A 144,179-nucleotide genomic window follows, 5' to 3' on the forward strand; every position below is an offset into this window, starting at 1 on the left:
CTCAATAAATTTATCTTGAATGAGGAAGAAAATGAATGATTTTCACTAGATTTCATCAGATGAATAGCTGTTTTCGTCTCCTTTTTGGCAAAACCCTAGGATCCTCCTTACTTGGGTAACTGAAAATTTGGCCAGGTATTGCTAAACGCAATAGATAAATGGAGAGTTAGAGATAAATACCTCTAAAAAAATTAAAACAGAGATTTCCGGGATGCAGAGTCTTTATGAAAGATTCCTTGTCTATACCAGATACCAGACATACTAAACACGTCAGACACACTAACCATGTTGCTGAACATCCCAGGGTCATAACTGCTTATGTGTAGTCCAGTTCATTTGGTTTCCAGCTAAACAGGTAAAAATATTTATTATAGTGACTAAAGAACTTATGAAGCAGAAACCATTCTGGATTTTTAGGCAACAGAAAAGACTAATGGTGCAAATATTTACACAGATACTTTACTTTTTAAAAATCATCTTTATCCTGAGTTAGAAAGCACTATTGATTATTCTATTGATTTGCTATGTTGAAATTAGCACGTATTTCCTGACCCACCGAGAGCACATTAGATATCAAGAAGCCAGGTTAGAAGTAGATCTACCTTTTGAAATACATATTGTAGCATTCCAAACTAATGTCTTTTTTTTTTTTAAGATTTATTTATTAGAGAGAGAGTGAGCACAAGTGGGAGGGGCAGAGGGAGAGAGAGAATCTCAAGCACACTCCAGGCTGAGCTTAGAGCCCTATGCAGGACTCGATCCCATGACCCTGAGATCAGGACCTGAGCCAAAACCAAGAGTCAGATGCTCAATCGACTGTACCACCCGGGAACCTCCAAACTCATGTCCATTTTAAAGTAATTCCAAACATCCAGAGAATTCAGTTCACTTCTTCTCTCACAATCTAATTTCCTATAATAAATTGTGTCAAACATCTGAGCTGAAATGACTCAGTGTTTAGGTTCCCCGGTCACAAAAGGAGGCGAATTATCTTTCAAAAGTTGTAAGTAAACTTAAAAAGGTGATCAATGGGGCATGGTGAGTGAGAGGGAGGACTGAGGGATTAAAAAAAAAAAAAGATACTCAGATCCCATCAAGGTCTACCATATGAATGGGGAAAAGATGCCTGGGGGTGGCCATGAAAAACCAGTAGACATGATGGCTGTTTGCACAACACAGAAATACCGCTCATATCTGCTATAAAATTCTCATAGGATATTTCAGTTGGGAATGCCATGGTGGTAGGAGATGGATACTGGAGTTCCAAGGCTGGATGCTGACTTCAGGGTGAGGCTGGTGTTGGAAGCATATGATGTGAGTGGGTGAAGCTGAAATGAAAGGGCCAGCATGGAAACATGACTGTCCAATTACTGACTTTGAGGACTATTCCATGGAATGCAAGATGGGTGGTCACAATAAACCCAAGCTAAAGAGACTCCAGAGACATGGAAAGGAAAGAGAGAACCTGGCAAGCCTGAACCCCACGTGGCACATTCATCCCCTGGCATTAATTACTCTCAAAGGAGCATGTCTATAAGGGTGATACTAGTTTCACACTTGTCATGTTTATAAGTAGTGGGGCCGAGGTTCTGAACGAGATTCTTCTCTAAGCCTCTGAGCTTTCATGTTCTTTATTTTTGGCCAGCCTAGGACTGAAGATGTGTTGAAGATGACTGTCCTGCTACAGAAAAGTGACTCTGTGAAGAGGAATTCACTGATCTCGGCCAAACCAAGAAGGCCATTAATTTATACCATAAAACGGACAGCCAGAGAATGCAAGAAGTGGCACTGCTCTGCTCAGAAGCTCCTTGCAAGTGTAAACAAAACCCTTGGTTGTTGCTGGTGACTGGCTGTTTTTCAGACTCTGACCAAGTTTTAGAATGGAAATAATCAAGCAGTGATGTCAATGTCCCCATGAGGTCTAAACATCTTTTCTAACCTTATTTCCACCCATCACGTGGCTCTATCTATATAATGGAGTATAGCCTGACCCCTGAGAAAATAAGTGAGATAAAGTTCAAAGACATTTGCACCCTGATTGGTAAATAATAGATTAAATATTTGGTATATGTTTAAGTCTCTACTCTCTACTATCCTGCAAAGGCCCATACTTTGGTGGAGACTTTTCACAAATAACCCTTACTTTGTGGCTCCTTGGTCTCACAAAGGAGCCACCAACATACTCATAAAATGTCAAGTCCTCAAATTCCCAGAGTTCCCTACCCCGGACTTGCCGTCACTGACAGTGGAGTCTAGGTTACAGGAGCCTGAGGTTGTAGCTAATTCTCATATGTCATTAGGAAGAAGATAGAAAAATAGTTCTTGACCTTCAAATAGAAAGTTACACACACAAACATAAAAAAAGAAAAAAAGATGACAATAATGGAAATACTTTAAAGTGGTGGTATCCTAGCAACTAATAACCACTTTAAGAGCCACCAACAAGGGCAAATTGCAACTAAGTTTATTTAATGTTCAAAGATTGCCGCTGGCTAATTTTTCCTTTTGGATTGTTGTGCTCTTCAGTGTGACGGCTTTTTGTAGACACCCACATGCAGCTTCTAGAAGCGGGAAATACGTTTAGACTCATCCGCAGACACATGCCTGTATATCCTTACAGAGCAAACCCAACTTGTCATAGGGTGCCGAGACATCTCCGTTGGCCTGGGTCAGTCCCACTTCGTAGGTATTGTCTCAGCTGAGATAATAAAAAATGTTGGTCACTCTCCCTACTCTTCACACCACCTTGATTTTCTTCAAAGTCCTCAAACCTCTATGTTCTAGATAAGGTTATTACAGGAGGAAGACAACGTGGGCTCACTGTGATAGCTGTCTCGAATACCTGAACACTGGAGTATCACTTCAGTGGGCTATACAAAACAGATTCCAGCTCATTGTCAGGAAAGAAAAAAATCTATCAATAGGACCTGATCCAAAAGGAAAAGGGCTACCCTGGTAGGTAGTGAGTGTCTCACCTCTGAAAGCATTCAAGCATCTGTGAGGAATGCCATTGAGGGGTGCTCTGCAGCAGTTGAGATTCGGGTTGGATCACTGGCCACAAAACTGTTTTAAGGTACGGAAGCATCCATCGCGGAGCTCAAATAACCAGGCCTCACTTTTAGAGATTGCCTCATTGGGCTGGTGTGGGGTCTAGGAATATGCATTCTTCCTATGATAATTACAAAAATAAAATGTTTAAAAATGTGAAAAAATGCAGGTAAGTTAAGATGCCCTGAAATCTCACCTGCCATCAACATTCAGTGACCATCCTTTCATGCATCACTACATATATATCCCTCACCTATAAGTAGTTTTACATAAAGTCATACCAAGAGAGCAGTATTTGTGGGTTTTTTTTATTAATATTATTTGTGGGTTTTTTTTCTTCTTAGCTTCTCCTTACTCCACCTGAGTATGATCAGTGTTATCAATCTTATATATATACTTATAAATCTATTCCTATGTCCCTGTAATCATACATAGAAGTGCATGCATTGTACATATATGTATAAATAATGGCTTTGTCTTTACTTTTCAAAATGGGATTGTACGATGCCCATTTCCTGACTTCTCACTTTTTTCCCACTTAATGTACGAAATGCTACTAAATCAATAGATATTGATTTCGCTCATTCTGTTTAACATCTTGAATATGTCCTATGGTATTGACGTACCCCAAGTTATTTATTGATTCTCTTGTTTTTGGTCATTCACTTTATAGTTCTTTTGGCCCCTAATCCTGCAATTAACATCTATGTACTGATAGTTTTTAATATCTTCTTTAGTTTCTATGAAATAGATTCCCAAGGTTGGTATTACTGGGTGAAAGGTTTCATGTACTTTTACACTAACTAGGCATTTCCAGATTGATTGCTCTCCTATCCACCAGCAAACGTATTGCTCATTTCATTCCAGCCAATAGAATGGGTTCCCACTCTTTTTCATATTTGTTAGCTGGTAGACGAGAAGTGATATTTTATTGTTACTCTAATTTCCACTTTTCTGACCTGCAATGAATTTGAGCATCTTTTCCTATGTTTATTGGCCTTTGGATTTGCTATTTGGAAAGAGCTTATTCATATTCTTTGCTCACTTTTGGGTTGTTTGTAAGAGTTCTTTGTATATTATAGACATAAATCCTTTATCTGCCATATGTGTTGAAAATATTTTTCTCAGTTTATAGTTTGTATTTTAGCTTTGTTTATGGTTTCTTTTGCACCATTTAAAATGTATTTATATTTAACTATGTTTATCTTTTTTGCTCTTTTAGTCATGACTCAACAGTGAGTCTTGTCACTGTGATGGAGAACCATTAGTCCAGGAGATCTCAAAGTTTCCTTCATGCTCTTAATTTTATGACTGTGCGTCTGAGACACCACAAAGCGTTTTTATATCTCCCAAATTCAGATGCCAGGGAGTGAGATTTACTGTCAGATTTCAAGGCACCTAACAAGAAAGTCGAATGAGAAGGTATGCAACTCATAAATAAGCAGAACACCTGTAAACCTGTAGTATAACTTCAAGAAATCTAGTCAAGTGCCATATTATCAGGATCATAATATGAAATTTTTCTCAAGAAAAGAAAAAACAACCACTACTGACCATTGAGTTGACCCTGCATTCTTGGGGATATTCATGACCGCAAGCTCCTTCATTCTAGCACTTTCTTCAGGCTTGGTAGGGCCATGTTGGCAACAAAAAACTTTTTCTTTTTTTCTTTTTTTTCTCATAATGCCCAACACCCAGCATGCTTACCTCAAAAGAAAAGTCTGATGTGAATGAAAACCAACAAATGGAATCCTAGGTCTGGATTTTTTTTTTTTTTCCTTAAAGAAGCCTAGAAGGTATTACTTGCCAGATTTTCATCTCTGGTGGAAAACATGCAAGGCTTAATTGATTCCTGCAGAATCTCTTAAGCCGATGAAAGGGATATGTCTCAGAGAAACTTACTTGTTGGCTGTTTTACATGCATGTGCACGCACACACACAGAGACACATCACTGCCCTGAGACTTTACAGCCAGGCTCCTGAGCTCACTGATTTCCTAAACCAAGTATGAGTCATCAGTTTTCCAGACCCCTGTCCCTCAGGATAATTGAGACAACAGTTGGCCACCTCCTTAGCTATCTATCTAACCCATCCCTAAAGTGATCTGTTAACTTTAACAAGTGCAGTGAAATATAAAAGTAGGACCCTCTGTTAAAGTTATTTAGTGGTTTGCTTTTGGAACCTAATCTCTCTCTCTTTCTCTCTCTCTCTCTCTCCACCCCCACCCCCTTATACAGAGTGGCTATGGGAACTTGTATAGAGTAAAGTCATTCTAAACACTACATCCGTGTCTATGTCTAGTTTATGTATATTCATCTAATGTTGTCTCCATGTATTTAGAAATATATGCCCTACAGATGGGTAGTGAGCACCCACTGCATTTGTTTAAGTGACTGTGCCAGGTGCCCCAGGTTCAGAGTTCCCACATACGAAAGGATTTTCACCCAACCTGGAATAGTTCATCTCTGCCTTCCTGGCCCTTACAGGGAAGCAGCTAAGTGTTGCCTTAGGAATTCACAAGCCCGGGCCGATGCTACGACCATGTTGGGGCTCCCAACACCAGTTGGGTCTGCAGTACTCAGCAGTCCTCTTCCATGATCACCTTCCTCTGTCATCCCAAATGATCCTTTCCAAGTGTCTGGTACCCTCTCCCAACATCTCAGGGGCACCCTCCATGATGTGATGCCCACAAATTGACACCACCCTCATTTAACACTTTCTGCGCTGCCTCAAGGAAGGAAGTACCCCACCTCTCAAGCAAAACTCTGCCCTCCATCTGTGTTGTGGACTTCCCATCTCCTCTGCCACCTAAACCTACTAATTATTGTACTATCTTTCCCTGTCTTATATCTTGCATCTGGCCAGTCCTGTCAGTCCTTTGCCATCAGCTAATAAACAACGGCTGGTCTCTCCTAAGTGTGAAAAGAGCACTTGGTCTTTCTCTTGCAGGCATTCTCTGTTTTCCTTGAAAGAACAGATTGCTCTTGCTATCTCCCTTTTATGTCCTCACTAACAGCCGTCCCCCATTTATTTCTGTTCTTTGTAGAGTAATTTGTGTTTACTAAAGAACTTCGGTCACATCAGAAGGATGTTTTCCTGGTTCTTATCTTACTCAACCTCTCTGCAGCAACCGACCCACCACTTCATTCATGAGATGTTTTCTTATTTGGGGTCTGGGATCTCTTTCTCTTTCCTTCCCTAGCAATCTTGACTTTTTTTTTATTTTTTTTTTTATTTTTTATTTTATTTTTTATTTTTTTAGGATCTTTCATGGACTCTTCTTTCCTTCAAGACCCTAATGCATAGCATCTCATACAACTCTGCTTTCAGGCTTGAATCTTCATAGGTTTTCTCTGGGTGACTTAATTCATTATAGAAGTTTTCGGCTGCTACCCATATACATTTGTTTTCCAAATGTATGCTACTTAAGAGACATAGGATTCCAAAGTTTCCAACCTGAAAAGGAAGTTATTGTCTCTCTCCTGACAAATCTATATACCTCCCTATGTTTTTCCCATTTGATAACCAGTGGTGTAGATTGCCCAGGTATCGTGGGAGGCATTCTGAACGACTCCTGCTCTCTCAGCCTCCACCCTCCCATGAACTGTACTCTCCCTACTGACCTCTGTTTGGACACCATCTCCAAGTTTGCTCCACTCTTGCCACTCCAGCTGGGGATGAGTTAGTTCTCTACTGCTGGCTCTTGCAACACCTTCTGAAAATGACCACCATATATAGCCATGGTCAATTCCCTCCACACATAGGCTACCCCCTTGATGGGATGATCATCCTAAAATAGACATTTGGTCATGTGACCTAGCTGCTTAAATCCCTTCAGGAGGACCCTGAACCCCCAGCATCTTCCTTCAGGGTACTGGCCTTGAGACAATATGCCATTCCCCACCACTCTCTCGTCTGTCCCTTATGGTTCAGCCATGAAGATCTGCTGCTGGTACTTCCCAGCCTTTCAAGGTCTTTCTCTCCTTTGTGACTTTGTGATATTCTAAAGTCTTGAAAATCCTTTAAATTGTTTTTGGTAGAGGGATTGAATGAATGCATATATATGCAAATGTGTATTTATTTATGCAAAGTAGATTCATTTTTCCTTAAAGGCTTTGTTGTTCATCTTTCCATAGGTAGAAAAGGGTTTTCTGGACCTCTGGATCCTCTACAGTTTGCCTGTGCCTAGGGATAACTGACAGTGTCATCAAAGCAGCTTTTTAAAGAAGGTTGAAGGAGGTGCACAAGATGGTGAGTTATAGTGAGTCATTTAGAGTAGTTCTAAATATTGATCATCCAGTAAACTCATACCTCTTCTCCTACTCCCTGTGTCACCCTCTCTCCCCTTTCAGTTTCTCTCTTCTCCGTGCTTCCTCCTATAACCACCCAGTCTTAGTTGGAAGATGTACTAGGTTTGTAAGTAAATTTAGCTGTTTCACATTTTCCAAATAAACTTCAGAGATTTTTTTCCTGTATTGTCATGAAAAGAAGCCCTTTAAAAATAGTTTGTTCACTTGCACAATATCCCCATCTTCAGCCAATGACTATGTACCTTCCCTGCCTCTGCTGAATTTTCTTCTCTTCTTTGCCCACTCAGCCACCCCCACCACACACCTCCTCACCCATCCTCCCAACACATGAAAGGAAAGATTTTCATCTCTTAACAATAAGATCGATGATTTGCAAGGCTGTGAGGTCTTCTGTGAATGCAGGGTATATGAAAGATGCCAGTGACAACTTGGGGGCTGATATCCCCATCAGCTCTTCATGAAGCTGAGCCAGTGGAAGTCCTATAGGATGGAGGGATGGGCTCAAGCATGGCTTAGAGCCAGAACAAACACGAGGAAGAAGGACAAAGCTTTGGCCTTTCTAGAAAGGCAAATAAGCTGTAAGAAAACCTAGAAAAGCTCTGCAACTCATGTGCCTTTTTTATAAATAACAAAAGAGCAACTGAATGTGGTGCATCCCTGATGTGTCAGGCAGTGTTCAACACTACATGCACTGTAAGATTTAACACTTTAGCTTTCAAAAAATGGGGAAAAAAGTAATATCTGAGTAAGAAAGAAGTTGGAAGTAAGCGCTAGAATCCTCCAGTGGACCCCCAACATTTCTAAGATAAAAGCCAAATTCTTGTCTCCTATCCCCCACCCCATATCCTACATTTTGACCCCAGTGAGTCATTAACACATTTACTTACCTCATTCCTCTGGGTCTTCGCACATGCCTTCTAGTGCCTGGAATATTCCACCGATTCACATTAGTCCTAGAAGATAAAGCAGTAGTCCCTTATTTTGAACTGTCCAGGTAAATGTCAGTCCTATTTCCCTTTGAATTTATTTTATTCCTTGCTGAATTACATCAACGATCCTATTGTATGTTGCTCATTTACTGCCTTCAAATCTTCCTTGCCCCGCCACATACTCATTAAGTCTAGGAATGTGTCTCTTTACCTAGTAGGCAAGTATCCAATAAATATTTATTGAGAGAATGGACAAACAAGTGAATAAACAGATGTTTCTGGGGGTAGAGGGAAGCCCTCCTCCCTTCTTGCACACAGTTATTCTCATTCCTGTGTCATAAAGTGGGTGTTCCTTTACGGTCCTGTCCTTGTAAGGAGTTTTCAGCTGGACCTGCCCTGAGCAAACCTGGGGTGTCATGACCATCTTGGCATTAAGCTTGCTGTTGACACATAGAGCTGTGGCAGCTTGCTCCATTTCGAAGAGCAAGTGGTAGCAGGACTGATTTATGCCTTTTTAATGGGAAGCTGCTGAAGGTCAAAGGCTTGACTAGTGCAAACACATCCCTAGATCCCAAACTCAGCTATATTTCTCTTGCTGGAGAGAGTGACATCCAACAGACCCCAAATGGAAAATAAGAACATATTCTGTATATTTCTACAGAAAATACTGATAGGTGGGGAATCCCTAATTCTTAATTTCATGGGGAAACTGACTGGAAAAATTAAAAGTAAATTTTACTGAAAAGATATTATGTGGCTGCCAGAGACACTGGAAAACAGAAGAACATAAGAATAGACTCAAAATCTGGACAGTAAGAAAGGACAGCTAGGTACTCAGACCAGATCAGGCCACTGAACCAGTCCAGAATCTCCTGCTGGTGCTTCCTCTAACACCGGAAACCTCAGATTGCATTGTCCTCAGCCCTGACAATTGACCCCATGCACCACTTGTGCTCCTGGAAATTAGAATTGGCTGCGGCCACCATAACAATTTCTACCCTTGTTACTCCCTCATGGTGTCAGTAGCTCCAGATGCAAAATATCATGGGTGTGTACAATTTGCATACCCATGGCTTAACTACAAGGTGGAGTGGGAAAGGGTCATGCTGCCTTGGCAAGTTCTAGAGTGGAAAGTGAGTCCAGCTTCATTAAACAGAGAATCTCTCACACATAAGATGGAGAGTCAAAATGATGACAGATATCCCTTACATGCCCCACCCTGTCTTTACATGTTAATGAATTCATGAAGGAAGTAGGGTTATTTCCTGCTTACATTTTTTAATGTCACCTCACATTGTAAAAATAAGAAAACAACACCATTAAAAAAAATCAAGAAATCTTTTATTGAGCATGTGTTTCTATGAAGCACAAGGATGAGTTAGGTTTACTCATATCTACTAAAAACTTATCAAATGAGGAAATTAAATGTTTATACAGAAGATTAGGAAATAAGTTGTCAAGTGCCACTTGAGTGAACAGTTCAGAGCAATGAGCCATCTTCCTGAACTGGGATGGTCAGGAAAGACATCACAAGAGGATTGTGATCCAATCCATCACAAGAGCTGGATTTCTAGTCTTGTTCCACTCTTATCCTACATTTATCCTCCTTATTTTGTGACTATCAGATCTTTGTTAATGTCAACCCCTGTGCTTGGAGAATCCTTTTCTGTATTTTCTGCTTATCTGAAATAAAATGCATTTTTAAAAGCTCAGCTCCAGAAAAAAGTGTGTGTGTGTGTGTGTGTGTGTGTGTGTATGTGTGTGTGTTAGAGAACAGACATAGGAAGAGATTCATACAAAATAAAGGGATCTCAATTGCAGGGGAAGAATTCTGTTTCTTGTCTACACTTGTAAGCAGGTAATGGCTGAACCACTTTAAAATCTGAACCATTTTGAACTGTTACCCAAACCATCATCCCACATCTCCAAAGATTTACTGTGTCTTTCCAATTGGATTTCCTTAAACTTATGATGCCATATTCATCATCTCCTCTTCCCTATATCTTACAGATACAACATCTTAACAGAAGCTCCTTTCCTCAGCTTTGAATACTTTGAATTAGCCTTGACCTATATTTCCCCTGAGACCAGCAAGTGATCGCATTCTGCTTTCTTCACAAGGCCTCATGTCCTTCACCTCTCTTTCCTTCTTTGTTGTACCTTCACTGTCCACACCGATTCCAGTGGCTTCCTTGGCCCCAGCCTTCCTTTTCTGGTACACACTCCACAGGATTTCACAGGTTAACCTTCCCTAAATATTTATTTCATAGCCCGTTCTTCTGCCTAAGGAATCTATTGGCTTACTATTTCCTGCCTAATTAGACTGAATTCCTTTGCCATGCTTCTAGAAATTCTTTGTTGTTGAAGCACGCAAACTCTTCAGTGCCATGTCATAGGACTCTCCAAATGCAGATTCTGATAGTGTTCTGATGATCTCACCATACTCTTGATTAATTTTCATTTTAGGATTAAAAGTACTTAAAGACAAGAACTCCAGCCTGTCTCTCATTTCTACTCATCTAGATCATTCTATTCTCCAAGTCTCTTCATAGGGCACTTTATCCACTGTGATACTTTCCCATCTCTGGGAACTCTGAATTATAGCTATCCTGAAATGAATGCCCTGCATCAGAACCTACTCATTAATCAACCCCTTCTCTGAATGTCTATAATACTGACAATTTACACTACATGATTTAACATTTAAATATTGTTCTATTTTATAGATCTGGTCATTGACTTATAAGTGTTATTCTTGGCTCCCTACCTATAGTTTATGCTGCTTGAGTTTAGAAATCATGCCTTCTATCTGAATATTACTTCCAGTGCTCAATTTAGCCCTGGCTGAGAACATTATGGATGATCAGTAAATATTTACTGATTGATTCCAGATCCTATATAGAGCTCAATTTTTCTCAGGAGTGTCTTAGTTCTAAAATACAAAATAATTCACCTTTTTAGTGATCATATCATGACAGCAGGGTTCTTGAATACAATCTTGAACATGCCTGCCTGCCTTTGCATGTAACATTTTAAAAAGCCACCTTTCAGATCAGAGAAAGGAATAACCTTCTGATCTCAGCAGCCTTAAATGCTGGGTCCTGCGATTCAAGGAGTGCTAATTCCTGGCTCTCTGACAATTCCATCAACTTGGCAATTACTCAAAATATCTTCAGTCATGAACTCATTCCTGATACACAGGCAGTCACATCACAGAATGTTTAAAGTACCCAGATGCCCCCAGCATTCCAAATATCTGTTCTGGAATGTCTCTCAGAGACTCCATCTTATAATTGCTCTAGCCCTTTTGCTGGAGCAGACCTGTCAACAAATATGGACTTGACTCAGCCAGCCAAATTTCATGCCGCTTATGTCACTCACGAGCTCAACTGGGTCCCTCTCTCTTGGAAATCATCTGTTTCTAAGAAAATGCACATCTTTCTTTGACTACTCTTTTTGTATCTCCTAGAAAATAAGATGGTTTTCCTTGACTCAGTGTGATTCTATGGGTCTCTGGCTTCCTCAGAGAAGAAAGCCAGGAAGCTGGAAACTACAGAAGGAATAATTTTGGTCCAAGTTTATCTCTTTCTCTGAATGACTGCAGAACAGCTGGGATGATAGCAAATGATGAAATAAATGGGTAACCATGGGTATTTGTAGGGCACTCTTCCATTGTCAAAGTGAATTTTTTTTTTTCAAAGAATTACATCATGTGAGAAAAATCTGTGTAGAATCTCAAAATCACACTTCATGCAGTTATTTAGGTCTACCGAATTTTAAAAGTTGGTTCAAGGCAACAGTTTTTCTTTTCTCTTAATTTTCTATCAGAGGGATTTGTCATTTGAGTTGTTTTCACTAGTTATCTTCAAGTTAGGCATTTCTAACTTTTTGGTGATAGCCATTGGAATTATTTGAATTGTGCCTAGGGAAAAAATAATCAACTAATACTGTTTATTAGCAGATTCATGGTAGTTACTAAGAGAAAAAAAGTGATTGTACACTCCACTAATCAGAATGCATTAGGTACATAGAGAGGCCATGGTTCCATTGGACTCAGCCCTGTAAGATCTAGAATTCTAACCCATTAATCCTAGGAATAGTCACAAAATGGAAGAGCAGAATGGCAGGACTGTTGAATGATTGGATGAGGCACAAGGAAAAGACCACTTAAGGGAAGAAATGGAAAATGGCCAAAGGTAACTTTCTGCCAAAGATGATTTTAAGTCTTCCATAGGGAAAAGGGACTAGGCACTCTCTATGTGGATTCAGAGCTAGCCAATATTGGAATGGATGATATGAGCCAGAGAGCCTTCCATCACCAGAGAGATTCAAGGGGACAATGAATCAGTCTCTGCAAACAACACTGGAAAGGATTCCAGTTCTGGCTCTGTGGTAGGCTGAGTGGCCACCGGGTTACATTCAATCGGATTCTTCTTCAGAGGTAGGCTTTTGCAAATCTGTGAGTAGCTGAAAACAGTTAATTCTTCTCATGGGAGATAACTTTTACAAATACTGCCTTTACTTTGAACTATGGGTGACAGAGCTGCAAGTTCTCTGGGCGATCTTCTCCAAAGAAAAGCCTAATTTCGGGGGAGCAGCATAGAGAAACAAGGAGAGGAGAGTCCTTTTAGCCAAGATCTAGGCTGAGCTGGCCAGAAAAGAAAAAACAAACTTTTCAGTAAACCAGTGAAGCATCCATTTCCCTTATATATTAGAATAATTGTGATTTCACTTCCTAGCCAGTTATACATTTCCATGATATTTCAGAACAGTAAATTGCTTCTGCTTCTACATGAGAGTCCTGTTCCATTCAATTATCAGCTATATAAAAGACTGCTAGCCCAGTGCTTTCGGTAGCAGTATAGGATGAAGACTCAGACACTTTGCATGCATTTTAAAATTTAATCAGGAGCCCTCAGAGGCTGGTTGGTTGGTTGGTTTATAACAGATAAGAAAACTAAGGCAAGACGACTATTGATTAAGGTAATTCAATGCAGTCACATCTTAAAAAGTTATATTTAAATATAAAAATTATATTTCTTTTACATTGATATATTTACATTAACAAGTAATATAAAACAGGCATCTCAAATCTTTATGGTGCAAGTTCCTGAGTAATGCAAATGAGGTAACATTTTAATGATTTGTTTTTGGAGGCTTGGTCACTGTGCCATATATCTGAGAAACTGGGATCAGGGGGTCAAAGAGGTTAAGTGATGTCACATAATTCTGTGTGGCAGGCTAGGACTCTATAGCCGTGTCTACTACTGTCCTGCCCCAACATTGCCAACCGCCATATTGCTTCTCAGGGCACATCTGTCCATATGCTGTGATGCAGAGTGATGACAAATGGAGGAACCCCTCGGCATTGCTGAACATGCTGCTAAAGTTAGGCCCATTTTCCTCATCATGAGATGGTTTCCAAAGGTACCAGAACCAGTCAGTGCCCAAGATATGAGTGTACCTTGCATGTGTTGGAGATGAAGTTCTATTACTTCCATCCACCAGGGAGGAGTGCCATGCTGGCTTTTTGTATTCCATTTGTAAAGTGAAGATAGAAGTTATTGCCCAAACCATCACTCCTTTGAAAGTGCTAGAATAACACAGCCATCTTGGGTATATGGGCATGTATAGTCACCATATCCACTGGCTTTGGGATATCCTCAGGTTACTGGGGTCATTTTTCCTTCAGAGCTTTGCTCAGAAACAATCATAGAAAAGCTGCTTGCTAGCACAACAGCCAATTTTGATTATCCAGATTTATTTTTTTTTAAAAAAAAGGATTGCTCTTTTTCCATCTGGGTAATTTCCTTTAAAATATTCTGTTTCTATAGTAATTATTCACATTTTCCCCTGAGTTTAATAGATGCTGTTGATATATTGATTTATCAGGGATTTAAGCATTGTGGATCTGCATCTTTTTTGTTGCAAATGATCTTGCATATTTGGGGGAAATCTGTGTTGTTAAAAAAAAACCATTTCGTATATGCTTTCGGTGTGCAGGCGGTTTCTCAGATTCTCAACTTGATCCAACTCCCATGGTTTGATTTTCTTAAAGGGTTGTCATTCTCCTCCCACTCTAACCCCATCATCAGGTTCTGGGTTTCACTTTAGGCATCATAGCATGGCAATGTAGTGAATATGATAATAAAGTACAGGGAGAAATAATTGTGAGAGCAGTAGCAGCGTGTTGGACCCTGGAGAGCAGGTTTGAGGAGAGTGCAGTGGATATCAAGGTAGTGGACACCACCTTCCAGCACTCATACCCCCTTCATCCTTCTAACCCTATGCCTCTGTCAATTTAAATTTATTAAAATGAAATAAAATAGAAAATTTAATTCCCTGGGTTACATTTCAACTACCCAATAGCCATATCTGTCTAATAGTTACTTTACTAGATGGTGTGCATATAGAACCCTTCCTTTATGGTCAAAAGTTCCATTGGGTGGTGTTTTAATTGAACCCTGATGTGCTCAATGACTTCCCTCTCCACTGGCCACATTATTCAGTGGAAACGCACCCCAAGAGTGTTTCCTAATTAGTCTTAGCCAATGATAGTAAAACCATTCCTTCTTGCCAAGGACTAGTTAAGGAACTCAGAGTAAGGCAACTGATATATGCTATCTGATTGTCCTGAGGTGGTTTGGAACCTATGTTAGCCCAATTATACTAAAGGAGGAGACTTTTACTTCTGATTGAGGCAACAATTTTCTTCCCTTTGGATGGTTAGGAATAGGAAGGAATTTTAACCCTGTTGCTGCTGGAAATCAACTTGTGACCAGGAGGAAAGCTAGCCTAAGGCCAAAGCTGACATAGAAGAGGGCAAGCAAGAGAAAGGCAGGAATGAAGTCAAATGGCTGATGGTCCCAGGCCAGGAGCCAGCTGTACTTCTGGACTTCTCCTTCAGTGAGATGATATAATACTTTTGTTGCTTAAGTGCATTTGAAACCAGGTCTTACTTGCAACTCAAAGCCCTTTAACTAATCCATCTAGATCCTTGTCCTGTCTCTGTCACAAAATCATCACAGGATCTTGAGTGACTCCTGCAGCCTCTCTGGGCCTTGATGTCTGCAAGTTCCCTTAATAAGATCATTAAAACCTTGAAGACCTGCTCAAGATAAGAATCAGCAACAGGAAGCTGTGACAGCAATATTACTCACCAGAAGTCCTTAATGGCACTGGTAGAGTGGAGTCCTGGCCACAGAGGCATGACCAACCCATGCTACCGGACACGGAGCTTTGGAGCCCTCTCATTTGTCCACATCGATGCTGAATGCATCTTGCTTTAAGGAGTGTTTATTTAAATGCTGATAATTCACGATCTCCCGTTGTCTCTCTGAGATGTGTGTGTCATTCGCACATTTCAATGTAATGCTTTTATACATGCCCCCATCCGGTGTCCTCCTTCCCTTTTTTAAATTGTTACCACATCAAATATATGTATTCTCAACTGGTTTGTAAAATTGGTTAATTCTCTTGATTTTCCTCTCCAACAAGTAGAGTTAAAAATAATCTGGCACTTCTAAAACTATTTTTCTACTTTACCACCCTACTCCCAGTGTGTTTATCCTCTGGTCCACATATCCCAATTTATTGTCCATTGGTCATCAAAGCCAAGTACCTGGAAATCATCCTTTATTCGTCTGTCCTGCTCATCCCTACATTCAATGGATGGTTAATATCGTCCAGTTTACTTCCCAAAACTTCTTGAATCCATTGACTCCCTCTAGCCTCTCTGCTGTCATTTTGGTTCATCAGATTATTACATCACCTCTTAAAGATCTCCCTGTCAAACACACAGATCTCCCACACCAGAACATGTCTTCTAAGACTTACATCTGATTATTTTTTAGCTCAGACCCTTTAACAACTCCTGTTGCCTGTACGATCCATCCTAAACCTTTAGCCTCACTTACTTAAGCCCCTCTCAGCTCCCCTTCTCGCATCACCAGGCTTCTTTCCTACCATCCTGGCTACTGGTAGTGCCATAGGCATGTGTGATCTTTCATCATCATGCTTCTGTGCATGCTATTCACTCTGCCTGGAATCCCCTTCCTGTCTTGTCCATCTACATGGTGTCTCCCATCTATCCAACAAGAGCCAGCTCTTCAAAGCTTCCTTGGCTTTTTTCCAGATGAGCTGATCACAGCCTCACTGTGATCCTAGTTTATTCCATGTGTACCCTTGCCAGTTGTCTTTCCATTAGGACAGCGCTCCACAAAGCCAAAGATCATGTTTTACAATCCGACTCTCCCCCACCCCATTTACCATTGCAACCAGTCCCCTAGCCTTTTCTCCTTGTCTTATGGTACTTAGGACCATAAGTGCTGTGTGTTTGGTGTTTATGGTTTGTGTTCTTCACCAGGACAGGATCTTTATTTCATTCACTGATATATCCCAAGTGCCTAGAACAGTGCCTGCCTCATAATAAGTGTTCAATAAATGACTATCGAATAAATCAACACATCTTTGTATCTTTGAGACATGGCATAGTTACTGAAAAATACTGAATGGCTGAATGAATACTTGACGTTAATCCAATTTTTATAACATTTGTGATAATAATAATAGCTAATATTTATTGAGCTCTTGCCATATGTTAAGTGATCTACACACATCATCTCATTATATCCTCACAACAACTCTATAAGGTATAAGTATAACTCTCTTCATTTACAAGAAATATGAGGCTGTGTGACATTAAGTAATTTATCCGAGGTGACTAAACAGTGGGCCTGAGATTCAAATATAAACTGTGACACCAGGGCCCACAGTCTTAAAAGGTATATTGTTCCATCTCAAACTTAAAAATCACATGTTTATTTTTTTGTCATTATGTACTCTTCCATCTAGTATATTTTTCACTTCAAACAGAAGGTGATAGGAATGGCTGACCTCTGGGCATAAAAAATGATAGGGCATTATGTTGGAATTGTGTGGTTAAATACATTTCACAGTTAAGTATTTTGGATGAAAGTAAAAATAATGCTTATAGATTGCATGCTTATTGCTCTGGAAGGAAGAAAGTTCTTAGGCATGTGGTGCTCTCAGGTGTAACACCTGTCTCTAGCCTCACCAAGAATGTGGTGCTCTTACTTCAGCAGATACCAATCACGCATGAACTACTGGCCATCTCTGACAACTCCAACCCCCCTACACACAGACACACACACACACACACACACACACACACAGCATAACCAGGCACTTAGGAGGACTTCAGAATCTACCCCAGAAAATCCCTCAGGAGCAAATTCCAGTATTAGCAGTGTTAGTGGTGGTGGTATCACTGCATTCATCTTTTGTGCAATAATTTGCATTCTTCTTAGGTCTGTTGGATCACTATAAAGCATAAGTTACCAAATCCAGAGTAATGAATACAACCATGTATTTTGCAATCTAGTCATGTTTTACTTCACAAAATGTTTTCAAAAATAAAATGTCAACTGGATAGCTTAACTAGAAAATAAAATGAATTATACGTATTTTCTATTAACACATCATGAGGTTTCTTTTTTTCCAGCTTGGTCAATGTTCTTCAAAAATTCCACACTTGATGGATGCACTATGTGTCATCTTAAAGAGGTACCATTATTTATTTAACCATTCTCTGTATGTTGGATTTTTGAAGCTGTTTCAAATTTTTCTATTATAAATAATTTATATCTTTGCATATCAATTTTGCCTGTGGTAATTCCTAAAAGAGACTTCCGGGGATAATGACTGAGTCTAAGGGTAACTTTTTTAAAGATATGTATAGCATATTGCCAAAATGCTTTGGCAAATTTACACCGTTCTAAATTCCTGCCAACTGGTATGAATAATCATTGTGAGACCCTCTTGCTAGCACTGAACTGTATCATTTTAAAAAAATTTTAAATAATTTTATAGAGGAAATCTCATTGGAGTTTTATTTGCATTTTCATCATGAATGATGCACTTGAAATTGTTGCCTGTTTGTAAAAATGTCATATTGTTTACTAGGTATATTATTTGCTTGGGTCCTTTCCTCAATTTTACCAGAATTTCTATAAACACTTTATTTATTAAAGATATCTTTATGTAAAATGAAATATCAGCTCTGGCCATATTTGCTGCCAATATTTTTTCTCAGTTTACATTTAATATTTAACTGTATTTATGGGTATTTTTGCCATAAAATGATTTTAATTTCCCGTAGTTAAACATATTGATTTTCTACTTTTCTGTGTGTTTTGAAGAATATAAATCCCTTCCCCTTTCCAAGATCAGTATTTGGATTTTTCAAGAATATTGAGTAGTAGGAGGAGCTGGTGAGTTACACTGAATCATTTTGGAGTACTTTCCAAATTGCTGATCATCTAAAAGTCAAACTCGTATTTTTCCATAATTGTACTTTGAACTTATTTATTTATTTTTCAGGCATTAAAGGCAGATTTAGTGCATCTCTTAGGCCTGCTAGCGACATTACTCTTGATAGGGATGAGACAGGAGGCACCCTGGGCTCTTGGGGGTGGTGGGGGTGGCAGCGAAGCCCTCCCTGGAGCTGGTGAAGAACCCTGCTGCCTCCCCCCTCCCCCCTCCCCCCTCCGCCACCACTTCTCTTTCACGTTTAAAGATGTTGGGTATGAAGCAGCCTCTGAGGCTCTGGCTTCCATCTCACCAGAGCCTTTAAGCCCTTTTTAATAACACACGTCACAGTGTCACAGACTCTTGAGATCTGGAGCTCTCTTGTGATTGGACTGTATCATTTCCAGTGTTATCAGAACAAAAAGGTCTAATTAGATGGCAGTGCTTGCAGAGAAGCTCCTGCTTATCAGCTGTTAAATTCTGCACAGGCTGTGTCAGAACCACAAAAGCAGAGCTGACGTTTCCTGTGGGATCCCTGAATGGCATTCCAGTCCCTAGATGGGCCAGCCAAGCTGCGGGGCGGTTGGAGCGGGCTTCCACTGGAAGCTCTTGGGTCAGGCTAGTTTGTACGTTATGATTGAGTGTGCATGGAAGAGTGATTATATAAATGTGCACACACGTGCACACATCCAGACAAACAGGGAGACATGGGGAAACAAATGGAGAAAACTGACATATTAAAAGGCAGATCTCAGGGTCACCTTGGTGGCTCAGGAATTGAGCATCTGCCTTTGGCTCAGGGTGTGATCCCGGAGTCCTGGGATCGAGTCCCACATCAGGATCCCTGCAGGAAGCCTGCCTCTCCCTCTGCCCATGTCTCTGCTTCTCTTTCTGTGTGTCTCTCATGAATAAATAAATAAAATCTTTAAAAAATAATAAAAGGCAGATTTGAATCTCATAACAATTTGGTTATAACATATCAAGCCAGCCGCTCATTTTAAACATCTACCCCTCTCTGTCTCTTTAAAGTAGGGAGGAATGGAGCTCAGCTCCCCAGGCAGGTGTAGCCTCAGAGCCCAGGAATCAGGCATCTCTGTCCATTGCCATCCGTAGCTTTCGGGTCATGCACTCACCTACAGAACCTTGGGCAAGACGATGTCTGATGCCACAGAAGGCTGGGCAGTGCGGAAGCATTCGCGTCTCTGCCTACACCTTACTCGTGCTCTCCTTGGTGAGCATTTATTCTCTCACTCCAGAAACGTTCTCTCTGTTGAAAATAAGATAATCACCACATCTAAATCTTATGAAGATGAACTTAGATCAGTAAAGTGTCTCGCTTCTTAACGATAAGCTTATTATTCTTTAATACATATTAGCTTCCCTAATACTCTTAGCCCTGTTCAAAGGCTGGGTCTTCTGTGTTTTGGCCTTACCTTGTAAGTGGCTCTGGCAAACCGAGAGGCGATAAGAACTTGGGAAACCTTGTCCTGTTAGGTCCCTCTAAAACAGGGGAGCTGAACCCTGTGATGGCATCTGGCCAACTTCATGTTCTGCTCAAAGGCACAGATGCTGTTAGTGGTCAGCGTCTGGGCTTTGGGCAATCCTGGTTTGGAGCCCAGTCCCCAACAAACCCCTTTCCAATCTTTTCAACAGATTTATAAAAGTCCTCCCTCGAGAGCCATAGAAAATGGTGTGTTCCCTTTGAGATTAACAGGAAAGAACTGTTGCTAGATTTCTGGTGAATGCCTCTTCTCCAGAAAAGCCTTATTCCCAAAAGGGGTCCTTAGGTTTACGAGGGGAGCACGGCAAAAGAGAAATCCAAGAGCCTTTGAAGTCTTCACCTGGCACTTTCTCCTGAAACCCTGAGCTCCCAAGGGCTTTCTCGTGTCTGTAGGCTCAGAGCATAGCAGAGGGCCAGGCTCGTTGTACCATCTCAATAAAGTGTGACGAAGGAGTGAAGTAAGGAAGGAATCCAGGTAAGGGGCTAGAGAGGGATGAGGATCCCGAGAAGGAGGAAGAAGGGGAGAGGGTCTGGTTTCCCAACAGGGAATGTGTAATCTCAAGAACTGGCTAGTAGTGACTAAACAGAGTATACTCTGTAGTGAAGCCTCTTGAACTTCACTTAAAAATGATTATTTACCCCAGGGTCTGAGTTTCTCAGTCTCAAAAGAAGAGAGAAGGGAAAAAGTCTGACAGCTAGACTGGAGGACAGAGATGTCTATTTGAACTCAGCAAGCTCAAGACCAAGTTTTCCCTGCCACCTGCCCCCACTCTGCCACCAAACCTATCATTCTTACTACATGTCCCATCTCAGCAAACGATTATCTCAATACACCATCACCCTCCTCTGGTTAGGTTCTCCAGTTGGTCTGCATTCCTTTAAGTCTTTCCTGGGTCTTGGTGTGCTCACGGTCCAAATACTCCTCGCCAGGCTCCATGCCACGGGAGCAGAGGTTGTCAGAAAAAGAAGGCTAGGCAGCCTCCAGGAAGGAGAAAAGGAAGCAGGAAAGGGCAGAAAGGTGTCTGTGAAGACAGTGCTCCCTGAGAGGCAGCTCCCACCAAGCACTCTCACTGCAGGACAGTTTGTCCTGTGGGACCTGTGGGATCTTTCTAGAACGTCTCTCCAAAGATAGGACAAATGGATCACCCCACCAAATGATCTAGCCAAGTGATGGCTTCTGAAGACATGCTTCTCCATCCTCCACCCGGGGAAGTCTTTAGCAGGAAGAGAGTGGAGAGACTGGGTTAGTGCTGGGTCTCAGGTTGGCCTTTGTGATTTACTGGTTTCAGAGTCTCTGGCAAATGACTTCACTTCCCTGAAACCTCCTGTGCTTATCTAGAAAATGGTGGGAAGGGGGTGTTAACTGTCCTCCCCCTGGTGGAGCTGGCTGCCAGACCAGCAAGGCCCATCGCGTGGAGCCTGGGACACCCAGGCACTGGGGAATCACCAGCTCTGTCACCCACCCTCTGGGAGCCAGGCAGCTGTCTCCCTTCCAGAAGCTGCCCACTGCCTCGCAGTCACGCTTCCTGGCATCACAGTTTGAGTCGATGCTACCCTTCCATTTGCGTTTTCCTGACCTCGTGCCCCTGAGACGAGTCACAAGCTCTCGTACTTCATGCTCACAGCTTTTGGAGTTGACTCAAACAGCTACCCCTGCCCTGGAAACGCAGCCTTCAAGTGGCCCCTACCCGCCTTCCCACCTCTGTGCTCTGGCACCATGCGCATCCTCTCCCACAGATGCAGCTTTAACCAAAACCAAGATTTTTCCTAGGAGGATTTCTGTGACAATCTTGGCTTCCACCCCCATGCTTTTTCTTTTTTTTCACTTATTGTCAAAATTGTGCAAGATAGAGTGGGCCACCCTGCTCTCTCCATTGTATTGTTTTAACTATGGCATGATTTGAGGGTGGACCAATTTAAGAAAATTATTCCTTTTTCTATCCCAAAGCCTCTGAAACAGTAATGTAAACAAGGGGTTTTATTTATATACAAAAATAACAACGTCAAAAGAACAAAGGACAGTATAGAAAAGCTGAGAACACTGCATTCAGAACAATTTGTATACAGGAAACATGACGCAAATATTATTTTTGCTCTAGCAAAAAAATTAACCCTACACCTACTTTTTGGCGGTAATAGATAATTAAGTTTCCTTATAAGGTTGTTTCAACTAACTTTTACTTTTCTTCTTTATGATTTCTGACACTCCATACTTTAGCTTGGGCCTGGGGATCTGTTCTTAATTCTTCTCTTTCCATCCCCAACATTTAGAAGCAGCAGAAACAGGGATGTTTGGCTTGACAACCTACTTTAGTATCTTGAAAAATACTAGGCTAAAATTTTCTTATGACGTTATAATGTCTTGAGGAAAAAACCAACAGGTTCTACTATCACATCTCATTGTGTTGGCTTTGCAATATTTAGAGCAGACCTGAGGTCTAACTCCCAATTTTTCATTCCCCAGCTGTGGACCCTAAGAAAGATGTCTATTTCTCTGAATTTTGGTTTCCTCATCAAAACAAGGAGTATAATAATATCTACCTTAAAGAAGTTTTTTGGGAATTAAAGAGCATAATGTATATAAAACATTTATCTTAGACCTTAGCATGCGATATGCATAAAATTACTAGTAGCTATTATTTTTAAGTCTGACCAGTGTAATTTTATCCAGAGCTTTCTGTGAAGACTTTGCTCAATAGGATAATGGGTGTAATTTATCCAAGTCTGATGAGCATCTTTTCATATGGGAACACTCATCCCCAGCTCCAGTGGATTTGCTCACTTTGTCTTTGAAGTTGCAATGTCTATTCTATAGGAGAGAAGGAGGCTCTCTTTACCTTTATTTATATGTATGTGCCCAGGAGCCCCTGGGCTCTCCTAACCTGGAGTTTGCCTGAAGGCTCCTTCCTGTTGGACCATTCTATCGTCTTCCTCACTCGGTGCCACTGCTGCAGGATAAGGCAGTTATCTCAGGCCTACCTGCACCTCTAATCTGCATCTATAGCATTGCGGTTGTACAATGGTGCTCCTTTCTAGGTGATGTTACCATACAGCCTGTCTCAGAACTTGGTCTGGTTAACTAGAGTAGGGGGAGCAGACCAGGGTGGGTGGGGACACAGCAGCTGAAGCAGCATCCTGAAGATGCAGCTGCAGCACAGATGCTGGAAGCCCCTGTAGCAGGCAGGAGAGAGCAGCTCATGGGGGAGGCCGGAGCGGGTGGGCAGTGAACAGTGCTATCAAGCCTAATGGAGGAAAAGGGTGTCCTCACAAGCGGGGCATCCTTGAAGTGGGGTGAACACAGAATCAAGAGTCCAGGAGTGGGTAGATACTCAGAAAATGGGCTGCCTTGGTATGTTCTATAATGGGGAGTACTGCCCAAAGCATGGCAATGGGGACTCAGGCAGGACTCTCCTCTTAAGAAGAGCTCCAGCCAGGACTGTGCTGTGGTACTTCCTACCCGGGAAAGACTAGGATAGTCATCAGGACACAAGTCAGAGATGACATTAGCAAAGAGTGTGGGAAGATATTTACAGCCACGATCAGGAAAGTATGTGGTAACCAGATCTCAGGATCAAGGCAAAAGGCCAGATATCAATACAGAGACCAAATGTCAGAGTAGGCTCAGTTTCCCTAAATCTATTTTGCTGAAGTTAGGATTTTGTCTTAAAGATATGAAGGGGGGTGACTGGATGGTTCAGTTGGTGAAGCATCTGCCTTAGGCTCAGGCCATAATCCTGGGGTCCTAGGAATGAACCCCACATCAGGCTCCTTACTCGGTGGGGAGCCTGCTTCTCCCTCTCTCTCTGCCTGCTGTCCCCTCTGCTTGTGCTCTTTCTCTCTCAAATAAGTAAGTAAATAAAATCTTAATAATAATAATAATAATAATAATAATAATAATAAAGATGTGAATGAGATCTAGCTTCCAGGTCTAAGATCCTGTTTAAGAAGAGAAAGATGATAGACCAGGAGGAAAGCGGGATCCAGTAAGTAGAATAGAATCTGAGTGCCCAACACTGCCTTATTGACTAACTCAACCAACAAAGTAAGTCAAGGATAGTGATGAATATCACTATAATTATGAAATAATGAATTCAGACTGTGCATTCTGTCTGTCTGAAGATAAGAAGATATTTGTTAGTTCAACTATAGTCTAAATTCTTTTCCTTCTATCTGCTTTATGTAGAGCAATTAGGCCGAAGAGCCTATTTCAGTTAGGAATTATGTTCTATTACCTGTCGCCAAATGTTATTTACCATGCTGTAGACCAGGGGTAAGGTCAGAAGTGTAATACCTGTCCACGCAATGCAGCTGTCAGGAACCACCTTGTTTGGTGACTGCTGGGAATTTCATCTCGAGGGACCCCACCCCCCACCCCTCCAGTGGCCATCATAGCTTCTTGGTGTGCCCCAGCTACCCAAAGGGATGGCAAAGTTCCCTGGCATCAGAGAGCCCACCAACACAGAGCCTTTAAGCCGCACAGAAACCCTCAGGCCTCCTACGAGGAATAGAATCTTTCTGCTGAAGGCATTTCTGCCTGGCATTGTTTCATGGGCCTTTTTTTTTTTTTTTTTTTTCTTTTGGGCCACATTATGAAATTTAACCCATTTTGCTTGTGGAATCTTTCACAGAGGATGAAAAGACCATGAATTCAACCACCAGCTGTGATAATTAAATCCTTCCCTATGAAATGTTGTCTCACACATATTGCTGACCACAAGACCTTTCTGACAAATGGGTAGAGAAAACCTCTTCTGGGTGAGTGGCTGGCTGAACAATGCCTCCTACCCCAGATAGTGCATCTGTGTGCCCGTCTTTGGAGTGTTTTGCTGTTCTCATCTAAGATCAGGGAGGGAAAAGGACAGGCCTGAGGCCTTTTGGGGCTCACTACTGGGGCATCGAGGTGAATTCCATTTCAAAATATACACAGATGGCAGCGCGGAGTGCTTGCCGGCATGGTATTTTGCACTTTTTCGGGAAAAGTGAATGCTGGACAGAAAGAAAGAAGGATGAAGGAAGCAACAGGGGAGGAAACCAGGAACTGATGGGAAATGAGAGAAGTCTCGCATTTATGACGAGTGACTTGAATAAGACACGCACAATTACCAAGTTGTGATCAGCAAAAATGGTTTTGAAAAGTTCTAGCAAAACTGTATGTGAAAGAAAGCAACTAACACGACTCAGCTAAACATGCCCACGTGAACTATAATTGGGCAATAAACGGAGTCACACAACATGCTATTATGCTCAGTTTATAAGACACAGTCTCCACCAAAAGTAGCACAAATTACCATGATTTCTAATCTACCAGGCCCTTGGGTGGGTAAGTTATGAGCGGAGTTTAATATATAGCACTACTAAGCAAAGCACTGAAAGAGGCTGATTGAATTGTACTCGGGCGCTCCCAGGTTTGGGAGAATTCTTTCCTTTAAGAGAAAATGAATGGGTATGGCTGGTTCTTTTGCCTGGAGCTGGAAAAGAGGACATTATTTGGAGATTTTACCAACCCTCTGGTCCCCAGTCCTCATGCGTCTTTCTTCTGCCATCGGTCCCAGACCACAAGCTTTTCATTTTCCCCGAAGATTAAACCAATATTTACTAGTAAGCCTGCATTTATCCTTAAGACCCTTTACTGGAAACTATTGGTTTTGAGTAAATGTTAGATTTTGTTTAAGAAGAGTTGCCTCTCCTTGGCGAGGCAGGCGGGTGGAAAAGAACCTTGCCTCTCTCATAGGAGAACTGAGAAGAGAACTTTCTTCCACTCTACCCAATGGCACAGACCTTTCCAGTGTGCTCATTTATTACTTGTTTTCTGGGATTTCTCATCCACTATCCAGTAACTCCTAAGTGTTGGCAAAAGGTTAATTCTGGCGGAGGTCCTCAGGAGGGTCAAAGATGTGGGGTGTTCAATAAAAGATTAAAAAAGAAACCTAGCTCTGATATAGATTTGCTGATAAGTGAGGGATTTCATAGAAAGCATTATTCTCAGTATCAAAAAGCATCTTGTTTCTGAGATGACTTGGTAAACCCTGCGCTCGCCTTCCTCTTGTTTGTCATTGGAGTAAACAGATGTTCTTCATCTCTTTACAGCCAGGATGCTTCAACTCCAATAACAGAAATAGTGCAGAATTGTCTCATAAATTTCTGATGAGGTTCCAGCTCTTATTCAGTTTGAAATTTTGATAATCAGTGAAGGCTTTCACCGACAGAATCCAAATAATTTCAATAGGGGTCCGGACATATTTCACCCAAGATCTATGGGAAATGACCACATGTCATGCATCGTCAATACAGATTGCAATAAGGATGTCTAAACAAGCCCATGTGAACTCATTAAAGGCCTCCTAGCATTTCTCAGAAGACATGGAGCATATTAGTCAAATTCCAAGCAAGCAGTGTACAAGTGGCCTACCTAAATCATTCTCCGAATTGAGGGAGACAAGCTGTAGTCTTCTCTTAGCTGCCATGTTCTATTGCCAGACCTATTTTTCCTCCAAGAGCGCTGCAAAACAATCCCTCAGAACAAGGAAGCAGGGGTATCTTTTCCCTGATATCTTGGTCTTAGGCATAAAATGAGCTGGCGTTAGAGATAAACCATGGGGCACAGAGAAGCCCAGGTTAAAGTATTCTTGATGAGCAGGCTGCTTGACTAATGAAATAGTGTCCGCCTCACACTTCAATAGAAAAGCCTGGCTTAGGGCAATGGAAGAGCCCAGCAGATCATCCTTCCTTAGGCCTTACTACCTACTTTTCTGGGAAAGACACAGATGAGCATGAAATTGCAGACTTCAAAGTCATTATGAGATGGTCTCTCCTCTAGACTGTAGGGTGCAATTAGCAAGACCCAATTGTCTTTGACCATGGGGACTCATTCCCTGAGGGCATGAGGGAGAGAAGAGGCTTCGTAGATCCGGTGGTGAGTTCTGGGGGAGTCCGCACTGAGCTGTAGACCTTGCTCTGAACTGGGGCAGTGTGTCTTCACCTTTGAAATTAGGGGTTGGTTATGTGTATTTAGATCATGTGACTGTGTTTTGTGTTTTTTATGGGTTAGACCTTTATTCAAAGCAAGATTTTAGGAGGGCACATGCGAAACACCAGATAAAAGCGATGCAGCTTTGGGTGAAATTCGGAAAAGGACCCAGAGTCCCATCCATTCCAATGGTTTCAGTGCTGCTTAGAAACCCCTGGATGTAATTTCACATAAGCCTAAACCTGCAACCAGTTGATCTTCAAAGACCCGTTACACTCTCTATTTTGTTTTCCTAGCTTTATTGCCCTCTGAATTTCTATGTCATGAATTGCCTCTCTGGGTTTTTTTCCTCATGAGCAAAATGGAGTTACACATGCCAACAGAAATAAATGATAAGAAAACTAAGTATGAAAAAATAAAGAAAAGAAAACTAAGTATGCGGATAGAAGAATCATTCCAATCCTAGGACTGTTGCTTAATGAGTGTGTGACCTGGAGAAAGTCACTCACTGTCTCTCAGCTTGAATTTATTCCTCCTACAGTAGGCAAGGTACTAGTGCAAACCAGATACGACGACAGTTATCTCTCACCATCAACACTCTCACTCGCTAGACTCAGGAATCAAACGAATTTGGAGAGATATGTGTAATATAAAATGTCCTTGTAAATTTTGATCAGATAATTTTAATTTCTTATCTCAAAGAACTATCATATTGTCTCAAATAATTTTTGTATGGCTTAAAAAATAAAAAGATGTGAAAGTTGTTAATAAGACGAATTCTACCCAAATACTAATTATGTTGTATGCCGATTATGGAAGGAAGGTGATATCAAGTTGCAGCCTCTGTTGTAGGTCAACCTCTGGTTACTCTGTTGGCACCTCTGTTGTCACAGAGGTCAACTTCTGTTATAAATCCATGCCAGCTAATCAAGTAGCCCAACTCCAAGTATCAGTAATTTTTTATGACCCGTCCCACTAACTATGACTCTTCACAGAAGTTGACTTTAATTTCAGAAAACAGTTTGTAGGAGTCAATTGTCTGCCAATCAAACATTTAATTAATTATTGAGTGAAAACAAAAAACCTTTGAGCTGACCACGGAAACACAAAGGAGGATAAAACCTGACTCTTTGTAGTTAAGGAGCTTAAGCTACGGTTGAGAAACAACATCAGTGTAGCATGAGTCTGTGAAGTACCATGATGAGAGGCCAGGAGAAGCTGCTACACAATGCACTGCCGTGACTGTTCCTCCAAGCTGGCACATCTGGTGGGTCATATCTCCAGTTAACAAACCTTACCCTTGATCTTAGATGTGTTTACATGTAGCTGAGAATTACCCATCTATTGGCTCCTCATTCCCAGGTGGCCTGCTCTGTGGCCGGCTCAGCCGTGAACTGTCATAGTTCTTACCTCTTGGTAGTTAGAGTCTAACAGGGAAGAACTCTCTTCCTTGCTGTATCACGGATGCTGTAACAAATCACCACACTCAGTGGCTTTACACAACAGAAATTTATTCTCTCACAGTTTTGGAGACAGAAGTCCAAAAATCAAAAGATCAGCAGGACTGCAGTCTCTCCAAAAACTCTAGAGAAGAATCCTGTCCTGCCTCTTCCAGCTTCTGGTGACTCCAGAGGCTCCTTGAGTTGGGGCTGCATGACTCCAATCTCTGCCTCTGTCTTAACATGGGTTTCATCTCTGTGTCTGCGACTTAAATCTTTCTCTGCTTTTCTCTTATAAGGACACCTGTCATTGAATTTAGAGGAACCCCATTCCAGGATGACCTCATCTCGACATTTTAACCTAAGCACATCTGCAAAGACTCTTGTTCCAAAGGAATTCACATTCACAGATTCTGGGGATGAGGACACTGTCCTAGCTTTTGAGGGGACAATCATACAACCCACAACATTTATCTTGAAAGAAATAACTACAGATGTGCTAAGTGCCGAGATGATATGGGATAGGGAAGCATCTCAGAAGGTGGCTGGCCTACATGGTGATCAAAGGAGGCTTTCCTGAGGTCACATTGGTTAACAGCTACAGGAGGGCAGGAGGGGAGTGCAGCAAAGGGCACTCTAGGCTTAGGAAGGATAATGGGCTCAAGCTAGAGGAGGGATATGGGGAAGGAGAAAGGAATATTAAAGAATCTGGGATGGGGCAGCCCGGGGGGCTCAGCGGTTTAGCGCCGCTTTTAGTCCAGGGCGTGATCCTAGAGACCCAGGATCCAGTCCCACGTCGGGCTCCCTGCACGGAGCCTGCTTCTCCCTCTGCCTGTGTCTCTGCCTCTCTCTCTCTCTCTCTCTCTCTCTCTCTCTCTGCGTGTGTGTGTGTGTGTGTCTCATGAATAAATAAATGAAATCTTAAAAAAAAAAAAAAGAATCTGGGATGAAAGGAACAGAAAGAACAGAGCAGTAGATACTGAAGTTTTCCTAAGAGCAATGTGAGTTCAATGAAACATTTTAATGAGGGAAGTGAAAATTATAATTTGTGCTTTTAAAGATCATTCCAGCTGCAGTGTGGGGATAATGGTTTGGCAGGAGCCAAGAGAAGGTTTGAGGAGATGCTTTGCAGATGATTGCAGTATTCCAGGGGAGAGATCTCCGTGGCCAAGAGTACTGTGGAAACAGATTTTATATGGGCTTCTTTGATAGCTATAGAGGAAATAAAATGATCAAGATTTTATCCCATTGAATCTGGGGGGTTTAAGGAAAAGAAAAGCTCAAGAATGACAACCAAGTTTCTGGCTTGAACAATGAGGTAAAAGGTAGACATTTACTGATGCAAGAAACACAAGAAGAGTGGTTATTTGTTTCTTTGTTTGGGCCAGGGAAGAGAACGTCTAGTCTTTTCTTTTACAATGAAGAAATAGCCACACTCAGAGGTCATATGATTCAACCAGGATAAACAGAAAATAGTAGCAGAGCCCAGATAAGAACTGAGAGCTTCTAACCTCTGACACATTTTTTCCCCCTGTGCATGGGCCTGCCTACCCTTCCTTCTTTTACTCAGATCCACTCCCTTCTCTGTTTTTGTTTTGAGTTTCAAGGATTTCTCTACATACATAAAGCAGTGTTTATTCTGTATGAAGGATGTATTTGTTATAGTCAGGATCTCGATCTTCCCTTAGAATGTTGAATTTTCTTTTCTCGCCACCCATGCTCAGAAAGATTCCTACCTTAACACAAGGCTGAACAAAGGGATCTATAGGAGCAACTTCACGTTACTATGACCAAACAGAGCCAAAGCTAAGCATATGCTGTAGATATCTTTTCTTACGAATATTCTTCTGCTAAGTCGTCTCTATGTCCCATGTCATCTCTCATATCTGCTTGTTCAACCATATCTGTTTCTCACTCCGCCTCTTCAATTCATTTTAAGGATTGCTACTTGGCCATTCCTTTATGAAGCCTCGCTTGATATTTTACAGATTCTTCTCAGTAAATAAAACATTAGAAGAGAGAGAATTGTCCTTACTTATAAAAAGGGCAATAATAACATGTGCTTGATCCTAAAAACATGTGAGGCTTTGGTCAAGTAGGCCTCATGTTTGGCTTTGATTTTTAGCCAATGAAAACTGATCTATTTCTAATTATTCTCTCCTGATCATGCCAATAATTATCTTATCTTGAAGTGACAAAATTTCTGAAACATATTGTCACTCTACATTCTTTTCTCAGGGGTCTGCAGTAGCCCTCCCACCCCGAGGAGTTTTAGAACAAAATATGTGTTTATTCTCCAAGACCAGACCATCAATAATATTCTATTTGCAAATCCTACTGGAATTAGGAAAAGGGTAAATTGCCAAAGTATTACTTTATCATCAGAAAAAAGGTTTTATTCCTTGGCTAATTATTGTCAGCATGCTTTAAAATCATCCACCTTGCTATTTGGTTGCGTTTGGTGTGATGCTTTATTTTAAGAAGGCTCCACTAAGAATAAGGTAGTGACTCTGTCCAGAACACCAAGACTTATAATTTTGTAAATTCCTGAAGCCACTGCTATATAAAAATAGATGCCTTGTATTTACATTCATCTCCTGATGGCCTTTATGACATTAGAAATGCAGTTTCTTGGTTGCCATTATATAATGCAAACAGGAGTAAGATGATCTAGAACAGCTTTTAAACCAAATTGTCTGGATTGCCAGATCATTACCAAAAACACAGGAAGATTTGAAAATTATATAGGACCTTGCAAGACTGTGGAGCATGAGCTCTGCCTTCGCTTGCCTACATAGTCAGAGAGCATTACTAATGCACAAACCAGACATAGGACAGTCGTAGGCTGTAGGTTTCTCCAGTTTGATTCAGCTAGAGCAGTGGGAGAGAACGCCAAGATAAAGGAAAGAGAATTACTGTTCAACTCACATATTTTGAAATAAACCCTCTATGTCAACATTATTTCCTCCTACATAAAATAAAACAAACAAACAAAAAGTCTTGAGAGTATGAAGTAGAATCTTCTGTTTTGGTTTTATTACAGAAAGAGCAGAGTTCCTGTAAGCTACATATGGTAAAAAAATAAATGTGATCTTTGGAGTAACAATCCGGAGTAATATCAAAGATTATAACTAGAAGTATTTTTTCACCTGATGCCAACTTTATTTGTGTCCTTATGGATTACCTATTCACTCAGGAGAAAAAGGTGCTATAGCGGGACTCCCGGGTGGCTCAGTGGTTGAGCGTCTGCTTTTGGCTCAGATCGTGATCCTGGGGTCCTGGGATCAAGTCCTGTATCAGGCTCCCTGCAGGGATCCTGCTTCTCTCTACCTATGCCTCTGCCTCTCTGTCTGTGTCTGTGAATAAATAAATAAAATCTTTTTTTTAAAAGAGGTGCTATAGCTAGCTGCCTCAAATAGGACCACCTCTCCTCAATGGCACCAATTGTCTCCTGATTCAACAGTTTCTTTGATTCTCTCCTTTTTCATGACACTTTGTCAAATTTCCTTTTGTGCTATTATTTGGATTTGGATTCACTTATTTTCGCCGTACTGATGTAGTGTACAGTGTGCACAAGCCATCCTGGAGCTGCAAGGAAAATAGACATCATTAAGACACCATGCTGGCCCTTGAGAAACTTAGGATCTAGGAGAGAAACTGTCATGAGAACACAAGTGAACTGTGGCATAAGCTGAAAAATACAAGATCATGTGGTCCACAGAAAGAAGATGGCTCCTGTATTGGGGACAGCAAGGAAATCTTTAGGGAGAAAGTAAGTCTGGAAGTGGATCTAGAAAGGCAGATACTGTTTGTATAAGTGGACAATGTGAGGGAGAAATGGGAATTCCACATGCAGGAAATGTGCTGAGGCAAGGGTGTGGCTGTGTGGAGACCTGGGGCCTGAGTGAGGCATAGGCTGGGTGCTGTAGAGGAAACAGGCAGCAGACTCATGGCCTCTGAAAAGGTCGCCCTGGGATCATACATCGTGGGGGCATTCTAGAGCAGAGCAAGGCTGTGATGAGTAACAGTGTCAATCAAGGGAGATGGACTAAGGATGAACTAGAGCATCACAGAGACAGAAATGTGGGGAGAGAAGCTAGCAGAGAGGACTCATGAGCATAAAGGAAAGGGAGCCAAGTAATTTTGCATCTATGGCCCCAGAGCCAAGAAGAGAGACATTGCTTTGGATGGGGCTCTGAGATTCTGAGGCTCTGTAGTTAAGTGGGTCTTGTTTCCATTAGCAAAAGGAGGGAAATCTGAGGCAGAGACATGTTTGGATGTAAGCAACGATGTGGATTGTTCTAGGCATTAATTTTGAAGTGCTAATGATATGCTCAAGCGGGAACTTTCAAGAAGCAGCTGGAAACATGGGAAAGAATAGCTGGACGGACGTCAGGATGGAGACATAAATTTGGGATAAGCATTTAGTTATTGGGATAGATGTATTTTATGGCCGAAGCCAAGAAAACACGGGATGAGAAAGAAGACCAACGAAAGAACCAGGGGGAACACCTACATTAGTGATGAGTCAAAGAAAAGTTGCTGGCAAAGGAGGTCAAAGAGGAGAGCAGAAGAGACGGGAGGAGAAGCAGAGGCTGACACTCCACAGAGACCAAGGGTCATAGGAGGAGCGACTAGTCCAGGGCTGAGCTCCTTCCTGCCGCCAAGGTGTGGAGACCCTGCAAGAGCCCTCTGCTGCTCTGACTCCAGTCTCGTCTTCAGCCCGCCCTGACTACCACCTCCTAATTAATTTTCTAAAACTCCTTTTTCATCTTGTCAACCCACGGCTGAAAACTGCAGTAGCTCCCTCTTGCCTATGGAAACTCAAATGTTGAGCCTTGTTTTCAGGCTCAATTACTCAGGCTTCATTAATTAAAGCCATCATATCGGCCTGGCTTTCTCTTTTATTCCTCTCCAATACATTTTGTTAGAGCCAGGCCAGGGCTTACGCTGTCACCACACAAGACTACCAGGCCTACATTTCTTTTCTCCAATCTCCCTGCTTTCAATTCCCATTTCTCTCCTCCCAGCCAAGACAGTATGCCAACCTGGAAATTTAAATAAAGCCTCTCTGCTTTACTTTCTTCTGTTCTAGCTGGGACCTTGTTTTAGCCTTAGACTGGGAATATTTTGACTTATCTGTCTCCCGTGAAGATCTGGCCTAATGTGTTGGTAACCACCTAAGATAACAATCAGAGCTCCCATCGCTGCAAAACACCAACCCCACCATCAGCTGTGCCACTTTCTTCTAGATTCATTCCTTTAGGTCACGAAGGCCTTTCTGCTCTGCTGTCCAGTATGGCAGCCACCACCCATCACAGAACATTTTCGCACAATGCTCTATGGGACAGTGCTGTGTGTCTGTGTTCCAAAGTTCCCCATAGAAAAAAAAAAAAAAACAAAGTTCTCCATAGAATGCAAAAGCCCTTAGAAGAAGTTATGCCTTATTAACTACCCCTTGAAGGGAATCAGTAAGCACCTATAAAGAAGAGGCCAAAATAAGAGTAAAAAATGGGGAGGCAGAGAGTGGTGGGGATAGCTGGAAAGAAGTGGCAGAGGATACCTGAAGGCGAAGCTCTATGATTTGCAATGGCACCTTCCACTGTGTTGGAGCCCTTTTGTGCAAAAGAAAGTAGCTATTTTACACACTTGAAGTGTTCATTGTTTTCTTTCATCTGCCACCACCGCTGCCATCATTGCTCTTGGGGAGCAATGTATCTCCTGACTTTCTTAGGAAGAGTGACTTTCACATCTCACTTGGGATCTGTGTAAGCCCACAGGTCCATCCTTAGGGGAAATTCAAGAGGGGACACAAGGGAGAAATAGCTCCTGGACACTCTAGACAGCAAACCATGGCCAGCACGTGGTCCCCACACATGGCTCAGATAGAGGGTGGTGAAGCCTCTGCGAGGGACATCTTTCAAAAGAATTAGGTCCCATTACAGGTTTCCTAATATCTGGAATTCAAAATGGTTAATCTCTTGTTAACACCAGAAATTAATCACCAGTAAGCCTTGACTTTGACTATCTTTTTTTTTTTTTTTAAGATTTTATTTATTTATTCATGAGAGACAAAGAGAGAAGCAGAGATATAGAGGGAGAAGCAGGCTCCTCACAGGAAGCCTAATGTAAGACTCGATTCCCAGACCTGGGATAACGCTCTGAGCCAAAGGCACACTCAACCACTGAGCCACCCAAGGATCCCAACTTTGACTGTCCTTTGCAGGGTTCATGCATAGGTGTATGCGATAAGGAAAGGCTATGATGGAGATTTAAATACACACTCTCTGAATGGCTTTGTTCTCCCCTCTATCTCATTCCTTCTACAACATTCTTTATGGAAGTCATGGGGGGAAAAGTCAACAATGAAAAGATTTTTGTCAGTATTTGGTCCCCTGCTTAGTCCTGATTCATAAGACAGGAGAGCAGATGACTCAGAATCATGCAAGTAAGCCCAGATCTCAGTTCAAAATGTGCAAAAAGATGTGAAATTCCTAAAAAGGAAAAAAGAGAGACAGTAACTTCTGGAAGGGCACTCAAGGCCTTATTGGTCTAGTTTAAGTGTCAACTCAAGCAACTTCCTAGACCAGTGGTTCTCAAAGGGGGGGCCCCAGACCACCAGCAACAGCAGCATCACTTGGACACTACAGAGAAGTACAAATTCTTAAACCTCATCCTGGGCCTCCTGAAGGAGTGACTCAAGGGTCAACCATCTAGATTGTAATCAGCCCTCCAGGTCATTCTGACACACACTCAGTTTGGGGACCTCTAACTAAACAGGGAAATTAGGACTCTTGCCTTTTACTCTCTCCCTCTCCCTTTCACCCTTCACCCACCACCTCCCAAGTTCCTAGGGACTAGAGCATCCACAGCACAAATGGGAGTAGCTATGGCAAAATGGAAAGAGTTCTTAGATTTGTCAGGAAATCAAGAAATAATTCTAACCAAAAAAGGAGAAACCAATTGAAAAAGCATTCCTCCGCAGCAGTCAATGGGTTCCAGTTATGTTCCTGTTCACACTACAGGGCAGTGATGACGAGTATAGGCTCTGGTGCAAGAAGCCCTGGACTCAAACTCAGCTCTGTCACCTACTAGTTGTGTGACAACAAGCGAGACATTTAATTTTTCTCCATGCATTTCCTCATCCGTGACATAAGGAGAAAAATACACCATCTCATGGGGTCACCATAAGGATTAAACAGCTAAAAAGATGCAAAGATTTTCAAACAGTGCCTGATGCAAAAGCACCTCCAGTTGTCAGGACTAAGATCTAAGACCACTGCCTTTTATGATCAAGCAACATCATTAACTCTACTTGACTTTGTCCACTCAATAAACCTTTACTTAGAAATGTAAGATGGTGAAATAGCTGGGTTATAGTGGTGCAAAAAAAAAAAAAAAAGAAAAGAAAAAGAAAAAGAAAAAGAAAAAAAAAAAAGCACCAGAGTATTATTGGATATGTGAGACCCTTCTTAGAAACAAAGGCCCTTCCCCCTGTCCTGTCTCTCCAGAGACAGGTTCACACCGTCCCCAGGAGGCACCAAAGGGGAAACAGAAATCTCAGGGGTGGAGAGATCCAAGTCTGCCCAGCCCCGCATAGTCCACCGCTGAGCTGCCTGGTTTCTACTGGTGATCTAGCCCAGAAACCCAGAAGGGGCGGGCTGAGGGAAGAAACGGGGGGAGGCTGGGTTGGGGAAGACAGCCCAGAGTGGCCTTGCTCCAAGCAGTCTTCAGAAGGGAGCCACTGCTCCTTTGTCCGGACAATGCAGGCTGCTGGGCTGTAATCTGAGCGGGGCCAGGGCAGGGGCTGGGCCACACAATCAAAGGGCTCTGGCTCTGCAAGGCCGGTTCCCTTCAGCGTCAGCTTACTACGGTGCGGCTCCCTGGGGTCCCACCAGAGGAATCAGATGGAAGGGAAAGAGCAAATGGAGACAGATTTTTGGAGACTTTGATTTCTGATCAATGCTTCGGAGAGCTACCTGACTGTGACTATGAATAGGCTCCTGACAGCCTAAATTTTCTTAAAAATGCACCGTCATGATCTCCATGGAGCTTTCTTCTTGAGCCTCTTCTTCATGCTTTGCATTGTCCCTTCCACCTTGGTATTCAAGCTTCCGGTCGCCATCCCATTTTAGACAAACTTACTGGCAACCATTCTTGGTTCCTTCTCTATAAAGATAGACGTTGGAGAAACATTTCATTTTGTTCTCTCCGGGCCCTCATACCTCTCAGGATAGAGGCTCTTTCAACCCTTTTTTGAAAGACATCCTAATTACACGAGGGCAAATAGTTGAACTTGGAATAAAGAGTCTGTGAAAAGGCTACAGGCATTCATTCTGCCTTCACGGAAGTTGGGCAAACCGTGTGCGTACCCTCTGGCTGGCAAACACATCATTAATATTTCATTTGGGATTTTTCTCTATCAGGTTTTCTTTGTGCATACACCAAACTACACGTTTTAAGCTAAACCACTTCAATAAATAGAAAGGAAGTTAGCTCCCCATTTTCCAAACCCTTACTAAATATACATTTTTATAGCCTGTCTGATTTCATTCATTGTGTTACGGTTCTGGCAGAGATATTAGTGTCTGGAAAAATAAATTATTTAAAAAGCAGCCTGAGACTGAGTCAACACAACATCAAAACCACCCATAAAATATGCCACTGTATTGCACAGTTTAAACCGTTTGCTCAGAATTTTATACATCCAACAACTTAATTTCCCCCTTACTTCTCTACATCGATGGGTGGTGATCGACTAAATGCGATGCCTCCGTTCTGAAAATTAATGTCTTGAGACCTCTCATTCTAACTGAGGTCTCTAGGGCAGCACTGATATGGTGTAGCCATTCTCACAAACATGGAAACACCTCAGAAGTGCGTGGTCACCCCATCCATACTATGCCCATGCTGAAACTCTTCTCTTAACATTGTATTTTTTTATATTTAACTTATTTATTTGAGAGAGAGGGAGAGAGAGAGAGAGCACCAGCAGGGTAAGAGGCAGAGGGAGGAGCGGGCTCCCCACTGAGCAGGGAGCCCCACACAAGACAAGATCCCAGGACCCCAAGATCATGACTGAGCCTAAAGCAGACGCTTAACTGACTGAGCCACCCAAGCGCCCCTTAATATTGTCTATTACGTGCCTCTTCCCCAAAGCCATTTACAAGGCACATGAGTTGTGCTGCCTGAATTTCTCCACATTGCACCGATTTCTGATCTTACCAAGTAGACCCCTATTTTCTCGCGCTGGACTTGTCCTCCCCACAACTAGCTTTGAGCCTTTCTTCACCCTCCATTTCATCAACCACAAGCTGGCCTGCAATCCCGTGAAATGAAATCTGACCACGTCCTTCCCCTCCTCAGAGCTGTGCCTTAGCGCTCAAGACAAAGTCTGAGCTTCTACGCCTATGGAATGAGCTGCGTCTCCTGGATGCCCTCTGCCTTTCTTGTCTCGTCACCTACCGCTTCTTGCCTCATGTTCTAAAAATCAACCCAACTTCCATCAACCCATAACCAGGCCCCACTCTCTCTCTTCTATTTCTGCATATTCTCCTTCCTACCTAGAAGAATCCTCTCTGCACCTGCCTTCCCCTTCAGTTGACTCTTTTTTTTTTTGTCTTTTATTTTATTTTATTTAAATTCAACTAATTAATATATAATATAGTATTAGTTTCAGAGGTAGAGTTCAGTGATTCATCAGTTATATATAACACCTGGTGCCCGTTACATCCAGTGCCCTCCTTGGGGGGGCGGGGGGGATAGAGTAACTGGGTGATGGGCATTAAGCAGCTGACCAACTCTTAATCATCTTTAGCCTAAACATTGTGACAGCAGGAGGACATCGTTGGATTCAAGCACAGGTGCCAGCCCCCAGCCATGGACAGCACTCTGGCTCAGGCATCCTCCCACTGTTCACACTAGATTGCGTGTTTTCCAGCTTACCCATTGGTGTCTCCAGCTGGACTACGAACTCTATGTAAGTTAGGGTCACATTTCTCTCATACAGTGTTGTCAACAACAGCTTGTATTCAGTAGAACAATTACCGCCCTCTTGCATTTCAAATGGCCCCCAGCTTGGATGATACATTTAAAAACGGTCGTATGCAGGGTCCAGGTGCATTCCTCAAACATTCAAACAAGTTTCCACCTTCTCACAAAGCAGTGATATGGAAATTGATTAAATACCATCTTTTGAATTAATTCATTTTCTAGGGCACCAGAGTAGCCTTTTGAGAGACGGTTTACACTTGGCTTTTGGTAGAATGTGCCATATATCATCCTGCTTATAAATGCATATTTCAAACTCTTCTTCAAATGCCTTGCATCTTTCTAAGAACTTAGAATAGAACAGAAAAAGAGGTATAAGGTCAGAAGATACGGACCAAATCCTCAGAACTGTCTTAACACGTCAATCCTCTCATTTATCTTTGATGCAGAGCCCAGGAGACATTTGGTTTTATGTTTTGTGTACGTGAGTTTTGTTGTTACTATCGATTTAGAGGATTTTCCCTTTGTTTTAGCTCCCTTGTTGCCACCACCTTTGTCCTAGGAAACCCACCCCACCCCCATAGGCTGCAATTGAGGAAAAATCTTTTAAAACAATTATCAAGATTGGCTGCCTACTGTGATCAAATTCATTAGATAATAGCTAAACTCTACATTTCACTTGGTGCACAATGTTTTACTCTTTTTTTTCTCTCTCTTTCTTTCTCCAGTATTCACATGGAAATAATGCCATAGTTGTCTAAGGGTAAATTTGAGGTGCTCTCTGAGGACCTGGCATATTTCGGTAAGCACAGGCAGAGATGGGAAAGGAGAGGACAGTAACTCCTTTAAAAAAAAAATCTTTTTTTTTTTTTTTTAAACCAATAGCACTATTAGTGATTACCCAAAAGAACCTTGGAAATACTGGAAAAAACGTAAAGAGCTTTCTTTTAAAAAAATAAATGCACATGTAATACTATACTCTGTGTACTCTAAAAGTAGAGTCATAGCCAGCAAACACCTTTGTATTTTAAATTTAACATTATAAAGAGTAATTTCCTATGGTGTTGAATATTATTTTAGAACAGTTTTTAGCAATAGAGGGTTTGCATCAGATTTCATTAGAGATTTATGCAAAAACCCCAACTCTGAATCTTGCACCTGAATCAGAATCTCAGAAGCAGGGTGGGTGTGGGGCCAAAGAGGTGAATATTTTCAAAGACCATCTTGGGTAATTTTGATGTACTGCCCATTTTCTCAGTTTAAGAACAGTTAGAAGCCATGACTAACACCGAGGTAGTATTCTATGGATTATTAGTATGGAGAATTTAACCAATCCCCTATTGCCGGACAATTGGGATTGTTGGATTTATTAAACCCCGGGATATAAGCATTTTTCAAGCTACAGATTTACTGTGTTCCAGAGGGTTGTGATCTGTTAAATACTATATGGGAATGCCCACCTCATTAACTTCTTTACACTTAAAAAATATGAAAACCTTTGTCAATCCAATAGATGTATAGTAGCTTTTCTCTATATGTTTCAATTTATGTCACTTTGTTTTCACGGAGATTGTATGACTTCCATGTGTTTTTTAGGGCATAGATAGTGCATAGCCTCCCATTCTATTGAGTTTGTCCCTGTTCTTACTAATTTATAAGACCTCTTCATTTGTTGAAGATATTTGCAGCCTTTCTTCTCACATTTTTGTGACATGTATTGCTCTTCTTTTTTACCTTTTAATTTTGGTTCCATGCAATTTGATATGACATGACTCTCTTACTATTTCTTCCTCTTCCAAGGGTCAGTTAAATATTCTTTTTTTTTTCTTGTTTCTCCTACAGATCAATTCTATAATCCATCTGGGATCTATTTTCATGTATCACTTGAAGACAACTTGCTTGTTTTTTTCCAAAGGGTTTACCAACTTTTCCAGAAGCACTTTAATAAATAATTCATTTTATCCCCTCTAATTTAAAATACCACAATGACCGTAATAGGATGTTTAGCTGCAGAAGAGTATTTTTTATCATTTTCTCCTTTGTTCTGTTGTAACTTCGTGCTACATATTAGGGCTAAAAAAATGTATGTCTTCCTTCATTAGTTGTCTCTCAAAATTTTCTCAAATCTAATCGCTTTTTCAAGTTTCACGTATATTTTGATTTCGAATTCAGTTGGAATTGTTTCCAGTTTCTAAGAAATTAAAAGAGAAATTACATTTTCCAATAACTGATATTCCTATGAAGGAAAATATTGTACATTTTCATTTAATCAAATCATGCTGTATGCCTCTAAGTAGAGTTTTAAATTTTCTTCACGTAGGTACTAAATAACTTTGTTAATTTTGTTGACATATGGTTTATATTTTATCTTATACCTTTGAGTTTATTTTATTCAATAAAATTTTGAACTGGAGAATAGAAAAACAATTTGGTTTTGTATGTTTATTTTTAGCTCACTACCTTTGTAAACCATCACTCTGTACTTTTCAATTGACTTGCTTATGTTTTATAGGTTTCAAACTATATCACCTATAAATAGCATCAATGTATTTTCTTCTTCTCTAACTTTATATTGCTTATAACTTGTTTGTGTTTGGTGGGGGTTTTTTTTGTTGTTTTTTGTTGTTGTTGTTGTTTTTTTTGTTTTTAAGAATTACTTGGCCTTTTATAAAAATCATGAGTAATAATGGTAAGGGGAGGCATACTTTTCTGACCTTTAATGTCTTTGGTGTTTCACCGTAAGCATGAGATTGGCCTGGAGTTTGTGGTCACTACAGTATTTTAAAAATCCAGTTAAGGAAATCTTCTTATCATACAAAGGAAATCATATATATGATCTTGGCATGCACTGATTTATACCTCTATTTTGAGCTGCTTTTAGACTTAAAGAAAAGTTGAAAAACAGCATAAAGAATTTCCATATATCTGTCCCAGCCTCCTTCAAAGTTCACATATTATGTAACCATAGTACATTAAGCAGAACCAGGAAACTAACATTGGCACATCACTTTTAACTAGAGACCTATTCAAATTTCACCAGGTGTGTTGTGTTTTTGTTTTGTTTTGTTTTGTTTTGTTTTGTTTTGTTTTTCACTGATGTCTTTGTTGTTGCAGTTCCTGATGCTATTCAGGATCTTACATCACATTAGTCTCAGGCAGTCTGTAAGAGTTTCTCAATCTGTCTTTCTTGACCGTGACATCATGGAACAGTATCAATCAGTCATTCTGCCAAATATTGCCCCTCTTGAGTGTGCCTAGTATCCTCACAAGACTGATATTACACGTGTTTGGTTAAGAGTAACACAGCAGCGATAAAGTGACCTTCCCCATGCGTCATATCCCATCACACTGCAGAGTTCATGGGATTAAGGCGGTTTCTGTCAGATTTTCTTCACTGTAAACTAGCTTGCCCTCTAGCCAACAAATAACTCGGGGGAGCCATATGAAGCCGCACATTCTGTTTTCCTCAGACTTACACCCATGGATTTTAGCACCCATTGGTGAATCTTGCCTGAGAATATTTTTATTACAAATGGATTTTGAGCTTTCCAAATGCCTTTTCAATATTGATCAGGGAAATCGTGTGCTTTGTCAAGTTTAAAATATGCAGCTATTGAAATTTGTATCAGAATTGCATTACATTTTTAAGAAGCCATCCTATTAATCTGTGGTTTTGATTTGAGCAATAGATTTATTCATTTTTACACATTTTGAATAAACTCTACTGGTTATTTTTTCTTTACTATACTGTTGGATCTAATATGCTAGCATTCAACTTAGCACTTTAACTGGAATTATTAGATCTATGAAATTCTGGTCTTTCTTTCCTTCTTTCTTTCTTTTTCTTTCTTTCTTTCTTGCTTTCTTTCTTTCTTTCTTTCTTTCTCTTTCTTTCTTCTTTCTTTCTTTCTTTCTTTCTTTCTTTCTTTCTTTCTTTCTCTCTTTCTCCTTTTTTCTTTCTTTCTTTTTTCTTTCTAATACTTTGCTGTCAGTGAGCCAAAACCTAGAAACCTGGGAAAGACTTTGATACTGCAGGGATGTGTAAGGATTTTCCAAGGGCTGCCTAACTATGGATATTTTTCAATGAAATCAATTTCCACATTTAACTTCTCTATGATGTGTGTTTCCTAAAACTGCGGTACCTTGAATGGGCCTGAGGTAAAGGCCAGACTTTAGCCTCACTCCTGTCCATCCTCCTTCTATAATGCCCTTCTCTCACTTTGCATAAGAAAGACAGAGCTCACGCACCTGGGTGGCTCAGTGGTTGAACATCTACCTTTGGTTCAGGGTGTGATCACGGGATCCTGAAATCAAGTCCCACATCAGGCTTCAGTAGGGAGCCTGCTTCTCCCTCTGCCTGTGTCTCTGCCTCTCTCTGTGTCTCTCAAGAATAAATAAATAAAATCTTAAAAAAGAAAGAAAGATCTCTCACCAATCTGGAATTTTACTTGTTGCATTGCTTAAGGAATAGAAATCTCTAAAGAGAGTCAAATCTCCAGTCGTCAATAAGATTCAAAATTTTGCTGTAGGTGTTGAGAAGATTAATAATGCCGATGACTGAGTAACAAAGTCCTATGTGGCTTCCAAATATCTTTTTTCAACAAAATTGAAGGAGAACATAATGTAATTATTGATATTAGATCATTAAAAATATAACTTGGAAGGAATTCAAAGAATTAAGTGACATTTCCACAACCAAACTCTTTCTATTCCCAATTACTATTTATATGAACCAAATTTCTCAGAGATTACAACTATCATAAAAGAAAATCAGGAATAGAAATGATAGCAAACCCTTGTCATATTCCAGTGATAAGTATTACTCATCTACAGATACATGAACTCCTAATGCCACCCATCTGCTTAAGAGAGGCAGTCCTCATAAGATTTTGGTTTTTTGTATTTCATAACTATCAAGATGTAAAATATTTATCTCTGTGATCATTTGTCTATAAGTATAGGATTTTTTTTACATTTAAAATAACAGTTTTAAAATATAAAATAATGGGCATTTTTGCAATGATATATGCTAGGTGATGAATAAAGACTTTCAAACATTAAAAAGTAGTATATTATAATAAAATATGTGAGGGAAGTGAAACACAAATACACAATTAGAGAGCAAAAGGTCATGATGCCAGAGTTGTGAGATCCAGCCCCACATTAGGCTCCGTGCTCAATGCAGAATCTGCTTGTCCCTCTCCCTCTGCACCCCACCCCCAGAATAGATAAATAAAGTCTTTTAAAAACAAAAAGCAATATATACTTCTGAGTTACAAGACATTGTGTAACCTCTGCTAATCAACAGGAGCTTGAGATGGCTAGTTAGCATTTATTAGGTGGTGTTTATGACTTAAAATACTGATTTATTATGAATTATAAACCACTAATAAGAAATCTTGGATCTCTTCATACCTCAATAGAGAAGAAGGAATTGGCATCTATAAAAATATTTTTGCAAAAGGCAAAATAATAATATTAAAAACACACAGGAGACTTCTGGCTTGGGGTCCAGCACGGAAGGAGCTTGGAAGCCATCATTCTATCCTCAGAACAAGACAAAAACTGAACAAAGTGAAAATTAGGAGGTCTACTTAGATCCAACAAAAGATTGAGGTCACAGGACCAACTGCTGCCTGACATTTGGATGGCATACAGGTGAATACAGAAGAGGCCCAGGAGCCACTGTGCACATCCTAAGAGTAGGGAACCATAAATGGACACATTGTTATGGGCTTGACGTGGACAAGCCTGAGAGTTAAAATCTTCAGAAAAGCAGCTAGTCTTAAGGGGATCCCCACACCCTCATGATTTTTACTCTATCATGAGCTCTATTCCAACAGCGAAACTCAGAGAAAAATCCCCTCTAGGACCTAACTATTTTACTAGACCCTCATCCACTGAGGTCTGACCAGAGACCAATGGACCTGGTGGAAGGGAAATACCCAACCCTGTCCCCTTCTAGAGCCTATCTAACCTAAGGGAGACCAAAAACTGAGAAGGTCATAGTCCAGAGGCTCAGGTTCAATTAAATTCTGGACTATAGAATCCTCCCCCTTCCCACACCTCACCAACACATCAATAGGGCTCCTGTAAAATAACAAGGGATTACAAGTGAAAGAACAGTACTTCCCAGACCTTACCTAAGAAGTCTCTATGGAAACTCAGAAACAATAGGGGAGAGAAAACAGTGGACAACAATGGAGATTCTTGTCTCTGGCATCTGTCTACAGCAAATAACAAACACGGCCTAACTTACATCCAGGCAAACAACAAAACCTCACACTAAAGGCCTATTTACCTCAGTTCCTGTTACCCAGCACGTCCTGTCCAGCTTTCAACAAAAGGAATCACAAGGCCTGCTAAAACATACCAAATACAATTTGAAGAGACAGAACAAGTGTCACAACCAGACTCAGATACGGCAGACGGGCCGGAAACTTCAGGCGGGGAATTTAAAACAGCTATGACTAATATGCTAAGGACTTCCACGGAAAAAGGGAACAATATGCAAAAATACATGGGCAGAGAGATTTAAACTCTAAGAATGAGTGATAAGGAAATGCTAGAAATCATAAACCCTGTAACAGAAATGAAGAATGCCTCTGATGGGCGCATTATAGACTGGGTACGGCCACGGGAAGAATCAGTGAGATTAAGGAGAGATCCATAGAAAGTTCCAAATACGAAATACGAACAGGAACAAAATGATAAAAGATAAAAGAGACTATCTGAGGACTGTGGGATCATTATGAAAGCATAATCATCACATACCAAGAATGCCAACAGGAGAACAAAGGTCAGAGAACTCAAGCAAGATAAACGCCAAAAAAGTCTACACCTAGGTATATCACATTCAAACTGCCAATAATAACGATAACAAGAAACTCTTAAGACAAGCCTGAGGAAAAAACAATACCTTACCTATAGAGGAGCAAAGGTACATTGGACTTTTCTTCAGACACCACGCAAGTGAAGAGAGAGTGGAGCGAAATATTTAAAGTGTCCAAAGGAGGGGAAAAAAGCCACCAACCTGGAATTCTGTATCAGGTTAAATTATGCTTCAGAAGTGAAGGAGAGAAGCCCAGACAGACTGTGGACTCCCATGTGTTAGGACCGTGGGTCTCTGCTAAGGATGAGGAGTAGGCAGGGGAGGCAGCAAAGGGGACCTGAGACTGCTCCAGCATTTCTGTAAATCTGTGGTGGAAGGTAAGAATAACAAGCCTGTCCCTGAGGGCCACAGCCAGGGCCTGGCCTGGAAGCTGAGGTCCCTGACCAGACCCCTTCCCCCATGGTGAACTAAAGCCCATCTCCTTGGACACGCTCCATGGCAATTCCTCAGGGGGCGAAGCCCTAAGAAATCACCCCTGAGCCCACCACGCTGCTCTCCAGGGCAGGACACAACCCTGGAGGCCCAGAAGTTTTACCCCACATGTCAGCAACTTTTAACTAATTTTTTCTCAACCAGGGGTGAAGCACTTTTCTTATTAATTGCTCCAGATCTTGGAAGATCCTTTTGACATTGCCTTTATATAATTCAAGATGGTTACTTATCTTGCTTTTGCCCAAAGATTTTCTGTCAGAGCCTACACTGAGGAGAAGCCAGAACTTTCTTTGGGTTTGGAAAACGTGTGGGAGTTTTAAGTTTCCTTTGTAATGAAGAATCTATCTCTATTTCCCTCCCTCCCCCAGCTTTATCAAAGTATGCTTGGTATACCAACCTGCATATAACTAATGAATACAATTAGGTGAGTTTGTATATATGTACACACTTACGGCACCATCACCACAATCCAGGTAATAAAACATATTTATCACCTTCAAAAAAAAGGGAAATATAAATAAAGACTTTCACAGGCAAACAAAAGTGAAGAGAATTTGTTTTCAGTAGACCTGCCCTGCAAGAAGCGTTAAACGTTCTTCAGAGAGAAGAAAAATAATATAGATCAAACTTAGACCTACAGAAAAGAAGAGCATTTTACAAGGAATAAATGAATGCAAGATAAAATCCTTAATTTTCTTTTACTTTTTATGATTTATTGATTTATTTATTTGAGAGAGAGAGAGAGACAGCACATACAGAGGCAAAGGGAGAAACAAACTCCTTGCTGAGCAGAGAGCCGAACACGGAGCTTGATTCCAGAACCCCAAGATCATGACCAGAGCCAAAGACAGGACTGACTGAGCCACCAAGACACCCCAAATCTTTAATTTTCTTATTCTTAATTGATCTAACAGGTAACAGTTTGTTTCTAATAATAATAATAATAATAATAATAATAATAGCAACAAAGTATTCAGTGATTATAGCTTAGAAATAAGTAAAATAAGTGACAGCAATGTTAGAGGGTGAGGATGGGAGGAATTTGAAATGCTCTATGAGAAGGTACTTGTAGTACATGTGAAGCCATTATTTGGAAGTGATCTTGGAATAGTTGTAAGTGTATATTGTAAATTCTAGGGTGATCACTAAAACAAAGTTAAAAAAATATGAATGCCATGCATAAAAAAGAGAAGAGGGGTGCCTGAGTGGTGTAATCCACTGGGCATCTGACTCTTGATTTCAGCTCTGGTCATGATCTCATGGTTGTGAGATTGACGTGTGTGACGTGATTGATGTGTGTGACGTTGGGCTCTATGCTCAGTGCAGAATCTGCTTGAGATTCTCTCCCCCTCTCACTTTGCTCCTCCAGCTCATGCTCTCTCTCTCTCTCTCTCTCAAATAAATAAATAATTTTTTTTTAAGAGAGAAGAGAAAATGAGTCCTAAAATACTCAAAAGCAAAGAAGGCAAAACGAAAGGAACACAAAAAAGAAAAAGAACAAAGAAAAAAAGCAACAAACAAAAAACAGTAACAAATATGGTAGATATGAACCCAAATATATCAATAATAACTTTAAACATCAATGGTCTAAATAGATCAATTAAAAGACAAAGAGTGTCAGAGGGGACCAAAAACCAAAATGCAATTATATGTTGTCTATATGAAACCCACCTTAAATATAAGGACACATATAGATTAAAAGAAGGGTATAAAGAAAGCTATATCATGCCAGCACTAATCAAAAGAAAGGTGGAGTAGACTTTTTTTTTCTGAGACAGAGAGAGCCCTTGCACATGGGTGAGCATGCCTGTGCCCCTTTGATGGGGTGGGACAGAGGGAGAGGGAGAGAGAGAGAGAATCTTTTTTTTTTTTATTATTATTGGAGTTCAATTTGCCAACATATAGCATAACACCCAGTGCTCATCACACCAAGTGCCCCCCTCAGTGCCCATCACCCAGTCATCCCAACCCCCCGCCCACCTCCTTTTCCACTACCCCTTATTTGTTTCCCAGAGTTAGGTGTCAGAAAGAGAGAATCTTAAGCAGGCTCCCTGCCTGACTTGGGGCTTGATTTCATGACCCTGAGATCATGACCTGAGCCAAAATCAAGAGTTGGAAGCTTAGCCTACTGAGCCACTCAGGTACCCCTGGAGTAGACATTTTTATTTCAGACAAAGCATACTTCAGAACAAGGGAAATTATCTGGGATAAGGGAGTATTATATAATGACAAAGGAATCAGTTCCCCAAGAAGACACAATAATTCTTCACATGTATGGCCCTAAGAACTGAGCACCAACAGGTATAAGACCAAAAGCTCTTTGCAAAGGAGAAACAGATGAATGCAAAATTATAGTTGGAATCTTCGACACCCCTCTATCTGAAGAGGACAGGTCCAGCAGGCAGGGAATCAGTAAGCATATGGTTGAATTCAACAACACCCTCAGTCAACTAGATGTAACTGAGGTCTATAGACAACTTCGCCTAACAACAGCAGACTCCACATGCTTCCCAAGCTCGCATGTGACGTTCACCCAGATAGACCACATGCTGCACCATAAAACACATCTCAAAAAATTTAACAAAATAATAATCATCCTATCTATGCCCTAAAACCATAACAGAACTGAACTAAAAATCCATCACAGAATAATAGCTAGAAAATTCCAAAATATTTGGAGATCAAATTATCACAATTTATTGTTGCCTTTCCACAGTAGGTCATTTCTCTAATCAAACCCAGCCTTTTTGTGCCCTTCAAAATTTTATGTTTGTCTTATGCATCAATATTTGTGATTCAGTGGTTAGAATGTTCTAGAATATTATATATAACTCCATGGTATATATTAGGAAAGTATCTGATAGGGGAGTGACTAAAATCAGGAAGGGTGAGGGGCAAATCAGTTAAGTGAGATCTAGTCAGAGAGTACAGTTTTCTGCCTTAGGGCTGGTCAACACATTAACTAGAAGGCTTTTTTTAAAAAATAAATTTTTTACCAATTCCATGTCAAAAATAAGAGCTTTTAGCTTTGAGGGATATTTTTATTTACTGAGGGTTTGGGTTTGATGAGAAAACAGTATTTGCTCTTCAGCCTAGTTCAGCTAGCTTCTGAGAGGCCAGTGTTTCTGCCAACTGGAGGAAATTAAAGCTCCCGGTAAATCATCCAGTGCTTTCTGGGCTTCCTCCTCGGTGTGTACATGGTTTCCCTCTGAAAGATGCACAAGAAGGTCTAGATGATCCTCAGAGTTGGGAAACTAGCCCTCAAGACACGAGCTCCACTTACCTTTGGACTATTTAGAATGGATGGCCATGACTTTTGGTTTTGGGGAACATGTCTCCCAAAGTCATATGTAAATACTTGGGGCTTGGCGAGGTCAAACACCAAACTAATTTTCCTTTGATTTTTGATACATGAGAATTTCGGTAGATGTAAAATAATTATAACCTATGTGCTTTTGATGAATTTAAAAATAATTCATTCAAGTGCTGTGTGCAAGACAGACTTTAGGTCCAAGAAGCTATTTGGCCTTTTTGGTCTCTTATTAAACTTTTCAAATTCTCTCTCTCTCTTTTTTTTTTAATTTTGGTTGTTAGACCAAAAAGTTGGCCACGGCTAAAAGGCTCAATGTAACTAACTCAAGCTTGAAGTGTTGGAATTGGAATTGTGTTTAAAACCCAGACACTTAGGAACATTTTCTCTCTTGTCTGATGGGTAGAGCCTACCCTGCTTTGTGTTATGATGTCGGATCCTGGTCAGAGTGGCGGCCAGGGAGTCTGACCAGTTCCTCCCTGGGGTTTGGAGGCCGGGCTCAGGTTCTCTACCGAATTTCATTCATGGGGGCCTTCTGGGCAAAGAGCTAAGCTGAAGAACATCATCCAGAGGCCGAGGTTTGGGACAATTGTTTTTCTCCCTAAAAATTGGTGATAGCAAGTCTTTCTTTTGCATCCTAAACTTCAGTTGACTTTTAATAAAAATGCTTAACTGTTTGCAGCAGAGAAGTGACTTGACAGGGTCTCAGTCAACATTCATCCAGGGGCCGTGTTTAGGGTCTTTGACCATTAGGCTCCCTCATGGTTACGCACTTGCCACGCCTCCGCCCCATCTGTGGTCTGTCACAACTGTTTCCGCACCTATGTCTCCGTGCACGTAGTCATTTCCTCCCTTGAACAGCCTTTGTACCTGTTCCTTCCCAGCATGCTCACTGCATTCCTCTCTGTCTTCTCTTGTTGTCGTTGTTTCTGTGCCTCTCTCTCCTCTGAAGCTTCAGGTCCTTGAGGCAGGCAGTTACTTTTGCTCTCTCATGTCCTCAAGACTCTTTCAACGTGTTTGGCATAAGTACCTAAACCATCTTTTCTATATGGTAACGAGTGAAAAATGACATGAAGATTTACGCCTGACACAGTTCAGTTGTTTTCTTCAGGAAAGATCTCAGGTTTGACCACCAAAATCTCCCAATATATTTCTCCTCAAACCATACCAAGGAACAAGGCACTTATCCTCTGCAGGGTATTTGAGCACCTCCTTGGTGCCCAGCCTCCTGCCAGGTGCCAATGAGGCCGTGCGATAGAAGGCAGGTGTGGCCCAGGTCAAAGACCACGCAATCCTGGCCGTGTCTTCCTGGGAAACTCCATGGTGTCTAGAATTCCTAAGATAAAAACATCTCCTGTTACCTTCTCTCGTTCTATGACAGGCAATTATAAGTTTTATTGTTATTCCTGACATAACATAACTCTCTCGATTTCCCTGGCAACCACCTAGCATTGATATTTTAATGGCAAGAATGAGCATTCACCCTCAGAGGAAAAGTGGAAGAGTTTTTAGCTGGCCATCAGCTAGGGAATCTCTGCCAGTGGCTTTTTACTTGGCTGGCTCCACATCGCCTCTTCCTTCCCTGAAACCACGGATCATCCTCTTGCAGTGCTGCTCTGAGCCATTTGGAGAAGGAAAGAAGAAAGAGTCTGTGAAAGCAAATATAACTCCTCAAATGATGCCTAATCCCATTTCAATCAGCTAGTGAGGCTGGTGGGTCACAAAACAGTGGTGCAGAGGGAGCCAAGTAGGAGGCGTCTGGCTCTTGGACATTGCAACAGGTTATGGATGGACCATTTCCTCTTGTCTGGGAATTTGAACTAAAGCCTCAAGCTTAGGCTAATGGCTTTTTAAGTACCTCTGCATTCCAAGGGGAGGCACTAGATTAGCTACCCCCACAGGACCTGCTAAACAGCATCTAAACCATCCTAAATCACCCCATCGTCTATAAAAGAGAACAGTGGGGTTTCTGTAGAGAGGAGGAGAAGCCATTTCTTTGAAAAGAATCCAGAAGGATGCAGAGCATTGTGACATTTGCTTCTCCGCCTGCGTCCCCCATGCTTTCATCTGAGCAGCCTTTGGGCACCTGGATGCTTGCTGCGCACTGACGTAGGCAGTTCTCCTCCCAGGGTAGAGTGAGAGGTCAGAGAGAGGGGTTTGTGCCCCTCAAGGTTGGAGCTACATGTGTAGATAGAGGCTGGATGGGCCCTAGCTTTCCAGAAGCTGAGTCAGAGGTGGGCTATACCACTTATGGGAGCAGAGGATAGTAGAGTCTGGTGTGGTAAGGATATGTGAGATTTCCTCTGGGCAGAGAGCGAAGGCTCAAGTATGCTCAAGAGGGATTTCTGTGCAGCAAGGAGAACAAAATAGGGACATCCTGTAGGGGACATGACATCAGAAGTCACCAGCCACTGAGTATGTATGGGGTAGGGGAAGGGGCAGCTCAGAGGAACCTATAAAAGATGGTGCCACCAACACCATAGCATGCAAAGGCCAAGAACAGAATACAGATGGCACCGGTTAAGAATAAAGTCCCTTGTCCCCTTCACTCTAACCACCCGCCTTTCTCTCCCTTCGTCTACCTCACCAGAGACAGAGGGTAGTGATGGAAGTTAGGAAAGAGAAGGGAAAGATTGTCTCCCCTCCCTGGTGCAAGTGAAGGGCAACTCAAATCAAGCCTAAAGTATGGCGAGGGATGAAATTTTAAATTGAATGCAGGATTAATTTATAAAAATTTAGTTTGTCCCGGATTTCCTAGAACTCAAAAGAAACTGGAGACTGTCAGTATCTTCCTTTGGTGCTGCCGAATCATCTGGAAGGGACATTGACAAGATAGGTTTGAAGGTAGTGATGGGAAAGCCATTTCCAGATTTTATATTGGAATTGTTCAGCCTTCTTGATAAGCCAGTGATAGCCACGTCAATGACTCAAGCCTGGACCTTGAGCTTGATTATGGGTCATCCTCAGGCAGAGGAGGATTTGGGGGAGCCTGTACAGTGTCCAGCTTACTGGACTAACGTGAGACACAGTAGACACCGTGGGTGACCTGCCTCTACCTTGTCACCTCTACCCAATCAAGACTACTCACATCCATGTCCAAAAGGTGTTTCTTTTTCTACAGAAAATCAATCCCATTGATATCAGTAGAAGTTCCGCATTAAGCAAAACTAGCATAGAAGATCCATGGTCAAAAATGTAGGGAGATCTCTGGACTGTATGGGTGATGGGGATCAAGGAAGGCACTTGTGATGAGCACTGGGTGTTATATGTAAGTGATGAGTCACTAAATTCAATACCTGAAACCAATTTACCATAAATGCTAGTTAACTAGAATTTAAATAAAAACCTGAAATTAAAAAAAAAAAAACCCTTGTGTTTTACTCGAGTCAGGTTTCTTACAACTTTTCCATAGTTTACTTACTTAGTATTGTGAATCTATAAAAGAAGAATAAGTATTCAGAGTTTCCCAAACTTATTTGGCCCGAAAACCCTTTTTCCCAGAGAGAACCCAACGTGACCAGAATACCATATTGCATACTTTGGGAAATTCTGCATTAGGGAATTTGAGTAGGGAAGAAAGATTCTTGTCCAAAAGGCTGTTGGGTTCTCCCTCCCTCCTTTCTGGGGCCTGCCTTTATGCAACTAACGTTATTTTTACCTCGCAGTATTTATAGTCATTTTAAAGAGGATTGAGCCAGAAGACTCTAAGCGAAGTCCCCCAAGTCACATAGCTGGTTAGTTGCAGAATGAGGAGTAGAACCCCAGCTGTGGATCCCCCCCCCACACTCATCTCTGGCCACCTGGTTAATAATGCTTAACAGTTTTCCACACATAGTCCACACCCTCAATTCTGCAAGTGAGTGGAACAAAAGTAAAGATGCATAGCTGGATGAGAGTTTGTAGGTGTGATACGAGGCCCCAAATTAAATTCCAATATTATGTGCTGCCTTAATATCTAGTGAGACCAGGAGGGCTCATCTAGCCCAAGTGTAAATTCTCTCCCTGCTTCTGCTCTTGCAGATAAGGTCCTCTAGCCAAACCATGTTCCTTATCAGGGGGACCAGGCCTGGTTCCTACTTTCCCCTAAGGAGTGGGTTTCGGTTCTCTGCCAATCTGCAGAATTATTCAAGCAGGCCAGTCACATCCTCTCCTGGGAACAAGGGGGCACCTCACCCTCCCAATACCACAAAAGCCTGCCTCTCACAGCCCCTGGTTGTTCACTCTATCCCTGATATAATCCCCAGGTAGCCCCGTGAGGCGCGGGATGTCCTGCTCCCCTGGGCTGTGGGGGTATGTGACTAATGAACTGCAGTCCAGCTCATCTGCCCAGTGTCAGATGGCATGTGTTTGGCCATCCCTGCAGCTACAGGGGGAGAATCACTCCCTCACCAATGGGGTAAACAGGAGGTAATTAAAACAGCGGGCTACACAATGTGCAGCCAGTGTTTGAAACTGTGAATAAGAAGTCATCCTGCTGTAGGTAGAATTTTAAAAAGAAAATGTGTTTTGAGAATGTAAGATAAATCCATACCTGGTCGCCTTCCTAGACTGGCTTTAGTACTAACTAGAAATTACTGGACAGCTGTCTCCCAGCCAGCTGATGTTAATGGCTAATGTGATTAAAAATCCATATTTTGGAGTCAAGCTGAATGGTACTGAAATCTCAGCTCTGTCACTTAGTAGGTGTGCGGACGCTGACGAGTTAGAGGCTCAGTCTCACTTCTGCTCGCTGCACAGTGAGAAAATAGTAATAGCCGCATCGCAGAGCCATTAGGAAGTAAGAAGAAAAGCTCACTAACTGTCAGCTCACTGTTGTTTGTACTTCTAAATGACAAAAAAGGGGGGAGGGGAACATCTGGGTAGCTCAGTGGTTGAGCATCTGCCTTTGGCTCAGGTCGTGATCCCCGGGTCCTGGGATCGAGTCCCGCATCGGGCTCCCTGTGGGGACCCTGCTTCTCCCTCCGCCTATGTCTCTGTATCTCTCATGAATAAATGAATAAAATCTTTAAAAAAATGAAATAGATAAAAAAGTGTCTTATAGAAAAGCAAATATCTTTGGAAGAAGTAAACATGAAATCATTTCTTTTAAACCAACATGTGAATGGATTCGCTGAAGCATACCCTTCCATTTGGAACACCTGATAAACATGAATTGTTTTGGACAGAGGAAGGGAAGGATGGAGAAGCAGGAACATTGTGTCTATACATGGAAACACAGTCCTCCTGGAGATGCAAATAGATGTAGATATGGACATCCAGGTATCAACTCTGAGAGGAGCAGGTTGTTCCAAGTAGGATCTTGATAAACTCTTATTTTTGGAACTATTGGAGGGTAATGATTTTGCTGGACTCTGCAGGGCAAAGTCACCAGAAGAGTGTTACTTCATTGTGTAAAAGCAAAGGTATAAACTGTTCTCAGGTATATAGCAAAGTGTCTTCAGAAACCATGTTAATAAAGAACAGCGGTGGGAATGGGGTGCCTGGGGGGTTCAGTCTGTTGAATGTCCGACTCTTGATTTTGGCTCAGGTCATGATCTCAGGGTTGTGAGGTTAAGCCCCTGCTGGGCTCTAAGCTTAGTCAAGAGTCTGCTTGAGATTCTCTCTCTCCCTTTCCCTCTGCCCCTCACCCCTGTTCCCCCCCCCTCTCTCCTCTCTCAAATAAATAAATCTTTTTTTAAAAAAATGGAGTGGGAATAAGACAAACTGGAGAGACAAGTAGCTCAGGTTACCTCCCAGGAAATTTCTAGAACCAGGGTATAGGCTCCAGAAACAGAAAGCTGTGAAAGTAAACAGGAACAAGCATGACAGGAGCAGCTATATTCATGATGGATACCTTAGAGTGGAAGCCCCTCGGACGCTGGAGCAGGTCAGGAGTTGAGGTGAAGACTTCAAAAACAGTGAGACATTAATTGTAAGGCTGAGAAAGGATAAAAGACCTTTGACCTTAAAAGGCCAAAGTTCATGATGGATACCTTAGAGTGGAAGCCCCTCGGACGCTGGAGCAGGTCAGGAGTTGAGGTGAAGACTTCAAAAACAGTGAGACATTAATTGTAAGGCTGAGAAAGGATAAAAGACCTTTGACCTTAAAAGGCCAAAGTTGGGGAGAAAGTTTTCCTTTTTACCAAGGATCACCATTTGATGAAGGTGAACAGAATCTCTTTTTTTAAGCTAGACAACAATATTGCCACTTCTGAGAGAGAGAGAGAGCAGAGAAGAAAAATTGGAATGGCATGAGGGAGTCCTATTAATGAAAACTGCTATAATGATAGCAGTGATATAATGAAAAGAAGTCATGAAATTTTTTCCAGCGCCTAAACATCCTTTCTATCTGACAGAGCTGAGACTTATTCATTTCCAAGTTCCCTTCTCTAGTACACAGGACATGCTGCCCCCCACTAAATGGCTAACACCATCAGATAAACACAACTGAAGATAAATCAATCATGAGAAATTTCTGTCTCTAATACAAAGAGCCATATGTAAATGACACTCAAATCTCATAGGGTCACTTGTGGGAAGACCAAACCTTCAACTATGGAGCTGCTGGGTTCTGATGTTAACAGCCTTCTTGACAAAGCCAAGGCAATTTCATCATGAACCATTCACTAGCTGTGTTTCCTCCAGCATATTCAGAATAAGACAGTGGGCTCTAGCATGTTTTTAGATCACTGGTATACTGATTATAATAAATGTTAAAGGATTTTGCAATTCCTTCTGTTTCATTATTATATCAGCTTTTAGGTATTCATTTGTGTGTGTTTTTAAATTATGACACCCATAAAAATAAATTATTTCTCTTAGCAAGTGGAAATAAGTGTAAAGAAGTGAAAAAAATAGTTTTGTAATGTTTTTCTAAAAATTTTTGCCATTCCTTTTACAGAGATTAATTCATACCAGCTTTTATCTTATTATTAAGTACATATCTTGTACAATACCACAGAGTCCAAACACATTACAAATCGTAAGAATTTTAGGATCCCAAAAGACTTCAAAATCTGGTACTTTAAATACAACTTGATCATTGAATTATACTGCTTCTTGAAAATTATATGCTGTGAATTTAAAATCATGACATGAGGCTTTCAACTCCAGGCCTGGGTAATGATGTATTTTGTTAATAATTCACAAAATGGTGACTTGGAGTCTTGGAGAAATTTATTTATCTTTCAGAACACAAAACAAAATCTGGACAGTAACTTGGCTATGACTGTTCCTAATCTGGAATTTTTTTTATATTTATATTACATTATCTCCTCTCTCACCTCCTTTATCATGTCAAGGACTCAGAGGGCCCAAGAGGTCACCTATTTGATCATTTCTTCACTCAACAGACATCTATCAAACATATCAATCAAGCACTGGGATAGATGTTACTATTACTCCTCTCACCCCAAAGAATAAGTATGCTCATGGGCCTGAGGTGGTCACCATTTAGTTAGGAAAGACGATTCAGTGCGCTGAGCTCGCCATTAGGAACTCAGGAGAAGGTGTAGTTAACTGTGTAGAAGACCTTGTGAAGACGACACGGAGGGGACAGTATTTAAATTTATGGAGGAGAAATTCATCAGTCAGAAAACAAGGGGAAAAACATTCCAAGCAGAGAAATTGGCATGTGATGACTGGAATTTTGAAGAGCCCAACACTTCAGAGTTGATAGAGCACAGGGTGCTTGTTGGGGAGAAGAAGGTGGTAGGTGGTCCTGGAAAAGAAGGTGGTGGATAGATATAAATAATTCGCAACTAATTTCCACCTGAGGATTTTAAGCAAGGAGGTGACAGGATTAGATTTGTCTTTTGGAAAGATAATATTTGAAGGAGGTTGAAGTACAAGCTAATATAGTAGCAAGTAGAAACAGGAAGGGAAAGAGGCCATTGCAATATTGCAGGCAAAAGAAAGTATTGCTGAGCAAAGACACTGGCAGGAGATGGAGGGGAGGGAATATATTTGATGATTTCTGGAAGGTGGACTTAGAGGTCTTAATGAACTATTGGATGTGAGGTCTGATGGAGGGATTACAATTTTGGCAGCTGTGAATACGAATGTCCTTAACTACATAAATACCACAAGAGCAGAGTAGGAGAGAGCCAAAAGGGCAAAGTGAGGAGAGATTTATTGGATTTGCTGGGATTCAGGTGATACACTGAGTTTCAGATGATAAACACTTGTGTCCAGTAGGTATTTACAATGAAAAAGAGAATCCAGGAACAGGAGGAATGATGGATGCAGAATCAGAGGTTGATGGTGTATACAGACCAGTCGAAGCTGACATAGTAAATGGGGTCACCCGTAAAGAATAGATGACGCTTGAAGAAGAGCCAAGGATGGAACTCTAGTGGATTCCAAAATTTAGACCATCTTGTTTACAATCATGAATTAGACTTGTATGGTTATTTTTAAAAAATAAATTTCAGCGGTCTAAACCATTGTTTAGGCACCATGATTTAGGGAATCACCTATATGACACTATTATTAATAAAATTGTTATCACCGATACTAGAGAAATATGATCTTAATAGGTTCATTAAAGATAACCTGATTATCTTCTTTTTGTAACAACTGTGTTCTTAGCATCTATCAAATTTCCAGATCATTTGTTAATGGACATAAATATACAGATATGCAGACACAGGTATTATGGAGTTAACTCAGATAATAGGTGTACAAGTAGATACATGTAGATACCGACTTAATTAAATTGCTAAATATCTCACACATCTGTATCCCCAGGGGTGGTCTCTTCTCAGGCCTTCATGTCCACCTCTCAACCTTCGTGTTTTCAATCCACAGAGAATTGTTTTGGCCCCATCAGGTAACTTCCAGTTCATATTGGTCTCAATATTTCTGGCTTCGTTTATGTAGCGAGAGTGACTCATGCTATTGACAGGATCTGTCAATTGCAAATGTGTGTAGGCAACTGCAGCAATGTCATTCCGACATGGGGTGCTGAGAATGACCCGCAGAAGAATTCTTCAATGTATCTGGAAGGGAACACGGAGGGCCAGAGTTAACCCGGGTCTCCACGATCAGTTGCCCTGCAATTCCCATTAACTGTGCCATTTTGGATGATTTTATTGCTATGACCCTGAGCCGAAAAGGGAACAGATTTTATTTTAGTCCTCTTCTCTCTTCTCCCCACGGTGTAGTACGAGTTCATGCGCTCACATCCCCACGCACACGGCCTAGGCAGATATATATATGAGCCGTCACATAAAATCCCTGCACATTTACACAGTGTATTTGGATAACATACACACATAATAAAGCTTTCCATAGATACTTTTTCATTCTGTGTTCTCACTTCTAAGTGAGATGAAAATCAATGTGAGAGATCACTAGAATGTTTCACTCAGATGACATTATTGTCATATGTACCATACCATAATTCATACATTAATATGTAAAAATGACATTTTTTTAATAAAATGTGTCACTTTAATTTAGAGTCGAAGGAGAAGACATAGGAAAATATTTTCCAATTCATTAGGCCACAGGCCCAAAGAAATAAATCCTTCTGATGAATCCTGTCATCACATTGTAATTCCAACACTTCAATATTCTGAAATTAACCAGACCCATGCCACCCTCTACTTCACTGTTTCAACCTAAAATGCTTCCAGAAAGTTCCTCAAGCGCTAGCTGTGAAATTACATTGTGCACTAATGGGAGTCGCTAGGCAGGGGGTAAAAGAGGGTGTTTCGCAGTGTGTAACTGATTTTAGATAAGCGGTGAGCTCATGCATCAGGAAGATGACTTGTTTCCTTTTCACATTTTACATAGCGAAGCAGCCAAGGTAATTTTACAAGCCAGGATCTCGGTGTAGCTGTTGCAGCCGTGGTCGTGCACAAGCAAGAGCCCGCTGCTGCTCCGGCCCCCAAGTGTTCTCTCGTGGCATTTATTTATTGTCTTTGGAGGGGTTCTCCTTCGTGGTGCCATCTGGCAGAGGTTTTTAAGGAAGCTGTTGATCCAGTCTCCATCGGAAGAAGAAGAAGAAGAAGAAGAAGAAGAAGAAGAAGAAGAAGAAGAAGAAGAAGAAGAAGAAGAAAAACGAATTGGTCATTAGGCTGTTCCATTTTGATTCCTCAGCACTTTAAATTACACCCATTTCTGGCCAAGAAATTGCCCTCAGAGATGCTGAGGATTTTCCTTATAGGCATTGATCTTTCAGAACCTGCCTGCTGACTATCTTCCAAAGACAGAGTCAGTGCCTTAAAACCAAAGGGGCCTCCCTGTCCTGCCATGTGTCAGAGTACGTTCACTTGACTGTGAACATGTTCTTCCAAACATCTTACGAATATGGGATCTGGTGAAAGACTTAAATCATTTGTAAAGCTCTGGTTTCTAGAGCAAATCAGTCAGCACATACACACTTGTATTTCCTAAGCATTCCCCTCGCATATTCATCCTGAGTGCAGCCAGGCCAGCAGTCTTCACCAAGCATCTACTGATGCTAATGACTGGGGGACATCTGTGAACAAAGCCAACACACTTGTCCTCAGATTCTATGATGAAAGTAATTGGAGAAACCCTGTGTTAAAAGCACCCAGAAATGTTTCTTCCCCATGAAGACTTACCAGATCTGTTAATATGCTAATGAGTACTATGCATCTAAGAGGGGAAGAAAAATCTGTAGCTTTTCCCACAGTAATCCAGGTCCCCCCTTTTTTAATGGGGACCACCCATTGGATCTAGTGTTTTGGAACATATTGCTCCTCATTGATCATGGATTTCACCCTTGTAGATTGCTTGGTCTTTACCACATTCACTTATTGATCATTCTACATATATGTCCATCAACCAGGAGGTTAGGAGTCTATCATTATTCAGGTGACCTCATTTGCAATGGTTACCACCTGAATTTCAAAGAGTGTTGTTAACCAAATTTATCAAGTACATTTTGAATAATTCAATACTTCAATAGAAAAATAGAGAGTAAGATGATTTTGAAGGCCGTCTTCATAGATGTGTTCGGCACTGTGCCAAGTACTTATTGTGAGTGGCCCAAGTCAAATCTTAAAAAACTCATATGAGGCAGCAACTATTATCTTTAATTTTTAGATAAGAGTGTACAACACAGAGAAGTCGCTTACCCAAGGCCACACAGCCATTGAAAAGTGCACCTGAAATTTGCCCACAGCTAAACTGCCTCCAGGCCTGGGCTTCAGCTCACCTGCTATGGAAAAGTCACCTTTCAGACCATTGTGTGTGCTGTTTACTTGGTATCATTGTAGATTTCTAACCACCCGTTCAAGTCAATTAAATTGTTCCCATTTGCTCAATAAACAGTTGTCTTTTAGGAAGGGCCTTTGTTACGTTTGTTTTTCTAGTATTGACTATGGAAAGTGAAATTCTTGTGATTTTTCTGACCACTGACTTACATGTTTTGTGTTTATTGAACATGTCTTTTCACATTTTGTTAATAGAACTTGTCTTTCACAAAGTCCATGACCTAGACTTTCTTTATTTCTGTATTTTATCCAATAGAATAGGAAGCAAGGCATGGAAGATGGTGGTAGCTCTGGCAGAGAAAGGAGAGAGAGCAGAGCTGGTGGGTAAAAGTGTGTTCCTGTTTAAAAAAGAAGGAAAAAGGGAATGAGCAGGTGCATGAATGCCTGGGACAAAGTTGGAGAAGGAAGACCCATGGGAGGGGGGGGGGGAAGAAGACCCATGAAGGGCAAGAAAGGTAAAAAAAAAAAAAGAAAAAAATGCTCCCCTAATGTGACCCCATATATACAGATAAAAAATGCACTGACCATGAGAAAAAAAAATCACTGTGGTGATTTCATGCTTAACGTATGAAATTTGGCTGAAAGAATGGATGTGTGTGTTTATAAAATTATCAGGAATTTCCCATAGATTGATCAATATATAGGGGCAATTAAAAAATCACAGGCAATAGTAACTACCGGAAAGTATTAAATCAAGTGATAAGTTTCAATAAGTTTTTAATGTGATTTTCAATCAGTTTTCTTCAAATGGAAAAGAATGTTGAAATAGCCTATGTCTCAGAATATCAACACTTACTCTCTGCCTCTTCTTCCCTCCTGAATTGAACAGCTACTACTCACTTTTGCCTCGAGAGATATTTATCGAAGCCTCACTCTGTGCCAGGCAACCTGCTAAGTGCTGTGACACTTAGGAGAACAGCATAGGGGATATGCAGGGTACCGGTTAGGAAATAGTAGGAGCTATTTCACTACGCAGCACCGAGAAAAATAATCACAGGGTGTGAATGTTTGTTTAATGTGGATGAAAACAGGAGGCGGGCGTGGAAGGTTTTTGACCAGAGTGCAAGTTTATGAACCCGGCGTCGAATGAATGTTGATGGAGGCAATAAGTGCCAGACAGACTGGAACTGAGCTTCCTCTGCAAAGCTTCCCAGAATCACCTGTTAACTAAGACGATGAGGGTCATCAGGGCTAAGATGATGAAAGAGAGAATAGAAAAAAAAGGGACAGATTCAGGACTTGTTCTGTTTTTGAAAACCCAATCACCAAATAAACCAAGAACAAAAATAGGACTTGGAGAACAAAGTCCTGAGTGGAAGAGGAGAGAATTCGTCCAAGAGCTGTCTGAGCACCAGGCCTGAGGGAACAGGACCTGGTGGCCCCAGAAACCAAGACCCTTGGAAGAGTCACTTTCAAGACTGGACCCTGTGTTCTGTTTTAATCATGTTAGTTTGAGAAAAGAATGACATGGAGAGCAAACAAGCATATCGGCAAGAGCAGACGTCTGTGCATCCCCAGATGGGGAGACAAGGATGAAAAATCTTCAACCTTATACCCGCAGACAGACACGGGTTTGGGCTACAAGAGAAGTGAAGTGGAACTGAAGCGTTTTTCACCTTAATCCGAAAACTGTCCTTACATCCAAACTCCCACACTTTGTCTTTTCTCTTTGCTTTTTGGCTTATATGAACAGGTACTCCTCTGTTTATTTGGATTTCAGATTTTGCTCCCCAATCTCCTCTCCACCTCCTCACTTTTCCTTCAGCTGCCATCTGAGCTGACCTTGGCCAGTGACCGGGTGCTAACTGCTTTTTGCTCTGGCACCTACTACAATGCCAGGGAATTTTAGGCCATAGACACGGTGCTCCCGAAGTCCCTGTGGTTGAGTTGGGGCCATACAACTAGTTCTGGCAGGTGGGCGATGAGAAGCAAGAAGTGTCTAGGGGTACCTGGTGACTCAGTCAGTTATAAGTGTCTGCCTTAAGCTCAGGTCATGATCCAGGGGTTCTGAAATCAGTCCCCACATCAGGCTTCCTAATCGGCAGGGAGCCTGCTTCTCCCTCTCCCTCTGCCTCTCCTCCCACTTGGGCTAGCTCACTCTCTCTCAAATAAATAAATAAAATCTTAAAGAGGAAGAAGAAGAAGAAAAGAAGAAGGAGAAGAAGAAGAAGAAGAAGAAGAAGAAGAAGAAGAAGAAGAAGAAGAAGAAAGTGTCCCTTTCAGCCCAAGGCAGTGTGTCTATCCCAGGCTTCTGTGTCCCTCTTGTGACAACCTCAGGGGCTGGGGGCTCCAGAGAGCATCTCCACCTGATGGAGGCAAACCCATATGGCCCACACTGCACTTCGTGGAAGCAAGGAATCAACAGTGGGTGTGCTGAGCTGCTGAAAATGAGGAATTGATCTGTTGTGGCCACTCGTATTTTTTATGGCCAAGTCACATACCAGCCGTCACATATCAGCCGAGATGCACAGCCTGTTTCCGAGAGGGAAGGGAAAGGAGGGCTTGAAAGCAGAGCAAAGTTTCCATTGGGGGGGGGGGAGGTGGGGACACTTGTACTGTCTATATTTAAATTTGCCCCCTCAAAATTCTATCTTGTTTGTCCTCAAGCCTAGAAGATGTGAGCTACTTTATTAATAAGATGTTTTCTCCCGCCACCGGGGCTGCCCTCGAGGAATGTTCTATTTGGAGCCCCATGTGGGGCAATTTCCATAGGAAGTATAGACCCTCCCACCCTGGTTTACGCAGTTATCCCTCACTGCATGGTAAGAAACCACCACTATTTATTATTACGTATTCTGCTGTGCTCCAATACTGTGCAAAGAACACGTGACAACCCTGAAGAAATTCGGTTCATGAACACCATTTTGTGAATCTCACACTAACACTAAGATGTGTGCACCCCACTCCCATTAAACCGTAACTGTGTTTTTCCATTCCAGTGTGGATGCTGCTCAGATAAAACTCAATACTTGATTAGACGGTGGACTTCTTTTGTTTTAGATGCTACTTTTATTTTTTTTTTTGGTAGGGGGGTGGGTGACTGATGGTGACTTTTCTGTGTGTATGTGTGTTCTCCATAGAAACAGTTCTTTTTTAAGGGGAGTAAATATTGAGGATAGAGGAATCACTTAGAGGCTTGACGCCAGAAATGTCTGCTTAGAGTTAATCATATTTTCCTTCCCAACCCCCATAAATAGCTGAGGTTGCATAAGTGATGTGCAGTGTGATTAGGGTTTACAGAGCCCAAGGCATAAGATATTTACAAAGTTTTGGCATGAAGCTCGGTCTATGCTAACACTCTATACTTTTTCCCACACGGATCTGGGGAAAAGGGCATCTGGTTCCTCGTCTTATTTGTGGTTGGGCTCTTCACTGGTCTGTGGGATTCCTACTCTGTTTCGAGCCAAAGTCCGAAGATGGGACACACAAAAAGCTCCCTTCCTTCCACATGTACAATCAGTCCTAACACCATGTCTCATACAATCACACCTTTAGAGTGGTTGAGTTGGTTTTTCACTTCTCAGGATAATCCAATAAAGTCATCGTTGTGGTTTAGACGGTTGAAGAACATCCTTTGAAGAAGACAACTGAAAACAAGGGTCACTCAAAAGGCAGTTGGCTTAGCCTCCAAAGGTAAACATGGAAGAAGCTCACGATTTGGGCTGCTGCTGCGTTTAGCAAACTACAGTGGTTGGAGGGGGAAAGGCAAACTGCTGGAGACACGATGGCCTTCCAGCAGTCAGCGAGTGCTCCGAAACACACATTTTGTTTTAAAGCGAAGTATTCCGTTGTCAAAAATGTCAAGAATTATCAAAGTGGGCAAGGTTCAAATCTAACACAGTGGCAACGGAGTTTTTATTTAGGGAAAACATGAGTAAGAGCTTCTTGAAAAACTTGACGTGGGAAGTAAAAAGGGTTTTTTTACTTCGTTTTCCAACAGTAAAATAATTGATCTCAAACACACATACTACTTGCCCTCCAGAGGTTTGCTTTTCTGTAGAGCAGCAATCTGGCCCACTTTGCTTCACCATCTTTTCAGCTGTCTGACATAGCTCTCCAAAGCCATATGTCTACTAATGGGCCCCCCTTAGCTCCTGAGCTAATGTTCATGGGGACTAAAGGGATTTGGCTCGGGATGAAATCCGCACAGATAATGGTGGGTCGGTTGGGGGAGGGATGGAAAGAGAAAAACTAATGTTGTGGAGACTCACTGTGTGCCAAGCAAAACACTAAATGCTATATAAATCTTAGCTCCTTACTCCTCAAAAGAAAAGTCCCTTAAGAAGCGATTATCATGGTTGTTCCCCTTTTACTGATGACAGTCTAAGACTTCTGGGTGTTAATTAACTTCGCCTTTAAGTAGAGGTGATAGGATAGGAACCAGACCCATCAGGCTCCAGGCTCTTTCTCTTCCCGCGGCCTTGCTTCCCTGGGCACACATGTCTAACTGCAGCTTCTGCACACTTGCACGCCAGTTCCCCACACCTTCCTGCCCTCCAGCATACACATACACACACAGAGGGAGAATTTCTGAAAGATTCAGAGACAGAATCCAGGCAAAGGAAAATCTCTGGTGTCTGACTATCTTCTACAGAACTGTGCATTTCCATGATTTTTTATTCATTTGAGATGTGGCTTAACTCCAGTATCCTCCAAGCCTCAGATCCTGCCAGAAACCTAAGCAGAAACTGGGGCTCTGCTCCCCAACTATGGCTCCTGCCACCTCTCCTTTACCTGAAATCATCCTTCTAGCTCAGTCACTGGCAAGGACTTGCCAACAGCATCTGCTACCCTCACCTGCCTTTGAAACTGTGTCCTCATTTGAAATTTCCTCCTTCCCTATCTTCCCATGTCCTATCTATCAAACTGGGATCCCAGATATTAATAATGATCAGAATCTTTCATGAGATTAAAGTTGAGCCCAGAAAGATCACAAAGTTGAGCCCACCAGAAACCAGGTTTGCAGCTGGGAAAATTCCCCTCAAGTCCACCCATGGCCCGAGCAGAAGGTCCCCACGTATACCTGGCTTCCTTCCACCTTCTGATCTTTCTCAGCATGCCCCATCATGTAGCTCACCACCATGTCTTATCAAGCCAAGCACACCAACAAGCACTACCCAGTAGCAAGCATGGAAGTGTTCATGTGTTTTCAGTGATGAAAAAATGTATTTTCTCTGGAAAAATCTAACATTTCCTCCATTTAGACCTTTGGAAAACACATGGAAACCAAATGACTTTCATTTACTTAACCATCATGCAGTGCCTTAGACTGTTTCCAAAGATGGCCACCAACAATTCCTCCCTTGCCTCTCCTCCCAGTAGGAGGGGAATCTATTTCCCCTCCCTTTGAATTTGGACTGCCCTTTTGATGCACTTAGCCCAGTAGACACTGTGCCAGTTTGGGCCTAGTCTTTAAGAGGATTAGTGGATTCCTCTTTGTGCTCTTAGAGCTCTAAGCCACCCTGTAAGAGGGGAAACTACCTTCATGGAGAGAGAGGGAGAGCCAGCTTTTCAGTCACCCCAGACGAGGTGCCAGACATATGACCGATGCCATCTTAGACCTTCTGACCTCAGCCGAGCACCTAACTGAATTCGATGTGACCCCAAGCTGACACCACATGGAGAAGAAGGATTCAGTGGAGCCCTACCCACCCTGCTAATAATGTTTACTGGTAAATCAAATCTGTTGTTTTCAGCTGCTAACCGTTGGGGTTGTTTGTACACCCATATGTATAACTGAGACAAGTACAGACCATGCACCTTGCATCCCACTGGCACTCAATATATATTTATTTCAATCAATACTGGCAAAGATGTTGACTCCCATTGCTGATTATAAGGGTTCAAGAATAAACACTGCTGGGGAAGATATCTCGAATTGTCTGATCAACCATCCCCATCCTTGGAGCAGTTTCAGGGTAGCAGCTGAGATAGATTGCAAAGGGTCAAGGCCGGCCATGTGCTTCTTTTTTGGAAGTGCCTGCTGGGGATGGGGAGAGGTAACTTCCAATCCAGCTCCTGACAGAGTATTCTGGAGTGGGTTCAAGAAAAACTGCCTCTGTGCTTTTTTTGTTTTTTTTCTAATGACCTAATACTACATTGTGTCTGAAGTGACATCATGCACAAGCCAGGTACTTCCCATGACCCGTTGTTTGCCTTCAAATATTTATAAAAACTCCACAATAGCCTGGCAGGACTTGGGCTTGGCAGTGACTCTAGCTGGTGGTTGATATTCCTCATTCTAAGCCCCATGGTTGAGGCTATAGATTTCAACGAGAAGGACAAATAATCTTCCTGGGAGATTATCAAAGAAGGAAACCTTCAAATGACACAACCACATTTATTTTAGAAAGAACAACCAAGAGTCATGTGTTAGAGTGAGTGTCTTTTTGTTCATGGAAGGTCTTTGTTAAAGGGTATATTTACTCTACCCTCTTTTGAAGTAGCAAAAGCCCTTCTATGGGTGCATCAGGGAGGCCTTTGGATAGCTCTTTCACACTCCCAGGAAGCATTGAGATAAATTGCTAAGTCATTCTTTGGTATATGATGGCTTGATGGCCTAGAGATCATTTGAGTCCCTACAGGTAGACAGCTGTTAACGATCCCTGAGCTCCTCTGGCTCCTGGAAATAAACGGAAGATGAAGCTGTTTGCAGCTGCAGTTGACAGAGCTGCCATCTGCTTAGCTCCCTGGAAGCTCTGAGCCAAGGACTTTGTGTCTAAGTGCTTCACAGCAGAGCGGGCAGTCTTCTGTAGGGAGCTGGCTTGAAGGTCACCTCTTCCCCTCTCCAGAAGGCATTTCCAGAAAAAAGCACACAGCAGCCCTGACCCTTTGTCATCTATCTCAGCCACTGTTCTGAAACTGCTCCAAGGACAGAGGGGAATTAGAGAATTCAAGATAGCTTCTCTTTGGCACTGTGGCAGTGGTGACCACTCACGCCTACAGGAAGCCCTCCCTCCCTCAACGTGTACCCATTGTGTGTCTTTCCCTTTGGGCAACCGCCTCTCTCAGTTACACTTCCTTCTCTAATTCTCAAACATAGTAGCACCACAGGATAGTCTTAAACTCTGCTTTTTTCCCCCTGAATCCTCATTGTTTGGGGGTATATCTTTTACCCAGTGTACTCTATCTATAGCCCAAGCCAACATACCTGTACTTGAATACCACATCGCCAACTTCCAACTGGATATCTCCTGGAAGACCTCCTGCCTTTCCCAAATCAGTATTTCTAAAGCCAAATCACTTGTCTTTCTACCCAAAAGGTAGCTGTCTCTGGATTTCCCTACCTGCTGTATTTTCTGCTCCATTATCCATATATTTCAGAAAGAAAGGGATAGAATGTCACATACACTTCTATCTCTAGGCCTTTTCCTACTCTGGACCTCCCCTTTCTTTTACTTCTTTTCTGTCTTTGTTTTCCCTTTATTTTGTCAAATTCTAGCCCAGGGTTCTTTCTCTGGGAAGGCTTCTCCCATCTGCCCCAATCTTTAGCTCAGAGACAGGTAGTAATTCATTGCTGAAATCATTCTTTGGCACCTACCCTCTACCAGGCACTTGCTTCAATGTGGTCATTCTTCATGTGTGTAATCTACTTCTGGGACTAGAAGAAAGCTTCCTAGATATCAGGAACTACTCTAAAGTGATGTGTGGCTTCATTGTTCATTGATAATGAGGCTTATGATGACAGTTTCTAATGTTTTTCTCAAAGCTCATAGCTCTAAATAAAAATTTTTTAAATAATGTCTGAACAGAAAGGTTTGAAGAAAGAGAATGGTAACTCATTTCCTCACAACCATACACTCCTCTTTATTCTTAATATCTAATTTTATATTCTAATAAATTGATTCATATCAGTGAAAATGCACATGGTAATATCAACAAGCTAGTTTAGGGCCGTGGAAAACATGCCTACAGAATACTGCAATGTGGTCCAGCTCTATGAAGTCCCTGCTCCCCTGGCACTGCCTCTACGCTCTCCTGATTATCTCTCCGTTCCTCCCCCTTCATATCCTTAATTGTCCTTGTCTTGCATCTTACCCCTCGACCTTTCACTTGGCCCTCCTCTTTTCTCTCTCCACTTGCCCAAGGAGGGCAGTTCACAAGCCTGTCTCCAGTATGTGGAGGGCAGTTCTCAAGCCTATCTCCAAAATGTGTTTTGACATTTCCTAAGGCCCAGACACACACTACTGCCAGCTACAAACTTCTTCCTGGATGTTCTTTAGACAATTCGAATACATCTTCCACTTTCTCCCCTTCCTCTGCCTCTGTCTTTGTTAATGGCATGACCAGTCTCTTTAGCAAAAGCTCCGTCATCATTCTCTTCTCCCTATGTCTCACCCCCAACACTAGTCTTGGTGTCCTGTAGGTTTTATGTCTTAAATATTTTTTCTCCTTCCAATTGCTGTTGTGTCTTCCTTCCAGTGCTTTGTATTCATCAGGATAATTAACACTAGTGGCTATAGCTGTCAAACATGGAAATCTGAGTGGCTTAAAATCACAAAGGCTTATTGTTATAGACTCCTACAGACCTGATACAGGTTGCATGATCTCCAGAGCGGATCTCATCCGTGTGGTAGTTCAAGATCCATTCTTCTTCCATCTTGTGACTCTCCGTCTTAACCCATGCCTCTGTGATCTCTGATGGAAAAGAAGAGAAAGGGGGATATATTGGCTGTTTATTGCCTTAAGCAGGAAGTGACACAAATTAGAAGTGGAAGTAGAAGTGCCAGACCGTTGGCCAGACCTAGTCACATAATCTAACCAAACTGTGAGAAAAGCAGGAAAATATAGAGACACATGGAATATATGGTGAGTGCCAAGTATCTACCACATTCTTCCTCTCTACTCCGTCTATATACTTTTACTAGAGAGGTGTGTATATATATATATATATATATATATATATATATATATTTATATATATATACACCAAATTTTATATATATAAAAATATATATTTTATAAATATAAAATAAATAAATATAAATATTATATATATATATATATATATATATATATATATATATATATATAAATTTGGTACAATGCATAATTTGTCATGTCACTTCCATCCAAAATCTATCAATAGCTCCCCAATATTCATGGAATAAAATTTATAGGCCTACAATATCTGGCCTCAATCTACCTTTTTAGCTGTACCTTCACATCTACAAACCCTTAGCTAGAACCACAGCAGACAAAATATTCCCTGAACATTCTGTTCATCTCTCACTTTCATGTCTTAGTGCATATGGTACCTTCTTTCTGAAATATATGGAAAATGTAATTTAAATGTGTTTTGACTTCGCTGTGAATTGTTATGTTAATGCAAACCTTGGATGTGGATCTATACAGAAAAAATACATACATGTGTGTAAACAAACCCAATTCTTATAGTTTCCCTTATCTTAGGAAAACAGACCTAGAGTTTAGTTTACTTCTTTACTCCTTAAATTAAGAATGTAACCACACTTGGCTACAATTCCTACTCTATGTATACTCAAATCCCTCAAAAAGCCAGTGGTGAATGATGCTGTTTCTTTGAAGACAGGTTCCAGATCCCTAATGAGACTATTAGAGGAAAATTTGGAGACACTTAACAGCTGATGAATTTCATATAAGAATTGGAGTATTTCCCTTCTGATCCAATCCATGACCACACCAGTCAGCTTTCTCTGCCAGGAATTACCCCTGGGACCAGGTTTATATCTGGATATAGAGGAAGATGAGATCTCTGCTGCTGACAGCCTAAGCCGCTAGGAGCTATGATTATTCAAACACAGAATAAGGAAAGTTCCCTTGGGAAGCCAGGCTGCTTTAGCAATAGGCCAAGGAATTAGTGAGAAGGCAGTGTAGCCTAGTGGAAGCAACCAGGGGTCTGAAGGCAGACACATGCAAGGTCCTATCTGCTAAGGAGTCCTGTGACCTCTGGAGTTTACTTAACCAGGCTAAATGGAAGATTTCTCATCTACCACTTTTTCAGGAATGTGATGGTGATTACATAAAGCAAAGAATGTGTGGCAGATTAATTTTTGAGACTTTTATTTGTATTTTCCCTCTGCATCTCCTCCCACACACACACACACACACAATCCAATCTTTGGGTTTCCTAAGTCAAGGACTTTTCATTGTGTAGAGAAGAACTCTGTCTCAGTAGAAATACTACCAATCTTCACTGCTGAAGTTCACAGAGGAGATGTCCCTATAGGAGACTTGAGGGGTAGGGAAGGCAGAGAGTATTGGAGGTTGGCAGATGAAAGAGAAATCATGGACTTCTGTGTGACAGTGCCCCAGACAGGCATTAAGACATCAGAGGGTGCCCAAAGAAAGGCTGTTCAAAACATAGAAGGGCTCTCAGCCTACCTAAACTTTCCTGGGCCCCAGGCATATTGCCAAAGCCCAGCATGGAAGGAACTAGAGGTCTTAGGAGCAACCAGTGTAGCTGAAGCCTAAGGGCAGGAGGCATCTTTTACTGTACAGGATAACCATAGTAATGGCTGAGAATAAATTCCCTTACCAAGTAGGTAGGCTGGGAACCTAATTTCAAATGGTTTGAAGAAAACTCTGAAATACCTGAAATAAATCTTACCAGGAAGCCTTCAGTAGATGTTCACAGGACTCCTCCCCTCCGTTGTCTGTCTCCTGCTGCTCTGAACATGACGGCAGGTATGCAGGTGGATCTATCCACATCACCACATCAGCCCAGACCTATTCTCCTGGAATGAATGTTCTTATTACAGACGAGATCCTTCTATCAATATCTCAGTGAAAGCTTATCGTGCAAAATTCTCCAAGACAACACACAACTCAAACACCTCATAAAGATAAAAGAATAAAAATGTACAGTCATTCCCAGGTTCAGTACTTCCAAGAACTTGAACAGCTGCACGATCGTGTTACTGTAACCCTCAGCCTAGCCACCTATGAGGTGTTAGTAAGACAAAGTGTGCTCCTTCACCAGTTCAAAATTTCATTTGGCTCATCTCACAGCACCCATACCAACTTAAATATCTACCAATCCTTTCTTCCCCAAAGAAAGTCATCCTCTATTTGCTTCACTGATCACATAGTTTAATTATCAAATAAATCCCCAAACACCAAGAATGATCCCTGGCATAAAGGAGACAACAGCAAAACTCACAATATATAAGACTGTTGATTGGTGTTATTGATGAAATGAAGACTCAAGAAAATATATTTATATTAAAGTCTGGGAAACCTTGTCTAACCTTCTCAGAACTGCACCCGTCCCCACTCCCCACTGCCAGCATCCTTTTCCCTTGAGTCTTTTAGGGCTTGTCACATATTGCTAACTTGTTTCTTGTCTGTCTCCACTGGAGAACCTCAAACTCCTGGTTAACTATAAGAACTCCAGAGTTAGTATAGTGTCTCACTCCAAGTAGGCGCATAGAAAGTTCTGCATAAAATATTTTAGTCTGTTGACAAATTCTTGAGATATAAATAGCAATAATGTTTCCAAAAAATTTTAGGAGAAAAAAACCCTATTGTTGACATTATGATTATTATTTTGCATTTTGTCTCCAGTGGACAGTATTTGTCTTTGATAAAGGCATCTTCGTGAAAGTCCTGCTCTAGAGATTCACTGTTTGAAGGGGCAACTAGACCATGGTCTGAATCAGCCAGGAAACATATACTTGACAAACAGGAAAAGAATCAGACCTAATTTCCCCTTAGAAAGGAAAATGGTACAAATCAACTGATCCTTGGTTATTAAGTAGACAGGATGAGGTAAAAAACTTAAGTGTTGAAAGTTGAATTGCAGCTACTTGGCCCACAGCTAACACCTCTCCACCCCCTACCCAAGCCCAGCTGTGTTACTACATATTTCCCAATAAGAGACATTTAGGCAACAGGTCTTGTGTGGGCATCAATGAGGGTTCCTTAGTAGCAGTGAGTGTGAAACGTTTGGCTGTCTCCTCTGAACAGGCATTATGGAATATAAACTGGAAGCCAGCAGCCTTTCCACTCCCAAAGCAAAGAGAAGAAACACTGTCAGAACAGAGAATTTGCTGGAGGAATCCAAGACAAGGTTGGCCCATGTCCTCCCAAAAGGTATATAGCACAGAGGATGGGTTCATTTCCAGGATGAGTCTTTTTAACCCGAAACAGCTGTTGATAGAAGAAATACTATCTAATCCAGCTTTAATTTATAAGAAGGTGGTCAAGGTTGGAAAGAATTTTGTTAGAAACCCAGGATGGGTAGAAGCAAAATGCAAATTATTACCTACAGCATTATCTGGACAGAGGTAATTTTCAGAAACTCAAAAGCTAAATTTGGGCAGGGAGGGAAAGAACCCTTTTCCCCTAAGAAGACTAATGGAAAACTGTGAAATAAAATTGTGAATTTAAAGGAAGTATTAAATCAGAAGAGACTCAGTAGTGGACATTCCTCTATCCACTAAATGGTGTAGCAAAACAAAGCCATAAGGTGAACGGTTCCTCTCACATACATCAAATCTTTGCTGTCCACACCACTATCAGCCTGCCATGAAGGCCAAAAGCATTTGTTGAATTAGTGGTTCAAGGTTAAGATACTACTTCTCAATCTACAGTGTTTATTAACTAGGTTCAGCAACAATTAGAGGAAAAACGTGGTTTAAGCAAGTTAGAATTTTGTATGTTTTGGTCACATCAAAAGAGACACCCAAGGAAGCAGTTCAGGGCTGGCATGGTGATTCTGTCCCACGAAAAGTCCTTAGGGACTCAGGATCTTTCCAGCACACCTTTCTGCCATTTTAAGTATGCAGTTCCCATTCTCATCATCTGAAGTGACAGTAGAGCCTCACTCCTAGTGGCACGATGAGGGACAAGAAGAAAAATAAACAATTGTCCTAGTCCCACTCTAGGCTGGGATCCCGTGTGTGCTCTTTCAGGCCCAACTGCAGGCCTCAAAGGGGAAAGCTGCCCTCCTCACGCCAGACTCCATGCACAGTCAGCACATTACATTTTTCTAGAGTGAGTTGCGAGCAAGGACTCAGCCTCCCTGCCTCTACCTGCCTCCCTGGACCAGGTGAGCCATGCTCAAATGTATATCGGCTTCCTAGCCCCGGGCACTTCCATGGAGAGGCCTCCTTTTCCAGACCTCAGTCAAGGTCCTTCCCGTGTATCTCTACAAGACCTCGTTATCAGCCTACTGCCTTGACTACAGTGTTTTTCCCCCACAAGGACTCAGTACCTGCCAGTCCTAGTCATTCCCCTTATTTTTCCTTGTGGGCCTCTGGATCCATAAGAAGGCAGGAGGCTTTGTTTGGGGCTCCAGGACAGTGTGACAATGGTCTTGTCTATACTGCAGGCTACCTGGCCCTCCCTGCTGTGGTCTGTAGAGAAATCGAAGCAGTGGGGAACTGGTGTCTTTTCTTTTTCCCTCTTGCCCGCATGGTTTCAGTAAGTGGATGGATTATGATTTTTGATATGGCTTATCATCCCAACTGAACATTTTGACACCTGGCAGCATCAGTTATATGCCTGATGTCTCTCAAGGAAAGGTCCCAAGACTGCAGTCCAACTATTCTTCTTAATCCCAATGGTCCATAGCAATCCACCAGGGAGGCTGTAAAACATAGGCTCTTTCTATTACTACGATAGAATATATCGAGAAGAAAGCTAGCATCTTTGTCACATCCTTGTATGTTGTTGACTTATGGGAGCAGATGCAGAGAAAAGCCACATGATCTCACTTCTGTGTGGGCTCTAAAAAGAAAAGGCAAAGCCATAGATACAGGGGAATGGATTGGTAGTGGCCAGATGTGAGTGCGTGGGGGTGGGCAAAACGGGTGAAGGTGCTCAAAAGATACAAACCTGCAGTAATAACATAAACAAGTCCTGGGGACATAATGGATAGCCTGGTGGTCATATTTAACAGTATACCCCAGTCTATATTTGCAAATTGCTAAGAGAGTAGATCTTAAAATTTCTCATAAGAAAAAAAATGTCACTGTGTGGTGATGGGTGTTAATTAAACTTATTGCACTAATCATTTCTCAATGTATAAATATATTGAATCATTATGCTGTACATTCAAAACTAATACAATGTTACGTGTAAATTATAAAAGAAAAAAGGGAGGAAAAAAAGAAGGGTAGGTGTAGCTGTGGATGCATCATCTAAGGCGACCAGGATTTGAGGCTGTGCCACTGACTGACTGAATCACCTTGACAGGGTTCACCTTTGGCTGCATCAGTCTACTACAACCAAATGGTGTACTTCACCTGTACGCTGTCTCTGAGGCAGTCAGGGGTCCAACCTTTTTGTTTAGTAGCTTTACTCATCCTATTTTAAAGACCCGACTGCATATCTAAAGGTCTGCCACTCAAGTCTCATTTATGTGGATGAGGGCTAGGAATAGGATTCGCCATGGGGAAGACCCCCATTAGAGTTTTGTTTTGTTTTTCCATCTTTGAGCTTCTGTCAAGGTTATTAAGCTTTCTTGCCCGATGTCTCACTTTAGAGGAGTGGCATTCACCTTCAAATTGTAACTGAATGCCTTTCAGTTAAAGAGGGAGCGGAACAGATTGCCAGTGCTAAGTTATCTGAGACAGTGCAGCACTGAACCCTAAAATGACTATATGAGATATGGAATTTGGACTTCAAAAGACACAGATGGCAAACCAAATACAGAAAATGTAACCCTTAAAGAGAATAATTCATTAAGTAAGCAAAGACGGGAAGATGATGTGAAAACCTTCTTATCCACAGAATACTCTGAAATCATTTCCGGAAGGAGTTCTCAAATTTAAAATTGATTTGTGAACTTTAGCTAGACAAGATGTTAATTCAAATGACATGAAAGGCCATTCCACCATGCAAACATGTGCCTTGAATTATCCTCTGCTCCTCTGCCATCTTTCAATTGAAAAGTTTTGGTAGGGCTCACTGCAGATGTTGGTCTATAATTTTCTATTCTTCTGTAAATGAGAAGGAAGACTGTGATTCTTAAAGTCACATTTCATAAGGGAAATGTCAGGGAATACATTTGCAAACAAACTTCAAATACATCCTACTGATCTTTGATGATTTAAAATTTATGTCTGCTAAAAATCCAGTTTAAAATTTATGATTCATTAATTTTCATTCTGCTAGTTCCATAGTATATTTTGTTTTCATTATTTTCCAATTACTACACAATATTCTAAATTCATTAGGCACCCATAATCTTGTGATAGAGGATAAGTTCTATAACTATACCTCAGTTTCCTTATTTGTAACACAAAGGGGATTTTACCAGATTAGTGAGTCTCAGTAAGGGAGTGAATTGGCACACCTAAGGGCAATGGGTACACTTATGACTCTTCTTTCCCAAGATTTGGGTATGCATCCTTCACCCTAGGCACATCTCAAATTAAGAATCATAATGTGGGATGAAGGAAGCCTGGGTGGCACAGTTGGTTAAGCATCCAACCCCTGGTTTTGGGGCAAGTTATGATCTTGTGGTCATGAAATTGAGCCCCATCTGGGCCTCCATTCTCAGCATGGAATTTACTTCGGATTCTCTCTCTCTCTCTCTCTTTCCCTTTCCTTTTGCCCCTCCCCTTGCTAACGCTCTCTCTCTCTCTCATATAATAAAATAAACAAAATATTTTTTTAAAAAAAATCTAAAAAAAAAAGAAGAATCATAATGGGGCATGAATAAAGCCTCTTGTGGTCTTACATACCATGTGAACAACTCTGTCATATGAAGACACTTTATTACAATTCTATTACACCATTTGTCCTTATTGTATTTAACTTTTATTTATTGAGTGATTATTATTAGTTCTCTGCTAAACAATGGGAATACAGCTGTGAATCATAGGCATATACTCCTTGCTCATTTCAGAGACTATTTTTGCCTAGTCAGAGTCCATTATACCTTCTTCCTTACCAACGGAACTCTAGTTCTGTTAGGAACTAGGGGAAAAGCTTGCACTTTTTCAGCCTCCTTGTAGCTGCAAGAGTTGGTTTACAACTTAGTGAGAACAAGACACGAGCAGAAGTCTGCTGTCTTTGAATGTTGTTTTAAGAAATTATTACTTTGCCTTCTTCCTTCTGTTCTCTTCCTTATGTGTGGATTGCAAACATGGTACCTAGAGGTAGAGTACCCATCATGTACCCAGGAGGAAAAGACCAAGAAGACTATAGGATCTTCAGACTGGGTATTCTTGAGCTACTGAACCATGCCCTTGGACTTTTCATTACTTGGTAAAAAGGAACTTCTCTTCTGTTTCAGTCACTGTTGTTTAAGTTTTCTGTTACATGAAGCCAAACTCAATCCATAACTGATAAGACTCTTTTAAGAGCCCTTATTTTCTATTGGATGATACTTATACATCGATAGTTAATTAACACATGATGAATGGGATAAGCTGAAAGATCAAGATGGTGTGAAAATACATATGGAGAGTTGGGAATTTGGCACAATTTTCCCATGTAGTAGTAGAAGATAGCCTTGTGAAGAAAGGAAAGTCATGCCACAGGCTGCAGGAATGGCATGAGCAAAGCATGGGGGTGAAAGGGAATATGGCTTCTTCAAGAAATGAAAAGCAGTTTCTTATGGCCATGTCATAGAGTTTGAGATGAATGAGACTGGTGATAGAATAGGGGTCTGAGCATAGAGGTTTTTAAAATACATTAAGACATAAGGGAGAAGTTTGACTTCCAGCAAGAGAGTGTGAAGAGTTCTGTTGGTCCTCTCCCCAGTGAAACTCATGAAAATTATATCAAGAACAACTATTTACAGCCTCTGGAAATGATTGTAAGGGCAAACAGTGAATGAAGAAACATCTATTCAAGAAAATCCATGGGAATTTGATAAAGGGAAGAGTCTATTGTATTTGAACTAAGACTGGTCCCTTCCTCTACCCTTTGCCCCCAACTCAGGGAGGGAAATATCTACCACAAACTGCTGCAGGGAAGAACACAGGGCTCCCTGGATGTCCAGCTCCGTCAGAGGGCTTTCCTTTAACAAGAAGCAGGACCTCAGCTGTTGTCTCCTGAGCCTAGCTGCCAGAGCACTGAGGCCCAGTCATCTTTGCTCAACTTGTGGGATGATGGCTTCAGGCTAAGAGATGCAAGCTGAGAGAACCTTAGGCTGTGGCCAGCTCCCGCTGAGCATTTAGTCCCTAGAGTGGGGATGTGGCTCAGAAAGAAGCTTGTCATTGCCCCCACCCCCTAGCTCTAGATCCCAGGCTCAGAGATTTGCCTAGCAGCAAGAGCAGGCAACAAGACAGATAGCTCTTAATCTTTTCCAAAAGAAGGGAAAAAAGTGAAATTTGCAAAAGAGCACAGAAAAGTTCAAACCTAAGGGTACTCTCAAGAACAATGGACATTATGGTGAAAAGCAATCGGGAAATTTGTGGGTTTAAAGAAGATATAGGCCAGCTGGTAGGCCAGTTTGAGGGAGAAAACTGGGGAGTAAGACAGCTGGGAGGATGCCTGGAGTCAGAACAAATATCTAACAGAGACCACAGAAACTAGACCTTCAAAGGAGCTAGGATTTGATTGAATTAGTTCACAGAGCAATTTATGCCCCACCCAGGGTATTGTTGAAAACAATAGAGCAATCACAGGGCAACCAGTGAAGTTTAACAGCTGGCTGTGGTCAGAGAAAGAGAGAGAGCTCTACCAAAACTGTGAATGTATCCAAAGCTGAGCCTATCTGAGGAAGAACCTCAGAGGCTGAACACTGTATGTGAAAGAAATAAACTTCACTAAAGCAGTCTAGCCATTTCCTAAAAATAAATAAGCAAATAACAATAACAGGATTTGGAGAGGGGGACTTATGCCAAGAGTTGCTACAATATACCATTTAAAATATCCAGTTTCCAACAGAAAATTACAAAGCATTGGAAGAAACAGGAGAGTAGGACCCATACACCAGAATAAAGAGGAGGCATCGAAACTGCCTGCAAGAAGAAGACTCAGGATTCAGAGAAAAATACCTTAAGACAGGCATTATAAGAATGTTCATAGAATGGAAGGAAAGCACAAGGAAAGAATAGAGGAAGAAATGAGGCCAATGTCACTTTGAATGGAGATTATCAATAAAGATACAGAAATTATTAAAAAGAGCTGAGTGGAAATTCTGTAGTTAAAAAGTACTGAAATAAAAACAAATTCCCTGGAGAAATTCGACAGTAGATTTGAACTGGCAGAAGAAAGAATTATAGAACTGGGAGAGAGATCAATAGAGAGCGTGCAAGCCAAAGAACAAAGAGAAAAAGGAAGAAAAAATAGAAGTGGAGGGAACACTTCCCAACTTATTTTATGAGGATGGTATTATCCTGATACCAAAACCAGATGAAGACATCACAAGGAAACTACAGACCAGTATTTTTTTATGATTACAGTTGCATAAATCCTCAAAAAATTCTACCAAACTAAATCTAACAAAAATAAATACCATGATCAAGTGAGATTTATCCAAAGAATGGAAGATTTGTTCAACATCCAAACATCAATTAGATAATAGAGTGTATCTGTAGCATAAAAAAAAAAAAAAAATCACATGATCATTTCAATAGACAAAGAAAAAGCATTTGACAAAACCCAACATATTTCTTGATGAAAAGTCCAAGAAACTTAGAAGGATGCTTCCTCAACTTGATAAAGGTTGTCTACAAAAGACTCACAGCTAACATTATATTCAATGGTGAAGGATTAGATGGTTCTTCTAAGATGAAAAACAGAACAAAATGTTTGCTCTTGATGATGCTACTCAATGAGATACTTGCAGTCCTTGCCATGACAATTAGGTAAGAAAAAGAAACAAATATACCCAGGATGGAAAGAAAAAATAAGATTATCTCTATTCACAAATGACTTATTCCTATAATAAAAATCCAAAAGAATCCACCAAAATACTACTAGAACTAAACAACAAGTTTAACAAGAGTGTAGGTTTCAAAATCAATATGCAAAAATTAGTTGTAGTTCTAAATACTTGCAACAGACAATTTGAAGGTGAAATTAAGAAAACAAATCTGCAGCAAGCCTCATTGGCTCAGCCAATAGAGCATGTGACTCTTCATCTTGGGGTCATGAGTTCAAGCCCATGTCGGGAATAGAGTTTACTTAAAAACAAACTAAAAACACCAAATCCATTCACAATAACATCAGGAATCACAAAAGAAGTGGGGGGAAAAAGTTACTCTTGAAAAGAATTAAAGATCTAAGTAAAAGGAAAAGATCTCATGTTCAGGGATTGGAAGATGTTATATTGTTGTCAGTAGTCCCTAAAAAGATCTATAGGGTTAATACAATCTCTATCAGAATCCCAGTTGACTCCTACATAGAAATTGAGAAGTTGATTCTAAAATTCATGTGGAATTGCAAGGGATCCTGAATAGCCAAAATAATCCTGAAAAAGAAGATAAAAATAGGAGTATTCACACTTCCTGATTTCAAAACTTACTATAAAGCAATAGTAATCAAGACAAGATAGTACCGGCACAAAAAGAGATATATAGATCTGTGGAATAGCACTGAGTTTCCAGAAATAAATTCATACATCTACAGTCAACTAATTTTTGACAAGGTTGCAAGATCATTCAATGGAGAAAGAATAGTCTTTTCAACAAATGGTGCTAGGACAACTGGATAGTTATTTATAAAAGAATGAAGTTAAGGGGTGTGTGACTGGCTCAGTTGATAGAATATATGACTCTATCTCAGAATCATGAGTTCAAGCCCCACACTGGGGGTAGAAATTATTTAAAAATATAAGAAAACTAATAAAAGAATTTTTCCTCACATCATATAAAAAATTAACATCAAATGGATCAAAAACCTAAATGTAAGAGCCACAACTATCAAACACTTAGAAGGAAACACAGTGACAAAACCTTATGACCTTGGATTTGGCAAAGAATTCTTATCTATAACACAAATGCATGAGCAATAAGAGAAAAAAATGAATAAATTGGACTTCATCACATTAAAAACTTTTACTTATCAAAAGACTACCAAGAAAGTGAAAAGACAATCCACAGAATAAGAAAATATATTTGTAAATAATATATCGGATATGGGTTTTGTATCTTGAATATGTAATGAACCCTTACAACTCAATAACAAATGGACAATTCAGTTAAAAATGAGCAAAAGTGGGTGCCTGGGTGGCCAGTTGGTTAAGCATCTGCCTTCAACTCAGGTCTTGGTCCCAAGATCCTGGGATCAAACCCCATATTGGGCTCCCTGCTCAGCAGGATGTCTGCTTCTCCATTTCATGCTTCCCCCTGCTTGCTCTCTCTCTTTTTGACAAATAAATAAATAAAACCTTTTAAAAAAATGAGCAAAAAAATCTGAGCAAAATATCTGCATAGACGTTTCTCCAAGGAATATACACAAATGACCAATAAACACACGAAAAATGCTCAACACATTAGTTGTCAGGGAAATAGAAATCAAAATCACAGTGAGATCCTACCTCACACCCTCTAGGACCACTTGAATAAAAAAATCAGAATAACTAGTGTTGACCAGGTTATAGAGAAACTGGAACCTTTATACATTGTTAGTGGGCATATAAATTGCTGCGATCACTTTGGAAAACAGTCTGGCAGTTCTTTAACTGAACTAGCGTTACCATATGACCTAACAATTCAACCCCTAGGTACGTAACCAAGAAAGTAAAAACGTATGTTCACATCAAATCTTATATGTTTATAACAGCATTTTTTATAATAGACAAAAGGAAAATACAATGCAATGTCTGTCAGTAGAAGATAGTAAAAAAAAAAAAAAAGTGCAAAATCCATACAATGGAATATTATCTATCCGTAAAAAGGAATGCTGTATCTTGAATGAACTTTGAAATCCTTATATCAAGTAGAAGAAGTCAGTCGCAGAAGTCATTATATGATTCCATACATATGAAATGTCCAAAATAAAGAAGTGTATATGACAGAAAGTCAATTAGTGGTTGCTTAGAGCTCAAGGTGGATGTGGAGAGATGGAGAGGTAAGGCTAAAAGATACTAAAAGATTTCCCTTTGAAGTGATGAAACCAGGCTAAAACTGATTATAGTTACGGTTGCACATATTTGAAAACATATAAAAACATGAAATTGTACCATTTAAGTAGATTTATTTTATGGTATGTATGTTATACGTCAACAAAGCCATTTTTTTTTTCTAAAAGAAGAAGAAATCTAAACTTACCCCTCAGTCCAATTGGGTATGGTGGTGTTTAATGCAATAATGTTATCATCAGGATGTATTTCTAAAAGTTTATCCTAATTTGTATACTTGGTTAGTTGTCCTTTGTAAAACAGTGATCTGTACACTTATTTTTTTTATTGTCAACTCAGGAGGAAAATATTTTTGAGCATACTTCCCTATAACAAATTATTTTTTTAAGATTTTATTTATTTATTCATGAGAGAGAGAGAGAAAAAACAAAAACCACAATTCTCACCAATTAAGAACATGAGTAATCGACATCCATTGACAGATGAATGGATAAAGAAGACATGGTATATATGTACACAATGGAATATTACTCAGCCAGCAGAAAGGATGAAATCTTGCCATTTGCAATGATGTGGATAGAACTAGAGGGTGTTAAACTAAGTGAAATATGTCAGTTAGAGAAAGACAAATAGCGCACAATTTCACTCCTACGTGGAATTTAAGAAACAGAACAGATGAACATAGGAGAAGGGAAGGAAAAAGAAAATAAGATGAAAATTGAGAGGGAGGCAAACCATGAGAGGCACTGAACTCTTAAGGAGCAAACTGAGGGTGACTGGAGGGGCGGTGGATAGGGGGATGGGGTGACTGGGTGATGGACATTAAGGAGGACATGTGATGTGATGAGCAGTGGGTGTTATATGCAACTGAAGAATGGCTAAATTCTACCCCTGAAACAAAGAAAGAAGCAAAAGAAAGAAAGAAAGAAAAAACAAAAGAAAGAAAGAAAGAAAAAACAAAAGAAAGAAAGAAGGAAAAAAGAAAGAACATGATTAATTGAATGTGAAGCACAGGGAGTGGGCTGGTGTTGGGAGTAAGCAGATACTGAGCTGGCACAAAGGTGCTATTCGGTAATTTGGAAGCCAAAATGTGGGATAAAATAATTTGCCATTAACATCTTTATTATCCTATGAAATATGTTTAGGAAATTTTAATATTTATTTGTTTGTTTATTTATTTGACTTTATTTATTTATTTTAGAGAGACAGGGAGAGCACACACAGTGGGAGGGGCAGGGGCAGAGGGAGGAAGAGAATCTCAAGCAGACTCCCTGCTGGGCATGGAGCTCCACATGGGCCTGGATCTCCGGACCTGGAGATCATGACCTGAGCCAAAGCCAAGAGTTGGTCGCTTACCCAGCTGAGTCACCGAGGTGCTCCTCGGAAACTGTAGAATGTCAGGGACTATCTGGGGAAATACGGAACTATTGATTTAAATGTTGCTAAAGTTCTCCAAGGTTTTGAGGCACCTGTTGTGAAATAGCACGTTTCTCTCCTTTAAAAAATAACTAGCGTTGACACTCCGAAACTGTCAGTATTACGTCTGTAAAACGTGTGCCTTGTTACTGCCTGGCGAGGGGCTGGTGCTTCCTTCTGAATAATAACGAAACATAATGGAAATAAAGGAAAGCAATGATTATCCACTTATGATGGGTTGGTTCAAATGGTCTAGCACTGCAGAAGTACAAAGTAACTTCATACAGATCGGTTCTACTTCTAGATGTTTCCTGATGACCTACTACATGTGGACACTGAGTAGGGTACAGAGCACTCAAGGTAGTGCTCCCCACTTTCTATGAAAATCCCACTCAGTGCAGAATTAAGGAGCCAGAAGACATGAAAAGGTCAAGACCCTGTTGTTGGAAGTTCACTGCCTGCCCCAAAATGGAAGGGAGGACTTCCTGGGACCCTGAGCCTGAGATGGGGATGAAGTGGGCCGGGGTTCCTCTCCCCCTGTGCCAAGCTCCACTACAGAAATCTACTCCTGAAACTTCCAAAGTCACAGGAAGGAGTGCGCAGCTTCTGGAGTTACCCTCCCAGAAATCCCTGCCAAGTCCTCCCACCTACAGGGCATGGACTAATGGGGAAAATATTCTCTTTAGTTCTGAAAAACAAAGGGACAGTGGTTTATTCCACCTGTGGGAGAAGCAGCCTGGGTCTTTAGAAACAAAATATTGGTTTCTTCCCTCTGAGGGAGACCACTGGTTATTTATTTTCAGCACATGAATAAAAACAAATAAAGACATGTTGTTTATGAACAATACAATTCATAAAGTAGAACTAACATATTTATAACTAATTTTAGCTCATAAAACAGGGAGTATGCCTTATTCCCAAGTCAATGTCTTTATTTTATTTTATTTTTTTTAGTCAATGTCTTATTTACAAAAACCTATACCATATTAGGCCACAAGTCTGAGTAAGTTTTTAAAAGCATATATTTTGTCTAACAATGGATTGTGACACACAATACATACAAATACAAATGCATGATCATGAGAAACTTTTTTTTAGTTCTAATAACTTTGAAACAAATGTGTCCTAAAGAGCAATAGGGTCAAGTGAGAGTATAAAGAATGCAGTAACTGAATCTTTGGGAGAAAATAATTCTAATTTAAAGCTTAGAGATAAAAATTTATGAGGAATCATCACAGCATAACTCTCTGGGTATGTTTATTTTCAAGAAGAAGAAGGAGAGGGCGAAGGAGAATTAAAAGAACAAGGAGAAAAAGGAGGAGGAGGAAAAGAAGGGGAAAGGGAGGAAGAGAAAGGGGAAGAAAATTTTCTAAAATTTAAGAAATTTTACTATTTTTACTATCTACTTCAAACCCTAGGGGGGAAAATCCCAAAGCTAACCGAAAGGAAAGATTCTGTGTAAAGGCTAAAGCCAAAAAATAAAAATCCTAAAAGCATTAAATGTAAAAATATATCTAGGAATTTGTCCTTTCTAAACACTAATAAAACCACACACAACCTTCTGGTGAATAAATTGTTGGTAAATTCGAAAGTACATAGATTAACCATATCAAAGAGAAAAATACAACTCGAGGCACGATTGTCTGATGTATTCGAAATCTTTCTTTTTTCTTTTTTTTTTTCAGCTTTTTTTTCCTAATGTCTTTTCTTCAAGAATTCCAAAGCAGGAATTTACACATGAGTAGTTCAAAACCAAGGAGACCTACTGCTGGAGTCCTTGAAGACAGATACTAAAGAATTCAAATGTGTTCTAGTCCAGTCACACCTGAAACAGAAACACTGGGAAAGAAAAGACCCAGTTGACAAATAAGCCTGGAAAATCTAAACTAAAAATCTCTGCACTGTAATGCAGATGTGCCATAGAGGCTTTCACCCCAGCAATGCCAGGGACCGTGGAATTAGGACGCGCCTACCAAGGGTCCGTTATAAAAGAAAGACATGCTTGATAATAAAAGTGTAACTTCTGAAACTTTCTGTGCTTAGTAACAGAGTCAAGGTATATAAAGCAAAATCCCTGAGAGATCTAAGAACGGACACAAGCTTTTAGTGCTCCTCTCTCAGCTTTTGGCAAAATAAAGGAAGATGTAAAGAACGGCAAATATGTGTTTGACAAGGTTGCGTTGGACAAAACAGAACTTTGTCTCATTTTGAAACATTTCTCATCTCTTCACTGGTAGTGTATGCTCAGATGCTATTAGAATAAGCTGTTATATTTTGTTTTTAAACCCTGTTGTGATTTTTATCGCAATTGCATTAAACGTACAGCTTCTCTTTGGGAAGTTAAGTATCTTTATGCTCAAAAACATTCCCAAAGATGAACTAAATTTCTGTTTACTTAAATTGTTCTTTATGATCTTAGGTTTTCGTAAGTCTTGAATAGTTTACATATACTCCTAATATTTTATGCTTTTTATTGTTTTTAGAAGAGGGTTCTATTTATGATACTTTCCTCCTGGCTTTTGCTATTAATAAATTTCTTGTACACATGAATAAGTAAATAACTAAGCACATTTATTCTGAAAGAGGAAGTAGAATATTCACACATTTCTGTATATTTAAAGTTGTTCAGGAAAAGGGGGTAAAGATACTCTTCTTCAGGGCAAAGAAAAGAAAAATCAAGAAGAGGTTTTCAATTTTTTTTTTTTTTTTTTTTTTGCTTTAGAGATGCGTAGGACTTTATTATTCTAAACACTAACTTTATTTTTAAAAATGAACTACTAAATCAATTGTGTAAAGCTGGGAATATAATTTCCAGGCATTTTGGTAAAGCTCTATACCGTCAGGTTCAAACATAGGCATTCCAGAGAGTTATTTTCTCATTGTTTTATAGTATTTCTGCATATATTATAAATGTGCTTTGTCTGTATTTATATAAAAAGTATCAACTGAGTGTGTTGCACAAACCTCCCTGTGTGTGGCATGTCCTTTCACTCTTAAGTCTTTAAATAAATATCAGTTATTTATTGTGGTAAAATTGATCAGTCTTTATCTTTTATGGTTTAAAATGCAGTTTTTTTCTTTAAGAAATATTCCCCTATTTGATGAAGATCTTAAGGAAGTTCTCATATATGTTTTTTTTCTAAAACTTTTTCTAATTTTTAAAAATCAAGACTTTATTTACTTATCTTAGAGATAGAGAGCATGAATGGGGGGAGGAGCGGAGCGAAATGGACAGACTCTGCACTGAGCGCAGGCCCGACCTGGGGCTCGATCCCAGGATCCTGGGATCACGACCTGAGCTGAGATGGAGAGTGAGATGCTCCACTGACTGAGCCACCCAGGCGCCCCTTTCTAAACACTTTTCAATGTTGTGATTTACACGCAAGTATCTAAAGAACCTGGAATTGTCTTGCGTGTGTGGTGTCAGCCTCATGCCCAACTCTTCACCTACAAGGCCTTTATTCCTTCACAGTGCAGCACAGGCATAGCTCGAGGAGGTTCGGGCTTAAATAAGTTCGAGTCTTCCCATGTCATGTGTGTGTGTGTGAGTCTACTTTTCAGCCTCATTCTTTGTATTTGTCCATCTTTGTGCCAATTCTGCACTTTTATTTATTACACGTGCCAATGACTGCTGCTTCACCAGGCAAGCTTCCATGGCCTCTCCCTCTCTGTAGCCCTGTCATGGCTCTTCTTGGCCTTCTGCTTTTCCACATACGTTTTAGAACCAGGATGTTTTTAACTTGTTCAAATAAAGCAAAAACAAAATAAAAGCAACTACCCTGTAGGTATTATGAGTTGCTGTTGTATTGAATCTATGGAGCAATTTGCAAGAGAACCTACATCTTAATGATATTGAGTCTACCCATGTAGACATTGTATGCCTGTCCATGTATTGTGTCCATCTCTCACTTATGCCTTAATTGTTTATGTGACACAAATGATTAGTTTATACCAGAACTTTATTCCAAGACACCTGACATTATTATTGCTATTTTAAATGTTAGCTTGAGAAATTATGTTTTCTGGTCGTTACTAAAATACAGACAAGTCACTTGTGTCCTATCTTTATGACTTTTGTTCTGTTTGTCTTTTTGACCTGGTAGGACTTCCGTTACAATGTTGAATACAACATGTGATACTGGACATTGGTGATTTAAAAATATTTTCTTTGAAAAAATTTAACTTTTTAAGTGCTTTTCATATTTCCCCCATTGAATATGGTGTTTATTATAGATATTTTTTACATGCTTTTCATCTTAAGTATATTTATTTCTATTCCTTAGTTGGTCAATAGATTTTCTCATGAATAGATGTCGAAATTACCAAAATTTTAAAATTGTCTAGTGGGATAATTATATAGTTTCATATGTCAGTGGGGTAAATTATGATTAATAATTATGAAATATTGGGCAGCCCGGGTGGCTCAGTGGTTTAGCGCTGGCTTCAGTCCAGGGCGTGATCCTGGAGACGCGGGATTGAGTCCCACATCAGGCTCCCTGCATGGAGCCTGCTTCTCCCTCTGCCTGTGTCTCTGCCTCTCTCTCTCTCTGTGTCTCTCATGAATAAATAAATAAATAAAATCTTTAAAAAAATCAACTTAATTATGAAAGTTGTGTACACTATGACATTGGCTATGTACAGTAGTGACATTGATCCTTAATATTCCTTCCTTATATGTTCTTCTCAGCTTTGGTAGCAAGTTTATTGTAAATGAACAGAATAACTTGGGAGGTATCTTCCCTTGTATTATTCCTGAAAGAATTTCAATAATATTGGAAACATTTGTTACCTGAATATTTGAGAAAATTCACCTGTAACTCTGGCCTGATGCTTTCTTTGTAGGATTATTTTTAACTACTGACTTGCTTATTTTAGATTTTTTTCTCAATAATTTTAGTCAGTTTTCATTGTTTATGTTTTTCTAAAACAGTGCCCATTTCACTGACATTTCCAATACATTGTTATGCAGATGTTCACAATATTCTCTTAAAAGTTTAAATCTCTGCAATCTCTGATTTTCCTCATTAATTTTGTTGATTTTTCATACTTGCTTTATCTCTCGATCAAGAATAGGATTTCTAGATCATGTGGCATACACATGTTTGACTCTATAAGAACCTGCAGATTTGTACCATGTTGCATTCCCATCAGCAATCAAAGATTCCAGCCACTCAATATGCTCACTTGATATTGTCAGTAGTATTTACTGTGGCCCTTTAATGGGTGTATAGTGGTATCTCATAGTGATTTTAATTTGTATTTATTTCTCTAATGGCTGATGTGCTTATTACCATTTGTATATCCCCATTGGTGAAGTGTCTGTTCAAATACTTTGCTTTTTAATTGGGCAGTTTTCTTACTCTTGAGCTTTGAGAGTTCTCTGTATATTCGGAACACAAGCTTTTGTTGGACATGTGATTTACAAACATTTCCTCCAAGCCTGTAGCCTGTCACAGTCTTTTAACAATGTCTTTCACAGAGCAAACTTTTTTATGTTGATGAAATCTAATAACTTACCTTTTTTTTTTCTTTTATGGATCATACTTTTGGTGTCATATCTAAGAACTCTGCCTAACCCCAGACGATGAAAATTTTTTCATAGATTTTTCTTCCAAAAGTTACATAGTTTTGCTTTATACTTACACCTATGATTCATTTTGAGTTGATTTTGTATAAGGTTTGAGGTATAGGTCAAGGTTCACATTATTGAGAAGGGATATCCAATTATCCCAACGCCAATTTTGAAAAGTCTATTTTTTTCTCCCTTGAATGAACTCTACACCTTCGTTTAAGATCAGTTGGCCATATTTGTGTGGGTATATTATTGGGATCTTTATTGTGTTTCACTGACCTATGTTTCTATCCCTTTACTAATGCCATATGGTCTTGATTACTGTAGCTTTACGACAAGTATTAAAATTGGGTGGTGTATTTCCTTCAAGTTAATTCTTCATTTTCAAAACTGGTTTTGGCTATTCAAGTTCTTCTGCCCACATATATTTTAGAATTAGCTGTACACATCCATAAAAACTTCTGATGGTATATTGGTTAGAATTACATTAATCTGTAAGCCAATTTGGACCTAATTGACATCTTTATTATGTCAAAATTTCTAACCAATGAACAAAATAATGTCTTTCCATTTATTTGGGTCATCTTTGATTTCTTTTTTTGTTTGTTTGTTTTTTGCCTTTCTTATGATCTATTCTGTAATAGCTTTGCTCTCTGTCTCAATTTCTACTTGTCTTTATTAATCCCTTTGTATTACTTTGTTATTTACCCTGTTGCATTTTTCTAACTTCTTCAGTTGGATGTATAGTATGGCAGTCTTAAAACATGTCCACAAATTTCTTGATACTTTTTTCTTCAAAAAGGTGGAGTTCTCCCTTTGATTGTGGACTGGACTTATTGAATGGCTTCTAATAAATAGATTATGGCAGAGTAATGATGTGTGCCTTCTGAGACAAAGTCACAAAGGAAATTGTGGCCGTCTTCTTGCTATCTTTTGGATTACTCACTCTGTAGTAAGTCAAGCAGCCCTATAGAAGGTTTGTAGGGTGACCAGGTGTTCTGGTTTGTTTGGGAGTTACCCAGTTAGGGCATTGAAAGTCCTGTGTTCCTGACAATATTTCAGCCCTGAAAAAACTGGGATGATTGGTCACCATAGAATAGGATCTCTTGGAAAAATATTGGGGCTTCCAGCCAATGGCCACATGAGTGAACCATCTTACAAAGGAAATTCTTCAGGCCTAGTCAAGCCTTCAAATGGCTGGAGCCCTGGCCCATAGCTTAACTGATGCCTCATGACAGAGCCCAAGCAGGAACTACCAAGCCAGGCCACTCCATACTTCTGACCCACAGGAACTATAAAATCACAAATGTTTGTTATTTTTAAGCCATTAAGTTTTGGAGTAATTTGTTATTTATCAATAGTTACTTCTTTTTAATATAAGCATTATGACTATGTATTTCTCTCCAAATTTTATTTAAACTGAATCCCACAGTTTTGATATTATATTTTCATTACTGTTCAGAATTTTATTACTCAGAATTAAGTACTTTCTTATTTCTTTTGTGATTCTTTCTTTGCTCCATAGATACTTGGGAAATAGTTTTACATTTCTAAATATGTGGGCTTTTCTGTTATCTTTGAGTTATTGATTTCTAAAATAATTTCATTATGACCATAATTTTAGAAATTATTCTATATGATACTGATTCTTTAATATTCATTGAACCTTACTTTATAGCCCAAGTGTATGGTCGATTTTGGTAAATATTATCATTCTTGCTTGAAAAGAATAAAAATTTGGAGAGTTACTTTATTCTGTATATGCCAATTAGATCAAGTTTTTAATTGTGTTATTCCAGTCTTCTATATTCATGATATATTTGTGCTTGATCTACTAGCTACTAAGAAAGCTGCACTAAATTTCCTTTTATAATGTTAGGTGTGTCAGGTTTTCTATTTCTGTCAATATTTTGATTTATGTCTGAAGCTATGCTGTTATGTACATATAGTTTTGGAATTGTAAGTCTTAAGAATGTAATATTTGATTAAGAGGTTATGATTCATCCTATCCTTACTAATCCTATTTTGCCATAAGAACTACTTTTTCTGTATAATAAATCCATACTAATTCAATTATGATCAGTCCTTAACTGGCTTATAATTCTTGTATCTCTTTACTTTTAATCTTTTGGTGTCCGTATATTTCAGATATATATATTTTTAAGATTTTATTTATTCACGAGAGACACACAGAGAGAGAGGCAGAGACACAGGCAGAAGGAGAAACAGGCTCCATGCAGAGAGCCGGATGTGGGACTCGATCCAGGGACTCTAGGATCATGCCCTGGGCTGAATGCAGGCACTAAACCACTGAGCCACCCAGGGATCCCCATATTTTTAAAAAATAAATACCTGGATTTTTTAAAAAATCAAGGTTAAATTTTACTCTTGTCTAACAATCTTTGTTTTTTTAAAAAAAGATTTTATATATTTATTCATGAGAGACACAGAGAGAGAGAGAGAAAGGCAGAGACATAGGCAGAGGGAGAAGCAGGCTCCATGCAGGGAGCCCGATGTGGGACTCGATCCCGGTACTCCAGGACCATGCCCTTGGCTGAAGGCAGACGCTAAACTGCTGAGCCACCCAGGGACCCCCACAATCTTTGAACTGGAAAATTTAGTTCATTTACACTGATTCTGATAACCAATATATTTATATGCGTGCCTTCCAACTTTTATTTATACTTGCTATCTTACCTCATTTTTATTGTGGCAAAAACCATACATAACATAAATTGACCATCTTTTAAGTATACATATCAATACTATTAAAATATTCATAATTGTTAAGAATCAGATCTCCAGAACTTTTTCATCTTGCAAACCAAAACTCTATATCCATTAGTCCACAACTCTTCATTTCCTCCTGCCCCAGCCCCTGGTAACTGACATTCTACTTGTTTCTATGAATTTGACTATTTTAGATATTTCATATCAGTAGAATCATACAGTATTTATCTTTTTGTGACTCACTTATTTCACTTAGCATCATGTCCTAAAGGCTCATCTGTACTGTAGAATGTGATAAGATTTATCTCCATTTTAAGGCTGAATAATACTCCATCATATGTAAATACCATATTTTGTTTACCTGTTCATCCATCCATGGACATTTGGGTAGCTTCTACCTTTTGACTATTGAGAAAAGTGCTGCTATAAATATGGGCGTGTAAATATCTCTCTGAGACTCTGTTTTCAATTCTTTTGGCTATATATCCAAAAGTGGGATTGCTAAATCATATGGTAGTTCTATTTTTAATTTGGGGGGTGGGGAACTGCCATACGGGTTTTCACAGAAGTTGCACCATTTTACAATTCCACCAAGAGTGCAGTAAGAGTCCAATTTTTCCACATTCTTGCCAATACCTGTTATTTTCTGTTTTTTTTTTTTGTAGTATCCATCATAATGGATGTGAGGATTTCCCTCCCCCCTTTACTATTATATTTTCCTTTTGTCTTTAAATTTCAAATTGATTCAAGTACCCTCCCTTTCTTTTGATTTTATCCCTCTCTTGGTTTGGAGTTCTACTCAATTTAATCTATTCTAGAAATTACTCCAGAAATTTTAACTTATGTATTAATTTATAAAAGTATAAAATTTATTAATATATTCATTTTCCACTTTAGGCCATGCAAGAACTTCAGAACACTGTAACTCCATCATTAGACCTGTGTGTGTGTGTGTGTGTGTGTGTGTGTGTGAGAGAGAGAGAGAGAGAGAGAGGGAGAGAGAGAGAAAGAGAAAGTGTGTGTGTTCACATGAAAGGGGAGGGTGGGGGGGTGGGTGTGGAGGTGGAGAAGGAGAGGAAGAGAAAGAATCCTAAGCAGGCTGTACTCCCAGTGCAGCCTGACACCGGGCTTGATCTCACCACCCTGAGATCATGACCTGAGTCAAAATCAAGAGTAGGTGCTTAACCAACTGAGCCATCCAGGTGCCCCTCCACTCATTTTAATTATACCTTGATTTTTTTTTTAACCTCACTAACTAGACATTACTGTCACTGTTTTTATGAAGTTATGTTAGTTTTTATTTAGTTCTGGTCAATTTTTCTTAAATATATTGAAGCTATATTATTAGATCCATATATATTTAGAATAATTTTATCTTTCTCATAGATTGATCCTGACACATTTATAAAGATATATATTTCTAGTTATTCTTCTGCTATAAAGCCCTCCCTGGACAGTTTTTTCTTATTGTCTAATTTTGTATTAATCAAGTAATTGTTAAAATTAGCCTATTCCATATCCTGTTAGCTTATTGTTTGTACATTCTTTTACTTTTCATTTGATGTTAACCTAAAAATTACAACATGCATCTTTGACTTATTAGAGTTTCATTTAAATAATTACTTTAACCACTCTCAGTACAATGCAAAGGCATTAAAATATATCTTTCCACTTTTTGCACTATTATTATCGTATGTGTTCATTCTACATATACTTAAACTCCTTCATAATATTATTGATACTATTGTGTATAATATCTAGCTGGTGGAGTTAAAAAAATCAAGGTATAATTAAAATCCACCAAATGGAGTTAAAGTATTCTGAAGTTCTTGCATGGTCTAAAGGGGAAATTAAATATGCTGATAAATCAAAATTCATTTAGATTTGTACATATATTTCTTTCATTTTTTTCCTCTTCATTTCTTCTTTATTTTCCTTGGTGGTATCAAATTCCATCCAAAGTATTTTGCTTGGTATAAAATTTTAAATTTGCAGTTATTTTTTGGTCAACATTTCAACTGTGTTTAGGCTTCCATAATTTCTATTAAGGAATCAATTCTATTTTTGTGGCCTTAAGCATAATGAAAGTATTTTATTATTGAATGTAGTATGTTCTTAATATTATCCAACCATTAAAAAGAATGAAACCTTGCTATTTGCAATGATGTGGATGGAACTAGAGGGTATTATACTAAGCAAAATAAGTCAGAGAAAGATAAATACCATGTGATTTCACTCATATGTAGGATTTAAGAAACAAAACAAACAAGCAAAGGGAAAATAGAGAGAGGCAAACCAAGAAACAGTCTCTTAATTATATAATTGAGAACAAACTGATGGTCACCAGAAGGGAGAGAGGTGGGTGATGGGTGAAATACATGATGGGGATTAAGTAGGCCATTTGCTGTGATGAGCATCTGGTATTGTATGGATGTGTTGAATTACTATATTGTACACTTGCAACTAATATAACACCGTAGGTTAACTATACTGGAATTATAATTTAAAAAAATACATTTTTTTAAAAAGAGAGTAATATGTCTTTTTTCCTTGTCTGGCGGTTTTAAGATTTTCTTATGGGCTTTGATTTCCATGAGATTTACAATGATATGCCTTGGTTTGTTCACTTTTTTTCCTTTTCTGTGCTTTATTCTACTTGATTTTGCAATACTATTCAGACATACAATGTAATGTTATCAGTTTGGAACAATTCTTAGTATCACTTCAAAAATGCAATATTCTCCTACTCTGCTTCTGAGATTTCAATGCACCTTCCAGACATTTCCACCATGGCTCACATGTCTTTTGTGACGGGTTTTGGATTTATTTTAGTTTGCTTTATTTCTTTATCTTGCTTTTCATATAATCCGTATTTTCCTTCTTCAATTTCTACTGTCTTATCTCCCCATTCATTAATCCTCAATTTAGTTGAGACTGCTTCACTCTTAATTTTTCTGATTTCTTACTTCCATATTTATATTTTCTTATTGTTCTCTTCTAGAATTCTCTTCTAGAATTTCCATTTTAATCATTCTCTAGGGTTTAGTTACCTACTAAATTCCTCATCTGTGTCCTTGAACATATAGTAATAATTATATTAAAGTCTCTATTCATTCCAATATGTCATTTGATTTTGGATTTGACTCTGTTGTCTATTTTTGCTTGTTTTTATTCAATCATCTGGTCCATGGAACACATGCTAATGTTTTAATGGAAAGTCAAACATTGTGATAAAAATTAAAAAGAGAAATTTAAGTTCTTGAGCATGTAATTTCCATGTAAAAGAGGATGTGTTTTAGTTATTGCATGTGTCAGGATAAAAGCAGATCACCTCATGTAGTCTGGTACTGAGCTAATTTGGTAAGAGTTTTGTTAGTTGTGAAGGATAGTCTATCTCCATCTAATCATTACTCCTAGAGGATAGCTCTTCAGGCTCCTTACTTCAATGTCTGGGATATTTGTTGGGGTTCTTCTTGGGGAGCTCCCTTGGACTGCTGAAAGTTCTGCTTAGCTTCTTGGCCTCCAGCCACTGTTTTCTCTGCCACCTCTGAGGGCTTCCTAGTCCTCATACATGTTTAAATTCTAACTTCTTGCTTCTATTGCACACATATACTCACATATATGAGTATATGCATGTGACTAGGAATTCTCAGGAAAGAATCTTGCTTTTTTTTTCTCTGTAAGTCTAAGAAAAGCACATATCCCTACTATTAACTTTTTCAACGAGTTTTGTTGCTATTGTTCAATCATTAGGAGCATTAGCTTTCAGGTCTGTCTTCTATCTTCCACCTTGCTTTAGCCTCAGGCTTTGTGTCTTGTCCCCAACTTGTACAGCCCGATAAAACACAAGTTCTAGGCTATCAGGCCTTGGTAGATAGCCCCAGGGTCAATACCAAGCAACTCTGGACTTCCCTTACCTTTCCAGGTTAATGATTTTTTTCTGAGGGAACCCTAATAATTTTTAATCATTTCAGTCACTATTTTGGAGACATTTTAATGTTAATGCAGTATTTTAGGTATACTGTGCCAGGAGGTGTATTTCTGAACATCTGGTTTGCCATACTGCCTTAAGTAGAAATCTAATCATGCTGTTTCTAAGTCACACTAATAACATGTTCCACATTTTCCCACTTCCAGGCCTCAATTCTACTACTTCTTTATTTAATAGGCCTTGCTGTGTGGCAGTTAAGAACTTGGTCTTCGGGGCTGCACATTTTATGTCAAGTATTTGCTCCGCTGCTTTCCATACATGTGATCTGGGGCCATTTACTTATTTTTCAAGACCTCTATTTCTGCATCTGTAAAATGGGGTTCTTAATAGCTATTTACAACAACTCTTACAGAGATGAGAAAATGTATGTAAAGTATTGGCACAGCGTCTGACGTAGTGTTTAAGAACACTGAAGCCAAACACAATAGAAGATAAATAAATGTTAGTTGCTATTGTAATTGCCTAGAATGTCCTTTCCTTGAATATGTACTTATTGAATTCTTATTCTCCCTAAGGACCAATATGTATTCTAGCTCCTTCAGAAATCCATTCAGATGTCCCTAGAAATCAGTATTTTATCTTATATTCCCTTAGCACATATATTGCTTATAAATCTCGTTTCCCCAGATCCACCTGTCCTGGAGTTGTACAAGTATTTACATGATTGTCCCTCTATCAGTTTGTGAGTTTCTCTAGTATGAAGACTCCCTTAGGGAATATATGTCAGATTTCACTGAATTGATTTGTACCCTGTGCTCTAAACAGTTCGATGAGGTAGCATACATGTGATTTTGAGAATAAAGAAAGGCAGAAAAAAAGAACACAAAATGTGGTAAGGTTTTGTCTGAAAGCTATTTCACATATATTATTCAAATAATCCTTACAACTAATCCTGGGTGAGGCTTTCATGGAGCCTCATAAGTCTAGTAGGTTTCCTGGGAACTTATTATAGTTTTTATTTTCCTAATAAGAAGATATACATATGCACGAGTTAATGGTTTTTCAATATGATTGAGAATACAGATTTTCTGGTATCATTATACAAAGTATGATTATAAAGTGAGAAGAGGGGTAGAAATGGCTTGACACAGGAAGTTTGAGGGAAGATTGCTAGGTCTTACCCCAGAATAAGGTGAACTTCAAGGACAGAAATAGGAAAAGTGAGTGAGTAGGACAAGAGATTGAAGAAATTCATGGCGGCATCAATCAAGGTTCCCAGGGAAATAGGGCATAGAGAATAAGTAGATGATAGCTAGCTAGTTGCTATTAATTAGCTAGTAGCTAGCTAGCTAGAGGAGTAGAGATAGAGATAGGGATTTATTTATATTTCTTTATCTTTATCTCTATATCTCACTGAGAAAAAGATTTTAAAAATTGGCTTCTATGATTTGGAGGCTAAAATCTATGGAGCAAACCAGCAAGCTAGAGACCCGGGGGAAACTCATGTTAGAGTCTCAAGCCTAAAGTCAATAGAAGCAGAATTCCTTCCTCCTGAGGAGCAGAGAGGACAACAGTTTAAGGCCTTGAATGATTAGATTAGGCTCGCTCACATTATGGAGGGAAGCCTACTTTATTCAAAGTCTACAAATTTAAATGTTAATCATATCCTTAAACATACTCTTGCAATGTCTAGACTGGTGTTGACCAAAAATCAGGTATCATTGCTAAATTGACACAAAATCGACCAATACAATGGTTAAGAGAAAACTTACCTACTTACAAATTCAACCTCTTAAATCACTTTTCTTCTTTCATTTAGCTATGTTCCTTCTCAAATCCTGATTTTCTTAAATACCATTCTGTAAACTGACTCTGATATTCTCGCCAGCACTCTCAGAGATAGCTTAGTGTAGCCTTTTCCAGGAAGACCCTGAATCAAAATTCAAAGTATGCTTTCCCTTCCCCCTAACCTCTTTGTTTCTACTTTTTCTTTTGATTTTGGGGGAAAAAAGGTTTTATATATTATCTTGAGTATAAGAGATTTTTTTACAATTGAAGTGAAGGGCAATAGAATGAAACAAGTAAAGTAGAAAGAGAGCGATGAAAGTGGTAACCCAGAGAAGAATTAACAGGGTATTTGAAAGGTAAAAGAGGATTTATAGATCCAAGAATGTCAACAAAGTCTTTGCTGGGCTGCACTAGTTCGGAAATACTTCGTGTGCACTGGCCACCAGGAAATTCACAGCTAGGAATGTGTGATAGTTTGATAGAAGGGACAGTCCTAGGGGTTCTGAAATGAGAACTTGGCTCATCTGAGAGAATTGTTTACTATTACAATATGAGCCGAGAGTATTTGTCATGTAGTTCCATTCTTTTCCTCTATAATTAAACAGTGAGACCATAGTCAGCTCTTCTGAGGACCTAGCTCCTCATTAATTTAACATCTTCATTTTTACAGCAAGTACCAATAGCAATAAGAGCTACAATGAGACTAAATAAATCTTTCCAGATTCCCTAAAACACAATGTTTTCAATCGTTTTCTAGGAAAATTTATCATGTTGTATCAATTAGGAGCTTGATATAATACACTTTGTTATTACTAAGACGCAGACTTACTATCCAACAAATGAATCTTGCCTTTGTGAAGAATATACTAAGCCTGATGGAGTAATTGTTTCTCATGATAATCCTTAGACACGGTTTCAGAAACTGTAAGGTAATTTGACCTATATTTTCTTTCACTGTTTGAATGAATTTTACAACATTCTCTACCAAGTTGTGGTTTAATTTGTATTCAGATGTATCCATTGATGGGAAACACGTTGTTCAAGCAGACCATCTGAATTTTAGACAACTTTGACCATAACTTCTCTATTTTAAGCTGAAATCCATCTTCCTGTGACTTCTACTCACTGATTCTTGGTGGAACTTTGAACCCCATTAGAATAAACCCAACACCTTTGACTCATAGATTCTTAAAGTATTTGATGAGAACTATTACTCTCTTCTCACCTTGAGTTTGGAGTTGTCTCTTTTTCAAAGTAAATATCCCCAATATCTTCAACTACGTTTTATTACAAAGTAAATATCAAACATATTTGCTTTACTGATTCCTCTCCTATAACAGATCCAAAATTAGACAATTACCTAAAATGATCAGTAGGCAACTGGAAAAAACTTTTTAAAAATATTTAGCACCTTTATTATTTCATCATAATATCTCTTTAACTTTTTGGTTTATTAAAACTCGACAGTCATTTAATCACATGCTGCTAGGCTACATCACTTCCAACTGCATTTGGGCAGTTAGGTTTTTGGACCCAAGTGTAGGATCTTATGTTAATCCCTGTTAACTTCTATCTTTTTAGAGATTCATCCCATTGCTACAGACTGACAAGATTTTTTTTGTTGTTTCAATTCTGGTTCTGACATACAATGTGTTCGTTCTCTTGCCAGGCTTCATGTCATCTACATATTTGATAAGCATGCCTTCTGTGGCTTCATACAATTCAATCTATAGGATTATACAGTCATAATTACATCGTTTGAGAACTTTCCAACCTTCTAAAGTTATATTTCCTTTCAAAACTTTATGTTATGGAGTAATGCAAACTTTTCACTAAACTTTTAGAAGTTCTGCTTCCCAAACCTCAGAGTATATTCTTCCCTTCTTTGGATACCACACATCCTAGGATGACAGGTTCTCAAAAATCATTCATTTCATTAATCCCTAATTGGGATAGTTAAATTTATGTGTGAAGTTGATTGGGCTAAGGGATGCCTAGATAGCTGGTAAAGATGGTTTCTGGGTTGTGAGTGTCTGTGAGGGTGTCTTCAGAAGAGATTAGCATTTGAATAGGTAGACCAGCAAAGATGACCACCCTACCCAGTGTGAGTGGTCATCATCCAATCTGTTCAGGGCCTGAACAGAACAAAACTGCAGAGGAAGGGCTCATTTGCTCCCTCTGCTTGAGCTGAGATGTCCATCTTCTCTTGCCTGTGGGCCTAAGCACTCTTGGTTATTAGGCTTTCATAATCAGACCAAGTCTTACATCATCTGCTCCTCCAATTCACAGGTTGATTGTCAGGTCTTCGGACATGAATTATACTATACCACTGGCTTTCTTGGTTCTCCTGCTTGTGGAGATCAAGTCATGTGACTCCTTAACCTCCTTAACTCCATGAATCAATCCCTATAATAAATCTCCTCTTATCTAGTTCTAAACATATTTATATCTCCTATTGGTTCTGTTTCTCTGGAGAACCCTGACTAATACACTAGCTTTCCATTCATTATCATTGTTGGTGCAAAGCTTTATTTCCGTTGTAGGTAAGATTTTGCTTAAAATTGTATTTGCTTCCTATTGCTGCTATAACAGATTTAATTGCTTAAGAAGGTATACATTTATTGTCTTATATCCTTAGGTCAAAGTCTGAAATGTGTCACCAGGCTAAAACAGGTGTTGGCAGTCTCCATTTCTTCTGAAGGCCCCAGGAGATAATATGTATCCATGCCGTTTCCAGCTTCTGAAGGCTGCCTACATTTCTTGGCTGCAACTTCTTCCTCTGTCTTTGATTCAGCAGAATAGCATCTTCAAATTTCTCTCTGATTCTGACCTCCTCTCCTCCCACCATTCTGAAGGACCCCTATGATTACATGGAGCCCATCTAGATAATCCAAAAAGGTTTCCCTACAGTAAGGTCAGCTGATTGTCAACCTTAATTCCACCTGCTACTTTAATTCCCCTTGTCATATGACATGACATATTCAGTTACTGGGGATTAGTATGTGGTCATCTTTGAGAGTCATTAACTTTGCCTACCACAAAAATGCAAGTCAAGAACTTATTAGATGCTCTGTATTGCACTAAATAAATAATTAGGCATATGTGCAAATAGTCAAAGTCACTAGTCATGACTTTATTTTGTTTCAGGATTAGACTTTCCTTATTTGGCTAAAGAATAGTACCATAAGCTTCTCTTCTTTTAGTCAAATAAACATAAGACTCTAACTGATGGTTTGTGAATGTTCCTGAAGACATACATTTTCTAAAATAGTGTATCATTTACCCTAGAGAAATACTCTTTACCATTTCCCAGCCTTTGCTAGTCCCATCACACTTTCACCAACTCATAACAGATTGTTACAGTTTACTATCTGAATGAAATTAACATGAAATTTAAAATAAAATTCAATAACCATAATGAAAGCTTCATTAGAACAAAATAGAAGACAGTGGTCCAAAAGTAAGCTCTGTGAAAAAAGATGGGTTAAATTCTTTAAAAACAGAACAGGAACTCTGATGAAACTTTAATTTGAAATTGTCATGGTCCTCTGAAAGGTGACACTATGAAGTGAGACTGAGTACATCAACCTCAGAAGGATGATGGAAAAATCATTGCATAGTATTCATCTGTGTCTGTGTACATACATGCCTAAATATATCATTTAGGTGGGAAGGCTGACTTTGATGACAAAGAAGAATTTGAGTTTTTCAACATTTTGTTTTTCCTGTAGGCATCTTAATGATACTCTATCACATTAAAAACCACCAGGATGAATGAGCCTATCTTTGGAGAACATAGGATTATAGTTCACCAAGTACAATGGGATGGAGTTGTGATGCTTCCACCATTCAAGGGCTTTAGTCTAGGGTAAATATATACTTTTAAATTTTATCCCCAACAGTTCATTTTACCATAAACAGAGTTCTCTTTGTTTATTGTCTAATTTGGGTTCTGTTCATTTTATTTATTTTTTTTTAATTTTTTTTTTCTGTTCATTTTAGAACCTGAAACAGTCCTGCCTCCTTTGTCATTGGGGTGAAGCTGAGAGAAAGCTCAAGTGGGTTGTTGCAGGTGAGATCCCACCAAAGAATGCTAAAATTATTCAATGGAAGTTTGAGGAGAAACAGGATGTTTTCATAGTATCAATGTTTTGCTCTCCTAATACTTACTAATTATAAAGGGTGAAACAGTAACTTTACAGTGGAGGAACACAAGAGACTATACCTTTACCAAATGATCATCTTATCTTAGAATACTGAATATTGTAATGAGCTTCACTATTCCTCTCCTTAATAATGATAGCCAAAATATTTTAAGACAAAATCTTAACAGTATGATTTTAGAACTTTGCCAACATAATTCTAATACTAGCCTTAAAAATTAAGAGGAAACAAAATTTAACTCAAGAAACATAAGCGCAATATTAAAACACCATCACAAAATTGTAACAATCAGAAAAGTATGAGACACCTGGGTGGCTCAGTGGTTGAGCATCTGCCTTTGGCTCAGGACATGAACCTGGGGTCCTGGGATCGAGTCCCACATCGGGCTCCCTGCATGGAGCCTGCTTTTCTCTCTGCCTATGTCTCTGCCTCTCTCTCTCTCTGGGTTTCTCATGAATAAATAAATAAAATCTTTTTTAAAAACTGAATGAATTAGTCAATAATCCTAACCAATATGTTATACACAGAAATTTTTTCTTTAGAAAATAATCTATTTACTGTTTATATTAGATCATATAAACAGTGAATTCCAGATATATTAAAAGATTAAAAGCAAAAAAATAAAACTCTAAAATACTTGCAGAAAACATAAGTGTGTCTTTAACAGGTGTTTGAGCCAGGGAGGGATTTTTCAGGTAAGTGCAGTTACAAAGGAGAAAACAGAATTAATTATATAAGAAGTAACTTCTGCCCAGGATTAAAATATCATAAGAAATTATGAGATGTGAAATGGGAAAGTTGTTTTTAGTAAATGTAACAAGAAAGAGGAATAACTAAAAAACCCATGTAAAACCATTTATTTGTTCATCCATCCAACCAATATTTATTGAGCAACTCACCCATGCCAGACTAGAGCACAGTAGCAACCAAACCACATCACTCCTTTCATGAATCTTACACACTACTGGGGTGAGGTCGGGGGCAGGGGGGAGGCATAGGCAATAAATCAATAAATAGATGATATGTAAGATCATGGTGTACTGTAGAGGGAAAAAAGGCACACGGGCTAAGGGGGGACGGAAAGTGCATAGTAAGAACAATGTTATTTTGTGCCATGTGGTCAGGGAAGGTTCCAATGCCCTGTCATTCAAGCAGAGACCTGAGGAACATGAGAGAAAATGCTAGAGACAGGTTTGCCAATAGGAGCTTCCTAGAAGCTGGAGCAAGAAGGAGAGAGAGAGGGTCAAAGGCTGAGGTGGGGGCTGCCAGGCAAGCATGTCCCAGGCTCACAGAGGGCCCAAGGTCAGAGCTGAGCAAGCAAGGGAGAAAGAAAGGAGAGTGGCTTGGGATGGAGAGGTGGGTCACAAAGGCCATTACAAGGACTTCAGTTTTTATTTTGAATAAAGTTGGAAGCCTTTGGAGGGTTCTGAATAGAGAAAAATATTTTTATTTGTCCAACAAATATTTTTCTAACAATGTATGCTAGGCACTGATCCGAGAGCTGCTGCTACAAAGTAAACAAATGCCTCATCTCACAGGCTTTTATCCTAGTGAGGGGAGGCAGGTAAGAATGTTCGAGTGTTAATTCTGAAGTGCATAGTTAGACATCCACCAGATGCAGAAGCAGGAAAGCAGGCACTGGAATATGAATTTTTAAAGTGAGTGGAAAATCAGATATTCATAACATGTTTCCGCTGCTAGGGAAACTCAGACACTCGGGATCGGGATCATTTGGGTGCAGGGTCACATGGCTTCTCCTGCCTCTTCCAATCATTAGATCCCTTTCTCCTCAGAATATACGTAAATAAGAGTGACGGGAACATGATAGCATGAGAATGAACAAGCATCTCTGAAAATGTGAAAGAACAAAGTCGAGGTAGAGGCTATGATTTTACCTTAGCTCTGCCATTTAGTAGCTCTGTGATCTTGGCTAAGTGTGCTCAGAGTCTGTCTCTCATTCATTTTTTTTCTTTTCTCCTTTTCCTTCCCTCTGTCCTTCTGTCCGTCCTTCCTTCTTTCCCTCTCCACCTCCCACCCTGCTCTTTTTTTTTTTTCTTCCAACAGGACAAGTAAGGCACTTCAATAGAGAACCTCCAGCATTCCTGGAGAGCCATCCTGGTAGCCAGGTAAGAGAAGCTAAGTAAGGCCAGGAATGAGAACCCACGTATTCTTCTGTGTTTGTTTAATTTCTCCTTTTTTTATATATATAAATTTATTTTTTATTGGTGTTCAATTTGCCAACATATAGAATAACACCCAGTGCTCATCCCATCAAATGCCCCCCTCAGTGCCTGTCACCCACCCCACCCCCACCCCCACCTCCCTTTCTACCACCCCTAGTTCGATACACACTCTTCTTGTTGGGACATTTCACATGACCTTTAGGCTTGGGGGCAGTTTCCAGAATTCGTCTTCCCCTCCTCTTGTTACTGGTGGCCTGGACCTTTCTTATTCTCAGGTTTTAAAACGAGTATTTTTAATAGATGGAGTCCATTGTCCTCTCCCAGACAGCTATCCTTCCTCATACTCATGGTTTTAAATACTAAGTGTTTTCGTATATATTAAGCACTAGGGCTTATTATTCTATTCACAGAGTTCTTTAGAAACAAAACTGGTGACCTCTCTAACCTAAAAACTTGGTTCTACAGCTCTTGCTTTTATTTTTTTATTTTATTTTATTTTTTTTATTATTTCTGGATAATGAGAATGATGGCAGATTTTGATTAAAAGTTTGTCCTCAAGAAAGATGGCATCTAAATATTCAGGAGTATGTGACCTTCCATTTCCTAACCTTATAAGGTGACCAACCATCCTTGTCTGCCCTGGATCATTCTGTTCTTAACACGGATGTTTACATCCAAAAAAAACTCCTTAGTCTCAAGAAAATGAGGAGAGTTGGCCATCCTGCTGCTTGTCACTAGCTAACACTGTGAGAGAGGCGAAGAAAAGGAAGGGGGGAGGAAGGAAGAAAAAAAGGAAAGAAGAAAGATAAAAAAAAAAACCTCTTTTTTCTTTTTTAAATTAGAAAGTATATCAATTTGGACACTTCTGACTTCATTTAGTAGACCTTATAACAGATATTTTTTTTTTCGTGAAATTTCCTATTTCACCTAAGAGGTAGGGAAAGTTTCAGGATGGGGTGAACCAGGGCCCAGACAATGATACAATTCTTTCTGGTTCCTTCCTCTGCTCACTGGGCATTGGGCATGAGCTTTGTCCTTTTATTGGTTCCTCTGTGGTCCTCAGTGGCTTCCAGCAGCAATGGACCAATGTGATTTCTTGCTCACGTGGTTGGGGTGTGGGGGAGAAGCAGAGAGTAGAATCCCTTTCCTAGCAGTCCTGGGTAGAAGCTTCTCCTTACACTTCTCTGTCCCCAAAAACTGGAGTGGGGGGAGATTACAATGTCCTTGATGGGCTTGGAGCAGTCCTTTGCAGGGAAGGGATGGCAACCCACTGGAGGAGGAGACACGAAGTAGACCATGGGTCCATTGGAGACCATGGGACAACCCCAAACTAGTGAAGGGTCAGTGAGTCCATGTTTCTCCTCAGGGCAGAGACATGATAAAATTAAAAATTGAGTTTTTATTGTTCAAAGGGGGTTGGGGCAGCACGATCGCTTCTTTGTGGTCGTCCATACAGAGCAGAGTGCGGAACAGGTGAGTGGAGCCAGGCTTTCAGTATTAAGGAGGGTTCTCGGCCTCCAAGGGGCATTCCCAATCTGACCATGATGCCACCCTGCAGTGTGTGACTTTGGACATGTCCTTTCACTTCATGTGGTTTGCAGAGGCTCTGACCCAGGTCCCTGCAAGTGCAAGTGCCTCTCAGTTTGTTTCTCTACATTCTCACAGAAAATAGCAGCACTGCTCTTTGCTCTGTGTGGTGTAAGAGGCATGAGAAATGGCAAAGGATAAAAGAAGCCAAGAAAAGGGACCAAAAAAAAAAAAAAAAAAGGAGGGAATAAAGAGGAAGGGAAGGAAGGGAAGAAGAGGAAGTGGCACAAGAGGAAAATGCTCCAGAGTTCTGAGACCCGTGGAAAGTCGGGGAGGTGACTCCCCTCAACCCCCCTGGTTGCCTCGCAGCCTTCCACACAGAGATGTTAGAAATGTGTGGTGTCCAGCTCCGGAGTGGAGGTGGACTGTCGTCTAGGTTAAACTGAGAAGCTCCTTGCTATTTTTTAAAGCGTAACCTCCTGAGAGACACAGAGAGAATTTCAGGGGCTGCTCAGGGGTCTCTGTGACAGGAGATGGGCAGATGCTCTCCCTACCCCCGTTAGAGACGCCTCCTAGTTAGAGAACCACTGCAGAAGGCCCAGAACTCCACGGGCAGGAGGGAGCTGCGTGTATGGGGCTTGTTGGAAATGTTTAGCGTGGGCAGCGCTGTGTGCCAACTCTTCTGTAGACAAAATACTTTCATGTCTGTTATAAATTGGTTTCGAATGGTTAAAATATATAATGACATTAAAAGGGGCTAACTTTTTCAGGGCTCGGAGGAATTGCAGACACACAGCTCCTATTTATTTTGTGGGAGTAGGGTGAAGGGCTTCCCTCAGACCCCTTTGAAAATGAGCCCCTGTGCGTTAATTTAAGGTTGAGATTCAGAGAATTCGTAACAGATTGTGTCCTGCAGCCCCCTGGGTGCAAACTTCCTTCCCCAAATGACAGAGAGGGTGCTCATCTTCCCTACTCTTCGGGGCTCCCTCTCTAATGACCAACAGCAAGCTCCCCCTTCATCGTGTTAATTCCTGTAGTTGAAGTCGCTTTCAAATGATATTTAGTTTTTTAAAAATTTCTCTTTTAAGATTCTTCTCCCTTTTTATCTCCTTCTCCTGTGCCCCTTTCTGTACTGTCTCTCCCTTCTCCCCACTGGCACCTGTCACCTCTAAATTGCTGCTCCCTGAGGAGGGCAGATCTTATCTCCCTACTATGTCAAAAGTGGCCCTGGCTTTACACACCCCCCCCCAACACCCCTCCAACACGGATCCCTTGTTCCTCTGTTTATTCTAGAAGTATATAAAGGGAAATGTGAAAACAAACGTTTGCTCAAGAAAAAAAGTCAAAATAAAACAAAACAAAAAAGCATGTGCCATGTTCACTTTTGACCACGTGAGAGGCTGCGCTCGGAAATCTGTTTCCACTGTTAGGGGGAAGCCTTGACTGTTAGGGTTCAGTAGCAGCTCTCATGTCACGTCTCCACGCTGTCCCAACCCAGCTTCCTCATGAAATGCAATTTGTCTCTCCTTTGTTTGAGCCTCCACCACTTAGGAATTTCTTTTTATTGTAGCACCTATATTTCATGATTAAATCTAGTAGCGTATATACTCATATGATGGAAATTCTCCAGGAGGCTGTCTTTTTGTTGTTATTATCATTACGATTTTTTTAAATCCTTAAAATCTGTCATATGTCAGACACACAGTAGGTATCTAATAAATTTTTGCTAAGTCAATGAGTGATTTCATCAAGCAAGTAAAAAGTAATAGGGCTCAAGGGCAAAACGGGGAGACCCCTCTTGAGATGCTTTCTAATGGTCTTTACGCTTGTCTTAGGGCTTTTACCATGAAGCTTACAGGCAACATTGATCAACTGATGCTGCAAGTTGTGCAAATCATTTGTTTTCTGCTGTGTTTTTCATGATGTTTCTGCTTCAGATGGTAACTATTTGTATTTTGTGCATTATATGGTCTAAGCTCAAGTGTTTCTAATACATACAATATAGGAAGTAATTATACACATAGGAATTATATTATGTACATAGTTAGGTACAAATACAATTTTGAAAAGGAAAGGGTGATGCTAACACTTGGGTCCTCCTAGCTGGTAGTTCAAGCTCCCCGATGTTGCTAAATGTGTTCTTTTTTCCAGGGCTTCTGCATTGCTTTCTAAGGGGACAGAAGTGCTTTGAAGCTATAGCTCTGCCATTAGCCAAAGGACCTCTCACATATTATAATATATATTATATACATATATTAAAATCACCAATCTGGACCCCTGGGTGGCTCAGTGGTTGAGAGTCTGCCTGTGGCTCAGGATGTGATCCCAGGGTCCTGGGATCAAGTCCCGCATCAGGCTTCCCTTAAGGAGCCTGCTTCTCCCTCTGCCTGTGTCTCTGCCTCTTTCTCTGTGTGTCTCATGAATAAATAAATAAAATCTTAAAAAAAGAAAAGAAAAGAAAAGAAAATCACCAATATGCATGGTTGATTCTGTCATGGGGCTCTTTAATTTCAGGCCCAAATTAGTGAAATTAACATTTCGCCTCATCAGAACAAGCAAGGAGATGAAAACAGCCATGGCGGTAAACCAATCTGGGAGTAGCTTCTTTCTGCTGCTGTTCCGTAGGGAAGAATAAAGGGACTCCCTCACTTCAATGAAAAGAAAATTGAAGTACGTTTGCCCAGTGTCTTATTTTTGTTTTTGTTTGTCAAGCATGATCAAGCAAAATTTGGTGACTGTCTACTCATCTGCCACCAGTGACAAGGAACAAGAGTGAGAGATGGAGCCTGGCCCTGGCTGACTCATGACAACGGACTCATGGGTTTACCAGACCTTACAGGCCCAACAGAGGCTGACCCAGAAGATGGTTTGGTGACTTGAGAAATGGTTGCTTTGATGACACATCTTTAAAAGATACAATAATGAGTTAATGGGTCCTCAGGGAGTCACTTGGCTAAGGATTAAGGATCCGACCAAACAACTATTAGAAAAGTAAAAGTCTTCCTGAATCAACCAATTGCTTTTGTGTTCCCAGAACTCATTTATTCATCCTCGTTTTTCTTTCTCCCTCCCTCTCCTTCATCACACCCACACCAGTTTGGTCCTCAAGTGACCGAAAGTAACACGATGGCAGGTCCCTTGCTCTAGAGCTTATTTGTGCTCACGCTGCAGGCGCCAACATGACAACATCTCCACCCAATTTCAGCAAGCCACCAAAGCCTACCCCTGCCCCCACCCCTGCCAGTAACCAGAAACAGTGACAGGATTATCTTGAAAATGAAGTAGCTGCCAGATACTGTTAAAATTTCCAGACCCTGAAAAAAATGCATCTTCTCTCCAGATTGTGCCTTGGGTTTAACAGAAGCCTCCATGTGACCAATTCCATGTGCTCGCTCAAGTTTTGAGACATCTGGATGACGCCTGCAAGCTTTCGGTGCAAAGTGTCCATTTATTCATCATAAAAACAAATTTGCCATGTTATGAACTGAAGGCAGAGCTTTGCGTTAAGGTCAGGCCAGACAGTGAACTAAAGGAACTAACTTTCTCCTCCCCAGGTATGCATTTTGGGTTGGGTCTAAAGAATCCCATGTAAGACATCAAAATGAGTTAAACACTACCAGCGGACTAACAATTCCTCTTCCCAAAGAAAAGCAACCAAAATGAGAATCTAGGCTGAGATATAAAGAACTTGAGGCTTTGAAACAAAGGGTGTAAAACTGGTTCCAGTCACTTCCTGTAATATATTCATTTTCCCTTGCAGAAAACGATTTCCAAATACAACAGTCTTTCAATCCAAGAACCTGACTGAATATTTGTTCAACTGTTGTCTGAAGAGAGTTTGGCTTTCACACATCACTTACCACCCCTGGATTCAAGAGAGACTAAACAGGCTCTTCAAACATAGTCTAACTTACGAAGGAAGAGATTTCAACTGGGTGACTTTCAATCCATCCTCCATCTAACAGTTGATATTCTATAAGAATCTTTACTAAAGATATATTCCCTTTCTACGACTTCAAAAGTTCACATCTAGATGCTCCAAAATCTATATTAATATATATGGTATTTTCAAAATTTACTCTAAAATAAATTTTTCTAGTTTTTCTTCCCTTTCTCTGACTGCAAACACCCCTGCTATTTCCAATGATTTGGGGCCATATCCCATGATACATAAAAATCAATATTAGGAATAACCAGTCAAGAACTGTAAATTCAACTGCGTATTCTGAAATCTACTCTGAAAATTGAAAGTGAAAGAAAAAAATTGAACATTTATCCTGCCTTTTTAGAAGAAACTATAGTCCATGTCCAGTTGATAAAAGAAGGCACTTTTCTCGTAGAATTCCAGCCAACAAATGAAAATAATGAAATTTAAAAATCACTTTCTTCATGGTAAATGGAATAGATTTCCACTTGATGACCTTCATTCCATCTTTGCATGCAACAGCTCATATTCCACAAGGATCCATGTTAATTCATAACATAAATAAATGAAGAAATAGAAATGTCTGAAACTTCCAGTTTTCTAGATTCAGGCAAGGAAACTCAATGGATGCCCAAACTACTAGGTGAAATTTGCTGGGGGTTAAGATATTCTCAGATGCCAAAAAATTATCCCAAAGAGTATTTGCTACTCACAGTGAGGGATTAAAGTGAGTGAGGTCAGTGCCTGAGCCAAGTGATGGAATGTAGCAACACTCTAGACAGGAAACCAGGAATTATGTAGCTGCTGTTAGGAGGCAACATAAGGTGCCCGGTGTCACTGGAAATATTCCTGCCAAAAGTGAACATGTTAAGCAATTAAAAAAAAAAAAGAGCCAATCCAATCAAACCTAAAATATAAAAAAAAAAAAAATGAATTGATCTCTTCAAAAAGTAAAGAAAAAAAAAACACGAAAAAAGTTCAGAAGACTGATCTAAGTTTTAAAGACTAAAGAAAAAAATGATAAATGCAACACACAAATATTAATTGAGTTCTGGTTTTAAAAAACCCATAAAACCCATAAAATGGATCCCTGGGTGGCTCATGGTTTAGCACCTGCCTTCAGCCCAGAGCGTGATCCTGGAGTCACAGGATCAAGTTCTTCGTCAGGCTCCCTGCATGGAGCCTGCTTCTCCCTCTGCCTGTCTCTCTGCCTCTCTCTGTCTGTGTCTCTCATGAATAAATAAATAAAATCTTAAAAAAGAAACCCATAGGGGGTCCCTGGGTGGTTCAGCAGTTTAGTGCCTGCCTTTGGCCCAGGGCGTGATCCTGGAGTCCTGGGATCAAGTCCCATGTTGGGCTCCCTGCATGGAGCCTAATTCTCCCTCTGCCTGTGTCTCTGCCTCTCTCTCTCTCTCTCTCTCTCTCTCTCTCTGTCTCTCATGAATAAGTGAATAAAATCTTTTTAAAAAACATAAAAATTTTAAAAACCTGTTTAGGGTACAGTTAAGAAAATTTAAATATAGACTATTCAAAAAGGAATCATTGATTGTCCCTCTTCTTTCTTTCTTCCTTCCTTCCTTCCTTCCTTCCTTCCTTCCTTCCTTCCTTCCTTCCTTCCTTCTTTTCTTCTTTCTTTCTCTTTCTTTTTATTTTATTTTTTTTTCTTTCTTTTTAAATTAAGCTTCCTGCCCAGCATGGAACCCAACACTGGGCTTGAACTCATGACCATGAGATCAAGACCTACCTGAACTGAGATCAAGAGTCAGACCCTTAACTAACTGAGCCACCCAGATGCCCCACACTGATCATCACTTTAAGTGTGATGTTGACATTATCACTTACCGGGGAGAACATTGTTTTTGGAGATGCTGAAATATTCAGGAGTGAAAAGTGAAGATATCTTCAAGATACTTAAAGATGACTCAGTATTAATCATATTTAGATCAGGGATCCTCAACCTTGTCATTATTGATATTCTGGGTTGGACAATTCTTTGCTGTGGAGAATTGTCTAATGCATTACAGGTTTAGCAGGATCCCTGGCTATGACCTTCTAGATAGCAGTATCACATACTGCTCCCCTTCCAGGTTGTGACAACCAGAATGTCTCCAGACATTGCCACATGTTCCTTGGAGGCCTAAACTGCCCCTGGTTTAGAACCTCCGACTTGGCTAAAGTGAAATTGTACAGTTAAACAATTTAAATATAGCAAAATGTCCATAATTGTTGGATCTAGGTATACAGGTAGTCATTAAGCTGATCTTTCAACTCTGGTGGGTATATGGGTAATCAATATACTATTCCTTCAACTTTTCTATAAATTTGAACGTTACCCAGTAAAAAGATGGGGAGAAAAATAATGTCTTAGCATCACTCCCAGAAATTCTTAGTTGGCTTTGGACAGGGGCTGGGCATTTTTATTTTCAAAAGGTCTCCAAGTGACTGTAATATGCAGCCAGGGTTGGGGACCACCAGATTCAAATGATTTTGTAATATGCCATCAGAGTTTGCTCTAGGAAACATAAAAGGGCTTTGAAACAATGAGAAACAATGAAACATAACATTTAATGCGTGCCTTGTAGATATTACACAAGGAAAATATCTTTTACTAGTTTGTATCCATGGAAGAAAGTGGAATTAAGAGCAGGCAATGATGCAATACCTCACTGTTGAAAATGTGGCCCACGGACTAGCAGCATCGCCATCACACGGAAGCTTATTAGAAATGCAGAATCTCAGTCCCCATCCCCAGACTTATGGAATCAGAGTATGTAATTTGCCAAAATCCCTATAGGTGATCCTAGGCACATCCCAGTTTGAAAAGTCCTTTGTAATACCACCAGAGATAGCTGAGCTAATTGTGTCTTCAAGTAGTGAACATCACCGAGAGTCAAAGCACAAGCCCAACAACCAGTTAAACGTAGGAAACATGTAGTCAAATAAATATCGTGTATAAAACCTCATTAACTAACTGATAGTTTTGGTGTTGTACAGGCCTGGATCACCAAGCCGAGGCCTGCTTCCTTCCCCCACGATGGTACCTTCTCTTTAGATAATTCTTTTCTCATGACCAAAGATACCCTAATCATTTTCATTCTCGACATTTCCTGAGTGCTGTTCCTTTGTGTTCCATAAATTATCTGCACTCAATATCAATCAACTAAAAATGTACTGCTTATTTTCCTAGAACTAGAAATACCTTTAGCATTCGCAGTAGAATGCAGTAGATCTACTAAAGGAAAGTAAGTAGCAGAAAAAGTCAAGAACGCTTGTTTTTTTTCACTACAGAAGACATAGAAATGAGATTCCTCTCCAACTCTTCATATCCGAAGATTCGATCTCTTCTGATGATGTGGTTTCTGGTGTCCAGGCCCGCCATTCCCTCCGCCCTATTGGGTGAGCAGAAATAAAGGCCAGGAAGATGGATGATCTCCACTCTTACCCCACAGAAAATAGCTCCAAGATACACTTTCTATTCCTGCATCCCTTTCTCTGTTAAATGTTTCAAGAGATGAAATATTCATTGCATCCCTTTGACTACTTCAGAGCACAACAGGCTTCTCGTTAGGAAATATTTTTGGTAACTCTAACAAATTTTTTCCGTGTACAATTCCATCTAATTATCCTGTACTACAACCATTTAGAGTACCCAAGCCAGCCCTTCTCTGTCTCTGCAGCCTCCAAATATAGCTCGTGGAGTCAGGCTCAGCTACAGGGCCCCTCTTCGTCATAACCCAGGTGCTCAAGCCTAGGAGAAGGCAGCGACAAGAGGCATACTGAGTAGGTGAAATAGTCCTCTTGTCTCTGTACCTCCTACATTTCATCTGAAGGATGAGGGGGAGAAGAATTCAGTGCGATTTCTCAAGCAGAGAAGGAATTTACCTTTCACATTGCTTGACATGCCTCAATAGCTCATCTGCTCTTCCTTCTTAGGAATGTAAGGAATTTTTTTTTTCTTTCTGGGTTTTTTTTTTCTTTTTTTTCTTTTTTTTTGTAAAAGCAGCATTATTTGAATCTAGATTTTGCTCTCTACCTCCCAGTTTCCCAAGGAAACACTGTCCATTGCATATAAATTGCTCTGCCATTGTTGTCATTCAAAATACTGGCCATCTTATTGAGTCAGATGGGAAGACCTGCAGTGAGTAGAGAGCTTCACTTCCTAATTATTTTTTTTTTCCAATTTTGTCTGCTTCTTCAAAAGGATGCCCCCCTCGGCCTAAGGGGTTAATTTGCTTTTAGAATCGAAAGAAATGCAAATGACGCAAAGCAAACAGAAGTAAACATTTAAATCTTCTGGTTGGAAAGGCTGTGTAGTTAATTAAAAAAAGAGGAAGCCACCACTGGTTTGCATGAGAATTTGTGGGAAGGCTGCCCATTGTTAAATTAGGATCATCCATTCATTGCTGAATTTGATTTCACCACACTCCTTGCTTTAGTTCTTGAGTGGGAGCTAAGCCAGTTTCCGAGATTTATAGTCTTCCCCATCTGCTTGTGCCAACACATGGATCTTGAGAAGGTGTCCGATGGTGTTTAAGATGTTTTCAATAAGAAAAACCTGTTTGTAGGGTAAGTTCACTTTTTGTCCCCCCCTTTTAACTTTCCTTTGGCTATGAACTTGGCTTCTTTGTTCTTTCATGACTAATATTACCATCTGTGACATTACATATCAACATAGCAATGTAACATATTAGGCACAGGAAAACCCAGAATGCTTGAGTTCATCCAAGCATTTGTTGCTTAAAGTTCCAGGCCTGCTTTCTAGCCACCTGAAGCATGTCCCAAGTTCCCACCGATGTAATATAATATAATTAAGCAAAGCAATTTTGTCTCATTAGAAGTTGGAACCACAAAGCCTCCAGCACAGCAATTGCTCCATCATAAGCTGGCTTTCACGGCAAACGTCTAACTAGCAATAGCTTTTGCCACCATTGGTCCATTCAGCTGGTGGAACTTTCTGGAGATGACCCACTCCAGTGAGAAGAGGCTACTGACAGAATCAGCTTGATTCCCTTTTACAGCTGAATCTGAAATTGAACACAATGATCGCTCATCATGAGTCCAAACCATGACATCCTTCTCCGTGGATCATGTGTCCATCCAAAGCAGGTCTTGAGACCGAGGCCAGGAATTCGGTAGGAAGCTTTGGACCATCTGGGGAGGAAAGACACGTGAGGAGTTAGAGGTAGAGAGTTTGAAAAATTCTGTAGGACAATGGATTGATCTTCAAGTATATGATCGAGATGAATAACCCACCTTGTGCTTGGTTTATATCTCCCCCTCAAAATAATGTCATTGATTTATACTTATGTGATCTACGCCAATAAAGAAATTAGTTTTCTTATTCATATCATATGTTGCAATAAGTCTAAAATGTGCTCTAAATCCTGTTGGTTCTGCAAAGGCACTATGGTTCAGGAAAGAACCAAGAGACCGTTGGTGCCGGGTACTGAGACGACAGGGCGCAGAGCCCAGGTTGCTATATTGTTCCCATGTTCTTGTTCTAATGGTTTGCTAAAATGGTTTGGTTTAGGTTAACTTGTAGGTGAAAACACACTGGGAAAATTTGGTTGCCATGTGGAGTGGGGGTTCCCTAGTTGGAGAATCCTGCTTGCTCTTACCGTAAGAGAAGGTGCCTGACACACATAAGGCGAGACAAAGTCCTATCACCTTTGGAACATTCTTGAGCAGGACAGAGACTTAACATTTACTGCATTGACGAAGATGGAGAATTGCAGGGCTCTCTGGGTCAGGCGAACGTTTTCTCTGACGAGACGGATTGTCAGAGCTTTTTTTATTGTTTGTTTTGTAAATATTTTTATACATTTAACTTCTTCTACAAATTGTTTATATACTGTTCAGACTCAAGTGATATGTTTGAATAGAAGACATAAATGACATTTTCTCATCCTACCAGAAGAACATTTTCCAGTTTGTGAATTTTGACTCACTGGTGGGTCATGAGATCAATTTAGAGAGTCTTGAACAGCACTTTAGAGTGAAATAGAATAAGATAAAAATATATCTGTGTGCCTTGCACACAATAAAGTAATATTTTATACAGATGTTTCATTTTTATCTATATACACACTTTTTTTAGTATATGTGAATATACTGAGTTATGCTAAAAAATGTATTTCTGGGGCACCTGAGTGGCTCAGACCTGGGATCGAGCATCTGCCTTTGACTCAGGTCATGATCCTGGGGTTCTGGGATCAAGTCCCGCAAAGGGCTTCCCGTGGGGAGCCTGCTTCTCCCTCTGCCTGTGTCTCTGCTTCTCTCTTTGTATTTCTCATGAATAAATAAATAAAATATTTTTTAAAAATGTATTTCTTATATTAAACCTAGTTCAAGTCCGAAGTTCAAAAGCCACTGCTCTAAATTATAACTCCTCATTTTTTTCTTCACTTATTATGAGGAAATTTCTCTTAATATTTATGCAGACACACTTTACTATTACTTTTACTTTTGTAGATAAGTAACCATAACCCGAACTGAGCGATGAGCTAGGAGGTCCTGCAAATGTAACCCAGCCTCTTCTATTGCATTTGAAGCAAAACTGCTAGCCCCAAACATAAGGAGAGACTGTAGAGTGAGGAAAATAGCACAGCTGAACCACTTTGATCAACCAGGTCATTTCCAAGTGCCCACTGTGTGCTCGGCGGTGTGCCCTGTGACACCCAGACTCATAAACCATCCCTGCTGGCCCTGCTCACAGCTGTCATTCCTCAGTTTCTCACTGGAGTGAACAGCTCCAATATCCTAATCAGTCTCCCTGTTTCCAGGCTGCCCTTGACTTCCAAACCCCATGAAGACACTGGAAGGATCATTCTAAGGGGCAAATCTGCTCATTTCATTGCTGTCCCTGAATCCATTCTAAAGGGAAGGTGGCTTGTCTAGAGTGACACGACAAATCACAGTGAGGTGACGTCTCTACTGTCTAAGCTATTACTCTCACCTCATGGTCTCCCATCCCAAATGCTTCCTCATGTGTTGGAGTCCACTCGTAGTGCATTTTCCCTCTTGTGGGAGGAAGAGTTGTTCTTTCCAAGCAGGCTGGAAAACCTGGAAGAGCGCTGCCATCTGTGTGCACGTGGCTTGAGAATGGAGGTCTTGGCCTCCGCGTCCATCCTCAATGAGGTCAGCGTGCTTTCCTTTTCCACCTTATTTGACATTATTAGTAAGGCAGAGGCTTCCCAGGACCTCTTGCCCATGTTAACATCATTATTATATCATTGGCAAGCTGATAAATGCTTACCTGCTGGTGGAGAGGAGGAGGGAGTAGGGTCAACAGCCCTGATTGGTAGCATTTGCCAATTTCCATGCCAATTTCCATACCCCCCCGCCCCCGCCCCACCACCCCGGGGTGGGCTGATTTTTAGGCTGCCAACATGATGTCACTGAAGGCCGAGTTTGGAAGACACGCACAGCAGCACATTAGGCAACATATCCACCCTGTGGATAAAATACATAACAGTAAAAGGTAAGAGTATAGTCAGTGATGCACTTTAAGCCTTTATTACCTTGGTCTCTAATATAATTGTCTTTAATTCTAGGTGTATATCATTGGATTTTCCATAGTGGCTGTGTTTCATGGTTAGCTTACCAAACTCCCTAAAGTTTTAACAATTCTGTTAAGCTCCGCGCACTGCTACATAATTATCACAGTTAATGTTACTCAGCCTTACGTCCGACTCTTCCCACAGATACAGAAGTGTCCTTAAAGACAGCCCCTTGGAACGTTGATCCTGCCAATTTATTTTTTATGTAAACGTTAAGAGTCAGAAGAATTTGATAGCCTCTGGGGGAAAAAAAAAAATTAGCCCTGTACCCTTTCTGCTCTGACTTCTCCTCCCATCTTACAACCCTGAACACACACTTAGAAAAAATTTTTTTGTTTGTTTTAGCTCTAAGGGCACTTCGGAAAACATGTTTTTGAATATTAAAATAAAACCAGAAATCTTTATGCAAATAGTACAAATCAAGTTAATTTGAATATTTAAAACTAAATATGCACATCATTCTTGCATTTGTAATTCCCTACCCCAAATCTTTTAGCTCCTTTTCTAATGTATGATGAAATTTTAAAGGCAATTATAATTCCCTGGAGTGGTTCATTGCAGCTACTGCCTAAGAGGAGGGAGAGGATTAATGAGAAGAGCCTGCACACTCTGGGGTTGAGGTGTGGGATTAATGAATGAACAGGGCTGTTTGTTCACTCTAGCTCCGATAAACACGTGTCAAAAATGAGCAGTTGAGAAACCCTTGCAGTTGAAAATCAGAGATGAAACATTCAAGAGACTTGCAGCAATCTGGAAGTGTTCTAAGGCTTAGACTCTCCTAACCTTGTTCCTGTCTATCGCTGCACATAAACCTCAGAGAAAGGGGTATTCGGAAACCACTTGTCAGTGAATAAGTAATCACTAAGAATGAATGGAACTGAAATGCTAACTTCCCACTTTATTCTGAAATGTTTTACAAAATGTGTCCAGCTCATTTTGTATTTCCACTAATACTCACTGTACAAATTCTGAAGAACAGAAAAAAAAAAAAGAAAATCCCTGTGTCTCGCTCTCTCTCACCCTGAGTTTGACATCACATTTTTCTAGTCTTGGTGGAAAAAGGATGTGTGGGAGGGAGGGAGTCCATCCTTCCTTGATGTTTCTCCAAAATATTTTGTTTGCTCCTGGTTTCCTCAAAAGACTCCTGAGGCAAGGTTTCTCCAGCCTGGGCACTATTGACCTCTCTGGCTGGCTACCTCTTTGTTGTGGGGCATCCTGTTCCTGGGATGAGGTTTGGCAGGAACCTTGGCCTCTACCCACCAGATGTCAGCAGCACTGTCCCCTCCCCAGATGTGCCAACAAGGACTCCCCTTCTGCCCCAGCTGAAAACCATTGCCCAAACTCTTGGGCTTTGGGACGCCGAGGCCGGAGATGGCTCTGTCCTGTCCCATCCGTCCCATGCATCCTGTGAGGCAGGGGGCTGAGGACCAGTCACCTCCATCAAATAAGGGGAGTGAAAGAGACCGTAGGGAAATGGAAGAGTTCTACAAAGTGAGACCTGTCGTGTTTTCATCATGCCATTCATTTCATAATTCCATTTAGGTCAATTCAAAAGCACTAACATTTGACCGTTTTGACCTGAGAAAGAGCAGTTTCACATATGTTGAAACTGGTATTTTATAATCGCACACACAACTATGAACAAGTGACTGGCTTGCTTCCTTTATGAGCCAGCCCCGGGGGCCGGATACAAGGGAAAAGAAGAAAATATCATGATATCAAAGAATATCATGCCAAACAGAGTCCTCAGAGATGAGAAGTGACAAAAATGGAATAGTCATCAACATCCAAATAAATCAACAAGGGCCAATTTCAAAAGATCAATACGTGTTTCCCACTCTTTTTTTTCTTTAAAGATTTTATTTATTTATTCATGAGAGGCAGAGAGAGAGAGAGAGAAAGAGAGAGAGAGAGACAGAGGCAGAAACACAGGCAGAGGGAAAAGCAGGCTCCCTGCTGGGATCCTGATGCAGGACTCGATCCCAGGACACCGGGATCATGACCTGAGCAGGAGGCAGATGCTCAACCACTGAGCCACCCAGGCGGCCTGTTCCCTATTCTTTTAAAGCTGAATCCTGTCTCAATGGGGAGGACAGAAGACAGAGACTCTGTGGCTACTTCCTGGACATAGCCTAAGAGTGGGTGAGTGGCAAGACTGCAGAGAAGCCTTCCATTAGCACTTCCGCTCAACCATGCAAAGCTATGGCATTGGGATCTCTGCAGGGTGGTCCACACCCTACTGCTCAGCCTAATGTCTGCTACAAGCTGTCCTCTCTTGGGGTCCAACCAACTCCCATACCCTCTGCTAGGGATGCAGAGCACCAGGGCTCTCTCTCCAGGACCCACCACCTGTCACAGTCTTGCCATTCCTGACAATAGGATAAATCCAGGGTTCAGCCTCTGGGGTGCTGGCCTCACTCCCCAAAGGCTGCCAGCTCTCTAGGGCCCATTGTCCAGGCCAACAGGACTGGAATGGAGCCCCTGCCCTCCTCTCCTGACCGAGACCCTGCACTGAAGTTGACAGCAAAGCAGGGAAAGGATGCTAGAAAAAATGGCCATCTTTCCAAAAGACTGGCCTCAAGTCTTAAAGGACTTTGGAACCTAGGCACATACCTGCAAGACAAGGATGAGAAAACACCAGATGAATTGGGCTTCCCCCAAGTGACTGGATGCACAAAAGAGAAATTGAATTGTACAAAAATAAAGGTATATCACTTAAACTCAGGATTTTTCGGCCTAAGACTTCCGTTCACTACAAATCCTGGAACCAAAAAGGAAATTTAATTGACTCCCACTCCCTCATTTTACCCACAAGGAAACTGGAAATCAGGAGATAAAAACTGACTTTCCCAACCCAAGATAGCAGCGGCATCGGGTACACTGACGCACGAGCCAAAGCCCTTTTCTCTGGCCCAGTCTTTCTGATTGCTTCCTTTCTAATCCCAACACGTTTTAAGTGTGCTATCACGATTCGGAAAGCGTTTTCTTCTCACACAATCTGGTCACAATGCAAATATCCCAGAGAGGAGTTCAGCCTGAAGGTGTAGCATGGACCATCTGACCCGGGTCTAGTGGAAATGACACGGTGGTAAAGGTGTTCAGAGGGAGGTGTCTGTGGTGGTGTCAGGAGCCCAGAGCTGGCTGCAGGAGGAACCAGAGAAGGTTGCAGGAGAATTCTGCAAGGGGGGAGCCCTGTTCCATCCACAGGAACCAGGAAACCAGCAGCTCCTCCAGCTGGAACTGAGATGCGGTCACCTGGTCACCTGTCCACCTTGGTATGGCATCTTTAGGGTACAGAGTGGGCGAAGCACTTCAGTACAGTTGGCAGATAGCGACATTTCCTAGAGGAGAATCTGAATAACTGAAGGCTTGTGATGTGCCTAGAAAAATCAAATCTGTCCGGTTTTTCTATAGGCCTGATTCAGTTACAAGCAAATCCAACTGAAATTTGTCTCGTGGAATATGTCAGATATTCTAAATTCTAAATTATCCTAAAATGCAACTGGAAAATTTAAGAGATTCACTGAGAACATTTGATAAAGAATAATAGTAACATGGGAGATTTTGTTCCTCAAGCTACAAAACATAAAGATACAATTAATTAAAATACTACTTACTCATGTAGAAGATGAAAAATCATTGAAAAAGAATAGTCAGCCCAGTCAGCCCCAAACAGACTGTATAAATAAACAAAAAATCATGTTCACACACATATTTTGTGCAGATTGTAAAAAACACTTGCAGTGTCTTTGGATTGCACAATCCAATACTCTCCATCCCCCCCACAAAGCAAAATGACCAATGCCCAGAACACAGAGCACTCAGGGATTGAAATAAATAAGTAAACCACATATTTACTATTAAATAAATGTATACATCTATATCTAATGTTAATAAATTGAAGTGAATATCTAAATCCCATCTATATTGCTGAAATAAATAATTCAATATATAAATTTAATAAATTGAAATACTGTATAAATCATGTATATCTGATGCCAATGATGGAGTCACTTGCTTCCCAAGCCAGTGATGTCTCTCTATGACCTGCTCATGCAGTTGTTTTCCTATTATAATTACTTTATTTCATTATTGCGTGGAACCAATGAAATCAGTGGGTAAGAAAGTAGAAGGAGAGTTCTTGCTGTCCTGAACACTGTGCTGAGTGCTCTAGGAAGACTAGAGAAAACTAAGCGACCAAAAGTAAGAGCATAAAGAAAATACAAGGCTTCTGAGCTGGGTTTGTTTTTGTAAATTCTCTCTCCACTTTAAAGACATTAAATCCAGAAAATATAAATGATGCAGTGTAGCTTACCCACGAAAATTGGTTGAAAACTCCAGTCAATTGGACATATATCAAAAAGGCCCTGGAACCACATTAAAAGATTGACAAATAAATTTTATTAATATATATAATATTCAAGGAGGGAAAGAACACTTTTTATTTTACTTTCCTTTACTCAGCTTTCTTGATTTACCAATTAACTGGGGTATAGATAGATTCAGATAAATGATTTATTTTTCTCAAACATACATAGATTAAATATCACAAAATAATGATGAAGAAATGAATTATTTGATAAATTATTGAATGGAATATAGCTATTTGGAAAAAAAATCACATAAAATCTCATTTTAGACTTGATGGAAAACTCAGGTCCCCATCAATTTAATAAAATAAATGTGAATGTACTTAGATGGCAATAAAAGGATACTGGAAAGTTTCTCATTATATAAAAAAAAAATTAGAATTTTAAGTGTCTAAGCAAGTCTTAATAAACAAAATTAAACAATAAAATGACAAGCCGGATGGAAAATTGTAACAAATGAGCAAATTGTAAGTGTGTGTGTCTTTTTAGTATTATCTTTAATCATGATAATGTAAGTATCAACTTCTCAATATAAAAATGAGCCATGGATGTAAAGTCATCAAATGGAAAGCATTCAAAAAAACAAAAGGCAAGAAGCCTATAAAAAATATTTAATCAATATTAGTTGTGCATATTCAAGTAAAGCCAATATGATAATAGTTTTGCGCATAAAATTGAGAAAGAAGAAAATAATAAATGCTATCAGGACACACTAAGATAGCTAGCTACTCTTGTAAGCTATTAATGACAGTTAAACTGTCAGGAAATTAATTTGTTAATATTTATCAAGAGCTTTCAAAAGTGTCATGTACTTTGATTCCGTATCAAAATTATCCTATAAAATAATCAGTTATGTGGACAATCTGTTTATGGAGACCTTCTATACATATTATTTATGAAAAAGAAACTGTATATAGCTTAAATGTCCAATCAAAAGGGAATGATCCATCTAATACTTCATTAAATGCATTCATCATCACTAATTTGTATCCATCTGATATATTATGCAGTCACAATTTTAAAGTCTAAAATGCTCTCTGCTCTTTTTTTTTTTAAGATCACAAAATATATAGACAATATGATCCCAATTGTGCTAAAGAAGTGTATGTGTGAACAGAAAAAAAAACTAGAAGGAAATACATTTAGCTGTCATCTCAGAAGAATTAGTGAGAGTTTTTTTTAAGGTGTTTTAAGGATGTTTATATACATATTTTAAAGAATTAATTGTTTTAGAGCAGTTTTAGGTTCACATCAAAATTGAGAGCAAAGTACAGAAATTTCCCATATATCCCCTTTTCCCACACATGAATAGCCTCTTGATTATCAGCATCCCCCCCCCGCCAGGGTGATATGTTTGTTGCCACTGATGAACATACACAGACACATTATTATCATCGAAAGTTGTAGTTTACCCTAGGTCTCACTCTTGGTGTCGCAAATTCTACGGATTTGGACAAATGTATAATGACTTGTATCTATCATAGTATCATACAGAGTATATTCACTGTTCTTTTTTTTTTTTCTTCCTAGAGAAGGGGAGGGGCAAAGGGAGAGGAAAAGAATCTTAAGCAAGCCCCAAGACCACACAGAGCCTGAAATGGGGCTTGATCTCACCACCTGAGATCATTACCTAAGCTGAAATCCAGAGTCAAACTCTTAACCAAATGAGCTACCCAGGCGCCCTCAGAGTATATCCACTGTTTTGAACGTCCTCTGTGCTCTGCGTATTCACCTCTCTCCCTACCCTGCTCCAGCAATCACTGGTCTTTTTATTGTGTCCATAGTATTGCCTTTTCCAGAACATCATCTACTTGGAATCATATAGATGCACCCTTTTCAGATTTGCTTCTTCCACTTAGTAATATCATTTCACTTTCCTCTGTGTCTCCCCATTGCCTAATCGCTTACTTATTTTTTTATTTCAAGATTTTATTTAAATTTGGGCCGCCTGGGTGGCTCAGAGGTTGAGCGTCTGCCTTTGGCTCAGAGCATGATCCCAGAGTCCCAGGATCGCGTCCCACATCAGGCTTCCTACACGGAGCCTGCTTCTCCCTCTGTCTATGTCTCTGCCTCTCTGTGTCTCTCATAAATCTTTTTTTTAAGATTCTATTTAAATTCAAGTTAGTTCATATATAGTAAAGTATTAGTTTCAGGAGTAGAATTTAGTGGTTCATTAGTTGCATATAAACCCTGTGCTCATTACATCACATGCCATAACCCCATCTCCCCACCCATCTCCCCTCCAGCCACCCTCAGTTTGTTACCTATGGTCAAGAGTCTCTTATCGTTTGCCTCTCTCTGTTTTTATCTAATTTTATTTTTCCCTCCCTTCCCCTATGTTCATTGTTTTGTTTCTTAAATTCCACATATGAGTGAAATCATATGGTATTTGTCTTTCTCTGACTGTCTTATTCCACTTAGCATAATATACTCTAGCTCCACTTGTGTTGTTGTTGCAAATGGCAAAATCTCATTCTCTTTGATGGTTCAGTTATATATATATGTTATATATAATATCTAATATTATATATTATATATAAATACAGATGGATAAAGAAGATAAAGAAATATATAATATTCATATATATGAATATATGAATATATATGAATATATGAATATATGAATATTCATTTATATAACTATTATATATTCATTTATATAACTTATTCATTTATTCATATATATTCATTTATATAACTATTCATTTATATCACTATTATATATATGAATTTTATAGATTTCTTTATATTCTTTATCCATCTGTTGATAGACATCTGGGTTCTTTCCATGTTTGGGCTATTGTGGGTAGTGCTGCTAAAACATTGGGATGCACGTACCCCTTCAAATCATTACTTTTGTATCCTTTGGTTAAATACCTAGTGGTGCAATTGCTGGGTCGTAGGGTAGTTCTATTTTTCACTGTTTGAGGAACCTCCATACTGTTTTCCAGAGTGACTGCATCAGCTTGCATTCTCACCAACAGTGCAAGAGGGTTCTCCTTTCTCCACATCTTCACTAACATCTGTGGTTTCCTGACTTGTTAATTTTCCCCATTCTCACAGGTGTGAGGTGGTACCTCATTGTGGTTCTGATTGTATTTCCCTGATGACAAGTGGTGCGGAGCATTTTTTTATGTGTCTGTTGGCCATTTATATGTCTTCTTTGGAGAAATGTCAGTTCAAATCTTCTGCCCATTTCTTAACTGGATTTTTTTTTTTTTATTTTTGGGTGTTGAGTTCTTTATAGATTTTGGATACTAGCCCTTTATCTAATATGTCATTTGCAAATATCTTCTCCCATTCCATGGGCTGCCTTTTAGTTTTGTTGACTGTTCCCTTTGCTGAACAGAAGCTTTTCATCTTGATGATGTCCCAATAGTTGAGTTTCACTTTTGTTTACCTTGCCTAATTTACTTATTTTTAGTGTTGAATAATATTTCACTGACTGGATGTACCAAGTTATCCATTCACCTATTGAAGGACATTTTGATTGCTTCCAAGTTTTGGCAATCATGAGTAAAGCTGCTATAAATATCTGTGTGCAGACTTTTGTGTGGACATGTTTTCATCTCCATTGGGTAAATACCAAAAAAGCATGGTTGCTGGATCATACTGTGAGAGTATGTTTCGTTTTGTAAGACATTGTCTTCCAGGGTCACTATTACCATTTTTCATTCCCACCAGCAATGACTGAGATTTCCTGCTACTCCACATGCCCTCCAGTCTTTGGTGTTGTCAGTGATCTGGATTTTGGTCATCCTAATAGGTATGTAGTGGTATCTCGTTATTTTAATCTGCATTTCCTCAGTGATATATGATGTAGATCATTTTTTCATATGCTTATTTACCTGTGTATATATATGTATTCTTTGGTGAGGTATCTGTGAAGGTCTTTGGGCCATTTTTCAAGCAGGCTGTTTTCTTATTGTTGAATATTATGACAATAATATTGTTATTTATCAGTTTTTTTATCAGATGTATCTTTTATCAGATGTGCCTTTTACAAATATTTCCTCCCAGTTGGTGGCTTATCTTCTCATTCTCTTCACATTGTGTTTCGTGGACAGAAGTCTTTAATTTTAATCAAGTCCAGCTTATCAATTTTTACTTTAATGGATCCTGTCTTTGGTTTGTATCGTAAAAGTTATTGCCAGGGCATCTGGGTGACTCAGTCAGTTAAGCACCGACTCTTGGTTTCAGCTCAGGTCAGGATCTCAGAATTATGGGATCAAGCCCCACTTTGGGCTCTGTACTCAACACTGGGTTCTGCCTTCAGCATGGAGTCTGCTTCGGGTTCTCTCTACCTCCTGCTCTCTCTTTCTCTCTCTTCCAAAAAAAAAAAAAAAAAAAAGAACAAGTTATTGCCATACCAAAGGTCATCTAGGATTTCTCCTTTGTTATCTTCCAGGACTTTTATACTTTTACATTTAAGTTTATTTTGAGATAATTTTTGTAAGAGCATGAGGTATTCTTTTGCATGTGGATATCTAGTTGTTCCAGCACTATTTTTTTGAAGAAACTGTCTTTTCTCCATTGTTGCCTTTCTCCTTCGCTTCTAAAAAGGAGCACTTTGTCAAAATCAGTTTCCTTTATTTATAGGGATCTATTTCTGGGCTCTCTATTCTAATCCATTGTTCTATTTGCTTATTCTTTTGTCAATGCAACATTGTCTTGATTCTTATAGCTAGATAGTATGTCTTGAAGTCAGGTACTGTCCATTCTTTGACTTTGTTTTCCTTCACTACTATGTTGGCTGCTCTGGGTACTTTCCCTTTATATGTACATTTTATAATTAATTTGCCAATATCCACAATAACTTTATGTGATTTTGACTAAGATTACATTGAATCCATAGGTTAAGTTGATAAGAACTGATATCTTGGGGCACCTGCGTGGCTCAGTGGTTAAGCATCTGCCTTTGGCCCAGGGCATGATTCTGGAGTCCCAGGATCGAGTCCCACATCGGGCTCCCTGCATGGAGCCTGCTTCCCCCTCTGCCTGTGTCTCTGCCTCTCTCTCTTTCTCTCTCTGTGTCTCTCATGAATAAATAAAATCTTTAAAAAAAAAAAAAAAGAACTGACATCTTGACAAACTGAATCTTTCTATCCATGAACATCTCTCCATTTATTTACTTATTTTTTATTTCCTTATTCCTTAATTCAGAGTTTTGTAATTTTCCTCTATAGATATTATATAGATTTTGTTAGATTTATATCTCAGTTAGATTTATATACACTGAGATATAATTCATTTTGGGGGTATTAATGTGAATGGCATTGTGTTTTTCATTTTAAATTCTGCTTGCTCATTGTTGGCATATAAGAAAAGTGAATGACAAAAAAAAAAAAAAAAAAAAGAAAAGTGAATGACTTTGTATATTAACCTGTATCCTACCATCTTGCCATTACCATTTATCAGTTCTAGGATTTTTGTTTCCTTTCCTTTTTTTTTTTTTTTTTTTTTTTTTTTGTCTTATTGCATTAGCTAATACTTCTAGTATGATGTTGAAAAGAAGTAGCAGTAGGGGACATCCTTGTTCTGTTCCTGATCTTAGTGGGAAAGTTTTAAGTTTCTTACCATTAAGTATGATGTTGACTATAGGTTTTGTAGATATTCTTTATCAAGTTGAAGAAGTTCTATTCCCAGTTTATTGAGAGTTTAACATAATTGTATTTTCTCAAATGTTTTTTCTGCATCTATTAATATGATCATGTGATTACTCTTTTTTAGCCTGTTGACATGATAATTTACATTAGTTTATTTTCAAATGTTGAACAAGCTTCACCAAGGTAAATCTCACTTGATCATATGTATGATTCTTTTATACATTATTGGACTTGAGTTGCTAATATTTTGTTGAGGATTTTTGCATCTATGTTTGTGCTCTCTTATTGATATATAATGTTCATTTCTTGTAATGTCTTTGTATGGTTTTGAAATTAGGGTGACACTGGTCTCATAGAATGAGTTGGGAAGTACTCCTTCTCCTTCTTTCTTCTGAAGGAGATTGCAAAGAATTGGTATAATTTCTTTGTTAAATGTTTGGTAGAAGTCACCAATGAACCCATATGGGCCTGATGCTTTCTGTGTTGAAAGGCGATTCCTTATTGATTCAATTCCTCTCTAATAGATATAGGCCTAGTCATATCTTCTATTTCTTCTTGTGTGAGTTTTGGCAAATTGTGTCTTTCATGGGATTGATCCACTTCATTTAGATTATTAAATATTATGTGCATAGAGTTGTTCATGATAATCCTTTACACCCTTTTAATGTCCATAAGATCTGTAGTTATGTCCTTTCGTTCACTTCTGGTATGAGTAAGGTATGTCTTCTCTCTTTTTCTTAGTTAGCCTGGCTAGAGGCTTATTGTTTTCATTGCTCTTTTCAAAGAACCAGCTTCTGGTTTGGTTTATTTTCTCTATTGACTTCCTGTTTTTAATTCCATTGATTTCTGCTCTAATTATTATTTCTTTTCTGCTTATTTAGATTTAATTTGCTATTTTTTCTGTTTTCATATAGTGGATTTTTATGTATTTTTAAAACTTTTATTTTCAAAGCATGGCTTCTAATAAAAGGAAAATACAATTAATATTGTATATTAATTAATGATTTTATTAAATGCAAGCACATTCATGAAACAAGCACAATCATGAAAGTAGTTATGAGAGAACTTGAGGAATCAACTTTAGCAATGCTAACAGAGATAGTTTTATTTAGTTATAATACTAATTACATCTTTGAGTGATTATGTATGATAGTGTGCTCATTTGATTTTGGAGTTACGTCCATGGGGTTCACTCATACAGAAGAAGGCTAAGTGAATAGTTTTCATACAGAAGAAGGCTAAGTGAATAGTTCATTCACATGGTTAGTTTTTAAGCAGAAGGACCAGGCCATGTGCCTCCAGAGTCCACTTCCTTTACTACTGGGATGTTTTTCTGCCCCTCCCACAAAGTGTCATAGCCAAGCCAGTAAACTGGGAACCAGGACACCACCTGGTGAGAAGAGGCATGGAGGGGACCCAAACCCAGGTCTCTTACACTTTCTGTGGATCATTTCACCCCTTCTTGATTAACTTTGGACTACCTTCCTAGTCAGTGTTCCAGGGTGCAGAAGCTCATTCTTTGGTCACAGAAATGTAGTTCTGGAGTTAATATACCACAAGGTCCTGCCAGAGTGTCCTGTGTCCCAAGGCCAAACTGCCTTTCTTGAATAGATCTTGGGTCTAAAACCAAGCTTATCTTTTTTCTATATGCTCTGAGATCAACTTTTCCAAATATGCTTTGTCATGAATGCCCACCCAACTAAAACTCCAGTTCTCCACCTGTACAGTGTGGGTTTCCCCCAACCATTCCCAGTATTGTCTGCCCAGCAGCTGCTTTATCACCACCAGTGTGTCTGCTTGATGCACATCAAGGGCAAACTTGAAAATGAAACAAAATCTCAAATTATGAATCTCTGATAAAAAAAACAAATGTAACTCCACACTGCTCTCAGTGTTTTCTTATTGTGTATGTGTACAGAAGTGGGGTTGGATGGTCAAGCAAAGGTAAAGGATTTATTTTAATGTATCTTGTACTTGCCTGAGGATTAAACAATAATGGAGATACATTATCTCCTTTGTTAAAAAGTCAAACATTTCAACTGATTATACACTGCCAGGGTTTTCTACATTGACATCTTCCTGAAGAGCTGCTGGTTTGCGATAGCATGACATATTAAACTCCTGGTGCTGCAAGATTAATAGGTTCATCGGCCTGGCAGTCTGGCCATGTAATAAATCTGTTAGAAAGTGTGTGTGTGTGTGTGTTTGGGGCGGGGGGGTCATACCCTCCTTTGGGGTGTATAATGTAACATTAATGTGGTATGGTAGCTGTTAGCAGAAATACGGTGGAAAAGCCATAAAAAGTGATTTATATCTTATTACCAAAGTAGTTAATAATTACAGGGTTGAATGGGGTGACTGGGAGAGACAATGATAAGGGCAGAAAAAAATAGAAAAATGTGTAGTATGACATATATATTCATGAAATATGGGTCCTATGGAATGTTGAACCTGACAGTGGGTATCCATTAATAAAGGAGATAATTGGTGATGATAGCTGTGGACAATCAGAATTTCCTAAATGGCACATCAACTTCAGGGAAGGTATAAGAGGGCATTCAAAAAGGTCTTAAGGAATGTGCACACGTCTCCTTTCCTTGCTCCCTAATAGAGTCCTTGCTTTAAATGACAGAAGAAGACTGGTGTGCCAACAGGGAAGGGTTGGATGCCAATGGCAGAGCTGCCTTAAACAGAGAAGTCAATTGTTATGGGGCCTAGTGCTTACTGCACATAAATTTAGCAGGAGAATTGTAGATGGACTAAATTGACTTCCTTTACAAAACTCATATGTTCATGAATTTCAGGCTCAGTTTCCTTATGTAGGAGGGTGATAGAGGCAAACTAAACCTATTGTCATACACACGTTTTTCTTCAGATTATTTATCTATCACCTGTCTGCTTTGAGACAATTTTTTTCTCCAGTTTTTCCTTTACAGTACTGCTTTACAGTACAGATTGGCTGTCAAAGATGAAAGACACTAAAAAAAAAAAAAAAAAAGATGAAAGACACTACCTTGGGACATAAGAAGAAAATCACTTGCATAGGGATGAAGGTCATGTCCGTGTGTCCGTGAGGTCACAACTATTTTTAAAATAACACCAAAATATTATTTGTAAGAATAAGCAGTGGGTAAAATTGATGACACTTTAGCATGAATTAAGCATGACCTCCACTCTTCACCACATACACAAAGAAATACCAATTTAGAATGTCCTTATAATGCAATAAAATTATTAATTTTATGTATCTTAACATTTGAATGCAATTTTTTTGTAGTCTGTATGATGAACTGGGAAGCGTGTACGAAGCTTTGGTGTGTACTAAAGTACAATGGTTGTCTCAAGGAAAAGAACTTGGGTAAATGGGTTGCTAGCTAAAGCAGCTACTTTTTCATGAAACACCATTCTTACTTGAAAGAACAACTGAAAGAGAAATAGTAGTTATTCAGACTTGTGTAAGTGGCATACATGTTCTGGAAAATAGACTTGTCACTTCAAGGAAAATAACTGACAATATTTGTTCGTGAAAAAAATTGAGCTTTCATGCACAAATTAGAATTTTGGAAAACATGTATCGGCCACAATTAACTAGACAGTTTCTGAATACATAAAGAGTTTTCAAGTGAGATTTGATGGTAATATTAATAGATATGACTTTTTGATTATTTTTTAATGAAAGATAACAACATTAACTTAATAAATCAATATTTTCCAAATGACCAGGACATGGTACCATTAAATCACAAATAATTAAAAATCTATTTAAAATATCAGTTAGATGAATGGATTTTAATCTAACCGAAAATAAAATTTCATTGATATAATTTCTGATACACATAAATTGCAGATTCTGCAGCTAAGCTTTATGAAACTACCACTTAGTAAGTTTTGGTAAAACAACAAAGAATAGCCACCATTATCTGCAAAGGCCATTAAAACACTCTTCTTTTCCAACTATGTATCTGTGTGAGGCTGGAATTTCTTTAGATACTTCAACTGAAACAACATATCGCAGCAGATTAAACGCAGAAGCAGATTAAATTCCAGCTGTTCTCTATTAAGCCAGACATGAGGTTTGCAAAATGTAAAATAGTGCCTCTCTTCTCGCTCTTCTTTCTGTTTCATAAAATAGTTTTTTAATAACACATATTATTGAAATATAATTGACATGTAGCATTATATTAGTTTCAGATGCATGACATAATTCGTTATTTGTATATATTGCGAAATGATCACCACAATAAAAGGTTATTTTCGTTAGCATTGCCATATTAACTGAATTAATAAAAATTTTTAAATGTCTCATTTTAAAATTTCTAATTTGGTACATCTCAATAGACTTTACCCATCCATATAAACGAAAATTCTTTAGCGTTCTCAAAAATTTTTATGAGTGTAAAGGGATGGGACCAAAAATTTGAGAACTGCTGGGTTGGATGAATAAAAGATGAAAATTAAAACTTGATTTGCTATTATTTTTACTTCAGCAATCATCTGAATAAAATGCATAGGGGAACCTAATTTTCAATTTTTTTAACTTTAATAATAAATAATAAAAATAATAAAGGTCCATTGAGTACTTCTTCTGTGCCAGTTCTTAGCTAACAACTTTGTTTACATTGCTGGTGTATGATTGGTATAGACTAAGCGTCTGTGTCTTATCCCCCTCTCCCACCACCCCAAAACTCCTCCTACCCCCTCATGTGAGAGCATGAGGAGGTGGGTCCTCTGGGAGGTGATTAGGTCATGAGGGTGGAGCCCTCATGGATGGGATTAGTATCCTTGTAAAAGAGACCCCAGAGACCTCCCTCACCCCTCTTTCCATCATATGAGGACACAGAAAAGACAGCCATCCATGAACCAGGAAGTAGGCTCTCACCAGATACAGAATCTGCTGGTGCCTCATTGTTGGACCTCCCAGCCTGTAGGACCATGAGAAATAAATTTCTGCTGTTTATAAGCCAGGTCTGTGGTATCTTTGTTATAGCAGCCCAAAAGCACTGAGAGTGATTCCTCGCAAAACATAACTGAAAAGTTGTTATTCAATGCCCATCGTCTAGAGAACAGACCCGAAATTCAAGGCGTATCAATAACCAGGACAGCCTCACATCTGGCTGGTGGCAGAGCCAGTTCTGAAAGCTGCAGGCCTCTCTGATGCCAAAGACTCTGACCTAAACCCACAAGTCACATGGGCAGCCTCCCAGGGGCTGACACACACTGGTGCTTACCATGTTCCAGCACAGGGCTAAGAGCTCACTGTACTTTATTTCATTTATCCTAAATTAAAATAATAAGGCAGTTATTTCATCACTTCTTTCAGATCAGGAAATGAAAGCTGCATAAGGTTAAGTGATTTAGCCATGAGAAACACAGCTGGGGAGCTCCAAGGGCGGCGATTGGAGTTCATCATACCATTCAACCAGTAGGATGCTGATTATCAGTTTAGCAAGACCCCTTTTGTGTTTTACTTCATTATTTTTTCAACATTTCCCGATCCCAATGCCATTACTCTCTCCCATGAAGGTACCATTTTAAAGGGCTTCAGATAGCTTCTTCAATATTTACATTCCCTCAAAAACATTACTCTCTAATGTATGTCTTAAATTTGTATAAGTGCTATTATATGATAGATAAAAATTCTGGGTTTTTTTGTTTTGTTTTGTTTTGTTTTACTTTTTTAACCTCACACTGGTTTCATGATCATAAGGCTGCAAATTGTTAACAGCTTTTGATTGTTGGATAGTATGCTATTACCTAGTTTTATCCAAATCACCGCTATCACCATATGTGTGTTGAACAACCTCACACATAGCATATTATAGACCATGGTTTTTTAAAGATCTATTTTCAGTAAGAGATTTCTGAATCACAAGATATGGCATCAATTTTATTAAATACAGCTAAAGAGTTTTCCAAAAGGGCCATAAAAGGATGGATTCCCACCAATAGAGCATGAAGATTAACAATTTCCCATTTGTCAGGGAAACTTTGTGTTGTACAACTTTCTAATTTTGCAACTATGATAAATCTAAGGTTTTAGTTATTATTTTAACTGTGTTTTTCCAATTATTACAGATATTGCATATATCTTTATCCACCTGCTAGCCATTTGGATTCCCCATTCTTTGCATTGCCTATTCTTGGGACACCTGGGTGGCTCAGTGGTTGAGCATCTGCTTTTGGCTCGGGGTGTGATCCTGGGGTCCAGAGATTGAGTTCTGCATCGGGGTCCCCACAGGGAGCCTGCTTCTCTCTCTGCCTGTGTCTCTGTGTCTCTGTGTCTCTGTCTCTCTCTCTCTGTCTCTCTAACAACCACAAAAAAAATAATAATGAAAAAAATCCTTAAAAAAAAGAATTGCCTATACTTGAATTGTACCCATTTCTCTATGGAGTTTTCTTTTTCTTGTTGATTTGCAATTGTTATTTTTATTTATCTTTTATTTGTATTAAGTTTTTCTTTTAGTCTGTTATCCATCCAGTACCTTTATTTAAGACAGCTTCCTTGAAGAATAATCCTTATTTTAAATGTAGGGAAATTTACCAATTTTTCGTTATGGCATATTCATGATTTTGTATCTGGATTACAATTTTTTATCCAAAAGACATGAAGATATTCTGTTTTTCTTCTATTAAGTTTTGTGTTTTTTCCTTTCACATTCAATTCCCCTGGATTTCACTTTTATATGTGATGAGTTCTATTCTCCATACAGTGAGCTAATTTCCCTAAAACTTTTCACTAAGCAATCTATTTTTTATACATTGATTTGTGGTTATCACTTTTATATCAGTTCTGGGGAAAAAAAATACCAGTTCTGGTATGTATCGGGTCTTCTTTTTTATTCCATGGGTTCTATTTATTCTTGTGCCAAAAGCACCTTATTTCTTAATCTTTTTGATGTTGTATAGTTCTTAATAACTTGTAGAACAAGTATGAACAAGTATGCTGCCCATACCATCTACAGATCCTGGACCATTTGCTTTTTTTTTTTTTTTTTTTCAAAATTTGGGTACTAAATGGCACATTTATTTTTATTTATCAATTTTGGAGTCACTTTTCCAAGTTCTGTAAGAGAAAAAAAAAAGTCTGCTTAAATTTTGCCTAGAATTTCATGGATGTATAGATTAATTGGGAAGAACTGATATCAAAATATGTGAAGTTGTTCCATCTATGGATGTGGTCATAATTATTTATTAAAGTCTTCTTTTAGATCTTCTAATAATGTATTACAAGGGCATTACATTTTCTCCACTTTAAAAAATTTCTCTTATGCTTTTTTAATAAGATAATTCCTAGATATTTCAGAGTTTGCTGTTGTTATTGTGAAGCAAGTCTAATTTTCTGGAAAGTTTTCTAATCAATTATTAGTAGTATGAAAATGGCTATTGATTTTTATAAATTGATCTTATAATTGGCAACTTGATTTACACTCATAAAATCCAATAAATTTATTAATTCTAACAAGGTTTAGGGTAGCCTGGGTGGCCCCATTGGTTAGGTGTCAGATTCTTGATTTCAGCTCAGGTGACAATCTCAGGGTTGTGGGATCGAGCCCAGAGTTGGGCTCTGCACTGGGTGTACAGCCTACTTAAGAATCTCTCTGTCTCCCTTTCCCTGTGCCCTTTCCCCACTACCCCTCCACCTCTCTCTCTCTCTCTCTCTCTCTCTCTCTCTCTCTCAAAAAAAAAAGTACATTTAATTCTGCCAGGGTTTCTATGTAAATAATTATATTATCCGGAAATATTAAAATACTTCTTTCTTTTTCCTCCAAATCCTTAAATTTCTTACTCTTTTTTCATGCTTCTTGTTTTGGCAGGAGCTTCAGTATCTATAGAAGGACAAGAATGACAGCAGGCATCATTGCCTTGCTCCCTACCTAAAAAGGAATGTGTCTACTGTTTATTAATTTAAATTGATATTTATCATAGTTTTTTTGAATAAATAGATTTTGTTAGGTTTGAAAAATATCTATCTGGTTCTTTACTGAGAATTTTATCATAAATTAGCATTGAACTTGAACAATTTTTTACTATAACAATTGAGATAATACGGTGTTTTTTTCCATTGTCCCATTTTTCTACCTTTGATAAGGGAAATGAAGTTAATAGATTTTCTGATACTAAACTATTTCAAATTATTGTGATAAATCCTTCTCCTTCCTAATTAATGAACTTTATTTTTTTATAGCAGTTTTAGGTTTGCAGCAAAATTGAGTGGAAAGCACAGTGTTCCCATAACCCTCATCCCTACGTGTACACAACCTCTCCCACCATGGACTTCCTGCGCCACAGTGGCATAGTTGTTGCAATCAATGACACCGAACATCATTATCCCTCAAGGTCCCTATTTACATCAAAGTTCACTCTTGGGATTATACATTCTGTGGGTTTTCACAAAGGTCTAATGACATGTGTCCACACATTGTCCTATCATACAGAGTAGTCCAATGATAGAGGTGGAAGTCAGTGGGAAACTTATGCCCATCCTTTTCCCACTTTCCTTACACCTAGGAAGCTGCCAATTTACATTGATTGGCCAGATTCTGTTATAAGAATCCTACCTGGGGTGCAAGGTGCAGATACGCAGAGCCCGACATCGGCCAGAGCAGTTGTTTTGCATCTCTCAGAAGTAAAAGTCCTGCTAATTTTCCTCCCCTCAGACACTTAGTCCACTTCTGCTCCTGTCTGCTATTTCTTCTCCCTCTCATATTTGTCTACCCATGAGTTTTTCACACTTTTTAAGATCTGAGAGCAATCAACTCCTGTCTTGTTTTTGTTTCATCTCCAGAGTTGGTTTTGGCATCAAGAGCCAGCATCTTATATTAGTTCTCTTCTTGTCGGCCAAAGCAGAGATTTAAACCTTAGTTTGTTTGACTCCAAAACCCATGCTCTATGAGGTAATAAATAGAGAGGACTCGGGGCATTAGAACAATTAGAATTCCAGATGCTATCTTGAAATGAGAAGCAAATAAACAATTGACTTTCCTAGAGAAATTCAAGGACACATATTTTTATTCTCTGACCCAGATGTAATAAAACTTCATTGCTGAAATTTTGGAAACATGTTATTATAAGCTATGGATAACCACTGCTTTACTATATTGTGGTATATTTCCTTCCAATGTATTTATATAAATTTTTTAAGGCATAAGGAAAATCAATTCACATTTTTCCTTTAAAGAAAAAGACAGCATTAAGGCAAAAATAAAAAATCCTAGGACAGTTCAAAGGAATCTCACTTCAACCTCACATACAGAGCCATATCCCACTGAGATCCTGGCAAGCTTAACATCTAGCTCCCCATCTCGTGCCAGTGATTGAAAAAGTCATTCAAGATCCACGTCCTAGGACAGTTCAAAATAAATTTAAAAGAACTCAAAACGTTTGTCTACTGTTACAAAGGCCTTCTCATTTGTTCCGGGCTTCTTAAGACTATACCAAGTTTCTACCCACGGTCTACTGTTTTGTGTTTGGGAGGTCACTTCCCCCATCAGAACTTGACCGCTTAGTACATTTGCATCTCCTAGCATTGCATTTAGTTGCTTAATAAATAAACCATCTCTTAAAAAAAAACTTGACAGTGGTTTGAGGACCTTTTTCTACTTTAGAAGAAAACTGCCTCAATATTGACTTAAAATATAGAAGCAGCTACTGTTACTTGCTGGCCACAACTTCTATGGCAGCCACTAAGGAACAAAACCCAAAAAGAAAATTGGAAGTTTCACTGACAACCTAAAGTTGACCGTCTTCTGAAAGTTTAAGGTAGATTACCACACATCGGGTGGTGCTCTCCAGCCTGACGGTGCAGGTTCCTACCTTCTGAATGTAGCACTTAAAACTGTCACAGACCTTTGACTCCAGATTTCAGTTCTAGGAGTGGTCCAGTGGATACTTGCTTCAGCACATAAGACTGTTGAATAAGGATGCTCAGGGTAACTGTTCATGGAAATAACTCAAATATCCAACAGTGGGGGATGGGACAAATTGAAGATCAACCATGCACAGCAATACAGGGCAGCTATTAAAAGAATGAGGTGAGGGCACCTGGGTGGCTCAGCAGTTGAGCATGATCCCGGGGTCCTGGGATCGAGTCCCACATTGGGGTCCCTGCAGGGAGCCTGCTTCTCCCTCTGCCTGTATCTCTGCCCCTCTCTCTGCCTCTCTCATGAATAAATAAATAAAATCTTTAAAAAAGAAAAGAAAGATTACCTTACATTGTACACATCTTCACACATTTTAAAATTGTGTCTCTGGATCCCTGGGTGGCACAGCGGTTTGGCGCCTGCCTTTGGCCCAGGGCGCGATCCTGGAGACCCAGGATCGAATCCCACATCGGGCTCCCGCTGCATGGAGCCTGCCTCCCTCTGCCTGTGTCTCTGCCTCTCTCTCGTTCTCTCTCTGTGTGACTATCATAAATAAATAAAAAATTAAAAAAAATAAATAAAAAAAAATAAAATTGTGTCTCTCCACCTTAATCTACCCCGTGGCTATGGTGTAACATAAGCAGGCAGCGATGGAGAGAAATGGAGGAAACTAGGCTCACCCGATCATTGGTTTTACGTGAGGCTGATGTATATTTTTTCATAGCCAAAATGACGTGTAAGAAAGTGACTTGACTGGTATAAAATTTGATTAACCTTCTTCCACAGGCCTCTACTAAGAGATTCATGTTTGAATGATGAATCTCCCAGTATCACTGCTTTTCTTTTTTCCCTTTTTAATATCATGGCATTATTGAGATTCATACGCCATAAAATTCATCCACTCAAAACACCAAATTCAGAAGTTTTTCATGTATATACAGCGTTGTGCAAAACGATGCCCACTGTCAAGGTGAGGACATTTTCATCACCTTAAAAAGAAATCCTACATCCATCTGCAGCACCTCCCATTTTCCCCAACCTCCTTACCCCAAGCCCAGTAGATTTGTCTACTTTGGACACTTAAGGTAAAAGGCCTTGTACATTCTGTGGCCTTCGTCTCTGGCTCTTTTCACTGAGCACCATGTGCTCCTTTCACTCATCCATGTTACGATATCTCTGAGAACTGCATTACCTTTAATTGCCAAATATTCCGTTGTATGGACGTACCATATTGTATTTACCCATTCATCAGTTGATGGGCATATGAGTTGTTTCTGCTTTTTGGCTGTTATGAATAATACCACTATGAGCATTTGGGTATAAGATTTTGTGTGGTTGTATGCTTTCATCTCTCTTGGGCATATACCCAGGAGTGGAATTGCTGGGTCATACAGTAACTCTATGTTTAAACTTTGGAGGGGCTGCGAGAGCTCACATTTTTAAAAAATCTAGTTTATTCCTCATATTTTATTTTTTTAAAGATTTTATTTATTTATTCATGAGAGACAGAGAGAGAGAGACACAGAGACACAGGCAGAGGGATAAGCAGGTTCCACACAGGGAACCCGATGTGAGACTAGATCCCGGGACTCCAGGATCACACCCTGGGCCGAAGGCAGGCACTAAACCACTGAGCCCCACAGGGATCCCCTATTCCTCATATTTTAAAAGACACTCAGAGAAGATGTTTTCTTCTCCCTTTACTAGTTCTTCTCCCTTTACTAGTTAGACCCTTGCAGAGCATATAGTTAAACCCTTGCAGATTCCATAGTTGTTTGGATGGGATCTCCATAAGGAAAAGAATATCTGTGTAGTTCACCACTGGCTTCCCAGCCTGTGGCACAGTGCCACAGGAATTTATTGAGTAGACACTCAATACACACCTATTGAATGAATGAGTGAGTGAATGAATGAATGAATGAATGAAATGAGAGTTACTATTCTCTCTAAGCCTAAGGAGCAGACATGCCAAGGCATTTTATTTCTTAACACATCTGACTCCCCTTTTTTAGCCTGAGATTTCCCAATAATGACTTCTTCTAATTAAACTTTCTTGGTAACTTTGAGGCACATTTTCTAGGAATCGTCAACTGTATCGCCCTAGAAAACCAGAATACATAAGGAAAATATCACAGAACTGAAGACTGCAACTCATCGAAGATAGAAGGCTCAGCCCCTGCCCACATCTGTCTTTACAAGCACGGACTCCATCCCCTCCCCTGTACCACGTGCCCACTTCTAGCACAGGGGATACAGACCACCCCAAGTCACTCAAGGCCTAAAGTAGAAGTAACTAGACACTTGTCTTACATGCCACAGTTGCACATGGTAGACACTTATTCAATATTATTTTGTCTGAATATAATTTATCCATGAAACTATTCCTCTCTCTTAAAAAATTGAAGTTTATTTGAGATTTCTTGTATAGATTGAGGAAATATTCTTGGAGGGTAATTTGGTTAAATATGTACTTTTTTTGATGTACCTATCTTTTGATCTGACACATCCACTTCTAGGATTTGATTTTTGATAGATAAACCAAAAATTGTGTGTTTGTGTATGAATACATACACACACAGATATGTTCTCTGCAGTATTATTTTTAACAAGGGAAATTTCAAAACAAGCCCTAATTCTAATAATAGATGGATAAAATAAACACAAACTCACCTCTATAATGAAATAGTTGTAGCTTCTAAGACTGACACTCTAGGTATGTGTTGACATGGAAATACTCTGTATTGTTGCATGAAAACGCCAGTTACAATGAAGCACATAACATTTATCTGGACTGTATATAACAATTTTAACTTTTCAAAATCACATAAGAATTTTACTGGGAAAACCGTAGCCACAGCATTCCTTTATTATATGATTTTAGGATTTGCATGGTTTTATTAGGAAAATAAATCATGTGAAAAATGAGGGTGAACTTTAAAATGTAATGACATATTGTTACATAGGCCAAGCAGAGTGTTTGGTTCTTAAAGCATTTCTCTGTCTTGATTATATCAGCACATTTTCAAAAACTTTTGGAGATACTTTTTCCGCTGCTTAGAAAATTCATCTTTGATACTGGTGTTGTGTTTCCTTAAAAAAAAAAAAAAAGTGTTTCTATTCAAGATAAATGGTATTATTAAGAGTGGAATAAGGAATCTGTGTCCTTTGATAATTTTTAAGTCTCTGAATCTTGAGGAGAAAGAATTTGAATAAGTTTTATGAAGAATTCAGTTGAGATTTTCTAGCTGGATTATAACTACATGTGGCGGCAGCAGAACAGAAATCAAAGACCTTGTGATGGCTCCATTGCCCTGCCACCCTAATCTCTTCTCCCTGCAGCAAAGTATGAGGGTTTGACTGAGGTGGCTTCCAAGGGATTTGCCGCAATCTGACTCTCTGACCTTCAGGCTCGTAGGAAACCGGGAACATGTGCCCTCGAATTATTACCTGGCAAAAGAAACTCTATTTGAAATAAGGCACTGCACCTTAAGATTATGGAGACAAATGGGAGGAAATAGAATATTTCCAGAACCAGGACCAGTCTGAGCTGTCACATATACCTGGAATCCATGGATGCCACCTGAATGCCTCTGATGTAGATTTGGTTGGAAATGGAAACGTAAGCTTCAATGATTTGGGGACTCACTGATTTGAAGTTAAGTTGCCATTTAAATGGACCCTTTACCCCTAAACTATCAGAATAGTGCAGCCAACAAATTTGTCTGTGAGGGGGAAGCAGAGGAAATGTATTGGGTCATTTGAAATTGAATCCCTTGCAGCTGACCCATGAGAGGTGCTGATGGCTTCCAGATGGAGCTTTGTCCAGTTCCCATTGGCCAGATGTTTGGGCCTGTCCGGCAGGATTGTTTTGTATGTAGAGTGGGGAACCATGGAAATAACATCAGGACTGACCAAAGGTTTACCCTTGGAATAAGAAGATTCCAGTCAGAGGTGTGGTCTATAGCTTGAAGCTTATTCAGTGCACTGACTGGTTTCAAACTCCAGCTCTATCTCATCAGAGCTCTGTGCCTTTGGGTAGACTGTTTAAACTCTCTGAGAATTGGTTACTTCATCTGTAAGATGGGGGTAAAAAGAATGCTGCTACACAGCAGCGTTGTGAGGCATACAAGAGATGATGCGTGTGACAGGCCCACTCAACAGCACTTAATAAGTGCTAACCACTTATGATGAATATCATCATCATCATCCTTCCACGAACTTTGAGTGAGTACCTGTTATGCACCTAGAGCTGTGTTGGGTGCTGGAAATACAAAAACGCATAGAACATCTGTTGGGCCTGGAACACCAGTCAGTTATGGGAGACAGGTAGATAAATAAGGAATTACCCAAAGCAAATGAGCCCTGATAGGGATGTGCACACGGGGCTCCAAGAGGAGAAAGGAGAATGACATGCAACACACCCATCTCTGCCACACCCTGGCACCATGCTGGAGGACACCATCTTAATACATTTAACACAACTCCCCATGACCCACGATGCCCCCATTCGACAGGTAAGAAAAGGAGACAAAACTAATTTAGTCATGCTCATGTAGCTAATAAATGGCAAAGGTTGATTTGTCTCACTTTGTCTTCTCTGTGCTCCACCATGCTGCCTTCTAAGCACCAAGAATGCCCAGATGTCAGGAAGTGGCAAAAAGGAGTCAGAAATTGTTTCATAAGTTAGGTGAAATGTTTTACTCCAGATGAATAGATAAGAGTTCTCTAAATGCATAAAAGGCAGCACAACACCACACGGTGGGAATAATGTGTTTGAAAGTATGAACTAACAATATAGCAGAGAACTCCATTAAGTATAGCTGAGAGGCTCTGGGCAAACAGATGGAAGGAGGTCTGTGAACAGCAGCAGAAATGAGTAAGGACACTGGGCAAGGCAGTGAGGGGTACATCACATGAGGACACCAAGGGTGCTCCCAAAGTTTGAGTTTATTTTTTTTAAGAGTTTTTATTTATTTTTCATGAGACACACAGAGAGAGGTAGAGACACAGGCAGAGGAAGAAGCAGGTCCCCATTGGGAGCCCGATGTGGGACTTGATCCCAGGACTGCAGGATCACGCCCGAGTTGAAGGCGGACACTCAACCACTGAGCCACCCACGTGTCTCCAAAAAGTTTGAGTTTATTTGCTAATGCTATGTGCCTTGCATCTAGGTATCTCTTAGGTTTGGCATAAGCCACTGGGCAAGTAGTCAGTGAATCTTACTCCATAGCACAACGGAGGCAGGAGCTGACCTAATGGGAATTAGGCAAAGCCTGAAGATCTCTAACACCCACCCCAGAGGCAAAGAATAGTGCTCCAGCCCATAGTGTGAATGGTGTCCTTTGTAAAGGCAGCCAATCCTCCAAACTGTGGTTGCACACTCACTAGGCAGCATGCATGGTGTTGTGTCACAGGTGTCGATGCACAAACAGAATCAACAGATTTCCATCTTTCGAAAGCTAACATCTTTGTCAGGAGAGTCAGAAACTAACTGTCCCAAATACACAGAGTGCATAGGATGGTGAGGAGTGCCACTGGGAAAAGAGAGCAGAGGAGGCGAAGTACATAGGGCGAGATGCCAGCAGCATTTACCATCGGAAATGGGGTGGGTGAGGAGGCTTCATGGAGGAGATAATGGGAGCAAACCCTGAGCCATGTGAGGGAACAAGACAATATCTGAGAAAAGACAACCTGTGCGAAGTCTGGGAACTGATGTGCTTGAGGGACAGAGAGGAGGTGGATATGGCTGTGACAGAGAGTGAGGGGGTCAGAGAGGCACTTCCAGCCTCCCTGGAGAAGGCACTGCAGGCTTCTGAGCAAATGAGGAGCAGGTGCTGACCTGTGTTTGAAAAGGCCTGCTCCGGCAGTCACGGTCAGAATGCACAGAAATAAAAATATAAACCGGAAATAGCCGGATGTGCTGAAGTTAGTGCAAATGTCAAAATCCATGGCTCTCAAGCTTTCTGACCGTGATCCATGGGAAGATACACATGCTATGTGAGGACCAGTGTAAGTGCCAGTCCAAGACAAAAGGATGTACTTACAGGAGTTACTCATGCTGTCGAGGATGGACTCTGATGTTCCCTACCCTAGTTCAGTTTATTCTATTTAATTTTTGGCTTTCTTGGTTTGCTCCTCAATAAATTGTATGAATGGATCGGTTACAACCTGTGGTGCTAAAAACACTTGAAAAGGAATCTTTGCACCAAACCTTGCAGCACGTATCTGAAGATGGCTAATAGTAATCAGTCTTGGTGCCTGATACCCTGGGTATGGCTGAGATCCACTAATTTTAATGAAATTAAAATAATATTAAAGTAAAATCCAAATGCTGACAATATTTCCCTTGGGAAATGCACGGAAATCGAGCCCCACTCTATGGATAAAACTACCAGATTAGACAAACCAAGGTGGTCTACTAAGTGGGAAAGAAGATAAAAAAGTACGAGCGCACATTAGAAATCACATGTGATAAACTGTTCGAAAATTGAATTAAAGAATGAAATTTTAGATGGTGGCTCAGTTGGTTGGGTGTAGGACTCCTGGTTTCAGCTCAGGTTGTGATCTTAGGGTCATGAGATTGAGCCACACTATGGGCTCCGAGTTCAGCGTGGAATCTGATTGAGATTCTCTCCCTCTGTCTCTCCCCCGAGTCTTGGGCATGTGCTCACACGTTCTCTCTCTCTCTCTCTCTCTCCCCCTCTTAAATAAATAATCTTTAAAAAATAATGAAATTTTAGCTTTTCCCATGACTATGCCCCCTAGATCCATATTTGTCCTCAACCAAGTTGATGGATGATGTTTTTCCTTTTTCCTCTTTTTCTTTTATCGTGCAGTGTTTTCAATTACACATGACATCTTCTGTAGCCGTGGAGCTTGCATACTGAACGGAACACACATCAGCTCTGTGCTACTGGAGACAGATCGGCAATAGGAAAAGTCACTGCTTACATGGCTGGACCCGTAATCAGTCACTTTTTAATTTATCCGAGGAGTACATTATTTATGTAATGCTGAATGACCCTTTTTCAGGCTCTTAGCCACCCTTTGAAACTTTGCCCATGTATATTATCAACCTTCAGTTGATATGCTGAAATATTTGGATGCAGAGTTTATAGCAGGGACTAAAGCTGGGGGTGTCAAAACACGACAAGAAAGGCTTTTTTTTGTTTGATTTCTGGCAGGGTTCAGAGTGGAAGTGATAGAAGGCTTGGGAAAGAGCCCAATCCTGTCAGTGGTTCTAGCCAACTTGGCCGACGCCATAGGTTTAGAGGGTTCAGATGAGCTCTGTGTCCATAAACCTTTGAATACTTGTAGAGGAACTAATCTTACTGTCTGAACTTTTCCGAGGTTCAACACATCTAATTGCTCTGGAGCCAAACTTCTAGCTCTGAGCAGACTCTCTTCCCCCACCACACACACACAAAGACATTGGGCTCCCATCCTATGTGTCAAACCCAAAATCATGGACAATGCACCCCACCTGAATTGCAATTGTTATTACTTGCTCTGCTTTGCAGCATGCATACCCCCAAAATGTCTGGAGACTTTCATTTGTCTGTTTTTATTTGGTTTTTGTGTTTTTATAGCTATTAGAGATATATGAGTGAAAAAATGGCCTCTATGGAATGTATCTTTTTAAAGATAAGCATTTCCACTTTTCCCCTAGAAGATTTAGGGTGATTTTTTTTATTATTTTTTCACCAGCTGAGTTATTTATCGATTTGTATCTTATAAGTAAAGTGTGTATGTGTGTGTAAAATCAGCTTATGATCTACATATATTCTATAGCTTTTTAATATTTAAAAATATCATGATTCAATTTTGTATTTTCTCTAATATAATTTGTCCTAGGCAAACCCTCCGTAAAAACAAGATCTCTCCAAGAAGCCATTATATCTGGCGGCATGTAATATTGAGGAAAGAGGAGATGGCCTAGAAAGGAAGATGAGCTTTTTTCTAAATTCATTGTTTTTACGTTTTGTAGATCTTGGACACCAATCTTGGGCTTTGCAGAGGTCTGTGAAAGTCTCCACTTAGATCTAAGTTATCTTCAAGGCACACATTTCCTTGAGAGCACTCTTATTGAAACCACATTTCCAACTTTTACATCCCTGGTATTACTGTGCCTACGATGCTGGCTTAGAATCAGGAATATGTCTCACATATCCCTGCCACATTTCCTGAGTGAATTCAGGGTTCCAGTTGTAG

This window comes from Vulpes vulpes, chromosome 5, assembly GCF_048418805.1.
Source record: "Vulpes vulpes isolate BD-2025 chromosome 5, VulVul3, whole genome shotgun sequence".
NCBI lineage: Eukaryota > Metazoa > Chordata > Mammalia > Carnivora > Canidae > Vulpes > Vulpes vulpes.